At 41.1% G+C, this 142,899-nt stretch overlaps 6 protein-coding genes and 4 long non-coding RNA genes across 32 annotated transcripts in view; 5 read left to right on the top strand and 5 right to left on the bottom strand.

The window, feature by feature from the left end:
• Positions 1-20,596, top strand: part of neo1a (neogenin 1a) — a 165,357-nt gene extending 144,761 nt beyond the window's left edge. For 2 of the 10 annotated variants that reach the window (XM_086025870.1, XM_086025867.1), the window contains exons 14-29: positions 1,503-1,613; positions 1,690-1,884; positions 2,785-2,880; positions 5,122-5,297; positions 6,713-6,851; positions 7,131-7,238; positions 8,244-8,438; positions 9,738-9,770; positions 10,018-10,086; positions 11,059-11,194; positions 11,624-11,868; positions 13,721-13,813; positions 14,102-14,269; positions 16,263-16,550; positions 18,005-18,141; positions 18,684-20,596. In XM_086025870.1, coding sequence (XP_085881996.1) covers positions 1,503-1,613; positions 1,690-1,884; positions 2,785-2,880; positions 5,122-5,297; positions 6,713-6,851; positions 7,131-7,238; positions 8,244-8,438; positions 9,738-9,770; positions 10,018-10,086; positions 11,059-11,194; positions 11,624-11,868; positions 13,721-13,813; positions 14,102-14,269; positions 16,263-16,550; positions 18,005-18,141; positions 18,684-18,836 — 2,342 coding nt within the window. In that variant the 3' untranslated portion in view covers positions 18,837-20,596. Of the gene's footprint in view, positions 1-1,502; positions 1,614-1,689; positions 1,885-2,784; positions 2,881-5,064; positions 5,298-6,712; positions 6,852-7,130; positions 7,239-8,243; positions 8,439-9,737; positions 9,771-10,017; positions 10,087-11,058; positions 11,195-11,623; positions 11,869-13,720; positions 13,814-14,101; positions 14,270-16,262; positions 16,551-18,004; positions 18,142-18,555 lie in introns of all 10 variants that reach the window. The other 8 variants (XM_086025873.1, XM_086025868.1, XM_086025869.1 and 5 more) reach the window with 6 other exon arrangements.
• A 666-nt stretch (positions 20,597-21,262) lies between these two features.
• On the bottom strand, positions 21,263-24,661 carry LOC147150360 (uncharacterized). Its single transcript, XR_015086238.1, has 3 exons — positions 24,540-24,661; positions 22,036-22,103; positions 21,263-21,842 (listed from the first exon to the last, which is right to left on the bottom strand). It is a non-coding gene; the product is annotated as an uncharacterized LOC147150360 (long non-coding RNA).
• Positions 21,722-37,674, top strand: LOC147150359 (sorting nexin-1-like). Of its 2 annotated transcripts, XM_086026225.1 has the most exons (16): positions 21,722-21,866; positions 26,751-26,899; positions 27,336-27,465; positions 31,297-31,424; positions 31,565-31,631; positions 31,744-31,787; positions 31,869-32,010; positions 32,690-32,768; positions 32,892-32,967; positions 33,060-33,173; positions 35,237-35,330; positions 35,465-35,670; positions 35,950-36,093; positions 36,239-36,319; positions 36,451-36,522; positions 36,592-37,674. In XM_086026225.1, coding segments are annotated over exons 1-16 (1,578 nt in total). In that variant the 5' UTR covers positions 21,722-21,865; the 3' UTR covers positions 36,643-37,674. The 2 variants fall into 2 exon arrangements, with proteins under 2 accessions (XP_085882351.1, XP_085882352.1); XM_086026226.1 differs by lacking the exon at positions 21,722-21,866.
• A 4,086-nt stretch (positions 37,675-41,760) lies between these two features.
• csnk1g1 (casein kinase 1, gamma 1) lies at positions 41,761-76,385 on the top strand. 4 transcript variants are annotated; one of them, XM_086025253.1, is made up of 14 exons: positions 41,761-41,990; positions 52,771-53,158; positions 54,544-54,584; positions 56,170-56,239; positions 60,392-60,543; positions 60,838-61,072; positions 61,921-62,006; positions 62,540-62,624; positions 62,801-62,949; positions 63,025-63,132; positions 64,353-64,463; positions 67,403-67,509; positions 71,818-71,841; positions 72,943-76,385. In XM_086025253.1, exons 2-14 carry the CDS (start codon positions 52,972-52,974, stop codon positions 72,995-72,997), a joined length of 1,410 nt encoding a protein of 469 aa, XP_085881379.1. In that variant the 5' UTR covers positions 41,761-41,990; positions 52,771-52,971; the 3' UTR covers positions 72,998-76,385. The 4 variants fall into 4 exon arrangements, with proteins under 4 accessions (XP_085881379.1, XP_085881381.1, XP_085881380.1 ...); XM_086025255.1 differs by lacking the exon at positions 64,353-64,463; XM_086025254.1 differs by lacking the exon at positions 71,818-71,841.
• Positions 76,386-77,113: 728 nt separating this feature from the next.
• On the top strand, positions 77,114-81,313 carry rps17 (ribosomal protein S17). Its single transcript, XM_086026800.1, has 5 exons — positions 77,114-77,204; positions 77,611-77,762; positions 80,844-80,949; positions 81,039-81,104; positions 81,190-81,313. The coding sequence occupies exons 1-5, from the start codon at positions 77,202-77,204 to the stop codon at positions 81,265-81,267; spliced, it is 405 nt and encodes a 134-aa protein (XP_085882926.1). The 5' UTR covers positions 77,114-77,201; the 3' UTR covers positions 81,268-81,313.
• Positions 81,314-82,578: 1,265 nt separating this feature from the next.
• LOC147150356 (uncharacterized) lies at positions 82,579-88,363 on the top strand. The gene is made up of 5 exons (XR_015086327.1): positions 82,579-82,630; positions 86,211-86,278; positions 86,472-86,584; positions 87,889-88,070; positions 88,220-88,363. It is a non-coding gene; the product is annotated as an uncharacterized LOC147150356 (long non-coding RNA).
• LOC147150355 (uncharacterized) lies at positions 88,093-90,570 on the bottom strand. 5 transcript variants are annotated; one of them, XR_015086324.1, is made up of 10 exons: positions 90,418-90,570; positions 90,081-90,110; positions 89,791-89,994; positions 89,278-89,447; positions 89,009-89,171; positions 88,913-88,948; positions 88,660-88,832; positions 88,364-88,583; positions 88,190-88,285; positions 88,093-88,107 (listed from the first exon to the last, which is right to left on the bottom strand). It is a non-coding gene; the product is annotated as an uncharacterized LOC147150355 (long non-coding RNA). The 5 variants fall into 5 exon arrangements; XR_015086323.1 differs by having other exon boundaries at positions 88,660-88,799; positions 90,418-90,569; XR_015086326.1 differs by having other exon boundaries at positions 88,660-88,799; positions 89,009-89,110; positions 90,418-90,569.
• Positions 90,571-91,372: 802 nt separating this feature from the next.
• LOC147150354 (uncharacterized) lies at positions 91,373-92,884 on the bottom strand. Its single transcript, XR_015086335.1, has 3 exons — positions 92,714-92,884; positions 91,859-91,900; positions 91,373-91,551 (listed from the first exon to the last, which is right to left on the bottom strand). It is a non-coding gene; the product is annotated as an uncharacterized LOC147150354 (long non-coding RNA).
• Positions 92,885-95,706: 2,822 nt separating this feature from the next.
• On the bottom strand, positions 95,707-115,632 carry LOC147150353 (cytoplasmic polyadenylation element-binding protein 1-like). 5 transcript variants are annotated; one of them, XM_086025711.1, is made up of 12 exons: positions 115,460-115,632; positions 115,058-115,229; positions 110,667-110,879; positions 108,773-109,002; positions 106,545-106,797; positions 106,367-106,480; positions 104,213-104,302; positions 101,362-101,498; positions 99,198-99,396; positions 97,324-97,418; positions 97,168-97,248; positions 95,707-97,068 (listed from the first exon to the last, which is right to left on the bottom strand). In XM_086025711.1, the coding sequence occupies exons 1-12, from the start codon at positions 115,472-115,474 to the stop codon at positions 96,958-96,960; spliced, it is 1,710 nt and encodes a 569-aa protein (XP_085881837.1). In that variant the 5' UTR covers positions 115,475-115,632; the 3' UTR covers positions 95,707-96,957. The 5 variants fall into 5 exon arrangements, with proteins under 5 accessions (XP_085881837.1, XP_085881838.1, XP_085881836.1 ...); XM_086025712.1 differs by having other exon boundaries at positions 104,198-104,302; positions 115,079-115,229; XM_086025710.1 differs by having other exon boundaries at positions 104,198-104,302; positions 115,460-115,631.
• A 6,301-nt stretch (positions 115,633-121,933) lies between these two features.
• On the bottom strand, positions 121,934-133,353 carry rbpms2a (RNA binding protein, mRNA processing factor 2a). Of its 2 annotated transcripts, none has more exons than XM_086026048.1 (8): positions 132,848-133,353; positions 131,384-131,461; positions 126,687-126,725; positions 126,461-126,523; positions 125,386-125,536; positions 124,826-124,989; positions 123,366-123,438; positions 121,934-122,955 (listed from the first exon to the last, which is right to left on the bottom strand). In XM_086026048.1, exons 1-7 carry the CDS (start codon positions 132,899-132,901, stop codon positions 123,373-123,375), a joined length of 615 nt encoding a protein of 204 aa, XP_085882174.1. In that variant the 5' UTR covers positions 132,902-133,353; the 3' UTR covers positions 121,934-122,955; positions 123,366-123,372. The 2 variants fall into 2 exon arrangements, with proteins under 2 accessions (XP_085882174.1, XP_085882175.1); XM_086026049.1 differs by having other exon boundaries at positions 124,841-124,989; positions 132,848-133,349.
• Positions 133,354-142,899: the final 9,546 nt, after the last annotated feature.

The raw sequence follows: 142,899 nt of genomic DNA, 5'->3' as shown, positions 1-142,899 counted from the left end.
TTACACAAATGTTCCAAGGGTCAAAATTTCACCATCATAGAACTTCATTAGCTGTAAAGATTTTTCTTTTCTTTAAATTACGTTTTCAATTTACAGCATCCATTTCGTGTAAAAAGAAGTAAAAAAACTCTAAATGATGAAAATACTCTACATCAAGTAACAAGTGACCATGTCTGTAGTGATGATTGAGTAGTAACATTTTGAATTTGAGTCCAACATACTTCAAATACAACTGTTGTGTTCATTGGGCTAGCTTTTGAAATACTGTGTTGCAAAAAGCCAAACAACAATCTAAACCTGCAGCGCTACTCCTTGGATGATGTTTGAATTTGAGTGAAATTCGTACTACGTGAGGTGTTCAGGTTAAGAAGTTACACTGTGTTGAGAAACTGCTTTTCCTTTAAAAAAAATAAAAATAAAAAACAAGTCAAGTACTTTGATGATAGAAACGCAGCAGCACTAATGCATACAATCATTTATTGAACATCTCAAGGATTCTCAATGAGGTTCAAGTCTCGACAACCTACGGGCAGTTCATGTGTAAAAAAGAGCAGAGTAGGCCCAATGTGGGCAGTTCTTTCCCCCCTGCTGTCAACTCTTGTCATGCAATCAATCGGTTGTTGGTTTTGGTGCAAGTGGACTTGTATGGCCAAAATGTTGCTTTGAGGTTCTTGGTTTTCAGAATGAGGACTGAGTGGCCCAGGCCCTTTTTAATTTATTAGCACATGAATATGATCTTAACTTGTCTCAGTGGGTTTGCATGATACTGTTACATCCCCCGCGGCTATCACCAAATTCAATCGGTAATTAATATTAGATTTTGGCTCAGCAACTTTCAAGTGGCTTGACCTCCCACTGTTCACTGCATCAAAGAGAATATGCTCTTAAAAGTTGATTCTACCCTTTCCCAAACATTCTGGAGGCGTGAAACAGAGGGATGTTTGTTGGTTCAAATGCATTTAGAGGGAGATGTAGCCTCGGAGGCACAGGCTTTGGCAGACTTTACAAGATACCCCAAGGGTGGCCCAGAATAGTCAGTACTTGGAGTAAGTACCAACTACAAGATGAGCATGTTGAAAGCATATTGGACAATTTTACAGTGGGGTTTTTTTTAATGTATTTTTTTTGCAGACGAATAAAGCAGCAGATCATCTGTCAGTAGTCTCTCATGAATACCATTGTCGGCACCCAGTATTGAAACTAGATCTAGACTTTTCCAAATCCTTTTAGTTTTTTTTTCTCAATTTCCATCAAGCTGTTTCTTTTAAGACACATCTTTCTCAAGTGCTGCATATTTGTATCTATCAAAACAGTCCAAACCCATGTGGAGATGTCAGATTTCATCATCTTGATGTTTTGGAGAAGGGAATAGTAGCATGGTGAGGCAGGCTCACAGATTTTCTCTTTAGATCCTGCAGAGAAGTTTTGTGCATCTATTAAAAAAATATTTGCACTAAAATGCAAGTCAATAAAAGTACGACTTTTTTTCCTCCCTGGTGCAGGTCTTGAGCGTGGGACAGAGTATTCCTTCCGGGTGTCTGCTATAACAGTGAACGGCACGGGCCCAGCCACCGACTGGACTACAGCAGAGACGTTTGAGAGTGACCTGGATGGTAATATTCAGCGTTTTACTTTTTTTCAGACACTCGTACCTTCAATAAATGTTTCATTCGGAATTCCCCTTGCCAGAATCCCGGGTCCCAGACCAGCCCAGTTCGCTTCACGTCCGTCCACTGGTCAACAGCATCGTGGTGAGCTGGACACCGCCAGAGAACCAAGACATTGTTGTACGTGGCTACAGCATTGGCTACGGCATTGGCAGCCCTCACGCTCAGACCATCAAAGTAGATTACAAGCAGCGCTACTACACTATTGAAAACCTCGGTAAGAAAAAGACATTTATGTGGAATTACAAATGGTATTTCAATATTTGAACTAAGTTCAAGGTGTGTGTTGTGTTTTTCAAAGATGCGCTGATTTGTTGACTCATTGTCACTTGATGCGTTGTCACTTGATGCGTGTTTGTGTCTTGACAGCACTACTCAGACATTAATTGTGGGAAGATTGTGCTCGTGAATTCACCAAATCTGCTGCTCGTTATGAAAAGATGCAAATTGGTTAGATTTTCTCACACAAAAGATGATTTAACTGCACCACTGATTTTATTCATAGTGGCAATTTAGAGGATTAATGAGCACTCACACCAATCAGGGACAAAAAAAAAAGATTTAAGGAGCAAGTCAAGTCAAAAAAATAATATGTTGTACCCCCACTAGTCTCAACACGGCATTCTGATTAATAATGTGATTGTGGAATATGAGTTAAGCAGCAAAAGCCACCTGTTTTTAGCCATTTTGCCACTTGCTGTCAACTGAGAATGACATCAAAGTGCTCAGGGCTCGGGTAACGACCAATCACAGCTCACATCTTTCTGGGTTTGAGGCGTGATTGGTTGAAGACCTAAAATGAGATCAATTCTGACTATTATTTGCTTGTAAGATCAATATTTGAAATGGTTTAGATAGTGTCAATCGGGTGTCTCAGTCATGTGGAAAAAGTCCCTTTGTTTATAAAAGAATACATGAGCTATTTGTGATGGCAAATTGCCCAAGTATGCATATTTGAAGCCTTCATTACAGTCGCGGCAAGAGGAATTATTTTATTCAAATGCTCTCTCGCGCTAATATCGCCATTATGAGTTGAGTGTCTCTCGAGTTTCAGCTTGATTAGATGGCTGCATCAATTTATATTGCCGCACTGCAACTTTGCATTTCTGTTATTCAGACCCCAGCTCTCACTATGTGATCACACTCAAGGCCTTCAACAACGTGGGTGAGGGGATTCCTGTATATGAGAGCGCCATCACAAGGCCACAGTCGGGTAAGAAGTGCAGATCTATCACCCAAATAACCGCAAGACTGACCGACCTGTTTATTTTCACAGCTTCGTTGTTAAAAGTAACATCATTGGGTCTACTTGTAAAATATCCGAACTTAACATTAGATGCACCTTCACAACTTCATTTGTTTGTTCAACAAACTAACATTGCAAATATTAGCCACACCCCTGTTTGCTGCAGTGGGTGGTTTGACCCCACTGTAAACTTCAAGTCAATTCAATCAAAGCAAAACATTGTTTAAACACAATTATTTTTCCATTAGTTAATTTGGATCTCATTCGATAGTAAAGATGCACCCAATGTGGTGGCCAGTGAGTGTACTGTAACTGTAAAGCAGAATACGGAAAAAGTCAGGCCAAGGAGGACGTCTATTCAATGAATCAAGTGTTTGCCTCAAAACTTCAAGTCAGACAGCTTGATTTCTATAGAGCTTTTAAAAGTGTTACTTTTACAAACAAAGTTAAAGACATTTAAAATCAAAGTCAAGAAATAAAAAGCTGCTTAGAACAAAGGTGGAGGTAGGTGTATGGCCCGAAATAACACAGCCATCCATCCGCACAGTGCTCCACTTTTGTCAATTGTCTGTGGCGCTGTCGTGGTTGCTGTCCCTTTGTATCGAAGAGCTCCGCTGACTTCAGCCATGACACTAGACAAGCTAATTATAATATACATCTCAGTTAAACACCGAAACACAAGCCCCAATCCAGTGTTGGCCACAAATGATCTTCAAGGATAAAACGTTCCTAATGTGGTTCTATGAAAGCAGGCTTCACACACACTTTGTGTCAGTGTATGACGATAAGTTGCATGGGATGCCTGGGGCGTCCCAGAGGGGGGTCTGCACCCTCCCTCTCTTTCAAATCAAGACTCGCAGCTCCCCGCTCAGCCTTGATGGCGCCACTTTGTCTCCTCCATAGCTCTGTTGCAATACTGAGAGGGCGGGATGCTAGATGGCATGAATCACGTCAGCATGCTTTGAGGGCGGATGGCAGTCTAAGTGCACACGCGCAAAATTCATTGCTCTTCCTCACTTCCTCGTAGACACACACAGTGCTGCACACACCCGGACCCCCTGTGGTGGCTTTGGCAACCCTTCGTCAGATCCAAACGTTTCCTCTCAGAGTAGAACGCAAAAACTTCCATCGTCTGCTGCTGCCTCCTCGGGGGCGCGTTCTTTTCCTGCCAGTTTGTTCAAGTCAGGATTAAAAAGACAAGCTGACCTACATAGTACTTATACTTTGGAAACATATAAAACTGTGGAAAAACTTGGTGAACTTGGGTAGAGAGAGTGTAGCGGGCGTTATAAACCTACGACTTAGCTTGGATGAAAAGCAAGCAGTGGTAGTTAAGAAGAGAGGGAAGGCACCCTCTTCATTTTTGTAGACCATTTACAAATAATGGGGACTCAGTTTTCCCAGAGTTGGGTAAAAAAAAAAATGCAGCTTCTGCATTTCACTCAAAAGCCACAAGACTCTCCGTAACCGCATGAATGCTTGGGTCTTCATCATGCGCCGCAGTACAAAGAGCTTGGAACAGAGAATGGAGTCATGCAGGGCGAGGACCAACAAGTGGTTGAAAAGCGTCGTCGCGGATGAGTGACCAAAGATTATTCTTTTATCACTTAATGGAATGAAGATCGTGAAGAAGTCAAGCACATGCTCAAGGGAGGGGGCCACCCCTAAGTCAAAGAAATGTCCCATATTTGCGGCCGTTTTGCTTTAAAAAGATGGGACGTTCCACATTCTGACCATGTTCCCAAAAAACATTTGAGTGCAAGTATGTAAAATAATTCTTTGTAACCAATAGAGCATCTCTTCCTTTGCCTCACAGTAGTACTAGTATTGATACCACACAAGCAACTTTTAAAAGTCTGTCGATCTGTCTGATTTTAGAGGTCAGTGTCTGTTGTTCTAATAGAATCTTTTCTCTTTTCTCTTCACCCTTCCCAATCCCATGTTCGTTGTGCTTGTGTTTGCTTTCACCTTTCGCCCGTCCATTCTTCCTTTTAACTCAATAACCTCATTTTCCTGGCACTCCGTCCCACCCCTGCATCCCGTCTGGACTCCTGCCTGATTGTGCCATGACCATGCCATGCATTTCTCTGTGTTTTAATTTGCCCATTTTAATTTGTGCGCTTGCATGCGGGTTTCCTGCCTGATGGGCAGACCCCATAGACCCTGATGTTGACCTGTACGAACTCTTCCATGCTCCATACACCCCAGTACCAGATCCCACTCCCATGATGCCACCTGTGGGTGTTCAGGCCTCCGTGCTGAGCCACGACACCATCAAAGTCACCTGGGCGGACAACTCGCTGCCCAAGAACCAAAAGATTACAGATAACCGCTACTACACAGTGCGCTGGAAGACCAACATCCCTGCCAACACTAAAATGAAGGTAAGTGCTATATCAATATTGTCGAAGGCAAGCCTTAAGCCACTAATAGCTTTGCTTCTTTAAAGACAGAAGTCCAAACATGCGCAAATTATAATTATTCATGTTAGCTTGCACCTGTATAAGGTGAAGATGTGAATGATCGCGATTGTTTCCAACAAAACGTCACTGACATTCTGAAGCAACCCCACATCTTCATTTGAACTTGATCATCATCTTAACATGCAGAAGCTACATCCCCCAAAATGCATAGAATGAATGTAAGAGTAAGCTTTTTTTTTTTTTACCAACACTGTCGTCATGCATACTGTACATTGTGCAGTAAAATAATCCACACCGACAAATTGTCAACGTCACAGCTGCGTGTATATTACAGCAGAGCCCACTAGCATGAATTGATGGTTAAATGTGTCTGGTTTGCACACTGCCACAGTGATTACAGAGCTCCACAGGCTTCATTATGTTTCTATCCAAATAACTAAATCCAATATATTTACACATCTATTAAGAAGGCCTTTAGGAAGAAAAAAAAAAAAAGAAGTCAAATACTTCATGTGTGAGAAGCTCTCATGTCTGCTTCTACATTCTGCCTTCTCTTTCCTTATTCCACCATCTGCTCTTGTACTGCCCCCACTTGAGAACAGAACAGAACATTCATCTTAGAAATGGCATTCTACATTTGATAGACTATTACAAAAAAACAGAGAGGAGACATCCTTTGTGATATGTACTAACCTTGATAATCAAACAGAAAATAAATTAGGCTGCTGTGTGTAGCGATAAATTTCCTTTGATAGATTCGTGTTCAATATTTCCAAGCAGTTCTACAGTCAATTGTGGCCACTAAAGAAAACACAATCAGTAGCTGCTGTTCCCTGTTAGCCATTTATTCGTGTGCCCTTAGAATCATTACCATAAAATCCTCCATGACCCCAAACACACACACACGCGCATGCACTCCGCCCCGACTTACGAAGCCTCTCATGTTCCATATCATGTGTGGGCAATGACATCAGAAACGACAATGTCCCCTTGGGCAGCATGCACATCACCTGTGTCCTCTTCTTGCGGGACCATGTTTTCTTAATTAAAAATGACAATAAAATCCCACACCACTATGCATATCTACGACTTTTCCTTTGGGTTTCTTCTTCGGTGTATGCACCACCCCTCCACAAAAAGTTGTAGTAGTAACTGGAATATTCATGCTGCTATCACTATTACAGGAACTAACACGTGCTACAAAATGTTTTTAGCATTGAAGGAAGGAACAACACCGGCAGCCATTGGACCATATTGTATGTAGAACGTAACATAATAAGTAATCAAACATTGATTTGACATTGAGGCCCAATATGATGGAATGCTCTGAAGAAATCTGTCAGAGTTGAACACTGGTCACGTTCTCCTGTCCACAGATTGCCAACACCACCAGCCTGAACCACATGGTGACAGGGCTGAAGCCCAACACGTTGTACGAGTTCTCCGTTATGGTGACCAAAGGCCGACGCACCAGCACATGGAGCATGACTGCCCAGGGAACCACCTTTGAAACCAGTATGAGCACTGCAAGCCCATCAAAGCATGAAAAAACCTTTCACACATTGTAGCCAAGCATTGATGATACCACAGTCACATACAAGTTCAAGATGATAAAATGATAGACGTCCTGTACAAAAAAATTACATATATACATACGTACATACATATAAACAAAAAACAGGACTTTTTGAATGCATTCGTACAGAAGAACAGTAACATGCTAACATGTGAAAGGGTCTTTTTTTTTTTTTTTTTTTTACTGTGGTGAATTCCCTCTGTCAATTCCTTCCTTAGTTCCTAGCTCGTCCCCCAAAGATGTGACAGTGGTGAGCAAAGAGAACAAACCTCGCACCATCATTATCAACTGGCAGCCTCCCTCTGAGGCAAACGGAAAGATCACGGGTAAGTCTCCAAATATTCACAAGGTCTCATTTTTTTCCCCACACTCTCAATTTGAAATATTACATTGGTCAACAACAAATTGTAAACATATTTTAACAGAGATGGCTTTTTGTGTTCAAAAAACATTTTTCATGCTGATTTTAAAAAATGTCTACTTTCTTCTAGCACATCAGATTTTTTGAATACTGTTTTCATTTATTATTTGATCTATAAAAGCTTGCGCATTATGATTTTACATGCCTTATAATTTAGATGTGATGTTTCAGAAAAAGAATTCCACCTGTTGCAGAACCTAACCCTTAATTCATAAATATTACAAAATAAATTATTTTTATTTTTTTATTATTATTATTATTATGAAAACCTGATGTGCTAGAGAAAAAATAAGGTCGAAATCAGTGCAACAAATTAAAGTGGAAGTCAACCCAAACATGTTTTTTTTCAAGAATATGTTCCCAGCAGGTCCACTAGTTGAAACACGGCATTCTGATTAATGTTGCGTTTGTGGAATATAAGTTAAGCAGCAAAATGCACTCGTTTTTAGCCATTTCTGGGGGCAGCCATTTTGTCTTCTGTCGACTGAAAATGACATCACAACTGCTCACAATGACCAATCACGGCTGCTTTCTGAATCTGAGCCGTGATTGGTCGCTGTGAGCAGTTGAGATGTCATTTTCAGTCGACAGAAGACAAAATGGCTGCCCCCAGAGATGGCTAAAAACGAGTGGATTAACACTTATTCCACAAACGCAGTATTTATCAGAATGCCAATTCAACTAGTGGGCTTGCATAGAACATATTCTGGAAAAAAAATGTTTGCATTGATTTCCCCTTTAATATAAAAAAGTTTAGGTCCATCTCTGATTAAAAAATGGAGTAAAAATGTGTTGGCCAATGTTACCTGTGTATATATGAATGCGGCCGGCCTGAAGTCATCCACTATTCCACCTGAAAACCAGTACTGCCATTAAAGCCATCAAACCAAATAATCTACCTCTTCTCAAGGTTACATCATCTACTACAGCACAGATGTCAACGCTGAGGACCACGACTGGGTTGTTGAACCCGTGGTGGGCAACCGCCTTACTCACCAGATCCAGGACCTTACTCTGGACACGACCTACTACTTCAAGATCGAGGCTCGAAACTCAAAGGGCATGGGCCCAACGTCTGAGGCTGTACAGTTTAGGACCCCAAAGAGTGAGTTTCTCTGAAATAACATGGCAACTGAGGTGCAATTTAAAGCACACATTGACTGGGGCTACCATTAGGCTACATGTGTTAAATTGGAGTAAATACCCTGTTCCTAGTCCATTAAGTAAATAAATGCCTCCCCCAAAGAATAATAGCTTACATTACATATAATGTAGTGCCTTTCAGTTGACCCAAGACCACTTATCAAAAACTCAAGGGGGTAATTAAAATGTTGAATATCTTAGGAGCACCATGTTAGCATAAAAGGCTTCTTCGTTGTAGCAGTGCTGCACGCAGTTTGCCTCGATATCATGAGTAGAAGTGTGATGGAAGCTTCAAGTTGAAGTCCGACAGGCAGCCATGAATGGCTCCTTGTGGTTTGACAACTCATGGAAAGCATAAGACGGACACAACCATTGCAGTTGGATTTAAGTGTGGAGCCTTAAGGTCAAGTGTTAAAAGTTGACTTTGTAGTTTTGAAGATGATCTTCCGCTACATGCGGATGATGTCCTTTACTGCAATCTAGTCTGTCTCACTTTATGCAACCTTGCTACATTTCTCCACGATTCCCCTTTTTATATACTGTTGTCTAGTAACTCCAGTTTCACGTTATGTAATTTTGTCTTACAAAGGTGACATTGTTTATGCCTTCCCTTATCTGCAGCTGAGTAAATTGAACATTATTGTGCTGTAACATACTCTTCTTAGTATAATAATAAACATATTGTTAAATGCAAACCTCTCTGTCAGTGACCATCAAAATGCATCAAAACAGATTTAATACAGCGCATTAGATCTGATGGATGTCATTAAAATATTGTACATCTTGTGACCAACCGGTGAGTTTATATTTTCGAACTAAGAAGATCCCTCTTAGACAATGTTTTCTTCTTTTCTTTTCTTTTTTTTTTCATTCCAGTGGAGAATAAACATTTCTGTTGATTCCCTAAAGCCTTTACTCTCTTGGTTACTCTTGACAAAAGTAACAATAGATGAGGTACACATCTCACGCTTCAGTTTTGTACATTTTCATTGAAAACCTTGTCAAATACAACAGGGCTTGAAATCAAAGAGGTTTGCGCTATTTGTTGGACATATTCTTTTACTTATTTTACTTATTTTTCAGCTTGCCTTTGCTGTAGTGTTTGTTAAGCGGGGGTTCACTTGACTCAATTTGAAATTTTACTGCCTCCGCCTCCTCAGACTTCATCTCTTTGCTCTGTTTCCTTCTCACTTGCCGCTTTTTTGAGCTAACCTATTATTTTGTTTGCTTTTTTCTTTTCTCCCTTTCTGTGCTTCTTAAGCTGAGTCCTCTGACAAAATGGCTAATGACCAAGGTAAACTCCCCTCACACTTCATCTTTGTGTGCACACTGCTGACTCTGCCCCTCTTACCAAAGATTTCCAACTTTTGGGCTGGTTAAAAGCTCTGGCTTTTTCTTGTAGCAAGTTTCAGATCACAGTATAGCTCATTGGCCTACAAGAGGCTGTATGATATGACAGGACCAGAAGCCATGCATCAATTTCAAGCCTTTCTGTAGAGCACATTTTCCCTCATGAAGCCACTCTTTGTGTCCACTGACAGCCTCAAATCTTCCATCGAAGCCTGGACCTCCAGGCAACCAACTTCCCCTTGATCCTGGATCAGCAGTTGGTAAGATTTTCCACATGTTCAGCTTCACCAACGCCAATTATATGTTCAGTATATACTCATGGTGTGCAAACTGAAGATATTTTATTTGTGGTCATATTTGCGAATGGCCATTCTAACAGATTTGATGCTCACTCAGAATTGGGTCAAATGTGCAGATTAATTTGTGTTGATTAATTTAGGGGCCTGAAAAAAAGATATAGCGCTTTCGCTTCAAAGCCACAAATTCAAAATGTGTTATTTAAACAGGAGTTCACAGCAAATCCTTTTTTTAAAAAAAACAAAAAAAAAACAATTAAGTGATTATTTTCGTCAGACGACCTCGGAAAAAATGTTAAGTGCCAAATAGAGATGTCACGATACGATAATATGACGATATGAACCTCACAATACGATGATTATCGCGATATTTTGGAGAGGTTGGCGATATATAAAAAACTCACGATACTGTATAAAAGGTCACGGTATTATAAGGAAAAAAAAAGAGAGAGAAAGAGCTCATATTAAAAAAAACATCACAATATTCTGTTTTTGTACATAATAACAGCATTCACAAAGAAATAGGCTTGGCCAGTCATGCGCTCCTATTGGCTCAGCTCAGCAGCGCAAAGTATCATGGTCGATGTAGTTTACAATGCTGTGTTCGGATGAAGCGGGCCGACGGAGATGTTGAAAAATATTTGCTGGTTTGACTGATGTATGGGACCTGGGACAAAAAAAGCACATTTTTTAAATCTGCGTTTAAAAGCATTTACACTTGGGCCAGACTTCACTTCTGTTATGCTTGCAGCATAACAGCTAAATGCTGCTTCACATTGTTTGCTTTGAACCCAGGGCTCCATTAATTGACCTGAGTCTGCAGACCTCAGAGCCCTACTGTGTTTATATTCTATTAGCATTCTTCCATTTATTTAGGACCCAGGATGTGTACTGAGTTTACGGTTGCCATGATTAGTGATGTGGTTCTTTTTCAAGGAAAATCCGGGATGGGAAACAGTGAAAATCACATCCTGATCATCGTCATCATCATCTCAGTGGGAGCTTTCACCATCATCGTGGTGGTTGTGGGGGCCTTCCTGTGCACACGGCGCACCACGTCACACCAGAAAAAGTAAGCAAAGGCCATGGCACGACAACATTTTATGTTTTTTTTTTTTTTTTGTCCATAAACCCTTGAACCCTTAAATCTTTGAATTATGAGTTTACAGTGTTTCTCTGCTGATGTCTAGCTCAACCCCTTACCAATAGTAATCCCCATGAGACAACAAGGATTGGATTTACAGGTCTGCTACTTCCATCAAGGTTTCCAGTCAGTTGTAATTCTCAACCAGTCATTGTAAAACATTTAAAAAAAAAAAAGATGTCTAATGTAGCCAATGTTATGGTTGTTTATGATCATATCATCACACGCTTGTGACTGTTCCCTGCTGTTTGTAACATTGAAGTGATCAGATTACACGGACCAGACAGTTTTACGGTCTGACGGCCTTGTTGAGCGTGAGGTCGTTTTCTCCATTAAGCCCGCCTTGATGTCACACAGGAAGCGGGCGGCCTCCAAGTCCTCCAACGGCTCGCACAAATACAAGGGCAACTCCAAGGACCTGAAACCGCCTGATCTTTGGATCCACCATGAGCGGCTGGAGCTCAAACCAATGGACAAGTCACCAGAGCCAAACCCGGTCATGACCGAAACACCCATCCCCCGCACCTCTCAAGACATTACTCCAGCTGACAGCGGCATGGACAGCAACCCCCACCTGCAGCAGAGGCGAAACTCCTACCGTGGTCAGTCTGTGGTTAATTGAATGCTATGGGCACATGGTGTGACTCGGGCTTTTGAGTCAGACATTAGCTGCTCCGTTTTAGCTTGGAGATGTGCTCCACTATTGTTTAGACGCCAAGGGGTTTTGAGACTTTTTTTTTTTTTTTAAAGAGGCAGAAGATGTTTCAGTTGTTTCTATGGTACTGGCATAGTTAAAAAAGTACATTGAACCTTGTTTACTGCCAAAGATATATTCCAGACCCACCTGTTATAGAAGAATATCTGATGTAGAGAGACCATATGTTTTTCCTTATAGTTTTGCCCCTTTCACCAATTTTAGACATACTTTAAATTAGTACCGGTATACCGCAGCTTTAAAGTATTTCTTAGCACCTGTTCTTTCTTGCTGTCTAGAAATGGGAGTTGTTAGAGACTTAAAGGAGAAGTCAACCCAAACATATTTTTTTCAAGAATGTTTTCTGCAAGCCCACTAGTTGAAACAAGGCATTCTGATAAATATTGCGTTTGTGGAATAAGAGTTTAATCCACCCGTTTTTAGCCATCTTTTGGGGCGGCAGAAGTGACAAAATGGTCGCCCCCTGAGATGGCTAAAAACGGGTGGATTTTGCTGCTTAACTCATATTCCACAAACGCAATATTAAGCAGAATGCCATGTTTCAACCAGTGGGCCTGCTGGGAACATATTCTTGAAAAAAATGTGTTTGGGTTGATTTCCACTTTAAAGAGAAAAAAAAGACTCACTCAAACCATTCTTAATAAAAGAAGAGAATTAAACAGTGTGTTTAAATACAAAAATGTTTGACCAAACTATATAATTCTGTCTAATGAATGCTAGCTAAATGACAGCATAGAATGTTAAACTCCATAGACAGGCTAACGGACATTAGCATGGATGTTACGGTAAATATAAAGCTCCCAACAACAACAACACTTCCAAGCAGCATAATGCATTACTCACAGCCATATATTTTCTATGCGCTATGCGAGCAACACATTGAAATAGAAATTTGTGGTACTGTAGAACACTGAAGGGGTGTGTCCTCATCTTCTAGCTGTTAATTTCACTGCATCTCTACCAGTAGTAGAAGTCGATTTGACACAACGTGGTTCTACAATGAAAGGAGCGCAACTCTCAAGTCGAACATGCATGTAAACTGTAAAAAGGAAGGAAATCTGCGATACAGCTGGGGTGCAAACAATGAACCGTGATTTAATGGGGGTTCAATGTACTTTTGCTTCTTTTGCAGTACTGACATGACTCAAATCACTCGTGGGGCTTTTCCATTGCCTAAACCAGGTTTAGTTTCCTGTACCTGGCCAGCCAGTGTTTCAGGTGTTATCTACGGATCACTGCTGGTCAGTCATTCGTCAAGCAGATTCGCAATCGCTATTGGGAAATTTAAGGATGCCAAAAACATAGCCATATAAGCTGACGTCAGCTTACCTTTTGGTTGTTGCTCTGGAGGTTGCAGTAATTTCCTCTCAAAGAAAATGCAGCAGCTCCTCTTTCTGTTGTTGTTTGTTAGCGCGTCTAGTTCCAGCTCACGTGTTCAATTAGGGCCTGGGTTACACGGTTTCACAGTAATATTGTGGAGGTATGCACTCACTGTGTTTCATTTTACATTAGTGCGTTGCCAGTCAGATGCATGCTTTTCATACATGTCACTGCTACACTTTGTTGCATCAAAAGCGTTCAGTTAATCAAAGGACCATCTCGCAATATCCTTTTACAATAGGTTCAGAATGTATGAGAGAAAAGCATTTGAAAGGTCCCGTGGTTTAAAGTGGATTGATCTCCAAGAAGGGCAGTGTAGCAGCTCTTTCTGATGGGCTGGTTTCCACCGTACTTTTTAGGCCATGAATCAGAGGACAGCATGTCGACCCTTGCAGGCCGGCGGGGGATGAGGCCTAAAATGATGATGCCTTTTGATGCACAGCCACCTCAGCGTAAGTGTGTGTGACCATAGGTGCGTCTGAATGTGTTTGATAAGTGAGCTTGTCATTGTTTACAGCGAGTGAGCTGTTTCTTTGAAACCTCTTCTGAGAAACTGCACAAACGGGAGCAGCAGCGGCAGCGATGTCTGACATCTTGCGCTGTGCTTAATTTATCGTTGACGACTTTGTTCTTGGCAGAGTATGAAAGTGTGCGAGTGTGTTTGTGTGAGTGAGCAACAGTGCGTCCTTCATCAGCAGCCTTGTCTCATGATAAACCTCCGTGTCCATTTGAATCCACAGCTGTAATTAGCGCTCATCCCATCCATTCCCTCGATAACCATCAGCACCATTATCACATGGGCAGCCTGGCGTCGCCCACGCGCAGTTACCTCTACCATCAAGGCAGCGGGCACCCCCGCCCGCATGCCTGCAGCCCCATCTCCCATCTAGACAGGGTGGACTCCACAGGTGAGACACTGCCCCGTGCTGGTCAGTGAAGGAATTGCAAAAGAGGACATAACAGTCATGTTCATTCACGCATTTCACTGCAAAAGCATGTTTCCACCTTCATACGCTTCTTTTCCACAGCTCCATTGTTCGCTGCTTCACCTGTGTTGCCGGTTACTACCACAGACATAAGTCTGCCATCAAAGTTGCAAAGAAATGCGCTTAGACTTGTAGCACCATCTGTTGCTGCACGACACGAGTGGTTTTTAGAGTGGAGACGATTTGGATCAAGGGAAGTGACTGCGGTGGGGAACAACATATGGACAGATTTGAGCAGCCGGATGTGCATTTTTGTTGCCGCTGCTTTTTTTAGTGGAGCTTTTCCTTTCTATCAGTTGAGAAAAAAAAATGATTGTGGGAAATCCTTGAAACTAGAATACGTGAAATCCGTGTCATCAGTTCTGTACAGGTCTGCTTCTTTTCGTAGAAACTGTGCCAACTGTGAATGCTAATCTGCTTCTTAAAGAACATCTCGTTTACCGAGTGCAAGGCCGTACCCTGAAATTCATATTTTGTGATTTGCAAAAGGTATTGTAGAAGATATAATGGCGACAAAAAGTACTTCCGGTTTGGGGGGAAAACAAGTTAGAAATAAGTTTGGAATAAGACGCACATGTCTAACTGTTCAGTTTTTCAGCACATCTTGCGCAAGCATGCTTTTCTCTCACGTGAAGTTGAACGGAAAAATCCGCATTGGCTTTTGGTCCATCAAACGACCAAAACATTTGCGAGGAGGAAGAGTTCTGTGATTTTGTCTGACTCGTGTAGCGGCCCTGTTTCTGTGGTGCAACCCGCTGATGACATTCTGTGACACGCTCGGCTTAGTGACCGCTTGCTATTTGAAGCTTCTCGACAGCAACGACCTGTTCGTCAATTGTTAGGTGTCGACTTGGACCCGCGATGTAATATGTGAAAAGTCTCATTAAGAGGACTGTTTACATATCCGTTCTCATTGAACCACAAAATGTATTGTTCAATTCATGGATTAAACACTTGTATTGAATTTTGCCATCAAGTTCCTTGTTCGAAAAATTGAGCTTTTGGACATGTGCTTTCAAAAGTTTAGAGAAGGTCAAATTATGTTCATTGGAAAAGATTCTACTGCATTTTAGGTTCATCCTGAAATTTTACTCGCAGGCTATGTTAAGCAGTTAAAAAATATATAATTTAAACATGCTTGGTGTTATCAGAGACAAAGCAAAAAGTTAGATTAGTATATTATCTTGTAACATCCCAAATGCATTTGTGCAATTATTTTAAGTTTTAAAGAGGTCAATCCAAGTCAATCCAAACATATTTTTTTCAAGAATATGTTCTATGTTGGCCCACTAGTTGAAACAAGGCATTCTGATAAATATTGTTTGTGGAATAAGAGTTAATCCACCCGTTTTTAGCCATCCCCGGGGGCGGCCATTTTGTCACTTCTGTCGACTGAAAATGACATCGCAACTGCTCAGGTAACGACCAATCACGGCCCAGCTTCAGAAAACAGGTGAGCTGTGATTGGTCGTTACCTGAGCAGTTGCGATGTCATTTTCAGTCGACAGAAGTGACAAAATGGCCGCCACCAGAGACGGCTAAACACGAGTGCATTTAGCTGCTTAACTCATATTCCACAAACGCAATATTAATCAGAATGAGATGTTTCAGCTAGTAGGCCTGCTGGGAACATATTCTTGAAAAAAAAAAGTGTTTTGGTAGATTTCCACTTTAAGTGAAACAATTGTCAAATTGTCACCAGTGTCTTGTAACATTCAACTTTGTTCCGTTTCACTTTGGTTTAGCGTGCTATCCTTCGGTAATGTCACTTTTTCTTGTAACCTGATGTGGCGAATGTTTTTAACAAGCAGTCAAGACCCTTGAACATGTTTAGATTCTGAACGTAGGCAATGACGAGAGGAGGAAAAACCGCTTCCTCATTGCCGTCTCCTCCCCCTCTCGGTCCGTCCTCCAGAGTCGGTGCGGAATACTCCGTGCTCGGAGCCTCTTCCTCCAGCCGCCTCGTCCTCGCAGGCCTCCTGCCCCTCCGAGATCCTGGCGGACCCCGAGGGCAGCTACCACGGCTCCACCACCACAGAGGAGGAGTCCTGCTACACCGGCAACCTGCCGCCCCTGCGCTCGGCCCACCCGCACGCCCACGCTCACCCTCTGAAGAGCTTCGCCGTGCCTGCCGTCCCAGCTGCGAGTCACCCTTGCTTTGAGTCTCCTGCGCTGCCCAGCACTCCCCTGCTAGCTCAGACTGGTGAGCAACACCTGCTGCCATTCTCATGGTGTCTTTGCTCATGCAAACGAGATTATTTCACGAAATAAAACGCAAAGAAACTTGCCCGACGCTGTCATAATACAAGCAGGAGGACGTTTAAGCAAACAGCAACGGTTTGTTACACATAAAATGGAAGATAATGGAATTTTATTTGCTGTTGCGTTGCTTTCGTGTACTATGTCGTAGTCTACTTCAGAGATGGGCGACTTAAATGCTGGAGGGGGCCACAATTTTTCATCAATGCTACTGCGGGCCACAAAGGACCATGTACTTGCTAACTCGATGTATGACAAAAATGCTATTTAAAATACATGAACAAAATGCTTACTTATTTAATTTTTGATCTTGTATAAAACAACCACTACTGTAACCCAGCAATAGAGTTTGAAGCAAACAACAAAAACGCATACGGTAATGTTTTTTTTCCAGTGCAAAGGGCTCTCGGATGAAAATTATCATTTAAGGATGGCACAAAACAGCTCAACAAGAAACCAACATTAAATGAAAGAACTCATTGAGTACATTTTTTCATAAAAATCAACTCACTCAAAATTATTCATAAGATTAATGAGGTACTATGTTTGTCCTGCATATCAGTTCCTGATCCAAAAAAAAATGAGATCAACAGACATTGTAATATAGGACACTAAGGCTACGTTCAGAACGCAAGCAAATGCAACCCGAATCAGATTTTCTTTCCTTTTTGCCCATATATGACGTGTACATAATATATTTCTTGTCAGCTCAATTCAGATTTTTTTTCTAAATCCGACTCAGGTGACTTTCATACGTGGTCCTAGATTGGATACGTTTCAGATTTTTTGCAGTGCATGATTGAAAAGCGACCAACGTCACCATTGTGCATGGCGAAAATGGGAATGACAACAGTGATGGAGGACGGTGGAGAGGAAAATAAGCAGTGGAAGGAAAGCGAGGTTTCAGATTGGGGTGCCCAAGTCCGGTCCTCGTGCCCCCCTATCCATCCAATTTTACGTTTCCCCTCCTCCAACACACCTGATCAGAATCATTGTCAGCCTTCTGCAAAGCTTGCTGGCGAGCTGATCATTCGACTCAGGTGTGTTGGAGGAGGGAAACATGCAAAACAGACTGGATAGGGGGTCTCGAGGACCGGACTTGGGCACCTCTATTTTCGATTTAAATAATATTTGGGTGGACAATTCGCATAAATATTGAAGTCCGGTGAAATGTGGCAATGTATCAAGGGATCTAAGGATACTGCATCCATGTGAAAATGGCAGGAAAGTCACAAGTGTCCAAACTTCCCCTGAGATGTGGGGTGGCCAGAGAGTGTCCGGCCCTGGCCAGCCACCAACGTAGCTCCGCCACTGGACGTTGGCCGCCAGGTTGAGCAGGTTTTTCTGAACAAGACGGAGCTCATCATTTGTCCGCTTTGGTGTCTTCACCTCCTCCAGGGCCTCCCACGCACCCCCATGTCGTTAAAACAGCCTCCATCGGGACTCTCGGAAGGACTCGAACGCCAATGATGGTCAACGTGCCCAACGCCCCCGACGTGCCAGAGACCAGCAAGATGCTGGAAGATGTCGATAGCGTGAGTATCGCGGCCTGCGTCGGCTGCATGTAACACTGCAGACAGGTCTCATGCTACTCAATACCGAATTGTTTTGAAGTGACCAAACTTGGATGGTCTCGAAATGTAACTTTCACACTTTCCTTCCAAATCCATGTCAGGTTTTCTTTGGGCAGTGGATTTTAATCCGCGCTCCAGATGTACTTTGATTTTAACCACGTTTTCTGTTTCCTCTTTCTCTCTTTATTCTTCTTTAACTTCATTCTCACCCTCTGTTGGCTGTACTTTATGAATCCATTTCCTTTTTTCTTTTTTTTTTTATGGCTGATTAATCCAAAACCCACTACTGGAATGTTTTTATTTTCTTTGCTTGTACTGCTTTGCGTTGCTTTCATCTGCTTTCCCTTTCTGGTCATGTAACGTCCCACGCTTCAGTCCCATTGACCCATCATCCCCCAGCTCGCCTCACCCCACCCATTTGAGTCCCCCCCATGTCCTCTGTGAAAGGTCCCTGACTGACCCTCTCCTCTTCTCCACCCCTCTCCCCTCCTCCCCTCCTCCAGGTGCTTGCCTCCCTGCCCCCTTGCCCCTCCCCCGCCCCTCGCAGTAACCCTGTTCCTCTCCCTCAGAGCTACGAACCAGACGAGCTGACCGAGGAGATGGCCCACTTGGAGGGCCTCATGAAGGACCTCAACGCCATCACCACAGCACCATGAGCATACACACGCACACGCGTTACACACACACACACACACACACACACATTACACACTATACAGATAAACCATTGGTACAGGAAAGTAAATTAAAAAAAAAAAAAAAAAACAGAGACCTTTTGGAGCAAGTGGCCCATGGACACAAAATAACTTCTGTGCCCTCCCCTCAACCCCCCTTTCGTCCTGCAAAGAATGAAACAAAAAAAAAAAACTCCTAGGAACTTTTTTCGGCTCACCTTTCTCACTCTCAGGAAGGAGATGGCCATTGGTGGGAAGCAAAGTGAGACGCTTCATGTTTTTATGAAGACCCATTCTCGGAGACAATGAACTCAAATGGTTGCGATCTTACTTCCTCAGCAAAAATACAAACATGTTTTGTTTGTTTGTTCGGTGCCACATGACGATGCACGTCTATGTCAAAAGTCCAACAACATGCTGGTATTGATGTTGGTCCACGCCGTCTCTGTGTTTCTTTTGTGTATCTCTTGGGCCGTTTCAGTGAAGTGAACATTGGACATCCGCCTTCTTTACAAGCCAACGTTATTCCGACATATAGTCATGTATGTTTGTATCCCCTTGTACCATGATTTTGTATTGTTTTCTACCTTGTTGTATTCTTTATTTTTTACATACATATCCTTATAAACATGTACATATGTTGTTTTTATTTTGAAGCAGACTCATTCTTTGATGCGGGACAAAAGTGTCACAAAGGAGTTCTAACATTTTGCGAGTTTTCGTTCCAGCGGTGTCTCCCTTCTAAAAGCCTTACCGCCATGTTTGCAGGTTGGAAGGAAAAGGTGACTCGGACTCAGGGTGCTGCCCCCGCAAGCCCCCTCCCTCCCTGGCACACATTACATTGCAGTCAAACAATCACCTACAACAGACCAGTTATCTTTTATACAAAAATGTATGTGAGTGTGTGTGTTGTGGAGTTTACACTGCTTCCTGGTGCCCCTTAAGTGCAACATTGTGGTTCTATTACATGTCGTAGACATGTTGGCCTTTAGAATGGGACTCCCACTGAGTTTATGCACGTCATAATTTTGGGATGAAGAAGAAAAAAAAATCCATTCACAAAACCTGATGTCAAGTCTACTTACCCATTATCCTGTTACCCAAAGAAATGTATGGTAGTCATTTGCAATCTCAATCGCGATTGTGATGTTTCTCACAAATACCCATCATCACGAATGTCATTATTATTGTAAGAGATTTTAACAATGGATTTTTTTTGAGGGGATGTATGATTGAAAACAACAGAGGGAAGTTAGAAAAGAAAAAAAAAAAAAAAAGGCCGAACTCCATTTGGGAAATAATCTATTGAGTTGTTAACAGTTGAACCTGTATTGCACTTTTTCACAGTTTTTGGAAAGTAAATTTCTTACATATCTTGTGTTTTGAATATCAAATGCTGTTTATGTAATGTAGTGTCCTATAGGTAAAGCAGCAGGCAGCTGGTCTTGTTTTTTGTTCCAATTTTTTTTTTGTTTGTTTGTTTGTTTGTTTGTTTTTTCCCGCTCCAGAGATAATATGAATTTGAGCGGCCAAGTGTTGACTTTGCAGCTCATGAGGAATTATGTTGTTGCTTGTTCGTGTACAGAGCTTTCTTTGCTTTCTGTAGGAAAACCGAAAATCCGTGGCTTTTTAGGAAAACTTTGAAAAACATGTCTGGGGAAAAAAAGGTGTTGTTGTTTTTTTTTATTGGTGTATACAACCTATTATGAATACTAACAAAATAAACGTTTCACGTTGTTTTATTTCATCACAAATATCCAAGAAGGCCAAGCGGGCAGCAGCAACTTGTGTGCAAATACACAAAGACAAATTAAAGTAACACAATTTTATTTGGACACTATCACCTGTAAACATTACAGCTATTTGTCAAACAGAAAACAATCTGTATTGTTTATTGGCACACTGTCGAACATCATTACACTCGAAAGTGGTATTCCAAAAGGGAATTGCCTTGGACCTCTCCATTCTTCCGTCTTAGTTAACGATATGCCAATACCTATTTTAAAATGCAGCTACAACAATCTATGCAGATGATACCACCATGCAGGTGTCTGCAGAAAGTATTGGGGCTGGTAACAGCTTGCTTCAATGCAGTCCTAGCAGCAGGTTTTTTTGAAGGCATTTTTGAGTCGTCAGTTCAAAGTTGCACTTCAGTCACTACATGAGTCTTCTACTAGTCCCCTAAATCTCACATGACCCAAAGCTCGATGAATTTAAAGATTGCTCGAGTTTTGAGTCATGAGGAGACAAACAGGAGTAGTAATGTGACACTTGTGTCCACAGTAGTAGTGACTGACGTGCAACTCTCACCTCAAGTGGCCTTTGGAATAGTTTTCCACTGCAGCGACCGACACGCATGAACGGCTTCAAATGAGGGCAGATTTACCAATAAAACACAAAGACTCCAATTCAAGTTGAACAATTTATTGGACAGAGAAGCTAACATGACAATTTGAAAGTATTTCGCCAATCAACGTTTATGTGAGCTAACAAGTTGCACACACAGACATTGACGATGGAAGCAGCTTAAGTGTTGCCTGCTTGACGAGCTCATGTGTGATGTCACTTACTTCAAATGACGCGCACACACTTAGGCGATGGCACCAAAGGGGGACGTGAGCGCACTGGGACACAAACTAAGTGTACAGCACAACACCATCATCACACACTGATGGACATGTTTTTGAATGACATTATCTTTTAACTAACTTGGCCCACATCATTGTCATTCAAAAACATGCCCAGAAGTGTCTGACGATGGTGTCGTGCAGTGCATGAAGCAGGAGTTGAAGTTGAGTGCACTCACGTCCACCTTGTGGTGCAATGTGACATCACACATCAGCTCGTCAAGCACACGACACTGCTCAGTACTCACTCGGGTCCAAATGCAGCTTGGCCTTCCCTTTCCTTTCCTTTCCTTCCCTTGCCTTCCGCATGTCCCACAATTCCGTCGGCTGCACCTTTGAGCACGAAGCCTCCTCCATCCATCTGCTCAGGCAGAAAATAAAAGCAGTAAGTAACACTCTTCTGTACATAAAAGTTTTAAATTGTCTCTTTTAAGATTCAAGTCATATTATGAGTAAAATAGGGTGGTATCGTTTCACTTTTAACATTTGCAAATGTGTCCACATACGTCATGCATCTGTGTGAGCAATCAGCTGGTGGCTTTCTCTCCACACACCTGACATCCAATGAGCTCCTCATGCGCCTTACAATCAACAGCTCAAGCACGGCCTCAAAGTCCTCCAACTGAAAATATTAAGATAGAGTAGTTTAATATTTTTCAAACATACACAAAAATGAAAACTAGTCCAATAGGCAGCAATCTGATGCCCTTCATATCATTGCTTTACCTGCCCTCGTAAAAATGCCACTTTACACTTCTCATTTTACAACACTACATTACCTGATAAGTATTACTTTACATTTCCAAAATACACAACTTTTATCAAAAGTAGAAAATGTCAAGTTTACAGATGACACATTTTTGTTTGTTCTTTTTCCCCATGGCCCAAATAATCCTTTGTATTAAAATGTTAAATTATTAATTGGGGGAATAGCAGATTGTCCATTAATACGATTTTGGACTCTAATTAAAGCGTTCATTCTGGAGATTAATTTAAATTTCATAAAGCGTTTGAAAAAAAAAAAAAAAGAACTCAGTTTTATTTAATTGCGGTGGCAGCTAACCTCTGCTCACCTTGCAGCCAATTTTAAGAGGAGAGTCACTGGTGCAAAGACAAAGATGGACTTCTATGTAGTTTTACTTTAAAAAGTTACTCATTGGAGAAATCCAAAACAATTTGTGCACTTTGCAAAGCCAAATACCATATTACTTGTATGTCTTTGACGTATCGTTCAACAGTTGTATTCTATACAATCCAACTTTAATTATATAGCGCATTTCATAAAATTATATATATTATTGATTTATTTATGTACAATAAATTGACATTTCTGTAATGGCTTATCTACTTAATGACCTTTATTCACTGCAATCGCCAGCATAAAAAAAAGCAACAACGTTTTGGTCAGCAACATATTCAAGACGCCTCTCAGTGAAGCTGCACCTGTACATCGCATCCTCAAAGCTTTGGCTAAGTGGTCGATGTTGAGGTGTGTTGGGGTGCTCTTTCTGTCTGGCTACGTCACGCCCCAACACACTACATTTATTGATATCAAACAATTTGACAGCTCTGTCTTTAAAAGCTGCCTCTACAATCAATCTTTATGGGTGCTCACAGAGTGGTGCATTTGCAGTCTGAACCCAGAAGGGGGGACGATTTTCATTTTTGTAAATGTATTTTTATTTAATTTTAGTTTTTGATTTTACATTAATTTTATTTACCCATAAAAAGTTGCTTTGTCCTTTATTTGTTTTAACAAAGAGGGGTTTGAAATGTCACAACATTTTTGCAAAAAAGATACTAAGTGAGCAACACTGAGCAGCTCTATTTGTAGTCACAAAGCCCCACGTTGTCAAGGTAAGTAAAAAACCTTCCTTTAGGCACCTGAGAACTCTTTTGAATTGAAGAAAAAATAATGATTCCTTTAATACGGAGAAATCACATTCATTCATTCATTTTAAACATTTCAAACACAGACACAATTTAAACTAAAAGTAACAACATTGGGTGCCATTAGACTGTGCCGGTGTCCCTAATGTTTTGACCCTATGGAGACACAAGAGTATGTCTCTCCAACTCTGTCCGTCTGTCGGACTGCGCGCCTCGTGACGTGCGTTATGGTAAATCGGTCCTCTCGGAATATCCGAGTCTGGGTGTGTACTATGCCACGTTAACGGCCGTCGAATTTAACTATAGCAGTAATCGCTGGTTCAAACGGATCATAACGTGAACGTCACATTAAACATTGACAACGCGAGGTGCGTTCAAATACAGTCGAGCACTTCACACTCGTACAGAAATAAGTGCAGCAATGCATTAAAATGTTAATAACTACAAAAATCAAAACAATGACATATAGGCCTATAGCATCAGATTGTGTGCGCGTGCGTGTGGGGGTGTGTGCGTGTGCGTGGGGGTGTGTGCGTGCGTGCGTGCGTGCGTGCGTGCGTGCGTGCGTACTTGTAAGGGCGTGCCTGCTCATCCACAAACGCACATTCGACGGCAGAGTTGAATAAATACACGGTAAGGCATGATAAATGCAGCAAAAAAAAAAAAAAAATTGAAAACCACTAATATATTTGTGGATCTGAAAACCACATTTTGGTGCAACTAAATCTTTTAATTCAAAAACATAAATATTTAGTTATTTAAGTGAAATACATTTGTGAAAATCACATATATTTGTGGATCTGAAAAACGTGAAAATCACTGATGCATGTGTGAATAATTTTGAGACAAATCTCTCCCCACATGTGAAGCCATCACTCTTCAATTTATGGACAACAGCTTTGGTGTGGAAAACATACAAAACAACATTCAAGTCAAACGCTTTGCGTGATTGACTTTTGATTGACAGCTGAGTTCTACTTATGGGCGCGCTAGTTGACCTTTGTTGATATTGTTTTATGATATAGCTAGCGAGCTTCCAGTGACGTAGCGAGTAACAATAAACAAACTAGAAGGCCTCAGTGCCGTAATTATGCTCCAAAATAGTGTACATACGTAAATGTGTATATAAATGGCAAATAGAGAGTTTAAAAATGTTGAAAATATTCACTGAAGACAGCTGCCAGTCACCGGGAGACTTGGTTATCGAACTGGATGAGGACAGTTCTTCTTCTTTTTCTGCTGCTGCTTCTTCTTCGTCTTGTTTTTGGCGGGTTACATGTCCTTGGTGCATATCGCCACCTATTGGACAGGAGATCTCAAAGGCATTTGGCAAGCGATGTTATCCTATGATGTTACCGTAGGTCAAAGAATGTGAACGACTGTACGGTATGAGAAGGCTCAATTCAAATGGAAAGAAAAGCGTATTTGACAAATTGTGCAACGACTCTTCGAACAACAACAACAACAACAACAACAACAACAACAACAACAACAACAACAACAACAACAACAACAACAACAACACCGTATCATGTATACAACAGTAGCCCTGTTAGTAAGGGAAATATTTTAAAAAGAAAATGCAATCTTATTTGTGTGTCACCATAGTCTTTAACCGCCCTCATTTTATTCCAGGCCTGTTTCATGAGTTAATTTTTTATAACCTGCTGAACCACAATCCAAAAGCAATGTCTGATTTTCAGTGGTTAATTTTGTCATTATTATTATTATTATTATTATTATTATTATTATTATTATTATTATTATTATTATTATTATTATTATTATTATTATTATTATTATTATTATTATTATTATTATTATTATGGCGGCCCGGTGGTCGACTGGTTAGCACGTCCGCCTCACAGTTCAGAGGTCGTGGGTTCGATCCCGGCCCTGACCTCCCTGTGTAGAACTTGCATGTTCTCCCCGTGCCTGCGTGGTTTTTTTTTCCGAGTACTCCAGTTTCCTCCCACATTCCAAAAAACATGCTTGGTAGGTTAATTTGACACTCTAAATTGCCCCTAGGTGTGATTGTGAGTGCAGATGTTTGTTTGTCTCTGTGTGCCCTGCAATTGGCTGGCAACCAATTCAGGGTGTCCTCCGCCTACTGCCCGAAGACAGCGGCCCTTATGAGGATAAGTGGTATAGATAATGGATGGATGGATATTATTATTATTATTATTATACAAGACCGACGTCGCCCTTGCGGTGAGGGGGCATTCCCAATCTCAGAATGGGGCGATTCCGTCAAATAACGGGAACACCCATTTGTGGCTGCAGCTGGACCATATTGCTCACAGTCTCAGTCCCAGTCTTCTCGCAGCAGCCCCTCCCAATTGCTCTCAAAGCAGCTGTTCATCCCTCCGTGTCCAGACTGCAAATGAATCGAGCATGAACCGCCTCTTTTTCTCCACCCTGGTTTACAGTCAGGAGGGATAAATGTGATTTTTATTTTCATCCTTCTAAATAAATAACTGCATTTAAAGACACCTCGTCCAGTTAGTGTGTGTTTGCATTTCACAGTGACACAAGCTTAACCTCTAACGTTAGCTCTCTAGCTTAACATGGCTCAGGCTAAAGTTACTGTACAGTCAAAAGTACAATTATGCAAATTGGTTGATGGCGTCATTTAGCGACTTCTAGCGACTTTTAGGACAGACATTAGCTACTTTCTTTACTGAGGAGTTGGCAACACTGTCTGTCACCCATGCATGCCATTTATTTCATTTTTATTTTTATCATGATCCTGGTAAGGGCCCATTTTTTCAGTACCCTTTTAGGCCTGAGCTTGATATAAATCAACCATAGCAGTAGATGTTTTCATGCAGTACATTTTGATTTCATTATACATACACCATGTATGTTTCCCTTTACAATACTGAAATGTGGTCATTTGCTATCAGTGAGTATTTGTACTCGGCCTCAAAAAATAATGCATTTCTCAATTTTCACTTTTCAAATATATAAAGGTGCATCTCAATGCATCCTCACTCCGATGGACCTGCACCACCACCAACAGGCATAATTGTGACCCATATAGGTTGGCAGCCACCACCAAGCCGTGCCATTATGCAGGTCAACCCTTGACCAGTGCATGGAACGTTGAATGTATGCTAAACTACAACAAGCATGGTTGCAGTACGGTTATGCTTTCGTAATGTGTCATTATGATCAGCAGAGGTCGCTCCAACCACGTTTCTTTTTTAATATCTTTATTTAACATATGCCAAATACAATAACAAATTCAACACAATTTACATTTTAACACACACACAAAAATAACATAACGCTAAGGGGTAAACAACATAAAACAAGATACGAAAATAAAAATAATCATACCAACCACTTGTTCTTTTCATTTCGGATTCCTCCTCAGTGACGTCATTGACCCTCACAGCAAGGAAAATGGCGTCCGGCTCGTCTCGCAATCCTCCTCCTTTCCCTGCAAACGACGAGCCAGGAGAGGGATTGTCTAACTTGGAAGATGGAGATAGTGACGAGGGAGAAGATATTTTCGTTAGCAATGTAAGTTTGCTTGTTCTTTATTACCTGCGTTTCCCAGTCATTGATAGCTGGACGTAGCTGTCTTAGCTAGCTGAAAGTCAGACTCTATGACTGAACTGACTTGTCTCGTTCTTGGTATCCACAATAAACTATCTGCTTGCTTGCCATGACTGATGATTGTGAACCAATTCGTAATAAGAAGACACTGTGGAAATGTAATCGCAAATCCAAGCAAGGAGCGAGTCATCCTGCAGCTGACCAACTGATGTGCAGTTGTGACAGCCTCAGATGAACTTCTACTAATACGTGGGCTCGAACTCTTGAACTTTGACTTTGTTATTTTCAGTTGGCTTTGCATCACAGCGAGTCAACCTTCTCAGTTCCACGTTTCGACAGCTGGTTTCAGAATGTCTTTGTTTGCTTGACTTAAGTCAGGTTTGTGTGTGGTTTTGTGCAGACTAAATCCATGAGTCGTGGAGTGTCTCAGCCCGAGCGAGGAGGCGAGCTCCCCGCTGGCGATGCGAGCAGCCGCATCAGCGCCCAGTCCAACGGAGTCCACTCGGACGAGGACAACGATCTTTTTGCCGGTAAGCCCTCCGCTTCCGAAGACTTTCTGTTGTCTTGTAAAAGATTCACAAGACCAAAAAAGGGACATTAAAGTCAATGTATTTCACCAATCATGACCGTTACAAGGCTAATGAAGTTATATGATCTAAGTACGTTACTTTTTCTTAACATAGCACTTAGAGGCAGGACACATAAAGAGCTTGCCATTGTTAAAGGAAATACAGTCATATATGTTTAAATGCAGAATCACAACATTTTACGGTTAATTCAAGAAAACTGACTAATTATTCTCTGTTTTAAGAATAAAGGAAGTTCTAAAGGCCGCTCTAAAGGAAGTTCAATTTGAGGGCAAAGCACATGTCACATTTAGTTTTTAATCTCAATTTAGAAACATCAATGGCCCTATCCCACTGAGCTTCGAACATTTTCGAGTGTTTGCAAAGGTAGCGAATGTTCATCGGTTCATTAAAGGTCGCAAATACTCGCCAAACTGTCGCCAGATATTCGCATGTACTTGCCTCAAGGGAATTTTGTATATGTTCAAAATTTCCTTGCGACAAGAAAAACACAAAAACTTGGTGAACGTTTGGCGACTAAGCACTTAACACAGCCCATAACGGTTTTGTACTGTGCTTTTGTTCACCAGGCAGTGAGTCCTCTGAGAAATGATGATCAGACAAACAGCTGCTGAATAGTCTGTCGCCAGGGAAGCCACTCATAGTGTCTCTTTCCCGGATATGCTTGTCGGGCATACCGCTGGCTTCTCTCAGAAAGTGGGTGTGTGTTTAAAAAAAATTCAAAAGAGCAAACCTCCATCTGCTCTGAGTGCGCCTGCATTGGACACGTGGGGGCAAGTGGACGGAGGTGGAAAATTTCACAGCAGCGGAGCTCGTGCCGGGAAGGTCGGCGCCTCGGCCGATGGTCATTAGCGCCTCCTTCCTGGATACGTTTGTCGGCATTCCGCTCGCTGCTCGAGAAAGTGGGTGCGTGCTTAGTCTGCCGGGGTGGTACGGTAGTGGATTGTCACTTTGTGATATAGGAAATGAGGGCCCAGTTGTTTTCTTGGATTGGGAGGCACTAGTGCTTATAGAATAGGAATAAGCAGGAATGTGGGTGAATGAAGGAAAACACCACTTTGGAGGTTTTAAGATTTTTTGTTACAGGCAGACTCTATAGTCCAGTAAGTATTTAGATAATTAGACATGAAGAAAAATAAGCATATTCAAAAGGAGCATAGCCTGTGGTGCTACAAAGAGTGCATTCAATTGCACTAGCCAATTGAATGAAAATGATGATGATGATGATGAACTCCACCCGTCTGATTCCTGTTGAGTAATACGAGCGTGTCAGCACGCGAAATGAGCTTGCTGGAATGCGGGTGTGGAGAAGTACTAAATTTGACAGTCTAGCAAACTCATTATATTCACTGTCCAGTGTCTACCAGTCTTGTGGTGCAAGTGATGTCTCTTCTCTCCGCAAACCCCCTTTCTTGTTCATACATTATCACATTCTTTTCCTCGTTAACCTGCATGGCTAACGAGTTCCTATGCAAGAACTGTATTAAAGTATTTGGCGTTTAGAAAAATAGTTATGCTCAGTTTTGACTGTCGGAGAAGTACGATTTCCAGTATTTCCCACTGGGTAATGTGTAATCACTGTAGCTGCAGAGATCACATTTTCAGAGATCATATATTTATTTGGAACGGCACTCTTGCAGCTGCTTCAAATTTGATGAATTTATGACATTGCACTCTATAACCGGCTATTCATCCACTTTTGCACTGGAATTCCTGAGCAATGTTAGAAATAGAATATATTGGTAGTGTATATAAAAATATGTCATCTTTTGAGGGGTGTTCTTTTTATTTTGCACCACTCTTGCAGTTAGCTAAAATCTCCCATTGTGCTGCATTGCAGTTGTGCAGAACTACAAAGTCAACCAAAAATTGGGCATTACTACCTTTTTGTAAGTACAGAATTTGGAATACATTTATGGAGTTGCTTACGCTAGATTGTGCAGGTGTACCTGATGAAGTGGCCACAGCAATTAGAGATGGGCGAGTACCGATACCTTGTATCAGTAGCATATACCATGGCAGTTTGAATCATCTTCAAATCATCTGCCTCAGAAAGGTTTTAGTTGACATTTTTTGGCATTGTGTTTAATTAAATGTTATATATCAAAAGTACTGGAGTTATCGTGCTCGGTATTGGGAGATATATAGTACTTTTCATACTCATACACTGTCTTGACAATGACACCGCATCAATAAATTTTTCCTCCATTTTGGCCATGCCGTTTGCTGCACAACTCTGCTAAAATCTCGAGCTGTTCTCACTCTGAAATCACTCCGCCTCCACCTCTCCTATTGGATGCAGCGTCTGTCGTCACAGTGACCAATTGTCAAATGGGGCGCGTTTGACATCGCGGCAGCAACACACACACACACACACGAGACAGCCATTGCCAAAAAGTTAATCGCCACCTTAATCCAGGGAGGCCCTATTTCAGGACCATTCCTGGACACACGGCTGAGGCGTCCTTAAGCGAGACACCCCAAAAATGCTCCCCGGGTTGCTTAAGCAGCAGCCCCCTGCTCCAGTGAGTGTCACTAACAGTGTGTGTTTGCTGTGATGGGTCAAATGCAGAGAAAAATTTAATGTGTACATGACAAGATCTTCTTTTCTCCTCTTCTTTACACAATGAACGGGTTAGTCAACCATACTTAGCCATAACCATACTTAGACATGATGTCCCGATGTCCCGATCATGCTTTTTTTGCCGTCCCGAGTCTTTGGTTTTAAGTATCTGCTGACAGAGTCCCAATCCAATACCTCAGCAATACATTAAGAAAAAAAAAGCGTGTGCATCCGATTTTGCTCAAGTTCTATATTTTTTCCTCTTTTTTTTAAGTACTAAATTTGATGATACACATATTGAACAACTCAAAATATTGGTTCATTTTAGTGGGGTTTTAGAATAAAAGTAGCAAATACAGGCACTATAGCCATGACATATGAGCTAATTGAATGTTAACTTTGAACGCAATACATATCAATGTGCATGACGCTTCGGAAAAATGTATGTTCATGTAATTTCCTGGGGACGCAAATGGCACCCATTTGGATGATTGGCCCATATAAGCATTACCACAGAATGACCGATTCCTCTATTTGATAAATTTGATTTATCTAATGGTAAACAATACATTTACATCATTATTCATAGTCTTATGCAAGCTAAAATGAAGAATTCCTGCAGCTACTTAGTTGTTGGGAACGTGCGTGATTTCTCTCATCTACAAACGACACAATTTGTTAATGATATCGTTAAATGCAACCAGTGCGGAAAATGCTTTTTGAAGATATGTCCTTTGTACGTGTCACAATTGCTAACCTGCTTGTTGCACTCTTTCAACTCTTTGATGATACCTTTTAGCGAGGAGCCGTCTTTATATCAGGCAAGGCGGACTTATTTAAGGAGTACTTTATATCTTTCGGCTTGCATCTCTTTCCAAATAAGCTATGAAGACAAACCCACCGCTCAATCTCTTACCTGCGGAAGAGCCGTGCGCAGCAGAGGAGACATGTCTGCGTGTGTCCGTGTCACACTTACTACATTGCTACAAACAAAAACTAACATTGTGTAACAAAAAACAAAGCTACTACTGTTATGTTTGGCAAGATAATTGCATATTTGTAGCGTTGTGAACTTTTTCACCCGGTACGAGATCAGCTGAAAATCAGGTCATAGGCCCCGATTTCCGATCACATGATCAGATCGGGACATCAGTGTAGAATCAAATCTGTGTTTTTGGACAAGAGAAAAAGATTCCTTTTTTTCCTCGTAGACACCCAACTAAGCACAGACAAATCTGGCAACTCCGGGCAAAAAGAGCTGTCCAGCTCGTCTGGCTCACGTCCCATCTCCTCGTTTTCCTTGAGTCCTGCCGCCATGCCAGCCACCTCCTTGGAACAGGTACGGACCTGGCCATGTAGGATAGTGGACACGATTAATTCCCGACATGCCTTCCCGGTGCCTCTCCTCAGTGTCATACTTAAAATGGCAAATGTATTTTGAGAGCTGTAAACTGATGTGCTGTCTGTCCCCAATTGCAGCTGGAGGACGATGAGGAAAAGGATACTTTTGATTTGGATGTTGCTGTCACCAACCCCGAGAAAATCGGTCAGTGTCTTTTAAATCTCTCTGTCTTGTATCTGTATTTTCAGCAAGAATCAGCAAATCTTTTTTTTTTTTTTTTTCCCCCCCTGCATCCATTTTGTTTCCATTCTCCCAGGTGATGGCATGAATGCATATGTGGCCTACAGAGTATCCACAAGGGTTTGTAGTCCTGTATGAGTTTGTTCATGTCTTCTTGTCTAATAAATGGCTTGATTAAAGTGTCCTCATGTGGCCCTACAGACCTCCTTGCCCATGTTTAGAAATGGGACCTTCTCTGTGAGAAGGCGCTTCAGTGACTTCCTGGGACTCTATGAGAAGCTGTCCGTCAAACAGTCACTGCATGGATGCATCATTCCGCTGCCACCGGAGAAAAGTGTTGTAGGTGGGCCTGACAGATGTTTTCTCTTTATTAGTTGACGTTGAAATCCAGCTTCATCACAGTGCTGTTAGTTTTCCTTTATTGTGCTTTATTCCCCTTGAATGAATCTTCTCTGTCCCCCTTCCTCATTTGAAGGAAGCTTCATTTATTTTCCGTGTGGCTCGCTTATTTGGTTGGCATGGCTTAACACATGTCAAGTTGTCTCCGTCGCGTTACGCTAATATTAAATGCACAAGCTAGCAAATGAGTAAAATCAACAGACGTATTTGGAAAGTTTCTCGCGAACAAGCCCCATGTCGCTGCACCTCCTATACACTTGTTCTCCAAAGTGTATTTTGTGCCATCAAAAGTCCATCCACAGAGTTGCATCTTTGACCTCAAAAGTAGAATCTCACTCCGTAGACTTACAGTATTTAATAGTTTTAGCTGGAAACTATATGGCTTCATTTTTTCGCGATTAACACTAGACGTGTTCCATGCGGTGTAGCTGTGCGTGTGTCATTGTGCAGCCTAGTACAACGTTTACACGTGAGGTTTTTCAAGTTATTAGATGTACATGAAAAATAATGAAGGTATCAAATTAAGAGCAGATATTAGTGCCGTGCAGATCATGTGAACAAAATGTAAGTCGTGTCTACTAATTTGCCATGTACCATGAATTGAGTGACAATCCCTTTGACAGGAATGACCAAAGTGAAAGTGGGGATGGATGATCCATCATCCGTGGAATTTGTGGAGAGACGAAGAGCCGCTCTGGAGAGGCAAGAAGAGGCCACACACGTTTCATACAGTGCTTTTATTGAAGAGAAGATATATATATAGTACACAGTATTTGTTGTGTGTCGTCTTACCCGTTTCTCACCAATGTCCAACTTGTTTTGCAGATATCTGCAGAGAGTTGTGTCTCACCCTTTGCTGATACAAGATCCTGACGTACGGGAATTCTTGGAAAAAGAAGATGTGAGGATTCTATGACGTAGTCGTTTTCCTGTTTCGTTTTACAATGATGGACTTCAAATGAAAATGACGAATCTGTGTGCTTGTCTTTTCAGTTACCCAGAGCATCAAACACACAAGCGCTGAGCGGAGCTGGCATCCTTAAAATGATCAATAAGGCGTCAGAAGCTGTCAACAAGATGACCATCAAGATGAACGAATCTGACACTGTAAGAGCATGTGGCCTGTAGATGTGAATAGCGTCACTTTGAGGTGAAAGCAACACACCACTTGAAGCGCAATTTTAGAACAACATTAGAGTCCAAAAGTAATACATTACTCAATTAGTGGAATTGGTGGAGGCGGGGGTGTTTTTTTTCTCATACAGCTCTTCCTGAATCTGTCGATTGTGTAAATTTCCAAAATGGAGTGGTTAGTGAGTGTATATAGTCTGTCACACCAATCCCCTAGCAATACATGAGAATAGGTTGAATCTGGGACCAGCATTAAAACTGACCAAACCCTCTCAAAGCAATGGCTTCATACAAGGCCAGTGCATATTTTGTAACACTGTAGCCAGTAACACTGGCTATATGGTAACAGACAACGAGGAGTGCTTTTTTGTTACATGTATCAATCCATTTTTTGCAACTGTTACAAGATTGTTGGGAGCTGGCGCCTATTCTGGCTGACTTTAGGCAATAGGCAGAGTACAGCCAGGGCTGGTCGCCACTCAATTACACAGCATATAGAGACAGGCTGGCATTCATTGGACCTCATCTACTAATAAAGGCGCACGAATGTTTGGAGACTGTGCACAATTTGAGCATATATTCAAAATCACTGTCAGATTCAGGACATGTGCGTACCAGCAGATTTTGTTTGTACGTTTATGAATCACAAGTGATCTTAAATGACAGCACATGCACGTGGCACACCAATTGCCACATAACCCATCGGATGATATTTGAACAGAAAAATAATGACTCACTGTGCTTTAGAAGCCTGCCTGCTTGCTTTGACAGCCTGGTCCCTCACTCATATCTGTCCCCCAAACAACAACAACACGCTATTTTCCTCCCCGCACTCGCCGTGGCCATCAAAGCCTCGCCGCGAAAAATAACTAATGGCAGAACAAATAAAGGGGTTTCCGTCTATGCTTAATCCGTCTATTTAAAAAATATATAGTTTGTCAACTGTCAGCAAAACGGGCGTTCGTCAGTAACGGATAGACAGACCGGTCCGTCACATTGATGGAATGCCCAGCTCTGGGAATTCATACATTACAGCAAAGAGGCATTTGTATTTAATTCATGCCGGTTGGTAATAAGTATGTATAGCCATCTCAGGGGGGCGGCCATTTTGTCGCTTATGTTGCCTGAAAATGACAACGACTCAGGTAACGACCAAGCACGGCTCCTCTGTTTGAGCCCTGAGCAGTTGTGATGTCATTTTCAGTCAACAGAAGTGACAAAATGGCAGAGATGGCTAAAACGGGTGTATTTTGCTGTTAAACTCATATTCCACAAACACAATATTAGTCAGAATGCCGTGTTTCAACTAGTGGGCCTGCTGGGAACATATTCTTGAAAAAAATGTTTGGGTTGATTTCCACGTTAAATAAAATAGAACTTACAATTAACTCATTCGGGAAAAAATTGAAGGAAAATATAAATAAATTCCTGGGATTGAATACAGTAGCTGGACTGTGAAAAGTGTATGTAAATATATAAATATGTCCTTGCAGTGAATGAGTTAATTCCTCTTATGCTAGCTTTCTGTTTGCAGATGTTGATAGTACTGATCTATTGGGTCTCTGTCAATTGTGATTGCATAAAACAGATTGACACCTTGCTTCAGATGAGTCCAATGCTGATAAGATGGCAAGTTTTACTTAGTACAGCTAATAAGTGGAATTTTGCTTATCTGGTAAACTGGGGAGAAAAAACTTTACGTCCTTGAAAAAAAACGACTGCAATTTTGTATTGAGCCTGCCAATCTTTGTTTTCAGCATAAAAGGCCAACTCAACAGTTTTTTTCCTAATGGTTCCCCAGTGTTATAAAAAGTCATTGGAATGAATGGTTGGATAGCTGTATGTGCCCTGCGATTGGCTGGTGACCAATTAGTTGTATTCTCCACCACTCATTCAAAGTCAGCTAGGCTTATGCACGAGCATTCATTTTGAGTACCGGTAAAATGATTGTACTTGAAATTATGTTTTGCATCAAATTGCAAATTAAAATCTTGATCTGCTGGCAAAATCTAAGATGTGTTTATCTCACTTCTTTTCAGTGGTTTGAGGATAAGTTGCAGGAGGTAGAGAACGAGGAGCAGCAGTTAAGGAAGCTCCATGCTGTGGTGGACTCGTTGGTCAATCACAGGAAGGGTGAGCCACATCTGCATTACTTGTCAGGAATTCATAAAAAGGGTCAATAGTGTTTAAAGAAAGAAAAAAGTGCTCCCAGATGTTTCACATAACTCTTGTGAGAATGACACGATGTTCTCATCCGCCAACACCAGAGCTATGCGGAAACACGGCAGCATTTGCCAAAAGTATGGCCATGCTGGGGAACTCTGAAGACAACACGGCTCTGTCCCGGGCTCTGTCCCAGCTGGCAGAGGTGGAGGACAAGATGGAGCAGCTGCACCAGGAGCAGGCTTCCAGTGACTTCTTCATCTTTGCCGAGGTGCTGGCTGACTACATCCGTTTACTGGGTGCTGTGCGGGTAAGACAATTGCGCAATCTATGAATAATTTGCCTTAGGATCAGGAAGCATGTCCAAATCAAATTTTTAAGCTTCAAAACTATTTGTCAGTCAGAAATATTGAAAATAGGTTTTTCTTTTGTTTTTTTTCAACCTTTACCACTGAATCGTGTACTCTGTTGTTACCGGACTACCGGTGCTTAGCAGTTTTCAAACCTGTTCCTGGGCTTCAAACAAGCCAGTATGCAAGATATTAGGTGTCACGTTGCCTTTTGTCCACAACTCGCTGGATGTCCACAGGGCTGTTTTGACCAGCGTATGCGAGCGTGGCAGCGATGGCACGAGGCTCAGAGCGCGCTCCAGAAGAAGAGAGAGTTGGAGGCCAAGCTGCTGTGGGCCAACAAGCCAGACAAACTGCAACAGGCCAAGGAGGAGATCACTGAGGTAGTCATGCGCATGCACAAGTACTGTCATGCATTGGTCTTACACCTTTGCAAAATTGTGTTCCTCATATGTGCTGTAACGCTCACCGTACACGCCATATCACATTCGGTCAGTTCATACTTTGTTGTTGTTGGCGTGTGCGCAGTGGGAGGCTAAAGTTACTCAGTACGAGAGAGATTTTGACAGAGTTGGCATGACCGTGCGCAAGGAGGTTCTCAGGTTTGAGGTAAGTGTCTGTTTCATGTACCTCGTTTTGTTTATTGTGTGCAAATGGTCGGAAATGGCAAAATTGAAATGGTATTAGTTTTGAATTTTCAAGAAACACAGTAATGAAATTCACATAATTTGTACTTGTAGAAAGAAAAAACCAAGGACTTGAAGACCCAGATCATCAAATATTTGGAGTCAATGCTTCAGTCTCAGCAAAGGGTAATATATATCATTCATTATTTTTACATCGTTCACATTAAATGACTTCTTATCCTATTTGTATTCCAGCTCATCAAGTTTTGGGAGGCTTTCCTTCCTGAAGCCAAGGCGATAGCTTAACAGAAGAGGATGGACACTTTTTACAACCCATCTTGCCTTTTCTGAACACTGAACCTCTACCACGAACTGAAGAGGACCATTTTGAAACACGAAAAAGACTTTCCATCCATTTGCTCTTCTTTTCTGTATTCTCAAATCTTGTACAGTTATTTGATATTGATGCGCTGCATAAATCCTTGTTTATATTCCCTACTTTAAAATGCAATGAACGAGATTCAGGAAAGATTAGCCAGGTCATAGTATTTGTAAAAATAATAATAATCATACATTTTAAAAATAAACATTCTTTTTGCGAGGGGATAGGCATATACAATGTATTTGTTACTGGTTGAATCCATGTAAAAGTTTACACTGAGGTATACCAACTTGAGTAGCACTTTGGATACCATTCAAGGTCAAATGTATGACAAGACATTCCAGCATCTCCATGGATGAATGTCAGATTATGTTTTGATGCAATTTGATGCATTGCACGGGTAGAAAAGTATTTCTTTTTAATTACCATGCCACTATTATGGACAGGGGTCTTACTTAAAAGCGCATTATTACTGCGTATCACATACTACATAACAGCATTTTAATGTTACAATAACAGGGTGGCACGCTTGTCAAGTAGGTGCAATGAGAGAATTGGCAAGTTTCATGAGGAACTTAAGTCAGTCAATACTTTGTTGGTATTATGATGAGGAATTCTGAGTCAAGATCTTAATAGCAATTTTCCCTTTCTCTCTTCAGTCAGCAATTCAAGTCATTTAGAGCTGGCGCAGGAGCTGTTTGCTAAATTGTCGTGTAATGCAATCTACAATAAATCATCCAACCACCGTCGACTGATCTTAGAAAACATACTTTGGTCAAAACATGGTATTGATGCATTAAAGTTACACAGTTCGTTTTCGCAACTTTTGTGAGTTTAGTTTTTCTGTCATATTTCCATAAGAATGTGCTCTACTTTTGTAACCACTTTGCATTAGCACATGTTTTCTTGGAAATGCTATACAGGTGGTTGATTTAAAAATAAAAGTTCTGGTTGCACTGCGTGTCCTGTTTTTGCATGATAACTAAATTCATAGTAACTGATCATTTTTAGAAATTGGGCAGCACCCTTACAGCTCTGAGCTTCTGGTTTTGTCTGGCCAATCTATGTGTGTGTGTGAATGTTCTCCCTGTTTGTTTTTCTCCCCGGCTACTTCCCCATTTCCAAAAACATGCATGTTGGGTTAATTGAAGACTGTAAACTGGCCATAGGTGTGAATGTGATTGAATAAGCAGTTGTCAATATATCATGCATTCAGGATGGCAGTCTGCAAGGTCTTCACCACCTCTCGCCCAAAGTCAGCCGGGATAGGTTCCAGTTGACCTACGACCCAAATGACAGCAAACCCCATAGAAGATGGATATTTAAAAATCAGGATAGACAAAAACATTTTTCTTGCAGATATGTCAATGTTTGCATATACTGAAGATCCTTTGTATGCCATGTAGGTCCACCAAGAATCGGAAACGTTTACTGCACATAATTGGCTTAACAGTTTAACAACAGACCAACTAATAAACTCATATCCATCCATTTTCTTCTGCTTATCTGGAGATAGGTTACGGGCAGCAACCAAAGAAGGCCAGACTTGCCTTTCCCCACCTACTTCATGTCTGTGCCCAGGCCAGCCAAAAGATATATGGGCCTCTTCGGAAAGTCAGATCTAACCTAGTTTATGCCACCTTTCCTTAAACTTTTTTGGATGAAAAGCTGCTTCCTTTTGAATATAAGAAAGGACAGCTCTGTTTCAAATTAATTTGACGCCACTTTCCTACTGATATCATTGAATGACGGACAGTATTGCTGACGTAAATCTCCAGCTTGAAAATATTTGTATAATAAAACGAAAGATGTATCTTTGAAATTAATTCACTTGATTTTATACAATATATATATATTAATATTTGTATGGAACCGCACTTTGAACATACATTGTTTGGCTTCAGTAACTATCCACTAGCGAACACAAAAAAAAACTTTTAGGTTATCATATTGGTTAAATGGCATATGCATAAATGTTGATATTACAATTGAATTGAATTTTGAAAAAAATTGCATTTTTGAAAGTGAAGTCAATATATTATTACTATCAATCACTCAAATGTGAATGGCAATAAATCCTATATGTGCTCTTTATGTATTTTTGTAATACAAAATTCAGTCTTTTTGCCACTGATTTAATGTCCCCACATGGCTTTTAGTGTTTGTAGGTTCTATTTACTGAATAAATGTAATATGCCTCTTTTGCTTTTTTTTGTCCTTTCAAAATTATATCACTTGTACATGTTTATGTATTTCATAATATTTTGTGTTTACAACTCTTTTTTTCTAAACGGATAGTAATGTTAGTACAGTTATTGAGGCAAATATGTTCACATGGTTAATATTCACTAAGACTATTCTTGGTGCTATTTTGTATGTATACACGAATGTACAGTGGGTACGGAAAGTATTCAGACTCCTTGAAATTTTTCATTTTCTGTGTCTTTGCAGCCATTTACCCAAATCAAAAAAGTTATTTTTATTTCTCATTAATATACACTCAGCACCCCATCTTGAAAGAAAAATAACAGAAATGTAGAAATTTTTGCAAATTTATGAGAAAAAAAAACTGAAATGGCAGCGTGGGATCAGTTCCCATTCAGTGACTATGTGTGTGCCCTGCGACTGGCTGGCAACCAGTTCGGGGTGTAGTCTGCCTTTCGCCCTTTGTCAGATGGGATAGGCTCCAGCACCTCCCCATGACCCTGTACAGGATAAGCGGTTTGGAAGATGACACATGAAAAACTGAAATAACATATGTTCATAAGTATTAAGACCCTTTGCAGCAACCTTCACATTTAACTCACATGCTGGCCATTTCTTCTGATCCCCCTTGAGATGGTTCTGCTCCTTTATTGGAGTCCAGCTCTGTTTAATTAAACTGATTGGACTTGATTAGGAAAGGCACAGACCTGTCTATATAAGACCTTACAGCTCACAATGCATGTCAGAGCAAATGAGAATCATGAGGTCGAGGGAACTGCCCAAGGAGATCAGAGACAGAATTGTGGCAAGGCACAGATAAGGCCAAGGTTATAAAGGAATTTCTCCAGCACTCAAGGTTCCTAAGAGCAGAGTGGCCTTCATAATCGACCACAACTTCCTAGACTTGGCCGTCCAGCCAAACCGAGCAATCGTGGGAGAAGAGCCTTGGTGAGAGAGGTAAAGAAGAATCCAAAGTTCACAGTGGCTTAGCTCCAGAAATGCTGTAACGAGATGCGAGAAAGTTCCACAACGTCACCTATCACTGCAGCCCTTCACCGGTTGGGTCTTTATGGCAGAGTGACCCGACGGAAGCCTATCCTCAGTGCAAGACGCATGAAAGCCCGGATAGAGTTTGCCAAAAAACACATGAAGGACTCCCAGACTATGAGAAATAAGATTCTCTGGGGGGTTTTTTGTGTTAATTCTAAGCGGTATGTGTGGAGAAACCCAGGCACTGCTCATCACCTGCCCAATACAATCCCTACAGTGAAATGTAGTGATGGGAACATCATGTTGTGGGGGTGTTTATCAGCTGCAGGGACAGGACGACAGGGTGCAATTGAAGTAAAGATAAATGCAGCCAAGCACTTTGATAGCCCGGAGGAAAACGTCTTCCAGATTGCTCAGGACCTCAGACTGGACCCAAGGTTCACCTGTCAACAGGGCAATGACGTGAAGCACACAGATAAAATAACAAACGTGGATTTGGGGATCCTCTGCCATTCTTCTTTGCAGATCCTCTCCAGTTCTGTCAGGTTGGATGGTGAACATTGGTGGACACCCACTTTCAGGTCTCTCCAGAGATGCTCAATCGGTCAAGGCTATGGCTGAGCAAGTCAAGAATGGTCACAGAATTGTTCAGAAGCCACTCCTTTGTCTCCTGATGGGTTTTGCCCAAGCGCCTCCAAGAGGCATCCCAAACAGATGCCGAAACACTTTATCTAGCTCGTCTCAACTCTGGGCCCTCCCAGAGGCTGAACTGTTTGAATTTGTTTACATGGAACATTTAGCCATTTTACAAGAATTTAGTCCTGTGCTGCCAGTAACAATTGCTCCCATCAGAAGAATGCATTTGTTGTCAAATGTTAAAATTGATGCAAACATCAATTCTACTGTCAGCTTGGTCCTTCCAAACTGGTACTTTTGTGTTGAACAGAATAGAAAAAGAAAAAAAATAGGAATAGATAGATATTACAAGTACTGGTAGTTATGTTATTTGTAGGGATGTTCCGATCCAATCTGCCCGTTTATTTTACTCGATTAATCTGTCAATTATTTTTTGAATTGATGAATCAGATTAAAAAAACATTCTATCCAAATGGCCATCCTATTATATAGAAAAACAGGACATTATTTCAACTAGACAATGCAGAAAATGCACAAACATACAGTAATTGTCTATGATTCAGTTAGGGGTTTGGTCTGCAACGTCGTCGTTTTTTTGTTTTTTTTGGGTGATCGGCGATGAAAGGCATTGATGAGCATGCCGATCACATACTTTTTTTTACAAATACTTTTTGTGATTATTTGATAAAATTTGCCAAACCATCGACCTGGTGTTTGGGGGTCATGGCCTGTTGTTGCTTGGGGCAAGGCGTAGACAAACGCCACTGCTATATAGCTCAAAATGTGGCTTTGAATGTCCAGTGAACACCTTTGGTAAATAGTGTTTGTGTACACAGTAGAGTACAGTGTCTATTTCAGGTAAGGTATTTCTTGTAAGTTCTATGATTTGATATACATACTTAAATAACAACTACTCCCAAATCAGACGAAATTAACCGCGTGACCTCGAAAAGTAGGCGCAAAGTGGAGGAGTTTTGTTTTTGAGCAAAATAAGATGAGCCTGCCAAGTGCATTGCACCATAACGTAGGGGCGACTCATTTCGTCATGCCTCCTTCACTCATTGGCAACTAATAGCATCGATTTGTCATTTATTAACCCTCATAATAATAAATCCGTGTTATGGAGGAGGGGTACAGGATATTCCACCTTGTATCTACTTGTAAATAAACCCGTATCCGTGTGACCTGGAAGTGAGCGTATGGAAGCGGGCGGTGCCGTTTTTCTACATCCGGTGTATTCGAACCTCACACCAGCCAGCAGCGAGCGAAGGCGGACTTCTGAAGAATAATGGAGAGGGCTGCCACTCCGCTGCTAACATGAAATATCACCACCAACAAGTAACACCGAGAGCCTTGAATCAAGACTCGCTCTAACATTGCGAGTCCAGCAGCAACACGCCTACGGCGCGTGCCCTTTTCATCTGGATATATCGCAACCAAGGTGAGCCTGTTGTGTTTGTTCGCGGCCAGACACAAATCCGGAATTTGTGGGGGGGTTTGCTTGTTCGTTAACATTTTCATAGCTGACGGGGCTAATTTCCTTGTTGTGCTCGGTCCAGCTGTCACTCAGCCATCAGTTCATGTTAGCGAAGGCGTTTACGACAGGCGGCGACTGAGGTTTATTCGATTCTTATCCTTCATAAACCGCGTCTGGAACGCACTGTGAAAACACGCTTTAGAAATGGAAGCAATTCAATGTTTCCCCACATTTCTAGTTTTGAAATAAATTGGCCCAGACCATGTGGCTGGCCAATGTGGCTAACGTTAGCTTTGTGGCAGGTTTGTCAGGTTTTCTGCTGGCGAGCTAACTTGGCTAACGGTGTGTTCGTCCACTAATCGATGTGATGACCAGCGCGAGATAGAGGCTGGAGCCCCACGGTTGGCCACTTGCTTTGTTCATGAAACATTGGCTCGTTTCCTTGTTTTGAAACGCGTTCAGACCTAGTCTCTTTGCCGCTCAATTTAAGATTAACCCTCAAACTTCAACAAAGCACTGCATCTCTTCAACTATTGTTTGGGTTCGTCCGCACGATGCAAAGTCAGGCGACCACGTCTTTTCTTTCTATCATTCCAGGGCCTTTCCTCAGTATGGTGGCTTTTGCTAGAGTTGAATTGTTTGATCGCTTCGCATTAATGAAATTGCTAACGACAATGAACACCTCATCCTTCAGTCACACTTGACGAATTAATCCTAATCATTAACCCCCATGCAAGCATATTTGAGAAAAAACGCAACATGAACTAAAGTCATGGCATTTGTTGTGTTACACATGGAATTTGAGCCCACCTTGGGCAAAACCTCCTTTTCAATTTATACCCAGTTCCACTGGAAATGTTAGCTGACGCTGTCACAGCAGGAGTGTGGACTATTGGCAGGCCCCCTCTTAGGCTGCTCTTTCCACTGAAGGTTAAATCACTCCACTTGAAGCCTTTATTTCTCTGTGACAATGAAAAGATGCCAACAGATAGATAGTTGATATGTTAGGGAAGCGCCTTACCCCGCCACTGTTTATCATTGAAGCTGTTCAATATTTAGTTACATTTTAGTGCAACAGTGTAATATATTTTAGGCAAGGCAGTTTTATTTATATAGCACATTTGATACAGAAGGCTACTCGATGTGCTTCACACAAGCAAAGACAACGCCTACAAGCATTTACAGACACAACAGTTAACATTTCAAAATCAAAGCGGAGAAAACAAACGCAGCCAACAAAACTACGAGAATGTACGTTGACAACATTCAAGCACGTTAGCAGAAAACGTTATAAACATTTAAAAGTAAATAAATAAAAGTGGGTTTCTAATAGGGATGGGAATTTCGACTAATTTGCCCGCCGACAATTCTCTCTCTTGGTGCTCAGCTTGTTCACAGAGGCCGATGCGTGAGGAACAAGATGCGTGATTCTTAAGCAGCGTTTAACCAACTAGTAAAATACTAAACGTTTAATAAATCGTAGACGGTTAAACGGTTAAACGACTAGTCGCGCACATCCCTTGTTTCTAATGTATATATACATTTCTAATATATAAAAGAAAAAATCGATTTGAAATTGTTTAGAGGACCTTAATCAAAGGTATGAGAAAAAAAGTATAGTTTTTAACCTGGATTTAAAAGCATTTACACTTGGGTCGGAGCTGACTTCACTTGTGTTGGCAGCTTATTCCATTTGTGTGCACTGTGCAGCGTAACAGCTAAATGCAGTGTACGAGGGGACCCTTCGAGCTTTGGCTTGTTTGCATATGCCATAATAATGCCGTTTATCCATGCATTTATGATTTACCACGGCTTCTGGCATACTGGCTCCTCTTCTTTAACCCCCCACTCTCCTACGCGTGCAACACTCAATAGCGTCTGTGTGAAAACACACCTACTCGCGCATAAGCTACGCTAATAATAAAAACTGATCAGAAACGGTGCGCAAGTGGAGCGAACCAAACATGCCGTACCGAAACGTATTAATACACCCACGTATACTGTTACACCTCTAGAATGTATACATGGGCAGTTCTCAGAAAGTGTGGTCCAGGAGTATGACACAAGAGCTCCAAAATATACTAAAACCAAACAAATGTTCTGCTGATGTAGGCTTATTTTCTTGTGGTATTTATTAAAATGTCAACAATTGTGTATTCTGAAACATGGCATTCTGATTAATATTGCGTTTGTGCAATATATGTTAAGCAGCAAAATGCACCCTCTTTTAGCCATTTCAGGGGGGCGGCCATTTTGTCACTTCTCTCGACTGTAGATGACATCAAAGTTGCTCAGCGCTCAGATGACACCCAATCACGGCTCACCTGTTTACTGAAGCCGAGCCATGATTGGTCGTTATCTGAGCCCTGAGCAACTTGAATGTCATCTTCAGTCGACATAAGTGACAAAATGGCCACCCCCTGAGCTAGCTAAGGGGATTTCTCATATTCCACAAACGCAATACTAGTCAGAATGAAGTGTTTGGACTAGACGGCCTGCATGGAACATATTCTGGAAAAAGATGTTTGGGTTGACTTCCACTATAAGGCCTTATTCCAAAATGAATTTGTTTTCTTGTTGTGTGTAGAAACAACACCCCATCTTTACAAGATGAATGTTTGTGCTCGTTTTTGCAAATTTAATTTAAAATAAATAAAGCAAATGTTCATGTGTATTCACGGCCTTTGCTCAATACTTTGTTGATGCATCTTGGGTTGCGATCTCAGTCTCATGTCACAGCCATTTTCCTAATTTGTCAAGAGACGCTCAATCAGATTCAAGTCTGAGCTCGAGCTGGGCCACTCAAGGACATTCACCTTTTTTCATTACTTGTCTGTGTGCTTGGGGTCATTGTTCTGCTGAAAGATGAACAGCGCTCTGGACTCAGGTCAAGAGTGTTCTGGAGGAGATTGTCATCCAGGATGTCTATGTTCAGTGCCTCATTTATTTTTCTATCAATCCTAACTAGTCTCCCAGATTCTATTGCTAAAGAAAATTCCCATAGCTTGATGTTGCCATGACTGTGCTTCACCGTAGGGATGTTATTGGCCAGGTGATGAGTGGTGCCTAGTTTCTTCCAAACATGACATTTGGCATTCACGTCCAAGAGTTCAATCAGTCTCTCATCAGACCAGAGAATTTTGTCGCTCATAGTCTGAGTTCCTATTAGGGCTGCCAAGATTAGTCGACTAGTCATGACGACGTCGACGATCAAAATCTTTGACAATTAATTTAATAGTTGTGGAGTTGTCTAATTATATATTTATTTATATGGCGCCAGGGTTAATTTCGTTGACAAATTTTCCATCATTTATTTTGTCACGAATATTTTTATTCAGATGAAAACTATAATAGAAGTCACTCATTGAGACGATAACTACATTAACTGGACAATCTCGTCAAGGATTAAAAGTCACGAAATTCAATCAGAAGCAGGAAACATATGCGAGTGGGTGAAAAGGACCTGTCAGAAAATGGAACAGACAAGGAGAACCAATCAGAGGCCAACTTCAGTGTTTTTTACATTTATTTAGTCGAAAACAAATTAAGTTTTAAGATGGCATAATTTGGGCATTTCAACATTTTTTCATTGAAACAAAGTTTAATAATGACACAGTTGTGTTAAATGTGTGTCTTGCGTGTTAAACTACAATTAAAAAATAGGTGTGTTATACTTTCTGTATAGAAGTTGAAATGTATGCTGAAGGAAAACATTTGCTCGATTAAAATTACTCCATTTTTGTGGACTACAATTCCACTAAAACTAAAATACAATCAGATGACTAATTTATGCCAAAAAACGTTAATTTTCGTTGACTTAAACTAAAATACATTCAGATGACAAATTTATGACTAAAACAATTAATTTTAGTCAGAAGACTATAACTAAAACTGAATTAAAATATCTTGTCAAAATTAACACTGTATGGCGCTGTTTTTCTGTTGAACCTGCCCTGCCTCGCGCTTTTCCCACTGGCTGTAAGCCTGAGCCTGTGATGCACATGCGCAGTAGTGGAAATCCGGGTCATCCGTGATGTAAACAAAAGCATTGTGGGTAATGAGGTGTCATGGCTAACAAGAGTTAGCAACAGAGTTCGAAAGTTAAGGCGCGTTTCACCAAAAATACAATCCGAACCTCCTTTTCATGGCAGCACGGTAATGATAAATGAGTATGTAAAAAGAAAGCACATGATTTAATTTCGGTTATAGGGACAGTCATGTCTGAAAGCTGTCTAGCATTAGCACACATAGGCTACCACACGTGTTTAATGTAATGTGATGGCCTGTTTGGTAGGGCTGTGCATTATGCCCAAAATGTAATATCTCATTATTTTTGTCAGATTTTGCGATAACGATATTACTATGGATTCAGTGAAAATTAAGCATTCTTTTGAAAAGAAAAAAACAAAATGGCAATCTAAAACGTGGTGGGTGTACTTTTTTTTTATATATATTTTTTTTAGAACTGTCAGCCATCAACAATAACAGTCAGCAATACATTTACTGCAACTGTGCTTTAATGAAAATTAACAATTTTATGCTACAACAGAAGTGTTTGTTGCATGTGCATGCGTGCCTGGGTTAACTGCAACTGTGCGTGTTGTTCTTTAGAAAATGGATGGATGTGTTGTGTGACCTGGGAAAAAAAACACTCACCCCCACAAGTGAGGATGGTTATCCATGCATTGATGCATTACATGGTGATGTGATCTGTGCCAGCCTGGATTGCGTTTTGAGGCTCATCATTCAATATGTTGCATTCTATGACTCTTTATTAATCCACAAAAAGATGGTGGCAGTCACGGAAGATGCACGTTGCTACAGAAATAGAATGTAGGCAATAATCACAAAGAAAGTGTGTATATATTGAAAGACGAGACTCACTCCCATTCAATTAAATGGACCGACAAGGTGTGGTTGACTCATACGTTTTTACAACAAGCTCATATCTCTAACGATATGCTAACAATAAATCGCCCAGCTCTACTAAGTATACGTTTTACACAATGTAACCTAATGTGTAGACATAGTTGCAGTGTATCTTTGAGCAAAAAAACCCCAACCCAAAACCACTTGGCGTCCTTAAATATCAAATATAACAACAAAAAAATGAACAATTCCTTACCTATACTGCCATGGTTGACCTAGTTTTTCAAAGTTGCTAGTCAGAAACGCGAACGGAAGCCCATTTAAAATGATTGTCGGACAGGCTTACAGTATAGGCAATTACTGTTTTTCCCAGCCAGACAAAAAGACGGATAAACTGACGGCGGAAGGGTACCCCGGCTGTAGGCGGTAGGTGATGAATGGACCGCAAATTTTTGGTAAAATGCCCAGCTCTCCAAATCAGTAGCTTTGCCACTTCCTACCAGAGCTAGGCACTTGACCATTTTTGCCCGTCCGGCAGCGACCCTCCACCCTTGACTTCCACAATCCCTATAACATCAGTTGTCGCTCGCGCCGACGCGGGAGTAGAAAGAAGCCTAAAAAGAAGCCTTTCACCGAGTAGGCTGAGATGAAATTTTGCCGCCTCGCGAGCACGTCACACGCATGAGGGCCGATTAGTGGGCCGGACTAAAATCGACTTCCGGTCATGCTTAGTCCAGCCATTTTTTTTAATTTGTTAATCTGCAAATGTATTGTCAGCATCAACAATGTATGACATGAAATACAGTCAAATAGGTCAAGAATATGGCATTTAATGTAAAATCTTATAGTGAATACATGTGTGTATATATAGACACATACATTGTGTGCTTATACAAACATATACATGCAGGCATTGATCTTTGAAAAAAGATCGTTCTTAAAATCAGAATTGGCTAATTCTGTGTCCACAAAGCACATGGAAATAATCATACCCTGCTCCATACTGCATTACAGTAGTTCTCACACTAATGGCTCTATAAACTTCTGTGCACATTTTCTACTAGTGAAGTTTTAGATTTTTGTCAAGGTACCGTTTTGGTATCAAGGTATTTAATGCAGGTATAGTATCGAAGTCCAAATTTTGGTATCGTGACAACAGCTCAAGGTGACACGTAATTCGAAGTCCAGCCTTACAATGGCGGCACACATCCGACAGCCATCAGACACTTCCTCACAAACGCTCCGACATATGATGGCAGCCGAAACATCACAAAATAGAAAACACGCGTACTTGGTTTGTTTTCCACACGTGGGAAGTTTTAACCATGCAAGGTGAAAAGCATCAAGACTGTTAGGAAGCTGAAAGCTAGCGCGATAGCTTAGCGTTCGGTGATTTCCCCCTCTCCCCTCCACTGTCAATAAAGTAATAGCCATTTAAACCACAGCTTTCGCAATTACAAAATCACACTTTCTCAAATGGCAATTATGTTGCAAATACAATTAATCGTTAATCCCTACTGGGGATTGCCCACCTTAAATCCCACAGCCCACAGAACCATCTGTAGTTTGAAGCATGAATTTATTGCAATAGAAAACCTTTCGGAAAATAAGAAGATACATGTAACAAAAATAAGTCTGCTGCATCATCTATTTCCATTTGCAAAACATGCTGAATACAGGTGTAAAGTAACATGTCACACAGCACAATTTTATTAATTGTACCAGGAAGCCCTGGCAATGTTGAGACTAGAGGCCCACTCAAATGCAACAAAGCTGTCATCCACCTGCACTTGTCCTGATTTGACTTGTCAAAAATGTTAAGAAGTGAAAAGGCCTGCGAGCAGAAAAATACCAGCAAGCTTTGTACCATTGTAACGTGTGTAAATGAAGACGGCTCAGTTTGCTACATGGGGCCTGGCATCAGTCCTGGAAGCTCATTCATCTGGGAGCGGCCTGGCTAGGCAATGTGCCCAGTGCGTTCTGTTCAATGAAGGCTTTCTACCTTTGGGGCAAGACAATTGTTTCCTCTCTCGTCATCGTGTACCAATAGGTACGTCATAAAACATATTTCAAGCAGTGAAATTCTTATGAAGCTAATGCTCATGCACCCCGGTGTCTCATTTGTATGTTTTGGTTAAAACCTTTTCCAGAGTCCAGACATGTCTGAACATGTTCAAATGTAGTGGTGATGCAATGTCGCAGAAAAGACAAGTCCCCTTACATATGAGGAACATTACACCCAAACTTAATAATACTACTATTACTACTACTACTACTACTAGTAGTTGTAATAGTAGTAAATAGATAAGTAAATATTGGTGATGCTCCAAAATGAAAATTCATGTCCCAAACCGAGTATGAGAAACCTGAGGCAGAGACGCGAAAATTGAAACACAGAAACACATTATAATACTGTACCTAAAAAAACAAAAAGAGAATTCATCAGATGGTTAATTTTTTTTCCCCGCTATATATTTAAATCTGGAATTATTCTTTTTAAACAAATCACAACACATTATGTTTGTGATCTCCGTTCCATAATCTGTAATGAATACAACATACAGTGTAACAATCTGTTGTAATCAGACTGGATGTGTGTGCTTTGGTCATTGTTGCTAGTCTAACTGCAATCCTCTTTTTGGATTAAGGTAGTTTACTAATGATTGTTTACACAACAGGTAGAGTTCCAGTTTGCCAATAGTCTTTACTGTAAACCTCTTTTATAGCCCTGCAGTTCTGTTCCTGGTTTTATGTAATAGTAATAGTGCATGGTTGCCCTTGAGAGCAACTGAGCTGTCTTTGATGCTGAGAACTGTGCAGGCAATACTGAGCATGAGTCATCCGGAAGCCCACACACACACACGCACATGCACACGCATACACACACGCACACACACACGTAAAACCATGGTACTTATCTGCAGCAGCCTCTCCATGCACAGGAATTACAACATTGTCATCAACCTTTTAAGGCCTAGATACACAAATCCGACGTCGGAGGTCATGAAGCGTCGTGACGTCTGATTGCACCGTCTGATTAGTGACCACGGTCGTAGCCACTGTCAGGCAGCGTCTGGTGGGCGTTTCAGCATGTTGAATCGGCGTCGTGACATTCGGTCACTCTGATAACTTAGCTAGCAAATCAGCGCTCGGAGTACGAACGGGAAGTGACAAATGCGGATAAACAGTGATCACGCCTTTGCAGCCTTATAATCGTTTTACAAGTACAAGAGCGAGGGTTGAGAATTTAAGTATTTCACGATACTGTGTCAAGAACGTGAGGGTTCGCGTGGGGGTGCATCGTGAGCAAAGAATATAGCTGAATGTATCGTTTTTATAATCCGCCCTTGGCCAATAGCTTTCCGGTTGGATTTTTCTAACCATGACAAATAGTGACTACCGCCGCCGATGGTATGGAAGGGTATTACGTCTCATGCATGCGCAGAAGGTACTTTAATGGTCAGCGTCGCTGTCTGTCCTTGCGGTCTATTTTTCCAGTGCGACGTGCCGACAGCCGGCCGGACGCCACAAGGGGTAAGGATTGGTCTATCCACGCCTTTAAGTCAGATTGACATGTCGGCTTTTTCGGGTTTTTAACAATTAACAATTAATAATACATTTGGCATTCTGTCAAATTTACTTGAACATTTGCGACAAGCAAACACTGGATGATATTTGAATTCATCAAAGAGGTCCCGTAGATGACACTGTATGCCCTAATGATTTCTTGGTCTTATTAAATGCTGCTACTCGGCATCAAATGATGTATCTTCTCTCTGGTATGCATCTGTGCACTTGATGTGAACAGACTAGCCTCCATCAATGTCCCTGGGAGTGGACGGCTTTTATATAATTGTTTACATAATATTCTCCACAAACATGGCCCATTTGGCCAAGGTTGTGGGCGGAAGATAATCTTGATAGTCACTGTTGGCTGGGATTCCTGCACTCATCTCAACAGCACCCTGACGGTAAACTACGCTGTCCTTATCAGGCATTGTCAACATTGATTATTCCATTGCACAAAACTGATAATACTGACCTTACAATTAATTTAAGTTTAAGTGCAAAGGGTTTTTATGATCCACAAAACATGTAAAGGATGGGGCAACAATTTGGCTAGTAGATGAGGAAAAAATGCTGAATGCTCCAAATATGTTCCAAAAATGAAAACAAATGAAATTTTTGCACATACTGTATATCCGGAGAAACTCTAGTTTCACACATTATTACCAACATTTACCACCCCATAATTTACATCCATCCATTTATATTCCAGACCTCTTGCTCTTAGCAGGGTCGCAGGTGAGCTCTAGACTATCCCACCACAAACACCCTTGACCGATCAGACACTCGCACTGCACATAGTGACAATCACTCACATTCACAGCTGTCTCCAAGAGGAAGCTGAAGTACTGGGAGAAAACCTACGCAAGCACGGGGATGAACACGTAAACGCTACACAAAGGCTAGAACCAAGAATCGAAACCCGGACCTCAGAACTGTGAGGCACACGTGCTAACCACTAGTACACTGTGCTGCCCCTCATATCGCACAGTATTTCCGCATTTGCATTTTAACAAACATTATGCTCTAGATTAAAGCAGCAAACGGGAGACTGTTTTTAATGATGATTTATGAACCCGTTGGACCAAGCTGCCTGCTGCTGCTGTCACGATCTGTACCAGGAGACTAAAACACATCAAACACCAAATACCAGACATGTCAAGTCATGCATGATAAGCAAAGTCACATTAGCTAATTAGCTTCATAGGCAGTGCCATTTTTATCATTTTCTGAAGTAAAGTGTCAATCTTTATTGTGAACAGTAAATTGGTTGACAATCTTGTCAGCCATGCATCCCAGTTCCTATTAAAAGTCAGCAGCTGTATATGAGCAAACTGACTTATGCTGTATTCAATCTTAACAAGATCATGTGCAATGTCCTAACTGGGAATGAGCATTTGATCAAATTTCATTGATCAATTACTTGGAAAATAATGATCAATTAATCGATTAATTCCTGTCATTGGTGTTCATTATTTTTAATGGGGTGGGAGAATATCTGTCTAAACTGCAGTTGACTGTCGGCCAGTTGGGGTCGCAAAGTCAGTTTGGATGAGCTCCAGCTCGTTCGTGAGCCTGAACAGGATAAGTGGTAGAGAATATGGCTGGATGGATGGATGGATGAATATCTGTGGATATTCTGAACTCCTGTTCCAATGTTTTGCATTGCGCAAAATAACACTGCCAGTATGCGTTGCATTGCTGTTTGTCCTTTAGATTGGCACTAGTTGGGACCACTGGCTGGTCGCAGCCAAGTGGTTCACCGAATTTTGCTTGAATTGTGGTCATCCTTATTCCTGAAGTCATTTGAAATGGGCATTTGTTTTTTTCCACAGGGTGCAAGAGTATGTAGAATGAATTGATCATTTATAGTCATATACTATGACCTTCAGGTAGGGCTGCGCAATAGAAAGAAAAAATATCCTTATCGCGGTAAAGGCCCATGCAATCTGCATATCACAAAGACATGCGATAAGCTTCATATGGAATTGTATGCTTTTATCTGAATTTGACTAGTCAGACGCAAACTTAAATATGCATTGCCATCCAATAGGTGAAAAGTATCTAACATTATCAGTATCTAATATGGATTAGTACTTTTTTTTCTGCCAAAATTCTGTATCGGCCTAAAAAAATCCCTATCAGTCAGGCCCTACTCCTTTCCATATTATTGTATTCTTATTCAGTAATAGTTTTCCTTCGTCAGGTTAAGTGCGATAACAACTGTTGTGATTGTATCCTGTATTCATGTTGCTTTGTTTATTTGTAATCACTAATTTAATATTTTGTATGTAATCTTTCATTTCAGGTTTTCAACCTTCTTCCCTCCCCTAACCAATGTTGAGGCCAGAGTGAGGACGGAAGAGTGTCCAAATTGGCTTTTGTCTCATGAGTGCGTGTGCGCCATCCAGGCACTGCCAGTGACCAGGGCTGTGGCTGTGGTGGGCCCGGCCCAGGGGCCTTTGTACATATCACTCCAGGCCCCTCGTTGAACTGTGCTGCTCACACCATGGATCCGCAGAGGGACAAATATGGCGAGCGGCCTGCCAGGAGTACGAAAGTCTCCCAGGGAAGTCGCAGTGGACACTCGTCCCGGCCGTCGGGCTCGTCGAGCTCCTCTGGGGTTCTCATGGTGGGCCCAAATTTTCGTGTTGGCAAGAAGATTGGCTGTGGAAACTTTGGTGAATTGAAGCTAGGTAAGTAAAGGAAAGGGCTCCAAGCAGTTGCTCGTTACAGTAGATCTTTTGTCAAGTATTTATGGAAGCAAAGGGTAAAATAGGGACAACTAGCTTTTCTTTTTTGATGTTGCTGTACAGGCATGAATATGTAAAACAAGAGTTAAGACCCTGATACACCAAAACGACGTTCACCAACAGTGACAGAAGCTTACCCCGTGTGGCGTCCGGCCGGCCGTCGGCACGTCACGCTGGCGAAGCACACCGCAACAACACAACAACAGACAGCGACGCTGACCATTAAAGTACCTTCTGTGCATGCAATAGATGTAATACCCTTCCATACCATTGGCGGCGGTAGTCACCATTTCTCATGGTTAGAAAACTCCAACCGGAAAGATGTTGGCCGGGGGCTGATTATAACAACGTAAACAATGCATTCGGCTCTATTCTTCCCTCACGATGAACTCCCACGCGAAGTAAACCATCACGTTCTTGACATGGTATTGTGAAATACTTATATTGTCAACCCTCGCTCTTGTACTTGTAAGAAGATTAAGGCAGCGGAGGCGTGCTCACTGTTTTTCCACCTTTGTCACTTCACATTGATGCTCCGACAGCTGATTTGCTAGCTAACAGCCAATCAGAGTGACCAACTGTCACGACTGGCGACGCCGATTCAACATACATAAACGCCCCCAAGACGCTTACAGACGGGTTAGGACACTACGACGGTGGCCACTACACTAATCAGACCGCGCTTAAAGACGCAACGACGCTTAACGACCTCCGACGTCGGTTTGGTGTATCAGGGCCTTTAGTCACCACATCTTCTTTTGTGCGTCGTGTGTAAATGCATGCCAATTGTGTTTCATTAAACCACATACAGCAGATCAATCACTGATTATTGACACAATTTCATTCTTTGTGTGCACTTTAGAGCTGGGTGATATATCGTTATTATATCCATCTAGATATGAACATTCAAAATGATTACTGAAAATGAAGGCGATATCATTCATGTGGACTTTCCACGCTCACTCCAACCAACCACGTGCATCCTTTCAAGTTTACCGTTGATGGAAAGCTAAAGCCTGACAGTGACAATCCCGGAGGGAGAGGGGAGAGAGAGGTGGAAAATATCATATATCGTAAATCAGTCAAAAATTAATTTGACTAATTTCTCTGAGACCGTTAACAGAACCGTTCAGGGTGGAGCTTATCGATACTGCAGATCTGAACAATTCTGCCCCACGGCCAGTTTAGTACCGGGGCTCGATACCCATCCCTAATTGTGTTGTTTTGTTTGTCACATGTTTAAAAACACAATAACTTGCCAAGAACATGTTTTCACTCCTAGATGTCCATGTTGCTTTTCAAGAAAAGTGTTATTTTTTCCCCCCCAGGTAAAAATCTCTACACCAATGAGTATGTAGCTATTAAACTGGTAAGTTGACATTTTCTCTTTTGAAATATAACCTCTGGGTATGAATGGTTGTAAACAAAATGCAGGTTACTCCTGTTTGTTCAGGATTTACACTATAGGTGAATGTCTCACCACAAGTAGTAATAATTAACAAGTAATAGTCCTGCAAGAGTTCATTGAGTAGACTGTCAGGTTTTTTTCCCTCATGCTGCACCTTATTCAGTTGATCACAGAAACACAGTTGCTAATATTAGACTGCGTCATTGTTGTAAGACAGGAAACATGTTTCATTAGACAAAGGGATTGGTTAATGTATACACAGATGTTACCACACTGCGTGTTTAGACGCCACTATTTTCATTTGCACCGAATTAGCGTTTCCCACCAAAGGAGGTGTTATAGTAGGTACGCTGCTCTGTTGCCTGGATGCTGGCCAAGTGACTAATGTCTGTTATTCCACACTGGCTGAAGAAACAACATTTAGTGTTCATCTTATATAAGTAGTTGCGGCTCCTTATTTGACAGCGTGTTGTCTTTCAAAACATCAATGGGCAGTGAAGTCCGTTTTCGGTATACAAAATCTGAAGCTATATTGCTCAGTTGTCAGGTTAGTATAATAACCTTGACTTGCCTCAAATGCATTGATATTCCACTATAAAAGACAATGTTTGGATTGGATTGATAGACAAACGTTTGGTTCTGGTGTCATTGAATATTGAGACTGTCAATATATTTGGCAAATTATCTTTCTGCACCTTGTCAACTCAAATGTTGATAGTATGATTATGTAGTCACCTTTGTGTCAGTTTGGACACACCTACTGTCGTAAGGCTGCACTCACGCTGAGCCAATTGCCCGTATCAGGCTAAAGCACAGTCCCCCCCCTCCTCCCTCCCATGTGCTTTGCCAGCCCACATTCATACTGTGGTGCCCTCCTGCGTCGCCAAGCACGTGTACTTTTTAAATTATTATTATTATTAAAAAAGGAGTGGTAAGGCCAAAATAAATGACAGTTAAGTCGAATAAAGAGTTGTAATATCAAAAGAAAATGTCATTGTGAAATTTCCCACAAAGCTACATATAGATGCAGCAGTTTGAGACAGAAGACCTGCCACATTGAGCAATATATTTTATTCAGTATTTGTTCAAAGCACTTCCAATTGACGATTGAACAAAGTCAACAAAAATAGTAATTTCAGGCTGCATACTTTTTTCTCAAGCGCACACACGTTTGCACAAACAGTATTGTTTCACTTTCATGCTTGAAATGTAAATATATTCTTATAAAATTACAGGATTCTCTTAGTTTTGTTCTTGTCTTTGTACAGTATTCTTGAATCCTGAATCCTACTTTGTAGAATCATGCAAGGTGTTGATTATAATTACTCACTGGTGTGCCAATTTATTTCATTGATGATACTGCAGTCCAGTTGTACAGTCTACACAGAGCAATTACCTCTATTCTATACGGCTTGATTGTTTGATTGTTAATGCCCGTTTCCAAATAGATAACGCAATTGCATATCCTTATTTTTAACAACTTTACCTGTACATTTGTTGGCATTGCCTCAGACTTACCGCTACTTTGCCTTTTGTTTTTGCACAGGAACCCGTAAAGTCAAGGGCACCACAGTTGCATTTAGAGTACCGGTTTTACAAAACGCTGGGAACTACAGGTACGTGACAGTGACAGACGTGTCTGCTGTTTTGGTGTCACTGGTTTATTTGTTGTCATTTGTTGAGCGATTGTATCATTTACACAGCAGGTGATTACCCATAACTCAGTGTTGGGATTTGATATTAAACAGGTTCAGCAGCTTACTTTTGTCTTCAGGAATGTGTCTGTCTATATTCTTGTGCACTTAAAAAATCAAAATCTCCTTTGGGGCAAAATAGGAGGGGGGTGCAGTTAAAAAAAAAAAAATTAAAAAAAATAGAAGAAAGTTGTGGAATTAATTAAATACAATATTAATTCTTATATTGCTTGAAATAATTCTCACACTAAAAACCACGTGTCACAACCATATTAGAGAATCTCCTGTGTCGGTATGTTGTGAATCAGAGGTAACTTATATTTCCAGTTCTGACTGAGTATTATAACAGCTTCATAATGTCCGAAATGTTCTGTGTTCATTTGCGTCAGCAACGAGACAATTCTGTTGAATCAGAAAGTAGTCCAAAATGTAGTGGTGCAACCGATGGTCTGAACTCTTGCTCCGAAACAAGCTTCGCTAATACAAATTAGGCAGCATGGTTTTAGTAATACCCAAATTGTCACGCATTGAAATTGACATGACAATGAGTTGTTTATCAACACATTGATATGATTCTTCAGTTCTGAGATGTTTTAGTCTAAAAAATGTGTTTATATAGGTAACCTAAGCAAGTCATATTCCTTTTGCAGCAAAAACCGGGCCAACACAGAATAAAGCAGTCATTTGTGTAGATTGAACACAAATGTCATACCTAAATCCCCAAAAGATCCCGATTCAAATAATCAAATTATTTAATTCACTTAAAAATTCAAAACTCACAGAAATCTTACTTAAATGCACTTTCAAGTACTAGTACTACTTGTTTGAAATTCGAGTAGTTCCAATATTAGCCAACCTTCATTCTGTGGAATTCTCCTATTGTGAATGACACATTATTGGATTTTATCTTAGTCATGTAATGGAATAAATAATGCATCTATCATATAAATTAAAAACGTTCCATCTTATAATGCTTTCATTTGATAATATCTATTGAAAATAACCAAGATAGAGTATCATCACTAATACATCACAATATCATTATACAGTTTGTGATAAAATACCTCAAAAATGATTCTGATGTTTCTCATCGTAATACCTGCCAAAAATAGCACCTGGTGAATGTACTGTATAAAATACAAATACTGCCAATATTCTGGTTTTAAAATGATTATTGACTGCATGTAAATGTAGTCGGTGTCTACAGCATCACGTGTGTACTGCTTGTACTGGTATGTACTGTATATGAACAACAGTCTATTTTAAAATACAGTTTATGAAATTATTCAACGACGACTTTTCATGTAAATACAAATATTTGAATTAAACACAAAAAAATCTAAATTATATACTGTTTTAATTCATATTTTCATTTACCTTGGCCTATACCCCACAAACGCATTTTAAAGGCTGAGGACATCTCTTCTGATTGACTTCAGTCACAATGATAAATAATGCCAACACTTGAAATTAAGGGGGTAAAAATACAAGTATATTGTCGCTGTCCAGTGAAAAACACTTATGTCCATTTTTTTTCAATTTTCTTTCTATGTGAATGGTGTTTCCGCGTTACAGACATCGCATTAACGTGAAAATTAAAAATATTTCCCAAATTGGACATACCGGTAAGTGTTTTTCACAGGACAGCAACAATATAAATAGTTTATGACATTGCTTGAGAGCGAATTAGTGTTTTCCTTCTTTCTTTTTTTTATTTATTTATTTTTTATTTTTTTTTAATATCCAGTACAGTAAATCCCCCCTCTATCAGGTGGTTACATTCCAAAACACCCCTGCAATAAGTGAAAGCCGCAAAATATATCTGATGTATGCTATCATAGAACTTGCTTTTTTTTTAAGGTCTTAACACAAACTTTTAAAACAATACAAACACATTTAAACATGTATAAGATATTAAGAGACATCAAGATCAATGAATAATATAAAAATATTGTACAAACAATGTAAAAATATATACTCACACCGGCAAAGATGACAACGACAGTGATGATGATGAGCTGCATTAATACAGTACATTCTGGTTTTACCATTGAAATAAAAGTACAGTATCTATTTTGAATTAAAAAAAAAAAAATATATATATATATTTTTTTTTTAAACAAACATGACTATGAGTATTTGCTGACTGACTGTTTTTCTCCTTTTGTATACCTTGGATGGCTCCATCAATTTTGTCTTGGAACTGCTGTGCATGGCACATGTCAGTATTTGTGATGCAGGGTCTTTACATTTTGGAGCTCATACATTCCCACTATTGTTTGGCAAAGACAAGGGATGGAAAAGGGCAACTGTGTGGAACTTCATTAAATATTTAGCGAGTGGGTCTGCCTTTCTCATTACTAATCTGACTCTCGTCTCTCCTCCAGATGGGATAATGTGACATCATTGCAGCTCCTCATTCCACACAGCAAATGTTGTCGTAGTGCGTGCGGATCTTTCAGAATGAATGTGCATTGAGTCATGTCCAGTCAGGTGTTGTTTTCTGTCTGTAACCAACTGCCATTGGATACTAATGAAGATTATGATTAGTTAGGGATTTTCAATTCTTTTTGAAACGTGAGGACTATTTGTCGGTACAATCTCTAAGTAGTAGTTTTGCTTCAGTCTTCACAAGACTGCACAATTTGTGGAAATGGTCGAGAGTATAAATCAAGGTCAGGTGCACTAAGAAAGGGTATTAGCAGGCATGAAACATCATATATCAGCTCGTTTTTCGCTGTAAAGCGCTGCTTGAAACACTCCTGCACTCACACAGTTTATATTGACCAGATCTTGAATGTGATGGATTTCATTTTGTTTTCTTTCTTTCTTCTTCTTTTTATTTTTTTTAATTAAAATTTTTTTTTTTTTTAAACTTAAAGTGGAAGTCAATCCAAACAGATTTTTTTAAGGGGAAATCAACCCAAGCTACCGAGATCGACGGCATCCGCCATTACTCCTCGAAAAAATTCCAGATATGCTCCGACAACTCACGACACCGTCACATGTATATTCTGATGCATTTCATTGGCTAAGAGACCGAGAATTGGATTAAAAAAAGAAAATGACGTATACGCTCCCGGCTTGAATGGTAGAAACACGGTTATGTGCCCCCGTCCTTAATGGATTAAAGACTTAGGACTTCAAAACAGAGCCACCGAATATAGTTCACATAAACAATATTTTTAAAATTTGAGGTTGTAATGTAACAAAAGCCAAGGGTGTGAACATTTTGAAAGGCACTGTATACTTATAAATACAGTTCTCCACTCAGGTGTTTTTAAGAAAAAACATACAGGAGCTGTGAATTTTCTCTATAAAGATTTACTACACTACTGTCCTTGGTAATCATGACATTGTCTCAAAAGCTTTGAGTGTCCGTCAGTGCATCATTAGAAATCATGTGTTGTTATATGTCAGAGGCACTGGGCTTTCTGTTGTCGGTTAATGATGGGTCTAATGTCCGTGTTTTACTTGAGTTCTTTAAAAAGCCAATATTTTCTGTTGAATAACCATTCATCCACTTATCTCCTAACTGACACATTTCAGGCCTCCCACAGACACGAGGTGCCTGTAGTACAATTAGCAACCCACAGCACTGGATAATGGTGTCCACAAACACAGGATGAAGCGCCGCATGACTCCTACTTGTCCATATGCTTGCACGACAATATTATACGCTGCCGTTCATTCTGCAGCAGAGGTCAATTTGTTGACTTTGTTGAAAATTAGAGTTCACCCAAGATGCTGTTCAGTTGCAAGAAAATGATGTATTACGGCGTATGAATTTTTTTTTCGTTTCTTACAAGACCTGCCATATGTGTGAGTGTGTTACTGAAATGCTTCCACAACATAACGGATCAAAAGGGTCAATCCATCAAAAATACGCAATAATATTGTTGGGATGGGTTCCAAAGTAGGTACTTCTCGTGGTAGTACTGGTAGAACCGCATGTCAATAAATCAAACGGTCCCATGCGCGTCCTTGGGACTGTGCGAGTGCGGAAGAGTTGTCGATTTCCCATGATGCACGCACAAGTGATGCCCTCTGACCGTTTGTCTTTATCTGTTTTAGCTGAAGGTGTCCCGCAAGTGTTTTACTTTGGACCCTGCGGGAAATACAATGCCATGGTTCTGGAGCTCTTGGGCCCAAGTCTGGAGGACCTCTTTGACCTATGTGACAGGACCTTTTCATTGAAGACTGTCCTAATGATTGCAATCCAGTTGGTGAGTTGTTCACAATTTCATGACATCAGTGTACCTAATCAATTATTACTCATGTATCCATAGTCCGGTAGTTTGAAGTTTCCCTGTGATAAACCCAGATGGGTGGTAGATCTCTCAAGGTTGTTTTTATTAGTGGGGTCGCTCATCCATTAGGAAACAGACAAGTGGAAACGTATTTTAAGAGATGCTCGTTTCCATCCTCACTCGCGTCTAGTTGCGCTTCAACAAGGCACTTTCACTTTAATCTTTTTGCTTCTCTGTTGTTACACTCTGACATGTATCCTTTCTCTCCAGATATCTCGAATGGAGTATGTGCATTCTAAAAACCTCATCTATAGAGATGTAAAACCTGAAAATTTTCTCATTGGACGGCAAGGGAATAAAAAGGAGCACATTATCCACATTATTGACTTCGGCTTGGCCAAAGAATACATCGACCCCGAGACCAAAAAACACATTCCGTATCGGGAGCACAAGAGCTTGACTGGCACTGCCCGCTACATGTCCATCAACACGCATTTAGGCAAAGGTATGTGAGCATATCACAACTCCTGTTGTGTTTTTACTTTTTTTTTTTTTTAAGTCTTCTAAAGCACTGGTTCTCAACTGTTGTCACCCTGGGACACGCATCTCCGTGTTGTTGCAGAGTCACAACCCACTTTCATGGAAGTTAAGAACAGCCAAGCATTTTTTTTAACATAGCCTCTGAAAATACATGTACAGCATATTGTCGCTGTCCTGTAAAAAACACTTTTGTCCATTTTTTTCATTTTTCTTATTTTTACTTGAATGGTGTTTCAGCGTTACATTGCATTAATGTGGTAATTTAAAAAAATAATAAAAATTTGGACAAACTTGTTTATCGCAGGACAGCGACAATGTTATATTTTTAAACACTGTTTCAAATTCATCTATTCTGCCAAAAGTATATTGCTTGAAATACAATACAATACAATTTTATTTATGTAGCGTATTTCATAACAGCTAGAGCTGTAACAAAGCATTTTACAAACAGTAGACAATAAATAAGACAGTAAAAGGCCATAATACACAAGTATTAATAAATATAGATATAAATAATATGTAAGATTTAAATACTCTTGTCGCTTACTTAATGTGTTCTATGTGGGTATTTGTATGACTTGTATTTAAAGCCCCGCCCCCCCACAATTTGTAGTCTTTCTCTTTTTTTTTTTATATTCTTTCATTTTTTTTTTTTTTTACCAGGTGTCTGCAACCCACGCAAAAAATGGGTGCACGACACACTTTTTGGTCCCGTTTGACCAGTTGAGAATCACTGCTCTAAAGTGTTTAATGTTAATTGGTTTGGCTCTGAAAGTTGTTTCTCAGAGAAAGTTATGAACTCTTTTGATGTAGAGCAAAGCCGACGAGATGACCTGGAAGCCTTAGGTCACATGTTCATGTATTTCCTTCGTGGGAGTTTGCCATGGCAAGGACTCAAGGTAACGTATAACCTCAGTTTCATTTTGTTTCCATATTGTATTTACTGGAATGCGTTTAAGTCTATTCATCCACATTGCTGACAAAATCAGGCAGTGAATATCTCCAAGAAGAATATTAAGAGATTTTGTTCGAAAACATTTACGAGTCTCTGTTTTGAAAATACACTTTCAATATCCTGACTTGCCCAAACACTGTCAGCTAATTAATCAGCAATTGAGGTACACCGGTTCCTTTGAATCTTAATTCTTGCTTGTATCAAAAGATGTTGTGCAATTCTATGCTTCCTACTGCATGCCGATTTATGGAAGGCCCCAGTGCACAAAGAAGGCCCATAACAGAATGAATGCTTGGAGATGAGAATGGTGTGAAGAACAAATGAGCCCTGACCCCAATCCCAGATAGATTTCCACAGACAAAAGAGTGGAAACAGTTGGCACAGCTGTTTTATTTAGGTGTGCCGGTATACCTACATTTGTTTTCCCATTCAATCATTATAACTCTGTGGTTGTCATGTGTGTTGGCTCTCCCGCAGGCTGACACACTGAAAGAGCGATACCAAAAGATTGGCGACACTAAACGAAACACGCCCATCGAGGTCCTGTGTGAGAACTTCCCAGGTATTCGGCTTAATGTACCAGTGTCCACAGAGCTGTGACTCTTAATTAGTCAGCATAATTATCAGTTTTGGAAATGTTATGTCTAAAGAGCACATCATTTATAGGTCACCGCAAGCACTGCGGCAAGTTGTGTTACCCGTCTTGAATTCGCACCCTTGTGATTGTGTTTCCGTCAGAGGAGATGGCCACCTACCTGCGATATGTCAGACGGCTGGACTTCTTTGAAAAGCCGGACTATGAATATCTGAGGACTTTATTCACTGAATTGTTTGAGCGCAAAGGATACACCTTCGACTACACATACGACTGGGTTGGCAGGCAGATTGTAAGTACCACGTCAAATGTGAACTATGGGAATATTAAGTCTGATGCACGTTGACGGGTTATCGTTTCCCTCTAGCCCACACCAGTGGGGTCTGTCCATATAGATTCGGGGGCATCTGCAGTCACAAGAGAGAGCCATCCTCACAGGGACCGGACGTCAGCACACCCACCAATAAGAAATCAGGTGTGACAACTTTTTTCTATCCGGGACAACGCTTATGTCAGATGGGTACACATGGCTACAGGAATCTTTGGTCAGAAAATACAGTATAATGAGAGGTTTGAGTGTAACTCTGTTGAATTTAAATTGATGCCGATGACTGTTCATACATAACAAACTCACCTACTAATATAACAAACGATTAAGCTGGTCAACAAATTTATACTTTTTCTTTTTTTAATCGGCGATGCAAGTTAACTTCTAGATATTTTTCAGCTTTTCGTAATGATAATAATTATAATAACAACAACAATTTACCGTACTGCAATATAATATTATTGAGTAATATTTGTGAAATAACAGTTAGGTTTAGCAACGTAGATTTCTTTTTTTTTTTCTGAAACACCATAGCCATAAATGACATAGGGTAACATTTATATTGCCTAAGCTTTTATAAGTCAAACTTTAAAAAAAAAAACCCTCAAAAACCCAATATGCTGGAAAAAAAAGTTGACATTTTTCAAATCAATGTAAAAAAATCATTTAGGGATACACAAAGCCATCGCTTATTTAAAATTTGCTGTTGACCAATCTTATCTTTTACTTATTTTAATGTGCACAACATAACAAGCAGCCAACGCAGGAGGTGTTTAAATGACCTTTTAAGGTAAATGAACCATGTGTTTTGAGTGCTGAAGTGAGACATTACCATCTTAATTGTATGTGTGGAAGATTTAAAATAAAAAATAAAAAAATTAAAAAAAAGAGAGAGAGAGAGAGGGTCTATTGAGGAAGTGCCTTTTTCCCTCCGACAAAATGTTCACATTTTCTTTTTAATTCGGTTTTATGTGAACACAGAAAGATGAGCTTTCATGGTATCTCTGTAAAATTGCTCAGTTCAAACCAAGTTAAGTATGTGTTTTAAGTATGTTAAAACACAGTGAACGGTTGATCATTGGTTTAGTAAGATTTCTCATTTATTTTTGCACTGACACACTTTTGGTTTCCGGCACATTTTGTTTCGGTTCTCTGGCTGTCTATACGCCGTGCTTGGTTTGATTTGACCTTTATTTTTGATGTGTTTGTGTTCTTTTCCAATGTTCATGGTGCTTTGCATGAACCTGGCCTGGCACACTCGAATACCCATCTTTCCTAATGCAACTATTCCATCACCCCTCCCTCTCTCATTGCACTCCCAAACCCACCTCTCCTCCCGTCACTTGGCGTCCGCGACTCCCGAGCAGACGGCAGTCTCTGATCGACGAGGAGCGTGGGAAGTGCAGCCCACTCGCCAAGCAAACTCCTCCTACCTGACCTCCCACCTAGCAGCGGACAGGCACGGGGGCTCAGTGCAGGTATACACCCCTCACCTGATCAGCCACTCACCCCGCCCGGGTCTGAGGCCTCAGATCTGTCTTGTAGCACCTTGGTGGCATTGTGTCAAGTGCACAGGTGGCCTGAAAATAACAAAGCAGCACCTCATACTCTATTATGTCAGTGCGCATTTCATTTTCAACCCGTTTTTAGTGAGAATGCTTTCGCTTTGCTGAGTCATTTTTCATCGGTGTCATAGAGACGAGCGACTTAATTTAGAACAGTTTCTCAGATCTAATTTCTGAAGCAGTCTGATGCATAGTTTGTCCAATTTGCTAGATGAGGTGTATGAGACAGATCTATGATCATGTTCTTCTCCCAAACGTTTTGCACCTCTGGCTGGTGAATGTTTGTTTTTCCACACCATCATTTGCATGTCCTCATGGTGCCCCGCCCCACAGACGGTGATGATGCCATGTAGCAGCAGACTTTGATCTCAGGTCGCACTGTACTCGTCATGGCCTCTTGGCGTGCCTCATGAAAACACAAAGCTTCTTGCATGAGAGGAAGACCTGAATTAGTGCATGCGCTTACTGTCATTCTGAAATGGTCTACAGGAGGAAAATCCTTCTGCCAAGACAGGAGGATGTTAAAAGACGGATTGCAATTCATTCCAGGATGTTGGCTGACCTCCAATTTGTGAAGATTTCAAAGCGATTTTGCCATCAGAAACTGCAAAATGATTGCAGGGTCAAACTGTTGCCATCTGTCACTGATTCACCTCACGCAACGACTTTTTTTTTTAAATGTAGAAGTATAAAAATAAGATGACCGTTAATACTGTATGACGTAAAATGCTAGGAAGCTTGCCATGCTGGAGAGTGCAAAAGTTGAGGGACTTCATTATTTTGTGGAGTGCATGGCATACAGTAGATTCTTCTCTTTCAACAGTTCTTTTTCGGAACCCCTTTTGTCAAGGTTGCTTCTTCTTTTGAGACAAATACATTAAAAGATAGAAAAAGCCAAATAAAAGCAAAACATATAAGCTCCAGCATGCCCCGCAAGGAAGAGATTTAATGGTGACAAAACGGATTTCTATTCAGGTATGCTAAGGTCTCGCGCATGTCACAAATGAGTACGGCTCGACTGCGATTCTTGAGGCAATTATTTTTTGGGTTGGTCGTTTGCTACTTAGTCTGCTGCATTTCAATTCTCCGGCCCTAAATTACTTAAGGTGTGCACATGCAGCGACAGGCACAGTTGGTTGCTCATGCATACAAATATGGATGCTGATCTAGTAACCAGGACTAGGATGGTGCGTGCCAAATGCGCGTAGATTCCATGCAGTTCATTTTGCGCATTGGTGGCATGTACACAACTAGATGAATTCAGCACATGTAATGTGAGCTGAATGGGTGAGTTTGCGTCTTTGAATCCAGCCTCTGAAAGGCAGGAGTAAAACGGCTGGCACAGACAAAATGAGTGGCAGCAAAGTGAACTTTAGAATGACCCTGACATGTCGTCTACTGAGCAATGCAACTTGAAGCTTTTGAATGATCTAAGGGCTGACTTGGAGCCAGTGACAAGGAGTCATGCCATCTCGCCTGTGGCACAACTCCTTTCAACTTTGCATTTCCTTGCTTAAGTGTCATTTCAGCACACTGTTGCAATTGGTGCTGGCGTCTCCCAAAGCAGTTTTTTTCGGGTGTGGTGTCCCATGTTTTAAGGGAATGATAGATACATTTAATTCACATGCACACAGCTCGAGTTAAAGGAGGCGTTGGCAGTTTTAAAAGCGCGACCGAGATTGAAATGTAGCCTCACTTTAATAATCCCTCCCCCCCGTCCGAACCTCTTTCACTATGGCAGTTTCCACCATTTTTACGCCTATGCAGTCGGGAATGTTGGAGTGAGTAAACAAGCAATTTAGCACCCGCTAGTCATTTGCGTACATTTGAGATATTCGATCTTTTAGCTATAAAGGGCACATCTCCGGGTCACCTAACACTCATCTGTATCGCCCCAGCTCTGACTCTACACACAGTGCAGAAGGCTTCCATAATGGTTTAGAAGGGATAGAGCAGGAGCTTCCTGCCTGCAGGACAAGCACCAAACCCCTAACCAGATGCTCAGGCCGCCTGTTCTGGACCCTCTCGATGCATAGGAGCAGCATCTCTGTGCCTGAGCACCTCCCGCATGACCAAGCTTTCACCCTAGCTCTAAGGGAGAGCCCAGACTCCTTGTTGAGTTAAAATTCATTTTGGCCATCTGTGTCCATAATCTTGCTCTTTTGGACACTGCTGAAAATTGCCCATGCGTCAAAAAATGTACACTATGTAGGAATATTTTGAGCTATCACACACACACACACACACACACACACGCACCAAAAAATCTCTTGATTTAGCATTTCAACGATTGACAATCAAAAACAATCATGCAGTTGTCTAGTAAACAAATCTGTTCATGCAAGAAGTACTGTAATAGAAAGTGTGTTTAGTTTAATATAGAACACATACAATACAGTACAAGTGTATGCAGGTGTGTGATTAAAATATTTTTTAAGCGGGAGAAACATTTGAAAAGAAATCAAAATACCCATCCATGCCATACAAAATGTCGACTACTTGGATGTGTCAAGTGCGGCACACTGTACTGACATCATTTGTTGTCATGTCAATTAGAACCACGTCTGAAACGGTGCAACTTTTGAGTTCATCTGCATATTACTGCCCATTAATGTCATGTGCCTTCTGTGTTATTGATGTGCGGCTTGCTCTCTGCTACTGTGAGACTGACACGTGCGCATACAGTGAAAGTCGTGCGGTCACAATGTGTTGCATTTTCTTCCCCCGCTGAAATCGCTGCTGTGTTCACACCGTTGCTGGTAAAAAAAAAAAAAAAAAGTGAACTTGCTGTGCGGTTGTGTGGAGTGCAAGCGGGCAGATGTGATTTGAAGATGTTTCTGTATGTGCCACAGGTGGTCAGCTCAACCAACGGGGAGCTGAATGCTGACGATCCACTCGCAGCCCATTCCAATGCGCCGATCACCGCCCAGGCAGAGGTGGAAGTGGTCGACGAGGCCAAGTATGTGTCATGCAGCCGCGCCTCTTCTCTTCCATGCCGCTCTGCTGCCTCCTCTCTTTCCTGCTCTTCCTCTCCACCTCGTTTTGCCTTGCTCTCGCTCCCTTTTGCCGTGCTGTGGAATTGTGGCATCTTGATTTCAACCGCCTGTCTCTCGCTTGACGGTGTGGGTTGCTCATTTTTGTTTGTCCCTCAGATTTTCATGTGATTCTACTTTTTAAAGACGTAACACACCAGTCATGTGAAGACTGAGGTTTTTCCATTTTCAACCTCTAGCACTCCGCCCAGTGTTTTGTGCCTCTTGCCCGAATGGCGCGTGGGCATGGTTCACTGCCTTACGTTTAAAAACTGCTCTGCTTGTTAGTTGGCACAGCTGACCAAAAGGGAATGACTCCCAAACAACTGTTGTGTACCATAAAATCTCATGCATAGTACGCATATCCCCCCTGAAAAAATGAGCCCAAATCAGGGGGTAGTATTATACACAGGTGTTAATGACACAAAACAATTTGACCTTGTGTAGATGTTTACAGTGCCTATACAGTACCTAGGCACCACAGCAACAATAGTTGATGCTATGTATCACACCACCAACGCGGTAAGAAGGCTAACTTAAAAAAAAACAACCAAAAAACGTACCCAACCAAATATACGGACATCGATGCCTAGGTGATCTTTCATTGTGAAGTTGTTCCAGGCAGTGTGTAACGGCTGACTTGACCCGTTTTCCAGACCCTGAGGCACTTCCGTCACAAACTGTTGCTCCTTGCTACCGACTTTAACGACGCAATGTTGTCCTGAAATAAAATAAACAATCACCGATTATGAGCGCTAAAAAAAACCTTCATTACTCTGACACTGTATTGGTCGGCGTCTGTTGCCAATGTTCGGCGACAGTGGCTAGCACCGCTGGAGAGTGCTGTCGGATTTCTTTCCAAAGGCGGTTTAATAAATGACTGCACACTTTGATGCTGACAGCCCGACACACTTGCAACCGATCACTTTTGAACAAACCAAGCTGACTCAAATGCGCGGTTTTAGCCGGCGAAATTGCTGCGGTGGTTGTGGCGCCACTTGGCGAACAAGTGGTAGGCGCTCGTACATTGCATTAATTAGCTTAGCATGCACATTACAACTCCTCGACAGCAACACTCAACAATAAAATGCAAAAACAGTTTGTTACACCATCATCTTATCTGTTTCTTCAGCATGTTATATAAATAATTAAATGACATGTTCATTTAAGTTGAATCATGTGCAACTGATGTATATATTCAAATTAAATAAATCCAAAGGATTTTTTTCTGTCCCCACACACCCTCCTGGCGCTCTCTTCAAACAGGAGAGCTGCAAGTAGAGGAGCTTGACCAAAACTGTGAAAAAGAGAGCAACTTGCAACCATCATGTTTTATAGTGTATAGTGAGACTCTTATTGGAGCATTCAAAAGATGCACTTTCATAAATGTGACCAGATGATAAGATGATAATAATGGATACAAATCAGAGTACCCTTTTATACACGGGTACAGCGGGGGGATTTTGGTTGGCATGGGGGGGGCGGCGTTATATAAACTGGTGCGTAGTATACACAGGATTTTATGGCATTTAAGTCGAAATGCATATATAAATATAATCCTGACTACAAGTCATGCACAAAGTTAGTTTACTGTACAGTGCATCCAGACAGTATTCACTTCACTTTTTGCGTATTTTATGTCACAGCCTCAATCCAAAGTAGAATAAATTCATCTTTTACACAACACCCCAAAATGACAATGTGGGGGGAACAAAAAGTGTTTTTGAAAATTTTGTGTATTTAAAAAAATCTGAAATCTGCATGTACATACAGTAAGTATTCACAGCCTTAGCCACGAAGCTTACAATTGAGCTCAGCTGCCTCATGTTTCCATTGATCATCTTTGAGAGGTTCCTCCAGCTTAAGTAAAGTCCACCTGTGGTAAATTCACTTGATTGGACATGATTTGGAAATGCACAAGCCTGTCTATAGAAGGTCCCACGGGTGACAGTGCGGGTCAGGAGACAGGCTGGTCTTGAGGTACAAATCTGGGCAAGGCTAACAGGGAAAATGTCTGCCGCTTTGAAGTTTCCAATGAGTACAGTGGCCACCCATCATCCATAAATGAAAAAAAGTTCCTTACTAGCGGGACTCTTCCTAGAGCTGGCTGCCCGTTTAAACTGAGAAAGTGGGGGATAAGGGCCTTAGTCAGGGAGGTGACCAAGAACCCGATGGTCACTCTGTCAGAGCTCCAGCGGTCCTCTGTGGAGAGGGGAGAACCATCCAGAAGGAAAAACATCCCTGCAGCACTCCACTCATTAAAAAAAGGCACATGGTAGCCCACCAAAAGGCACCCGAAGGACTCTCACATCATGAGAAGGAAAATTCTCTGGTCCGATGAGACAAAGATTGAACTCTTTGGCGTGAATGCCAGGCCTCACGTTTGGAGGAAACCAGGCACCGCTCATGTCCAATACGAGTCAGGATTGAGGGAAAGATGAATGTAGCAATGTACAGAGACGGCCTTTTTTCACATGGTCATTATGGGGCGTTGTGTGTAGAATTTTGAGGGGAAAAATAAATATTCCATTTTGGGATGAGGCTGTAACATAACAATGTGCGAAAAAAGTGAAATGCTGTGAATACTTTCCAGATGCAATGTACCTTAATTTCCAATCTGCTCCAAGAGACACGTCTTGCTGGGGCTTTGGTGAAATGCTATTTCTCATTGAAACTCACTGAAAAAAGATGACTGTAGTAAGTACGTATCTTCCTGTAACACTGGTGCACACAATACTAAAATGTAATCTAATATCAACTTAACAAATAAATTGGGTCACCTCCGTTTCAGTAAATGACATAACGCAGGCGTCTCAGCCGTTCCAGACTGGATTCAACAAAAGATGATTTACTGGTGACTTACTTGATTTGATTTGCACTTGTTTCTATTTTTGTCTAATGATGAGCCATCCTCCAGTGGTGTTCAGTCCCACACTTGTTTGATGTGATGTTTGGCATCAAGTACTTCCCTGACAGAACTCATGCTGCTCATGGTGCTGCCAGTTGCAAATGACTTTGCGCGTGCATTTTTACACTCCTGGCACATATTGTCCAATAGACAGACCAACACTGTATTTTACAAGTTACCACATGACCTAATGTGAGAAACCAAATTGTGGGCAGTATGCCTTAGGACAGTGGTCCCCAACCACTGGTTCACCATTTGGTGCCTCACCTCACCTCACCTCGCCTTGGCCATGAGTTTCCGATCAGGAATCTACTGTATATCAGCACCTTCATCAAAACTGTAAATGATCAGTTGGCAGGAATTCTGTGGCTTTATCAATTGGATTAAACGCCTCTACCCTCTACTAAGGGTTCGCCACCATTTGTGTACAGGTCGTTTGGATTGTAGATAGATACTGATCTCTAACTTGGACACATAGTTGCAAACATTTTTCCTTTTCTTTCTGACTGAATTTTACTGTTCAGTCAGCACTGGAGCGCCCGTACTTCCCAACATTGCTTTCTTGGCTATTTCCTTAGATGATGCTGTGAATCAGACTTTCATGGTCAATCATTGAACCGTTTTTTACATTGCGCATGTCGCCCTGTCATTCCACCAAAATGTACCGAGTTGGGGAAGTGGAAAGGACACTAAAGAGAGGGTTATGTCATCTTGGGGTGGTCTAAAAGCATTTTTGGGAAACCTTTCAGGTTTTCGTGATGGATTCAAGACTCGATAATAGAAACTGAATTCATGCAGATGCAGTGTAAACTCAGTCGGTCACTTCTTTTCTATCAGCCTCCATCTACAGTTCAGATTTGAAATGTTAGACGTGGCTTGTGTGTAGGTGGGATGACCACAGCTGCGGCGTCACCGACATAATGAGTGCCAGCAAGACAGCGTTACCTGCCAGTAAATTCGGATCGACAAGAAGAGGAGCTGTGTGTGTGTGTGGGTGTGGGTGGGTGAAGGCGTTTGTCATCTTCTCATTCAGTCCTCTATCAGCCAATCGGCAGATTGCAATGCATCTCGCTCCACCGTTCAAGTATCACATAAATCCTGTGGGTGTCCAATGCAGTACAGTATCGCGAACTCTGCAACCAATCAACAACTAGCAACTGGTCTAGTTCCTTATACCTTCGACCCTCAAACCTCCCCACCGTGCTTGTCTGTTTATGTGTGTGTGTGTGTGTGTGTGTGTTGCACGCGCGGTGTCGTCATCATCTTGTTCTTACTGTATTAATCTTTCTTTCTTTTGTCTTGACACTCTTTGTTCTCTCTTCTGTAGCTGCGTGAAAATGCTCAACCTGTGGTGAGTCCCTCTCTGCTCGTCCACCTCAGCCTCACGGGACAGGGAGTGGATCAGCCTAGGCTGGGCACAACCCCCCCGCTGCCTCGGCTTCAATCGCAAATGAACTCATTCGAACACAGCGCCATGCGGCCTAATGTCGTATCGTAAACGAGGAGCGGCGGCTTTCAAAGGGTCACAACACGTGCTCCTGTTTGGAAGGCGTAGCCGCCTGCCTCCACATTAAGAGTTCAATTTTTTGCTCCACCATCATTAGAGAATAACAATAAGAGGCCGTGGTCATGTCATAATCGACGGCTTTGTTGTCTTTGTTTGTATTTAGGCTCATCGTGTCTCGGCTCTTTGTGTGCACTCCTCCACATTCTTTCCCTTGGACAAATTTTGCCCTTTGCGTTCTTTCTTTCGGTTGCTAACATTAGGTTTGAGAATTTGAAGGAAACTAGCCAAAGTAAGCGTTGTAATTTTTCAGAATACGCTATGTGGACAAAAGTATTGGGGTCATTCCATGCCAAATCACCCCAAAAATCTGAACATTTTTAACCAAGCAGATTTTGATTCTAATGAAACTGCGTACTCGTTCAACTTGATAGTGATGGCACATTCATTGAAAGTTGAATGTTCAGTAAATATTTGAGGTATGGATACGTTGACTCCTTATCGCTGCTTAAAAAAATACATCTGAAACTTTATGTTTCAGGGAACATGTGAGGGATTACGTTTCATGGAAAATTTGAAAGTCACATGATCCACAAGGTCAAATTATTGGTCAAAAGGTCACGTCGAATATGCGCCAATCTTCAACGTGTTTGCAGATTTGGAATCCTTGTTGAATTGCCTTTCCAACAATATGTGTATTTGTGAAGATTGACCCAATTCGTTCAAATTCGGCGGGCCGTAGCTCCCAAAGCCCTGTTGTCAAAAATTTGAGATTTAGTGTTGTGCCATCACTATCAACAAGTGCAGCAAGTTTCATTCAAATGAGCAGGCAAGGGGATTGGGGGATTAAGAGTCGTGTTTTGGTGCATTTACGGAACTAAGAGAAGCACTCTGCTTGTGTCGTATCATTTGCCTAAATGTTAGTTGAATGTGTGTGTCTGTCCGCAGGTGCTGCTGTTTCTTCAAGCGAAAACGGAAGAAGAACACCCCGCGACACAAATGATGGTCCCCGAGCAGCCTGAAACGCTCTGGCTCAGTTGATTGTGCCGGCAGAAAGAAATCCGTCAGGTTCCGTTCAGAATACAAGCGCAGGGAAAGGAGAGCTCTCGATGGCAGCGTTTTCTGAAAGGACCCGTCAGATGTTTTTGGAACACTTTGGTCATTTGCTGGGAATCTTTTTTTTTTTCCTTTTTTTTCCCCATCCAGGATTTGCAGGATAACATTTTGTCGGAACTTTTGCAAAGCATAATTTTGCTCAAGATGCATTTTTCTCCTTTCGGCATCTTTTTCCACCCTCCTTGTTTTCATTTCCCCGTCGCCAACCGTTTGTGATGAAAAATGCCATTTTGGGTATTCCTGACGCGGGACTGAATGTATCGCATGACACATGAGGAGCCATGAGCCTAAAATCGCTTGCATTAGCTCCTGCACTTTCTGCCTCCAAAGAGGTGAGCCGCGGGGCCAGAGAGCACAGGAGACCACGCACGCACACACACACGCGCACACACACATTTCCTGCACTGTGCTTTCAGAGGAGGTTCTCTGCTCCGGCTCGGAGGTCAAGCCCCCCCCCCCGCCCTCGACACACTACAACCCTCCAGACTCTTGTCCTGTTTTGTGAACACTTGGAATTGGGCTGGCAGAAGAAACTATTTATGATATTTATCTCTTGGTTGCCACCAGTTTTCTTATATAATTCTCCCAACATACACGTTGAATGTATGAACCGAAAAGTAAGCGAATTCGGAGCCTTTCTGTTGTTTGTCATGTGCATGGGAAGGAAAGAGACCAAAACTAATGTGGAGACGGCCATGTGATGTGATGTTATTGCGATACTAAACGATGATGGACTCTGCACCAGTAGTTGCTTTGGAGCTTGTCAACACTACTGTTCTCTGCCTTAAGCCCAAAATAGCCGCCTCACTTGACTGGTGTAAAGAAGGCATCCTGCTCTTAATGCTTGTTACATTTGCAGCAGTGGGAGGGGTTAAGTCATTTACATATATGGGAAACAAAACAAAACAAACCATGTAATAAAGCCCAAAGTTGTGGACTGCGAGTGACTGATGGATTCCAGCCTTCCGACCGCCCCCGCCCTGCAAAGCAATGCTCGATGATCCCGACTGTTGTCAACCCGGAGAGAGATTGTATCCGCATCGTTTGGAGTTTTGATGTCGCGTCACGGGGGGCTGCCTTCAAACAATATCCTCAGTACGTCACCTTGCCTATCCTCCTAACGCAGTTGATGTTTTTTTATTTTATTTCATGTCTTGCTAATGTGAACATTTTTGAAATGCAATTGTTTGTTCAATCCAAATAGCCATGGCTTTATGAGTATGGAAAGTGTAGCAACGTAAAAAGAAAAAAAAAAAAAAAATCTTGAGATCATGACTGCACTACATTTGTTGAGCCCGGCGTTCCTCCTTTGCTCATTGTTGAATCGGATGTTTGACGTTCAGTGTGTGCCAGGCTTCCCCGGAGGTGCGGGGATTACAACGGTCATTTGTCACCCCTCCTTTCTGTCTTTTTATTTTAATTTTTTGGTGTGTGTGTGTGTGTGTGTGTGCCATGTCCCACTCCTCCACCTCTGCATGTGCACATGAATCCACTGTCACCGGAGGCCTGGGGTGCGCCATTAAGTGGACCTGCCTTGGCATCTTTTTTTGAATACAATGTTGTTAGATGTCGCTAACTAGCTCACTGAATCCATATGCTTGTTGTGTGTACTTACACTGTATAGCTTTTGGTTTGTTCTGAGCCCTTGCCACTCACGTTGAGGCCTCAGTTGCATTATTGAAAGTACTTGAATATGAGCATCTACGGGACCTTTTCTGATAGTTGAAGTCATGTTTGTAATAGTGGCAGAGGGGAATTGGTGGGCTATTTGAATGACAGGTATCGCTCGCTTCGGGACACGATGGTGCCTGTTGACAGTGCTGGAAAGGTGGTGATGGCGGTCAGACTGGGAGCAGGTCATCATGAGATGTTCAGCTGGAAAGCCTTTTGACCTCTCACCCTAATAATGCCCCAGTGGCACCCGGCAGGGCCTTGTCATTTCAGCTCCCTGGGAAAAGTTGAAAAAAACGTGTTACTGTTAGTCATGCGCATATCTGGACTAAATAGCCTTTCATGTTGTGTTGTTTTGTTTCATATTTCTCCTGAATTCTGGATTCCCCTAGTGCCATTCCCGAGACTACTACAAGTCCATGCCTTTGACTTGTGCCAGGAAAGTGGAAGGTTTGTGTTCATTTTTTGTTTTACCATCTCGTTCCACCTTGTGTCCTTGATATTAAAATGTGTCCACCATCATTAAAAAAAGAAAATAATAATAAATGACAGCGCAAGGAGGCTCCTCAGTTACCGAGAAGTGTTGGATGAGAGTGAGGAAAAGTGTAGTGGCATCTCCAGAAGTGAGCTTTTTTTTTTTTTTTTTTTTGCTCCCGTCTCTTCCTTTGAGGGTGTCACAACACTTGACAGCCTTTTATTTCGTCTGCATTTGTGGGCCTCCTGCAGTGCGACTGTATGGTTAGCATGTGCACGGCTTATCCAGGGAAGATAGCGCTCCGTCTCCCGTGGAACATGTCTATTGTCGGCTCTGTGAGACGTTATGGCTTCCAGTCATCTATATGAACATGGAGAAGAAGAAAAAGACATTCCATTTACTTTTCAACAAGTTCTACAGCTCATCCTGTTTTGTTGCATTGGACTTCAGGTTGTGTGTGAAATCCAGGGCTCTTGTTTCAAATATGCGTAAAACAAAGTTAAGGACGGTTCAAGTGGGTATGTATTGCTTCGTACTTTTTGGGTTCTCTGGCACTTTTCCTCGTTGCTGTACTGTAGAATTGTCTTGGACTTACTGTATTTTTTCCTTTGAGAAGAGGGTGACATTTACTGCAATGTTGTGACGCTTATTTGAGAATTGTAAATTGTACAGACTTCGCAGTTGTAGTCTTGGTTCTTTCTGTTGGGATTCCATATAAAAGCTGTGTTCGATTGTCCCCCCCCCCGCCTTTCAAACTGTGGAAAATCTAGTTGTACAGCTCCAAGAGTTTATTTTCCCCTCGACACAATTTTCCCACCAGAGCTATGATTAAGAGAAATCTTAAAACTGTAAATAAGTATTATTGTGTTGAAATATGAATGTCACTTCAAAAATTAACTTTGAGTTAGTCAAGGGCTTCAAGAGTGAAGGACCCAAGTTTCCTATTTTTATTGTTTGATTTTTAATTTCCTGAAAAAGCTTAAGATCTTTTTTTTTTAATTCATTGCCTCTTCTTCCCCTTAAATGATTTGTCCCATATGAAAATCACTTTTTATTCCCTCCACGCCTAAAGGGAAGTCCAGTTTGCACCCTTTTTTATGTAAAATAAAAGATTTCTCCACCTTTTGCATTCTGTTGTTGTTTTGATTTGTACTAGTGCATTATACAAGTGCTTTTAAATGGCTTCTTAATTGATGTACTGCACTCCTGTTTCAACATTTCTTGAAAGATTCTCCATTTTAAGTTAATATTTAAATTGTTCAGGGTGATTTTCCACTAAGTGGGAACAAACCTTTGGTCCCTTCAGTCTTTAGCTTCAGGGATGGGGGTTCATGCTTTATTATGCTTTTGGTGAGAGATCATTTAATGACTGACTAAATAGAGCAAATCTGATTAACATCATCACTTGCTTTTGTGGTACTTGTAAGGAGACTTTGTTGACACCCTGTAGACTTGATGTGAAAACGGTATAGGATAATAGAAATGCATGTGGGTTTTTTTGTATTTGTTTTTTGCAAACCACTGAGTACATAGAACAAATTTGATTGACATACCAATACTCTTATACATTTTCAAGTCGTTCGGAAACCTTGTGGATACTGTACAATTTGTGTGAAAATATAATTCACAAAACATAATACATGTATGTTTTAGTAGTCATTAACGGTATTGTATTGCACATTAATCTGTGCTAAGACAATTAACATTTAAATGATAATTTTAAGTTGCTTTTTTTAATGTACCAAATCATACAATTCAAAATAACCGAAATGATGTCGGTGTTCATTTTTTTCCCCTAAATAGCCGCGGAGACGTTTGCTGCTACTATAACATTTGACCGCAAGGGGGCAGTGTTTTTCAGCATGTAGTGTGCTTTGTTGGTCTTGTACACTATAAACTTCCGGTTTAAAGTTAAGCACGTTCTCTTTTACCGGCCTGAATCAACATGGTGGGTATCTTCAGCACCGAGAGCTAGCATCCTGTAACAATCGTTCTCAATCATCACCTTGTGAGAGCATACTTAGCTGTGAAAAGCGTCGTTTATCACACAAACGACACCAATAATTCCACATGATAGGACATTTTTGGTGAACTGAGGAAAGCGATGGAGAAGGAATAAAATACAAATTGAATGAACTCGTAGGTAAACAGTTTAGTTGCTACTCAGTTAAAATTTACCTCGGTGGTTTAAAGTGCAAACACCGGGTTGGGTGCAGTAGGGCTTACATCAGTAAGGCAGGCAAAATTTGGCATTGGGTGATGGAACTGTCCGTAGTAGAGGACCTGTCTGTGCTCGTGGCTGCGCTCGTCTGTTCTAGCAAGTGACTAGGATTTGTATTTTGGGTTTTCATCAGGGACGAGTCAGGACGAAGACGGTCAAGAAGGCCGCCAGGGTCATCATCGAGAAGTACTACACTCGTCTGGGCAATGACTTCCACACCAACAAGAGATTGTGTGACGAAATCGCCATCATCCCTAGCAAACCTCTTCGCAACAAAATCGCAGGGTGAGTTTGGGCTTGCTTTCCTGTGGGAGAAAACAGTCGATTGAAGAGAGGGAGGACGCGTGAGGCTCAGGAGTGGAGAACAAGATTGCCTTTTTTCTGATTTTGAACTCTGTTCAGACAGACGTTCGTGTGACAACCAAATATACATTCTGCAAACTTCAGCACAGGGTAGAAAAAGGGCAAAGCAAAATTTGAATTCCTGCAAAATAACAGAGATGGGCACTTTACTCTTTTTTGCCGGTCCGTACACGACCTGGGCTCCCTTCCGATCTTGTCCCTCTGTCCCTGTTCATCAAAATAATCGTCCTCCAAGCCCGTCCGTCCTCGTCCTTTTAAAGTGCTTCAGTCTCACAGATGCAATGACGTGCACATTTTTTTTTAATTCACCAATCACCATGCAGTGCGTGTGTCTGTTGTTTATATTTGACATGTTTTCTTTATTTATTGGCGTGTCTGCTTGTGCGGCGCCTGCGTATGACGTGTGCATTAAGGCCTAGATAGACCAAAACGACGTTGGCCAACAGTGACAGACGCTTACCCCTTGTGGCGTCCGGTCGGCTGTCGGTACGTCACGCTGGAAAAATACATTACAAATACACCATTAAAGTACCTTATGCGCATGCACAAGATGTAATATCCTTCCATACCATCGGTGGCGGTAGTCACTATTTCTCATTGTTAGAAAAATCCAACCGGAAAGCTGTTGGCCGGGGGCGGATTATAAAAACGTAAACAATGCATTCAGCTATATTCTTCACTCATGATAAACTCCCACGCGAAGTAAACCATCACATTCTTGACACGGTATTGTGAAATACTTACATTGTCAACCCTCGCTCTTGTACTTTTAAGAAGATTAAGGCAGCGAAGGTGTGCTCACTGTTTATCCGCATTTGTCACTTCCCGTTGGTGCTCCGATCGCTGATTTGCTAGCTAACAGCCAATCAGAGTGACCAAATGTCATGACTGGCGACGCCGATTCAACATGCGTAAACGCCCCCAGACGCTTACTGACGAGTTACGACACTACGATAGTGGTCAATACACCAATCAGACGGCGCATTCAGACTCCACGATGCTTCACGACCTCTGACGTCGGTTTGGTCTACCTCGGCCTTTAAGTTCTCAACGCCGGCTAAAACTGCAGAGGGGAACTTTGTGACTGACGGTTAGGCGATGCCCAGCTCCGAACAACACTGCTGGGAGGGAACGCACATGAAAAAGAGCACTGTAGGGCTGCCAAGATTAGTCGACTAATCACGACGTCGATGATTAAAATTGTCGTAATTTTGCGCATTATTCTTCTCTCGAAACTGCCGCATCTCGCTCTTGTCCCGCTGGGCCGCTGGCTGGTTTCCTGTCTGCAACACACATCTGCAGTGGTGGTAGTTCGGGTCATATGTGATGTAAACAGAAGCATTGTGGGTAAAGTAGTGTAAGGGGTCATTTGTGTTGGCAACAGAGTCCGAAAGTTATGGCACATTTCGCTGAATATACTCAATAAAATGCATTTTATGTCTTTCATGGCAGCACGACGGGGATCATTTAAAGAAAGCAAGCAAGTTATGGCTTACGCCTGATTTCATATCTGATATAGGCACAGTTGTGTCTAGAAGCTAGCTGCAGTCAGCATACACACGTTCGGTGTGTGCTTGATGTAACGTTGTAACACAATGTGCTATTTGGTACGCTAACACATCATAGCATCTACTATGGATTAAGCAGCAATTAGTCAGTAAACTCGCGTTTATTAACAACCAAAACTGTGTGTTTATGCCCAAGCGCAAGCTAGCTCTCTCTCTCTCTCATTCTCTCTCACTCGCGAACGGAGTGGGTGGCGTTCATGAACTGGGAAATATCAGCACTCAACACAAAAATGACATATGTGCCACTCATCGGCATCACATAACAATAAAACTCCTAATTAAGTTTGTTGCCATATGCTACGCTATAGTGCAAAAAAAAAGTTCTTCCTTTTTTTTGTTACAGGTGCATACCACCTTTTGTGTAGATCAATTTAAGTACTTTTCGATAAATACTAAATTAAGAAAAAATAAAAAAAACAATATAGTACAAGTGTTTATTTTAGTTTTCTTTAGCGCTGAGCATTTGCACAATTTACTCCTCTGATTTCACTACCTTTCGTTAAAAAAAAAAAAAAAAAAAAAGTCTTGGTGCCCAATAGTGAAATATGTACACAAGTATTTCTATTTGTATAGATAATAGATCATCTGCATAGTGTATAATTTTGGTTCCATTTTAAAATACGCTAAAGAATTAAAGCTGAAAATTTTAAGGCCAGAGTATGCGATTTGCCGCAATTTATAATATTATCTGATTAGTCGACTAATTGCGACTACTGTTAGTGATTAGTCGACTAGTAGAATAATCGTTTGTGGCAGCCCTACTGTACAGTGTTGTGAAGGCTGTAGTCATGGCGGCTCCGTGGTATTGTGGAAGAGAAGAGTGGTCTCTCTTTTTAAAAGGACACAACACATCAGCCGGTACTTGACCCGGGTAGGGAACGATTAGAGGGACTGACGAAAACCCACCTCCGTCCTTGCTTGGTCCGCCCTTTTTAAAAGATTTCTTGTCCTCCGTCCACAAAGTGGGTGTCCGTCACTGGGACGGAATGCCCATCTCTGCAAAATACAACGCATGAAATAGATCAACTGAAGAAAACCCTCATTAGCCTCCGATACGCCAAAGCAGCTATGTAAAATATTTCGTAAAAAAGGACAAAATATGTATTTGGTACTACTAAAACTTTCAGTCTCCGACGCTGCTTGTGACTTAACTTGGCCCAAAAAAGAAGAGCGCTCAGTCTCTTAGTTACCTCATATCCAGCTCTTGCAGTGATTCTCATCAGACTTTGTATGCCATTTAACTCATTCACTGCCAGACATTTTCAGACCCTCTTTTACCCTAATGTTTTGAAGGAAAAAAAAGTTCCTGGGATTGAATGGCTGGACTGTGAAAAGACAAATCAGTTTTGTCTTTGGGAGTGAATGTTTATGGGGCAGAACACATATCATATGAAGCGTTTTGTCCAATCAGCTACAGTAGTTGTTTGTCTTGTAGTTACGTGACACACTTGATGAAGCGCATCCAGCGCGGCCCAGTGAGGGGAATCTCCATCAAGCTGCAGGAGGAGGAGAGGGAGAGGAGGGACAACTATGTGCCCGAGGTCCAACTCTGAAGCTTCATTCATTCCACACTGTTGTCAACTTGAATGCTGAGTAGTATGGGTCACAATGTGTGTGTTTCCTCCTCCAGATCTCAGCTCTGGACCAGGAGATAATCGAGGTGGACCCAGAGACCAAAGACATGCTCAAGCTGCTTGTAAGCGCACACACACCTGCTGTCCAGAGCTGAATTGCCTGAAGTGACTTTGGAATGTTCATATGTTGCGTCATCTTCCTTGCAGGACTTTGGTAACATCTCCAAGCTTCAAGTGACTCAGCCCGTTATTGGCATGAACTTCAAAACCCCACGAGGACTGTAGAGCCTTGTTACTCCTTTTGCAAATAAAGACATGTGGTTTACAATCACCTGTGGTTCTTTAATGTTTCATTATACTATATCTTGTTGTGGAAATCTCAACTTCATTATTGTTACGGACATACAGTACACACGTGTATGTGTGTGTATATATATATATATATATATATATATATATATATATATATATATGTATATGTTATATGTTATATATTATATAATGTACACTGTATATGTTTACAGGCTATAAAAGCCCAAATTTGCTCACAATTCTCATTTTCTGTCAGGCATTCACACGGTCATGCCCTGCTGATGGGATGGCTAAAGCTAAGAAGCTTTCCCTTTTTGAACGTGGTCAGATCGAGCTGCATAAGCAAGGCCTCTCGCAGTGTGCCATTGCTGCTAGGGTGCGATGCAGTAAGACAGTCATTCAAAATTTTTTCAACAATCCTGGGCATTACGGAACAAAAAAGTCAAGTGGAAGAACCCAAAAAAATTACACCTGCGCTGAGACGGAGGATCCGATTTGCTGTTCATTAAAACAGGGCGGTTCTTGACCCAGATTAAGGCCCTTACTGGTGCCCAACCATCCAATATGGTCCAGCTGCACCCACATTTAATTTGGAATGTGGTTTACACTCAACTAAGTGTGTGTTGATTGGACACTCTAAATTGCCCCTAAGTGTGTTTGTGAGTTGTGTGTGTGTGTGTTTGTTTGTCTCTGTGTGCCCTGCGATTGGCTGGCAACCAGTTCGGGGTGTCCCCCGCCTACTGCGCGATGACAGCTGGGATAGGCTGCAGCACGACCGCGACCCTTGTGAGGACAAGCAGTATAGATAATGGATGGATGGATGCGTAATAATAATAGATAAATGACAAGTTAATCAAAATTAACCATTGAAAATCAGACATTGCTTTTGGATTGTGGTTCAGCAGGTTTCAAAAAATTAACTCATGAAACAGGCCTGGACAAAAATGAGGGAGGTTAAAGACTGGTGACACACAAATAAGATTGCATTTTCTTTTTAAAATATTCCTCTTCCTAACAGGGCTACTGTTGTATACACAATATGGTGTTGTTGTTGTTGTTGTTTGAAGAGTCGTTGCACAATTTGTCAAATACGCTTTTCTTTGCATTTGAATTGAGCCTTCTCATACCGTACAGCACAGTCGTACAACATTCTTTGACCTACGGTAACATCATAGGATAACATTGCTTGCCAAATGCCAATAGGTGGCGATATGCACCAAGGACATGTAACTCGCCAAAACAAGACGAAGAAGAAGCAGCAGCAGAAAAAGAAGAAAAAAAACTGTACACATCCGGTTCGATGACCAAGTCTCCCGGTGACTGGCAGCTGTGTTCAGTGAGTAATTTCAACATTTTTAAACTCTCTATTTGCCATTTATATACACTTTTACTTATGTACACTATTTAGGAGCATAATTACGGCACTGAGGCCTTCTAGTTTGTTTATTGTTACTCGCTATGTCACTGGAAGCTCACTAGCTATCTCGTCAACTAGCACGCCCACAAGTAGAACTCAGCTGTCAATCAAAAGTCAATCACGCAAAGCGTTTGACTTGAATGTTTTTTTTTTCTATGTTTTCCACACCAAAGCTGTTGTCCATAAATTGAAGAGTGATGGCTTCACATGTGGGGAGAGATTTGTCTCAAAATTATTCACACATGCATCCATGATTTTCACGTTTTTCAGATCCACAAATATATGTGATTTTCACAAATGTATTTCACTTAAATAACTAAATATTTATGTTTTTGAATTAAAAGATTTAGTTGCACAAAAATGTCCTTTCAGATCCACAAATATATTTGTGGTTTTTCAAGTTTTTTTTTTTTGGGTGCATTTATCATGACTTATCGTGTAAATACAGTATTCAATTCTGCGTGTGAAATGTCGAATGTGCGTTTGTGGATCAGCAGTTTTTACATGTGTGGAAAGGCCATCCCTACTCATTCTGCTCTTTGTCCGCTGCTACAGTGGGGTCGAGCTGGCAGCAGCAGAAGGACGCCTTACTTTTACATGAAACATCCAAATCGCCTGTTATCTGGTGTATTTATTTATTTATTCATTCATTCATTTTTCAATTCTGTAGCAAAATTGGATAAAGATTTGTTGTCAGTTTTGTGTCATTTTGGTTTTTGGAACGAATATTGACAAAACAAGTTTTTAAAATGTATTCTTTACTATCGTTTTGTGGAAAAAAAACAACTAATGAACAAATGATGTTGGAGACAGTGACACTACCCTCTAGCGGACTGAAGAGGGATGGCCTTTAAAACACACGTAAATGTTGACAACTGCTTTGTGTGGGATAGATGACACCGGAGTGGATTTTTACTCGCGTACCATCGGACTCCCACAGGGAGAAAAAATCTCAGTCCTAGACCACACTATAAATATAAAAAAAAAATTTAAATTGAAAAATCCTGTCCCATCCCGGTCTGGTGAAAGCGACTTCTATCCCGACCTGCTCCGTTCAGCATGACTCCAACTCCCGTACCGCTCCCTATTTTAGAGGTACATTAAATAAAGTTGTATTTTCCTAATTTATTGAATACTTTTTCGCACCCCCCTCCTCAAAGGCTCTCTATTTTCTTAACTGTTTTTTTCTTCCTGCAGGACTCTTGCACTTTATTAGTTGGTCGCAACAGCACATGATCTGGTTGCACCCTTTTTGGTGTGGTACAGCATGACCATATTTGCTGATGTATAGTCGTCTCAGTTGGCATGCTGTAGTTTTGTATGTAAAGATTGACAGTGGCTCAAGATATATTTGCAAAATATTTTTTCTGTAATAAGGACTTTGTTTTGCAACAAGCAGCGGCTGACGAAACAGGTCAATTACTTTATATAACTTGACAATGAGATAAAAAGGAAACAATAGCAAAAAATATGTTGATAACATAAATTCATGTTTATCATTTTTAACACCTTAGAAAAATTGAACATGAAAACATTTAACTTTTCTTTTTTTTTTTTTTACATACTACTGTTATTTTGATTTATTTCCAGGACTTGACAAAAGTCTTCGGGCATCAAAAGATTTGTTGTTTTTTGTTTGAGGCTTTGGGGACTGGGTAGTATCGTTGACTAATGTTTGACATCCCAAGACTAGAATGAAGGATCGAAGTATGATACAGGCCTATGTCATTGTTTTGATTTTTGTAGTTATTAACATTTTAATGCATTGCTGCACTTATTTCTGTACGAGTGTGAAGTGCTCGACTGTATTTGAACGCACCTCGCGTTGTCAATGTTTAATGTGACGTTCACGTTATGATCCGTTTGAACCAGCGATTACTGCTATAGTTAAATTCGACGGCCGTTAACGTGGCAAAGTACACACCCAGACTCGGATATTCCGAGAGGACCGATTTACCATGACGCGCGTCACACGGGCATATTCCGCGTGGTGCGCACAGTGCAACGGACGGACACAGTTGGAGCGCCTTTGCTGTTTGCGCGATTGAAATGTCAGTCTCCAGTGTGGGAATATCTTGGAAACGGCATGACGTTTGTGTCCAAAAGAAATGGGGTTGTCCGGTGAGCCACAAACGCACATTTGACAATTCACACACAGAGTCATGATAAATGCACACACAACATGAAAAAACATGAAAAAATCATCAATGTATTTGTGGATCTGAAAAACACGTGAATATCGCGGATGCATTTGTGTGAGTAATTTTGAGGCAAATCTCTCCCCATGTTCACCTGCTGGGACATCATGACGTATCTAAATTGATCCTGAAAAAAAAAGTTAGTTCTGTCAAGCGATTAATTTATTTGAAGTAATGCAAAATTTTACATAAATCGTAATCACATTTTTTTCAACTATAATTTTATACGAAGCTTGTAACAGATATTTACTTTAGCAAACTCTTGGAATTAAAAAACAATGTAGAGTATATTTTGATTCAGAGGCTGTTCAAATAGCTTTCTTTGATCCTTAAATGTGATTCTTTGAGTATGTGGGGATTGCGCCTTTTCTGTTGCTGGTCCTTCCGTTTGGAATGACCTTCCATTAAATGTCAAGCAAGCCCCCTCTCTGTCCATTTTTAAAACCCCTTTGAAGACACATTTCTAGCCTTGGGCTTTTGATCCACGTGAGACGGACACTTTTCTTCTGTTTTCCAGTGCCTACTGTATATAGTCATTTGTCTTTTAATTTATTGCGTTCACTTGTTATATCATTGCTATTTTGTTATTGTAATGTGTAGTGCTTTGTGACAGCTGCGGCCATTATGAAATGCGCTATATAATTAAAGTTGGATTGTATAGAATACAACTGTTGAACGATACGTCAAAGACATACAAGTAATATGGTATTTGGCTTTGCAAAGTGCACAAATTGTTTTGGATCTCTCCAATGAGTAACTTTTTAAAGTAAAACTACATAGAAGTCCATCTTTGTCTGTCTTTGCACCAGTGATTCTCCTCTTAAAATTGGCTGCAAGGTGAGCAGAGGTTAGCTGCCACCGCAATTAAATAAAACTGAGTTCTTTTTTTTTTTTTTTTTTTTCAAACGCTTTATGAAATTTAAATTAATCTCCAGAATGAACGCTTTAATTAGAGTCCAAAATCATATTAATGGACAATTTAATCTGCTATTCCCCCAATTAATAATTTAACATTCTAATACAAAGGATTATTTTGGCCATGGGGAAAAAGAACAAACAAAAATGTGTCATCTGTAAACTTGACCTTTTCCACTTTTGATAAAAGTTATGTATTTTGGAAATGTAAAGTAATACTTATCAGTATATAATGTAGTGTTGTAAAATGACAAGTGTAAAGTGGCATTTTTACGAGGGCAGGTAAAGCAATGATATGAAGGGGATCAGATTGCTGCCTATTGGAGTAGTTTTCATTTTTGTGTATGTTTGAAAAATATTAAACTACTCTATCTTAATATTTTCAGTTGGAGGACTTTGAGGCCGTGCTTGAGCTGTTGATTGTAAGGCGCATGAGGAGCTCATTGGATGTCAGGTGTGTGGAGAGAAAGCCACCAGCTGATTGCTCACACAGATCCATGACGTGTGTGGGCACATTTGCAAATGTTAAAAGTGAAACTATACAACCCTATTTTATTCATAATATGACTTGAATCTTAAAAGAGACAATTTAAAACTTTTATGTACAGAAGAGTGTTACTTACTGCTTTTATTTTCTGCCTGAGCAGATGGATGGAGGAGGCTTCGTGCTCAAAGGTGCAGCCGACGGAATTGTGGGACATGCGGAAGGCAAGGGAAGGAAAGGAAAGGAAAGGGAAGGCTACGCTGCATTTGGACCCGAGTGAGTACTGAGCAGTGTCGTGTGCTTGATGAGCTGATGTGTGGTGGTGTGATGTGACATAAGGTGGACGTGAGTGCACTCAACTTCAACTCCTGCTTCATGCACTGCACGACACCATCGTCAGACACTTCTGGGCATGTTTTTGAATGACAATGATGTCGGCCAAGTTAGTTAAAAAATAATGTCATTCAAAAACATGTCCTTCAGTGTGTAATGATGGTGTTGTGCTGTACACTTAGTTTGTGTCCCAGTGCGCTCACGTCCCCCTTTGGTGCCATCGCCTAAGTGTGTGCGCGTCATTTGAAGTAAGTGACATCACACATGAGCTCGTCAAGCAGGCAACACTTAAGCTGCTTCCATCGTCAATGTCTGTGTGTGCAACTTGAGTTAGCTCACATAAACATTGATTGGTGAAATACTTTCAAATTGTCATGTTAGCTTCTCTGTCCAATAAATTGTTCAACTTGAATTGGAGTCTTTGTGTTTTATTGGTAAATCTGCCCTCATTTGAAGCCGTTCATGCGTGTCGGTTGCTGCAGTGGAAAACTATTCCAAAGGCCACTTGAGGTGAGAGTTGCACGTCAGTCACTACTGCTGTGGACACAAGTGTCACATTACTACTCCTGTTTGTCTCCTCATGACTCAAAACTCGAGCAATCTTTAAATTCATCCAGTTTTGGGTCATGTGATATTGAGGGGAATAGTAAAAGGCCTGTGTCGCATGTAGTGACTGTAGTGCAACTTTGACCTCAAGACTCATAAGTGCCTTAAAAAAAAAACTGCTGCTAGGACTGCCCCTAACTCCGCCCAATTTCAAATCCACCAATCATGACATGGCTCGAATTTGCATAGCCAATCAGAATGCAGCAATTTGCATAACTGCAGCCACTTTTGCCAATCTGACCAATCACGGCGCTTTGAATTTGCATAACCACGCCCACTTCACAACACACCAATCACATCACGTCTAATTTGCATAGTCCCGCCCACCCATTGACCAATCATAGCCTTTTATACATATTGCTCCACCCACTTCCAGACCCAACAGCGAATCAGAAGGCCTCATTCCAGCCTTGCCCCACCTACTTTCCACGCAAATTTTTTTTAAAAAAATTAAAAAAAAAATTTAAAAAAAAAATTTTTTTTAATTACAAAAAAATTTTGGGAAAAAAAAATTTGGAAAAATATTTTTGAATTTGTTTTTTGTTTTGTTACTTTGCTTGAAGCAAGTGTTTTGTGATGTGTGTAAGAATGAAGTTGAGAGCTTAAGTGTTATTTGTAATCAAGCTTTATTTCTTTTGCAGAGTAGACAATCACAAACAAACAAGTTACAAGTCGGATGACAATCTGCTGCGTGCTGAAGCGGTCGGCCAGCGAGAAGACAAAGTTGCAAGTCTGATGACGGCCAGCGAGAAGAACCAACGTCTGGTGCAGAAGATGTTTGGGGCTTGAAACCTTCCAGCGAGCAGGACTCAAGTCTTCACAGGTGAGTTATCATGCAAGATGATCTTGTTCCTTGCTGCCTAGAAAGGGGAAGAAAAACAAAGCATTGGGTCAGAAATTTGTCATGAGGATTGTGCAGTGAAAATAATTTCAAGAACATACCGTCCGAGTGTAAATCCCATTTCTTCTCAGGCTGCCTCATGGATGAGCAAGCAACAAGGCAAACGTGTTGCTGCGAGCAGATACTCTTTCTCCACCCTGGACACAAGAACAAAATCACTCAACTTTTGAGACAACTAGAACATGCTAGCTGAAATGAAGTGTTCCTTTTCTTACCAGCAGAGGACTCATCCTCAGGTAGACGCACTTAGCCAATTGTTGCAGCTCGTAGCACTCCGGTGGCGCCATCTGCAGGACAAGGAACATGTGAGAAGACAATTCTATTACTAACCTGAAATGCAGTCATCTGGAACGCCATGGAGACAAGTTGGATGAAATATAAAGACCATCTCCTCATCGCTGCATGGTGAAGTCATCAGTTGGCCAGCGTGTGAACCTAAAGACAAAGGCGAGTTAAAAGTCAACTCAAGCTTATGGCATCAGCAACATTCCACGAATGTATAGTGTTTCACCTTTAATGACAACATGGCGAATCATTTTTGGTTGACTTTCGGATGTTTTGATTCACTGTAGACTGGAACCTTCCACTGCAGCAGCTCGTCGAGCTCCTGAAACTCTGGAGTGGTGCAGGGACTTCTTCCGGATGGACAAACTTGCAAATACCACAAACAACGGACCAGACAAGCTGCTATTTTTAGTAAGTTTATTTGCATGTCTTGGTATTGAAAATGTAGGCAGCTTTGAGGACAGGCAGTTTTTTGTCGCCTGTTGAACCGGTCAGCAAGTTGATCATTGCGCCACCTAGAACAAACAGTCAAGTACTTTGAGTGATCAAGTTTGTCTTTTGCAACAGGTCCCAACCTTGACGAAGAGGAGCGCGACTTCACAAGTTGATCCATGATGATCAGGTTCTTCAGCGCCACCTTGTGGGTCGCTGTCCTGCCCGGTTTCCATTGCACCCATCTGCAACACACCCGCTTAAAATGATCAGCAATCGTTTTCGGAGCCTGATCATTTCAATCAGCTGTGGCGCAGCAGGGAGACAAAACATTCAGGAAACAGGATTGGAGACTTCTGATTAGTGTCCTGACTGCAACTTTGGCAAAACTGCAGAGAAAAAAAATGCTCACTTGATACACCGCCATCTTGTTTCACAGCTCTCAATGAAGCTCTGGCATGACTGCAGAAAAGGAGGGGGAGGAAAAACAAAAAGCAGAAGTTTGGATGGGACACTGCTGGAAAGTCACGTCGGGTCTCCTGACATCCAAAATCCTGGCTGGTGCCTCTTCCTGGAGTGATACTGCAAAAAACATTAAAGTTGACATTGATCTTCGCGTTGCCTTTGAGTGCATGTTCCCACCTGACTCAGCTGTCAAATCCAGGTGCAGAAAGTAAAAGCCCTGCCGCCACAGTTTGGCTGTAGCCGCAGGTGCTTCCACCAAGCGGCAGGTAAACGAGCTCCCCAGAAGCTGGTTGAGTGGAAGCACCTGTGGCGCAAATCAAACTGTGGCTGCAGGACTTTTACTTATTGGACCTGGATTTGACACACCTTTGCTGATTGAGAAGATCGCAGCAGGCCCCCTGGTCAGCGCATGCTGAAATAATTAGTCAAACATTTGTACATGTATGCAAGTGTGTTTTACCAGTGAGGAAAGCAGAGCTGGACGCCTCTTCAACAGCACGGTGGCCTGACAGACGAGGGAACGTAAGCATTAGACTTTAAAATGCTCTCAGCCTGACAAGCTAGTGGCTCAGCAACCTGACATTTGGTAGACATGCAAAAGTCTCATGTCCCAAAAAGACACCAAGTCAGCCATTTTAAGGCTCATTATGTTGAAGACGTCAGCCTGTGGACAGAAATGAGACAATCAACACGCAGGCACGAAAATATACCTGATTTATTCAGTGTAATTGTGAAGTTTTGTCTAGTTACCTTCCGCAAAACGGCACTTTCGTCCAGATGCTGGAAAAGATTTGAGCAAATGCTTTGTTAGTCATCGTCACACAAAGTAGCTGCATTACTGTTGAATAAACATCAAGTTAAACATGAATAAATATTTTAATTATTGCGTTCTTCCGTTTCAGCATGTACGTTGCAAAAGCGCGTTTTGATGCAATTTAAAGTCGTAGGAAGCGTTAATTACCAACGCTAGGGCAAACGCTTTAGCTTGCCACGTTAGCAAGGCGTGAGCATGCCAAAAGTGATTCTTGAAGTTCAAAGTGACCAAAAGCAGTGAGTTTTAAGAGGCTATTAAAGATTAATCACTCACCTTTTCAAAGGTTTCGATGATCTTGTGTAGGAGATGTGTGCGGAGCAGCTTGTGGACGGCCAGAGGCTGACAGCGAGCTGAGACAGAATAATTTGTGTCTTTTTCCCCGACTTAAATAGGTTTCCGGTGATGACGTCACTTCCAGAGAAAAAAATAAATAAAAACCTTTCATTTAACACAGAAAGCTAAGTAGTCGACGCTAGTAAATATGTTGTGTTACATTGAAAATGCAGGCGCGAAATAATAGAAAAATTGTCATATATACTTGCCAGGGCTCGAACCCGGGTTGCCTGCATATGAGGTTGGTGGTGCACTCCGCTTGACCATCACCCAGTTGCAGTCCTTGTGTCTCTCAACACTATATATAAGATATGATGATGCAATGAAAATTTGTGTAAATTAATGCACACATACAAACAACCGAGTTACCTTAGTAGGTCTGACATGGTCGAACGGTTAACGTAGTGACTTGTTTTCTGAGAGACCCGGGTTCGATCCTCACTCTTTGCTCCATTTACAAATTAAATGGAGAACAAGGCAAGAATTGAACCCGGGTCTCCGGAACACCAAGCCACTTCTTATACCACTCGCCCATCTTGACGGAGAAATTTTGAAACAACAGTTGGGAGTTGGCTGCAGTCTTCCAAACACATCTACGGCCACCCGAGCCGCTCGTCCTCAGTTACATGAAAAAAAAAAAAGAAATGTAATTGGGAAGATGGTTGGCAACCCTCATGAAGTGATCACTTCCACCGCTAACATTCCACGTGGACTGTGTGATGACACTCAAACCGAACAAATAACCCCAAACCACCAGTGTGTACTACCATTAACTTCATTATGTCATCCATCGGGAGAGAGTTTGCAAAGTCAACGTGGTTTGAAATTGAAGACGAACATGACAAAGAGGCAGTGTAGTTTGTTACTTTGCTTTATTGGTGATCGTAAATAAAGTGCTTGACTAAAACACACGTGTTTTCCTGTCTGCTTCAGTCACAAACAGTTCGTGTTTTAGTTTCAAGATGCTTTGTCGATAAAGGCAACTCTGCTGGGAGGTTGAGCAGCGTCTCGTCTCGTTAGTTGGGGGGAGTGTGTGGGTCGCTACTAGTCCGACGTCGGGTCTGTAGCCTTCACCTGCAACACACAACGAAACATGGTGAAATCAAATTCAATAATAATAACTATTAATATTATTGGAGAGAAAAATGGGAAGTCTTTCCGACGGCCCCCCCAAAGTATTAATACGTGTCATCGGGAATATACACCACCTCTCATCCAACCCACCCCCACCCCCCAAAACCACCACCTCCAAACCAAATTTACCAGTGTGTGCGTGAAAAACATTAACGAGAATAAACGAACAATAGCCACCAAAATGCATGTGCACATCTCAACCCGTGCCCACATAAATCTCTTGAAATATCAAAACAAATCGCCTCACTATTGTATGGGACATGAAGCGTTTTCTTCTTTGAGTGCGCACCTATGGAGAAGAAAATGGTAATGTCCATAAAATCTCAAATATTGGTGCGATCCTTTTGCTATTGACAAAAAAAAGTATTTTTTTCATTCCCGTTTCGTTTTGAAAAACGAATTCGGACGTTTTTACATTTTAGTATCTGCTTCCAAACCCAATATTCAATGACCAAACGTCTTAAGGTCCCGCCAGACCGAATCTGCTTCTGTTAGCGACGAAAAGGTTTCGTTATCCTTCTGAAAATCATGACAAACCAGGGTTTAAATGCCCACCCAAAATAAAAGCGATCGACGAAAAAAAATTGTCCACATCTTGTTCATCGCTAGCTGTTGCCATGGTTACAAGGCACGCACATAGCAGTCGTTTAGCATTTTGAAGATAGCTTCACATTTAAACGCAGCATGTGCTGTCCTTTCCCGTGTCCTCGTTAATAGTTATCACGGAAGAAGATAATTATACAACACCCTAGACCGATCCCTGTGTGCTGTTTAAAGGTGTATTTACCGTAACATCGGTGATCATTTTGGTTAGCATGTCTTCCTTTTACTGTATGATAGCATTTAGCTAGTGGACGTTCGTTGTTTAATCACTTGTATTACACGCCAGTGTTGCATGGAACAATAGCTTGGAGTGACAAATAAACAACTTGAAGTAAGAACGTTTGCCTCTTATTTGTAGAAGTGGTTGAAAAGTGCCCGGCCCTGCCTTCAGAAAACCTTGAATGTAGTATATCGATGAGAACACGTTAAGGTAATTTGCCTGAATTAAGACGAATACTACTGTTTGACTATTGTATACAGATTTGTGTATTGTACATACATATTTGACGATTAAGATCGGTATCATACTTCGATTACTGGTCAGTAATCCAGTCTTCCTGTTGACGTTTCTAAGGATCCAAATCTCCAATCAAACGCAATTTCCCGCACACTCGCCTTCCTGTCTAAAGTCTAAGTGCACTTCTACATCGCTACAAATGGTACAAACTATCAAAATGTTTACACTCACTAGTTGCATTCGCAAAGAGGAATCACGCGTTCGCCGCATGGGATTGTGGGATGTACTGCTAAGTTTACCACCATGGTCGGAGCACACGATTGTGAACAAAAACAATACAGAATCCAATTTCATGCTTGTATTTTGATGCAAAATGGGTCTCATTTTATTCCTTAAACCAGCTAAAATTGTTTGTTGTTTTCAGATTTGAGTTTCAAAATCGGAAATATAATACACGGGAACGTCCCTAAATTCTAGTATTTGTTTATTTAAATTCCTTTAATGTAATCTTAATACAGTATTTTCTTCTTTGCGTAGTGTTTTAGTTGACTGCATTTCTTCTAGTACACGTTGATGCTTTTATCTCCAATCAGCAGCCATGTCAATTTAATGGGCCCGGGGCGTTCAGAATCACTGGTAGCGCTGGCCGAGCAATGTCAATTATACTGTAGGAGAAGAGGGACTGTAAAAGTTCAACTGCGATCGTCCTTTGTGATGTCAGCATTGTCCGTCCGCTTATTGGTCTGAACAAACCTCTTCCTTTCAGCAGAAGTCATTCTCTTGTTAACTTAGTCTTATTGAGAACAGCAAACATGAAATGAAACAAATAAAAAGCAAGTCAGTTTTGTAAGTCAGTTTTTTGGTTGACTCCCTCTTGAATGTGAGGTTGGAACAACATCCATCCATCCATCCATTATCGATACCGCTTATCCTCACAAGGGTCGCGGGGCGTGCTGGAGCCTATCCCAGCTGTCTTCGGGCAGTAGGCGGGGGACACCCTGAATTGGTGGCCAGCCAATCGCAGGGCACACAAAGACAAACATCCGCACTCACAATCACACCTAGGGGCAATTTAGAGAGTTCAATCAACTTACCATGCATGTTTTTGGAATGTGGGAGGAAACCGGAGTACCCAGAGAAAACCCACGCAGGCACGGGGAGAACATGCAAACTCCGCACAGGGAGGCCGGAGCCCGGGATCGAACCCACGACCTCTGAACTGTGAGGCGGACGTGCTAACCAGTCGAAGGCCCGTTGGAACAACAAAAAACAGGCTCCAGAAGTACGTATTATTCTAATACTACTTGAACATTCAACAAAATGCAACCCCTCTATACTTGACAGGTAACAGGAATCAAAAGACAGACCCGGGGCCAACTAAAGTGTCATGCAAAAAGGTCCAAATTGATTCCATCCGATAATACACGGCACCTGCACACAGAAATATGTCGGCTGTTCAGCGGGGGGTAGCCATCATAATTTGGCTAATTTTTGCAAAGTACCACCATTTTTGTCCAGGCCTGTTTCATGAGTTTATGATTATCATTTTTAAAATAAAGCTGTTCAACCATAATTCAAAAGATATTACTGCTTTTCATTAGTTAGTTTTCATTCAAGTTAGATTTGTTTTTATTATTACTATTATTATTTATGTAACAGAGGATACCAACAATTTTCTCCAGGTTACAATACAGTTCACGATATCGTCTTCAGGCGCAACGCTGTCACCATCTCCTGGTCACTAAGAGAAATGCTTTCGGTGACAACTTCCAGAAATCTAAAACCAATATATGAGCCGTATTTCGATTGTGTCTCGTGATATAGTGCTCCATTTTCGTTTTAGAATTAAAAATTGATCAAACTAAACATTAAATTAAACATTTTCGTACTCGTTACAGACACCAAATTACTTGATTTTCTATCAAGCTGTATTTCAATTTCGATGTTTTGTTATTAGAACGAAAATCAATGCGTGGTTTTTCAATTTTTAATATCTTGTTTCTAATCTCATTTCACTGACTGACAGAAGCATGCCCATCCTTGTCTTGTGTAATTCGGGATAATTTTGTTTTGTTAACAGTTAACATTTAGTACCTCACCCCTTTGCATGAAAATAGTATGTCCTTTGTGGGACATCTTTAGGCGGATTGATGGAATGTAAGGACGGAAGCGCTTCTAAAGGACAGGACGGACGACGATTATTTTTATGAATAAGGACAGAGGGACGAGAACGGAAGGGTAACCAGGTCGCGGACGAAGGACAGACTGGCAAGAAAGGGTAAAGTGCCCAGGTCTGGTAATGCAGGAACCCCATTCGCGTAAAAAGTTAAAAAAAAAAAAAAAAAAAAAAAAGGACAGGCATTTTTCACAGGACAGCGACGATAGAGAGAGCGATAGGGAGAGAGAAATATAGAGGTAGGCAGAGATAGAGAACGAGCATACAATTGTTTTTTTTGCAGAGATTTTTAAGTGATTAAAAAATTACAGATCTCAATTTTTTAAATCTCTTGACAGCTCCCTTAACAGCATTATCAATATTGTCCATAGAGGGAATCAAAAACAACTATATGTATGGATAGCTCTGATCCTCCTGAACAGTTTGAGTGGTTGAAAGTTTAGTTTTTTTTAAATAAAAAAAGAAATGACAGTTATCACAAACTTCGTTATCACATTTCCAAGTTTTCTACAAATTTTGTAGAAATATGGCTAGGGGGCGAAAAAGTGAAGAAATTGCCATTGTCAAAAATAGGGACATTAAAAAAGTATATACTCATATATAACACAACTTATTCAATGCTCTATATCATACGAAATAATCCAATTTGAAATTTTAAAATATACGCATACTTTTGCTATTAGCGTACCACTGCTGTTATTGACCATAGAGGGCATCAAAAGCTCTGATCCCCCTGAAAATTTTGAGTGTTTCAAAGTAAAAAAAAAATATTCAGAAATTGGTTATCACATTTCGAAGTGTTCTACAAATTTTGTAGAAATTCGTTTGGGGTAAAAAAAATAATACACATGCACAAGGGTTAATGCTTAAACACCTTTATTGTGCCCAATCTGAACATACTCCACAACTGTAAGCAGCAAACTTGGCAGACCACAATGAGGTAGACTTTGCAAACTGTAAAAAGCAGCTGGGTGAAAGGAACTAAATAGCGAGAGGAACGACAGTCTTTGGCACACAGCTTATGCAATCACATCCAACCGCAACAGGAAGGCAGACTAGGCTTACAAAGGGTGTGTGTGTTGGGAGTCTACTCAAGGTCTGGGTGGACTATTCCATCAACAAAGTGGAAGTTCCTACATTCAACAGGAGGCAAGCAGCTCCATCACAGCCGCATCCTCCTACCAATGTACTAATGTGATTAAAACCACTGTCACCTCTCCACAAGTGCAAATTAAAAAAGTGCAAACAAAAAAACATTCACTCAAGGTCTGTTTGATTGAAAAAAATGGATGACCAGTTGAAGCAGTATCCAACACTACTGGAACCCACATTTAATATACGGCAACAAATCAAGTTAGGTGGGACTTCCAAACTGTGCCCATGTTGAAATCTGGCAGGGCAAATTAAAAAGCGGTCGAGGGGGAAGGAACAAAAATAAAAAAAAAAAAGTACTGGGATCAGGGGGGGGAAAAAAAATAAAAAAGTGTTTTCTCCAAAACAGCCACCAGGTAGAATTCTGTTCAAATTTTTCATGTCATGACTTAAAACCGTTGTGTGTACAAATTAGTAAAAAACTGCGTAAAAGTCTGAAATGCGACTGGTTAAATGAAGCCCAACATTCAACTCCCAAAGTAAGAAACACCAGTTGGCGTCCGCTGGAAAAAGAACAAAAAAAAAAAAAAACATGCCAACTGGGGGAAGGGGAGGGGGAAAACTAAAAATTTAAAGGCACTGTATGGCGTTTGCCAATGAACGGCAATGAGACTTGCGTGACTGCTCTTCACTATGCAACATGTAAACCAAAAAAAAAAAAAAAAAAAGAAAAAAGAAAAAAAGGGGGGGGGGGGGAGGCATTTTCCTCCACTTCATCTGACTGAAGTGTTTGAGGAAAATTCTGGAAAAGTGAACGGTCCCTTGTCTCTCCCAACAAGGTCACGGTGCATAGTGCCAACTGTGAACAGCAAAAATAGAGCAAGTGCAAAAAGTGAACATTTCCTACAGTGATATCCCCAGTGCCTGGTGGAGTGCCCCGCCCCTCACACCGGCGGCCGTCCGGCCGACTCGTGCTCCGCGGTCATGCCGCAAGGGGGATTCTGGCTCCAGGCCCCTCCTAGCTGGAGTCCTTGTTCTTCTGGTTGCGCATGAGAGGCCGGTGGTTGCTCAGGATGTCCATGGAATGCTGCCAGTGCCAGCACGAGCGGCAGTAGTACTTGAAGCACGCCTGCGTGCATACGCAAGACAAAAAGACATTTTCACTCTGCACATTTAAAGATTGGTTCCAAGAGCACTAAACCAACACTTATTTTGCCAGAATGTTGACCTGGTCTCTGCAGAAGAAAGGCCCGGCTTGGCGGAGGCAAACTTGACACATGGAGTCTTCCAGGTAAGGATCAATCTGGACCTGAAGACCAAGACGGACAAAGCTTGGAATTTGCTTTCCACAAAAGTTTTGCCAAGTGCAGACCGGTTGCGGTACCTTCTTTGTAAACTTGGGGCTTTTGATCTCCACAAAGGCTGCGCACACCGCCTTCAGGTAACTTCGCTGATTGTTAAAAGTCACACGCCCAGAACCTGTGCACAACACCACAAGGTGGATTTCAAATACAATTTATAACCCACTTTGCGTTAAACCGAAAGAGGATGACTCCAAGTTTGATTTTATCGACTACCCCACTGCAGGGCTAAATAAAAGCCAAGCATGCAGCGTGTCGAGTTGTCAACAACACGTAGCAGGAGGCTCCCGAAGCATGCGAGGCACAGATATTAGCTGTTGAGCATTTGGTTTGCAGCATTTTGTGACAATTATAGTTACCGTTTAATCAGACTTTAATATTTGATAAACCATGATTATCATGAAAATGTCCTTTGCTTTGGTCTTTGGCAGTTAACTTAATAAATGATCCTTTGGGGTATCGCCATTAGCTGGAAGGAGGACATTTGAACAGTCTGGGAGTTTGCAGTGTGTCGCACAGAAGCCCCCCAAAAATTTACAAGAGCCATCAGTGTGCGTGTTTCGGGTCAAATGGCTCCACTGATAGTAAATCCGTATTTACATCAGTACTATACACCCATCGGCAAGGAGTGATTTTCTTTTTTGATTCATATGAAAAACAGTACAGGAAGTCCTCAATTTACGAACGAGTTCCGTTCCTACACCGGTGATGCAACGCGACTTTCCGCATATGTCCAATTTCACTTATTGTAATTCAAAGTCTGTGGACTGTTATACACTACCTGTATTTGTTTTGTGGCTGGACAGTCTCAAAAATGTATTAAATACTTTTTGAATTTTTACTACAATACATACCATGGTATTTTTATTTATTTTTTTACTTTTGCACACAATTACACAATTTTTTTAAAATGAACACTAAGCATTTAAAAAAAAAAAAAAAAGCAAACAGCGGCCCCAAAGGCTAAAACTAAATCAAAAAAAAAAAAATCCTAAACTATAACAACCCTGGTCACAATCCATTCTTAGCTGCTATTTAATTGAAATCTGGTTTGCAGATCATTTAATGTTCTCCATGTTGCTGATGTAACTTTAAATCAAACTCACACACTGCTGTATTTTAATCCATATTCAGACCAGCTTTTTTCCTGCTGCTGAAAAGGTAGCAACGCGGCTTTCACGTTGACGGTTATTGACCTGGCCATCGAAAAGCAACTGCGCCTAAACAAACTTGGAATAAATTCGATATAAATCATACAAGTCTCGTAAACCTGTGTTCTCCCCGCCCCGCCTCAACATTTTTGAGTGAAGGTGATCAAACTTGGCAAGTTCACCTCCACAGAATTACAGTGTGAGAAAAAGCATGTGAACCCTTTTGGAATAAATTGTGACAGTCATCAAAATCACCAGACCATACAGTCTGCTTAAACTTAGAGTAATACACAATTGTTTTCATACTTTTATTGAAAACAAGGGCATAAAAAGTGAATTGTTAGCTTTAATAACTGGCCTAAACTCACTTGGCAGCAATAACCTATCCTTTTCCTCTTATTGAAGCTGAGCCCTGCATGATCAGGATGAATTTTGGGCCATTCCCCTTTACAAAAGTGTTGGCAGTTGTACAAGATTCCTGGGATGTCTTGTGAATAGCTCATGCAATCTGGTGATGTCGATTAGACCACACTATGACCCATCTCTGCCGAAAATTCATTCTAAAGTGTTCACATACTTCTTCCTCCCACTGTGTGTACACAATGAGACACAACAGAGCATCAGAAATTCAGTTAGACGGCATCTCTTTGTACGTACAAGAAAGGAAACTGAACCTCTTCACTGTGGTGGGATAGACGAGAGAATCCATTTGAGCAAAGTTGACAAGGATGAAAGTGAGGTCTTACCTATGGGATATTTGTGTTTGTCTGTGTCGATGCCCGCATACATGACTCCTCCAAAGAGATCGTTCATGATGCTCGCCAGTGCTTCTGCATTAAGCATGCCATGCAGTGCACCCACAAACACCGTCTTGCTGGGGTCCAAACGCTGAGCAGGGGAGCGCACGTAGTTGCTGTCCGAAATGACCCAGGGAATAACCTGCACCTGAAGTCACAACACTTGGCAGTCATTTGGATTTCCAAAAGCCACAAAACCTTTACGGGAAGCCACACAACTCCCCGGCTGTTCATTCAATTCACCAGCCACATCATTAGGTACACCCGGACTATTAAATGAAATCCAAGACATTAAAAACATTCAGACAGTCGCAATACATTTGTGGTCCCGCATCAAGTCGACATGCATTTTAATGGTTTGGTAACCTAATTTACTGCCATGACTTAACTGCTTTTAGTATAAGGCAGCCGTCAACTACATTACGAGCATTAAAAGTGGCGATTTTGCATCAGAACTTTGAACAAAACGACCTCCATTTTGGTGGGGAGTCTGGATGGTATTTTCTTTTTTTTTAAGCAACAATTCAGCAAACCACTGGGCAGCAGACATGACTACAGACCAGAACACCTTCCCTCGGCTCATGAACAATAAATTCCACTTAAAGTTCTCATCTACTGCATACCGTTGAGGCCAGACCTGGGCAAAGTAAAATAGGCGGTGCTTTTATTTTGAAAGTTGTGCCTTGTATGTGCACAAGCTTGGACAGCAGTTAACAAGTGAGGTAGTGAGTAAGAGTTAGGACTTGTCTCAAGTAATAAAAATCTGTGCCTGAGGGGACACCGTTATCACAAAGCGGACGCTCATTTTATGTAGTTAAATATAGAATTTTATTTTCAGACAAACACTGCATGATCTGGTGCATATGTGAAGCCCTTTGAGACTTTCCTGTGACTAAGGGCTATATAAATACATTTGACTTGACACTGTCAAATGTCAGCTGTTTGAACAGACACCTGAATTGAGACAGTTTCAGTGTCATTTCATATCTTTGGAATGTATTTTTTTCCCTTAAATTATGGTCATGCTGAGCAATGAACGTGCAAACGTGTATTTTGTGGTCGCATACACTGTCACTCATTGAAGCCGCGGCGACAGAGGTGAACGCACAGCACATCCCGGCAATGTACTACAACCAAGTACACAAACCTAAGCTTTTTGGCCAGGGTCCGCTAAGTGGCATACGTGCATTTTTTTCCCACTGCAACTGTACACCAGTTTCTTTGTGAACACACTGCAGAAACTAACACCTGGCTCCATCAATTTCTTGCATCAACTAGAAAGGCTTTCCATCGCCCCTTTTTCACCAAGCCATGCCCAGTTTATTTGTTTTTCTACACTTTTTCCCCTGATGGATTTTTTTTTGTTCCATCCTTGAAGGGCCATGTATATGCCATTGTGCCATTTCAAGACAGGACCCGACCTACTATGCCTCCGATTGGCTAGTGACTGAATTTGACTTACACCATTGGTGGATTAACTCTTGATTAGCTATCGGACTGAAAAAGTCCGTTGTGAACACACCTTTCATTGAGAAATTCGGTTCTGAAGATTTCCTTGTTGAAGGCCAATGGATCGTGCAGGTAAAGGTGGTGTCCTTAATCTGCTTTAAAGATTAAGTGAACCCAAAGATTCTTTTTTCCAAGAATATGTTCTATGCAGGCCCAATAGTTGGCAAAAAGGCATTATGATTCATATGAAATACTTCTTTTTAGCCATCTCTGGGGGCGACCATTTTGTCATGACATCACAGATGCTCAGGGTTCAGATAAAGGCCAAACATGGCTCATCAGTCTCGATTGGTTGTTAGCTGAGCACTGTGCAACTTTGATGTCATTTTCAGTCGACACAAGTGACAAAATGGCCACCCCTAGAGATGGCCAAAAACAGGTGGATTAACTCTTATTCCACAAACAATATTTATCAGAATGCCTTGTTTCAACTAGTGGGCCAACATAGAACATATTCTTGAAAAAATGTTTTGGTTGACTTCCACTTTTACTTAGCACTGATCAACCACAGTATTTGGCATGCATCTTAGGTTGGCCAATGTTCCAAGTTATAGCAAGTGTGAGCCAACGTGTGTGTGTGTGTGTTTGTCAAGTTTCTACTCACATCCTTGCAACGCATTCTTCGACTGGACATTTTGAAGTAGTACTCCCTGTTATCCTCTGGGTGGAACGGGTCCTGAGAGCAGGCATGGAGCAAAGCCCGCACAGATTTCTCATTCTCAAAAACCAGGTAGACGTAGCCTACAAGGAGAGCAAACCTTTAGTCATTGCGAAAGACCATTTAGAAAACTAGTGTCAAACTCAAGGAACGGGTGCCAGATCTGGCCCGCCACATTTTGTGTGGCCTGCGAAAGCAAATCAAGCATGTCAATTTCCATGGTGTGGTAAAATTTAATTGTCCTAACACAGATATTGGAAGCATCTTGGCATATTACAGTAACTTGAATAGTTGAAAAAAAGTCTTGTCGCTTGGGTACAAGATGACCTTAAGTGCTCCTCAAATATTTTGATTTTTTGAAACAAGAAATGGCTAATTTTAATCCCAACAGCTTTTGATATGCTCTGGTGACAAACAAAACTGCTGAAAAACAAACATGTTCACAGCTTAGTAAAATAAAAAAAACACTGATTCAGTTTTGAAAAGTCTTGCCGCCTTGTCATACGATGCACCCAATCCTAGGTTACAGCCTCACCTGTAATCAATTGTTCATAACAATTCAGTTAGTGGGTGTGTATAAAAGAACCCCAGCACACCACACCTTCACATCAAATGTAACTTGACCTCTGACAACATGCCTAGGATTGACCCCGAGACCAATGCGCTGATGATCAACAGGATGAAAACCAGATCCACTGTTTAGGTGGCTGACACCTTCAATGTGTCTCAGCGTCAAGTACAAAGAATAAAAAGATCTGAAGAGACTGGAGATGTTTTTGACAAGCCTAGGTCACGCAGACCCTTGCAAGACAGCTGCTCGGGAGGATCGCTCGTTGGCTCGAAAAATCAAAGGTCCTCCCCTTTTCCACTGCAGCAGAGCTTCACCAGGCCTGGTCACCTCAAGTCCCCTATGTCACTAAGCAAATTTTTCAATATTAAACAATTTGGGAAGGATTTAGCTTTGATATGAGCCATTTCTAAAACCAATGGATTCATTAAGACAAGTTATAAGCAGTTTCGGGAAAAAGTGACAAGACGGGGGACTGTATTATTCTTTACAGGAAGTCCTAAATTTACAACGTGACATACAACTATGACATTTCGACTTTACAACGCCCGTGCCTCTTACGCCATTTTGCCCCCAGGACCATAGTGACTACATTTACATTCAGTCAATATTCTGATTTCTGAAATATTCTGAACAACATGATTGAGCGGAGAGTTGCTCGAGCATTTGAAGAACTCACTGTACGGCGTCATGACTCAGATGGACGTCATTTCCGCTAGTTACTTTCAACAGTCAATAAAACACTCGATATTCATGTCACTCGCCACAGGAATGAAGCAGCCGGTTTCCTCCTCCTTGCGGTTGAGCGTGCGCAGTGTGTCTCCATCGTATCAGTTTGCGCGCCGGCAATATTTGCCTTTCGCATTCCTCTCCATCCACCTCTCTGCAGTAATGTTAAATACAGCATCTTCTGCTTTTTTTTTAATACAAAGTATTTTGATATCAATTTCGACTTTAACGAGGAAATCCGATATGCACGGGAATTTGTGTTTCATCGCCAGTGTAGGAACAGAACTTGTTCGTAAATTGAGGACTTCCTATATTCTTGACTTCTGATTGCAAAACTAGTTATTTTTGTTGTTTAGTGTGTCCTGTATATTCCTAGTCATAACAGAAAACTAACTATAATTTAGCCCACAACAAAAATGAGTTTGACACCCTTGATTTAGATTTTCGAAGTGAGACATCACAAGGACAACAGATTCAAGATAATTGTGCAACAATTTACTTTTGTGGAAAAATGCAGTTCATGTGACATTAACAGTTACAGGTTTGTTGTGCCATGTGGGACAGAGGACATTTGACACCATAAACTGTGTTCAACCAACTATAAATGAGATCAGCTAGAACCCCAGTGCAGTGTAGAACAGAGATGGGAAGTAATGAAGTACAAATACTTTTACTGTACTTGAGTAGCTTTTTTTCCAAAACTTTACTGAGTATTTAAATACCCCCCTCCCCATGTTACATTTTAGCACCAGTATCTGTACGTTGTCAAAATAGGGTAATTCAGTTTTTAATGCGTGACTGATTAAATTTGATCAAATCTATAAGAAAAGCTGCCCTGGCCATTTCTGGCTCCTCCAATCACATGAAGCATTGCACCCAGTCACCTACTTCCTAGCTTGTCATTTTCATAGCTTGACATAGAGCCATGATATGCAATTGGACAGTCCACATTTTTCGGCAGGATGACGTCACTCCTGGCGCGACCCGACAACACGTGGTTTCCAAATTATAGAAAGTTCCTCCTCATGCAGTCTCCGTGGACCGCTTAAACTGTGGTGAATTTAACTCATTTCCTAATTAATAAGACTGCCATTGTGCCTAAGATAATCTATAATTATATGCCTACAGTAAACTGGAAAGTGTTAAATGGCATGATCCTTTACAGTATATTGTATATTACATGAATCATCTCCCAATTCAGGGACAAGACACTATACAGGAACTTACGCTCAGTGCTCTCGCTACAGAAATTGTCTAAATAGAATTTGTATTTAGTATGGCTATAGAGCAGAGCTCACAGCATTTAAGTTGGACTATTCTAATTGAGTAATGATTTGAATGAGTACTTTTTCACAATTATACTTCTACTCAAGTACAGAATGTTAGTACTTTCCCTATCTCTGATAAAAACCCAAATTAACTTGTCAGGAGCGTGCCACCCTAAAACCAATGAGAAAAAAAAATGGCCTACCCACTTGTCATTACCTTTGGCCACATTACCTTTGGGAGGACAGCGAGGGTGCTTTCCATCCTTACCAGGCCACTCCACAGTCAGAGGGCCATAGCCACTGAATGTGTTGATGAGTCCAGCTGAAACAAGGGCAGATAATGAAGGACACGCTTGTGGCAAATTCCTGAGAATTAAGATCAGCAATAAAAGTTTCAGACTGTGGTGGCAATTCCTAATGTTATCAAAACCTCATGGTCACTAACCACGTACAGAGTGTTGTGTTTATGAACTCTGAAATCTCACCACTCAAATTAACACATGACCCATTTTCCACAAACCCCTAATGACAACACCTAACAAGAAAATACAAAGTTCCTAGGTCGTTAGAATATACAAATTTAGAATGCTTAAAAAAATAAATAAAAAAAGTTACCCTAATCAATTTTTGTTCCCATTCCGGGTGCATACCACATTTTGAATGTGGCTATCAATTAAAGAAGCAAAACAAAACGTTTTGGATCAAGTTTAATAAAAAATAAAAAACAATTTAGTTAGGTTTTATCTAGTACAGTGCTTTTTGTAAAATTTACTCATATTTCACTCTCTTCATTACAAAAAGGGTTGGTATCCAAGAAAAGTGAAATGTGTTTACAAGCATTTCTAGGTAGTATTAGTGCAACTCAGCATGGTGTACAGTTATGTGATTCGTAAGTTAGCCAGCTAATGCGCGTTAAATAAACTGATCAGCAGTACGGTCAATAAAGCCCATCTCAGCAGTGTATGAAACCGCTGTCATTAGCCTCTCTCACTCACATGGCAAAACAATGAAAGTAGTTTGCCCCAGAGAGAACATCTCAGCTTTAGGAAGCTGCTGATGCCCGCTGGCGTGGACGATTTTATTTTTGGGATCGTGATTAAAGTACTGTAAGCCATTTTAAACTTTAAAGTAAAGCATTGTAGCGTTTCAGGAGTTAAAACAGCGGCAGGCAGCCACCAGCGTTCTTCCTGTACTTAACAGTTCAATAGATTGAGTTTGTGAGGCTTTGTTGGGCAGCCATTGTTTGATGCACATCAGGGGGTCACTGACCTTTTTGAAACTGAGAGCGACTTCTTGGCTACCACTTTGATACACACTTTTGAAATGCACTCAAATTACCTTTACATTATGATTAATGAATAATGATTAATTAATGAAATACATTTATGGGAAGACACTGATCATGTTCACGATTTATCACAATTAGGAAATAGATCAATATGCAACACTTTCTAAATATATCTGCCAGTTTACATTTTCAAGTGATCACTTATTCAACATTCGTAGAAAATCACAATGTTCCATTACTGGTGAGCTATTTTTTAGAACAGGCCCGTGGGCTACTCATAATGTCTTTGAAAGCTACTTTGTGACTGCGCGCACCACATTGTTGACCCCTGATGACGATGCACTGTTGTATAAGTGCACCCTATTCACTCTTTTGATCAAATTGGGCCGTGACGAATCAGAAATTTAGCCATGTTGGAAGCGCGGTTAAAATAACGATGGCGACCTGACAATTACAGTTCTGCTTTGCTAGAAATGACGACGGACACAAGGTGCCCTGGCCGCTGGAGAACGACAGACGGCAAAATTCACTGATGTGCCCACTTCTTATCCAGACTTGACAATTTAGTGGAAGCTGCTTTGCTCCCGTAAACTAGTAACGGGACGTACTGTGATGAAAGAGGCTTAAGCTTGTTGCGTACTAGTTTACTTAAAAAGCACCAAATTATGAGCTGCCCTTTGTAAATGGGCACTCGAATCATTTGCAAAATGAATACGGTACCCTGTGTAGGCTACAAATAGTGTGCATTCCAATTAGCAATGGAATGATTTATTACATTAGCTAATGTGTAAAAAGCTCCCATCGCCATGCTGTGCCAGCTCTACAGTCATTACATAAAAGTGTATTTGTCCTTTTAGTTTAAAGCGACCCCAAATTTCAGGTATCTTTTTTGCCTTTGTGTATTCCTCCATGGCAGTCCCGATTGACGGAGTGTGCCCGTCCACCTGGGCCGTAAACACGAAGTGGCCAAACACGGTTCTGGGCATTGCAAATATGATTTCAAAATGATTCATTTTGAGGCAGAAATGTGTGTCTACCAAACCAAGTGACTTTCATCTAAAAACAATTTCACTACAGTCCATGAACGCAAACATTTACCTTCTGTGATGTCCCAGGGCACACCACCAAGAAAGACCTTGCAGGAGTAGAGAGGATCCTTGTTGTTTCTGGGAGGCAGCTGACCACTCCAGGTAAAGGTTGCTTCATTCACAGCTTGGAGCAAAGACAGAGGTTCTTGCAATTTATAGTTTCCAAAACCTGTTTTTCACGCACTTACCTGCAGCCTGTCTATGCAGGCGTGCTTCTCTCTCGATGCTAAATGCTTCATCCGATTGGTCCAGCATGTCCACACCAGGCCATGGAGAGCCAGTGCGCCAGCGGCGAGAAAGAGCAGCGGAGGCCGGGCTGGCGCTGGATGGCGGGGTGAGAGGAGAGCTGGTGTCCTGGGGGTCCAGACGGGAGCCCAGCCGCAGCAGATCCTTTTGAATGTTTGATGCATAAGGCAGGGGAGGCGAAATCCGCAGAGAGGACTGAAGGAAAAGGGATCATAGAAGCACCATTCTTTCAAATGTAAACAATTACATCTTGCTGCATTTTATTTTAACCTGTGTGAAGCCACTAAATGGATTGACGGCATTGCTATAGGACTGAGCTCTTTTGGGCTTCATGGAAGAGCTGCCTAGACCAACTGCAGTAATATTGAGCCAAGTTTGAAAAAGGCTCAGGTCTAAAATGGCTTCTCATGTGAGAGGTCTGCAACAAAGTCACACAAAAAGAAAATCAGACTGGCTGTGCTTGTCCAGCTTTTGTCACTTCCTGACCAAGGTCAACAGTTGAGTCCTTATGTCCTATATATAAGATTATCCTGTAGTCTGAAGTGTTGAGTGAATGTGCCAATTGTCAGCCTCAATTTCAGAGACTATTAAACATGGTCAATATACACTGCCTCCGCCACCACCAAAAAAAAAAAAGCGGGGGGAAACTTACTAAAATCATGAGGCACCCCGACAAAAACAACAAGAAAACATAAACAACCATGTTCTACCTGAAGTTAGTTTTGGTATTGTGGCACAGTGGCTCCCACCTTTTGTCATGTACCCCTGAACCTTTGTTGATTCTCCAAAAGCAGATTTTAACTGATTGGTAAACGGAAAATATTTTATCTCCTAAATTTGAACAATTAATTCAACCCTAACTTAAATGTTGCCTTGAACATAAAACAGAATTAACCTGCCTAAAAATGCTGCTCCTTTGAATAAGTCCCCTTTAAACAGGCATTTAAACTATCAGAAACAAAACGCTTAAGAGTAATATTCAGACCCACTCCAGCAGTTTTACTTTCTCAGATCCCGGAGCAGCTTTGCCACAGGTTTTTGTCTCCCTGGGGAACGAGTTGTCGCGCTCAAATACCATTTTTGATGTGCTTATGAAATGATTGAGAATATTCACTTATCTTAGAAATAAATTCTTAAATGTTTGCACGTAACCCCTGCAATGTGCACGCGTGCCCCTGGTTGGTAAACACTAGTAGTGGGCTTCCCCAGACGGCAAGAAGTATTTCCAGAGCAAGTGTCGTCAACATCGCCATCTTACAACGCTACCACTTGCGGTCCCCTTCGGAAACATGGGTGCAACATACAGTATCTGGTAGTCAAAGGTCTTTGTTAGATCGTGATAAATGGTCTTCCACTTGTATAGAGATTTTCCACCTATTAAGGCATTCAAAGCACTTCACACTGATTCCACATTCCACCACTGATGATGCAGTATCAGGAGTAATTGGGGGCCCAATATCTTGCTCAAGGACACTTCCGACATGGTCACAAAGGCCAGGGATCAAACCCACAACCTCTGGGTTGGAAAACAACCTCTCCATCTCTGATCCATGCCGCACCATCATGCAATTCTTTTGCTTGTTTTGAGATTATGGTGGAACAACCTTTGTATTCTGTGTAAAGACTATCTCACTGAGGGTTGCAAGTAGGGATGTAACGATTTTCCGAAAATCATTATAAACGGATTAAAATATCGATGTAAAAAATATGAGAATCGAGACGCAAGGCCATGTTAACTATAGTCACTCTCTCATGTCATGCCTGTTTGCAACGCACATGCGCAGTAGTGGTAATTTGGGTCATCCGTGATGTAAACAGACGCTTTGTGGGTAATTGTGTTAAGGCTACCCAAGTGAGCGTTAACAGTCCAAAAGTCCAGGCGCACAAAATTACTTAAAAGGGAAGTCTGGGGACGGAAGACGGAATGCAAGACCGGAAGACTTGAGTGAACCATTACATGCCTAGTTGCAAGTGGGTGCGCACCTAGCGAATGTTTGTCATGTTTTTTTTCAAGGTCGCAATCGATAACAAGGACAACTTGCAAACATTCTGTGCTCTTCATGTGAGGTCTCTAACCGATCATCTTTTAAGATTCATTCGAATAAAGAAAACCCATGAGTGCAGCGGCCCTAACTTGTTAACTGGACACTGTAAATGTAGCGCCACATACCAGCACGTCACAGAGGTGGTCAGAACCAGAGCTGAAGCCACTCGTCTCAGAGTCTTCAGGGCTGCTAGAGCGTGAGTCCAAAAAGCAGCTGGAGTCCAAACGGTTAGCCATGCGAGCCATGCCAGGGAACTTCTCCAGGAAGTCAGCGGTCATGCTCATGGACTCTGAGGGTAGGTAGGCTGGTGGCTTTCCAAGGATGCTGCTAAAGGGACTGTTCAGGAGGCCCAGCACTGGAGACGTACACAGAGACAAGCAGAACCATTTTGAGCAGACAGAGGGATGTCTGAAATTGGCATCTGTGCAGTTTGGGGACTGGACGCATGATTTTACAAGGCATGTTTAGAAACGAGCCGCTGACTGAACGCAATCGGATTTCTAACAGATTCTTGCAAAAAACAATGTTATTGTCATCGCCTGTTGAAGCAAGTGTTGCAGGCTGCCATCATTGAGAATCAGAGCATGGATCATTAATTCCTCCATCAAGAAAATTATATACCAAGGGTGGCCAATTCATTCTGCAAAGCGGCCACCACATGAGAAACCGGAAAGCTTGCTGAGGGTCAAATTTGTCTTATTTTTCATGTACTTAAAGTGGAAGTCAACCCAAACATATTTTTTTCAGGAATAGGTTCCCAGCACGCCCACCAGTTGAAACACGGCATTCTGATTCATTTTGTGCGTGTAGAATATAAATTAAGCAGCAAAATGCACTCGTTTTTAGCCATCTCTGGGGGCGGCCATTTTGTCTTCTGTCGACTGAAAATGACATCACAACTGCTCACAACGACCAATCACGGCTCACCTGTTTCCTGAAACTGAGCCATGATTGGTCGTTGTGAGCAGTTGTGATGTCATTTTCAGTCGACAGAAGACAAAATGGCCGTTCCAAGAGATGGCTAAAAATGAGTGCATTAACACTTATTCCACAAACGCAAGATTTATCAGAATGCCCCGTTTCAACTAGTGGTCTTGCATAGAACATATTCTTGAAAAAAATATGTTTGTGTTGACTTTCACTTTAAGAAAAAAAAATAATCATAGTCTTGATTAAAACAAAAAGAATCTACTTGTGCAACTTTGCATTATGATTACGATACATTAAAACACATTTTAAAGAAAGTCCTTACACTTTTGAAACTTATAACTTTCATTTTGTGCACCAACCAACAACTCATATTAGCCGATCTAGTCAGAACTCCCAAATATTGATAAGCCGGAAGTATAATAGAATGATTTATAATGATACAGCAGTGACAACGTAGTTATGTCACACTCATGCAAAAAAAAAAGACAGCATGGTGATTGGTGAAATAAAAAGGTATACTTTTTTTTTTTTAACTGGAGCTTGCACTGTTAGCTCCATGATGTTCTGAGGGGAGGGGAACATATTCAGCAGCAGGCCGCATTCAAAGCTCTGTCCCTTTTTGTTGTCGGCCCAGTTTTAACCTTGATACATAGTTATGTCGGAACATGCGGCGATGCCATTTCAGCACTTCAAGCGGGTGGGAACAAACGAGTCAATTGTAGTGGCAAGTCATTGGGACACATTCACTGTTCCGTCCACTGATTTATGAAACTCTGCTGTAAACCAACTGAAATTGCGCATCGTCTAAAGGTAAACCAAGTGCAAGTTGTAAAGACCACGGCTATCCTATTAAGTTTTGTGTACATGTGGCTTCACTGGATTGTGGACAGAGAAAGCAAAGCAAAAGTGCCAAATCATCCTGTGATGCTACAGTTTGTGGAGACACTCTGCTTTTCCCATCACAGTTCAGCAAACGTTAAGCACGACACCAAATCTACTCCTGCATGTATTTAAGTGTCTTTTTTTTTTTTTTTTCCCCCCCTCTTGGAGTACACTGTAGCTGGGAAACAAAGCTTGAACAGCACTTACTTGAGGGTGAGCTGGTCTGAACCTGGGAGGGAGAGGAGAGTGACTCAGTCTCATGGCTGCTCCAAGGTCTGTCCCAGCCAGACAAACGGAGAGACTGGAGGCCCAGGCCCAAGTCTGCCACACTCGGCGGGACCCGGGATGGCTGCATCTCGGGCATGCCATCGCAGTTGGCGAAGAGCATCCTCCTGCTGCCCACCGCAGCCAGGTCGGACTCTTCACAAGTCAAGATTGGGGTAGGAGGAAGAGAAGGGAGAGTGTTAGACAGCCTCGAGAATCCCCTTGCAGCCAGAGCAGACAGCACCGTCCATTTTCAGCCCTACCCTGGATGACGAGGGAGCTAACCTGCTGCCTCTGCGCCCCGTGCGTGTGCCATGCATCTCCATCTGCATGGCTGACCCACCTAGCAGCATGTGACATGGCTGCTGATGCACTCACACTCCCATAATAATGACATCAGCTTCCCACAACCCATAAAGAAAAATAAAAAAGAAAATAAAAGCCTGCTGGAGCTACAGGCTAGTTTGTCCCCTCTGCTGTGTTGGTATAAGGTATCAGGCGGCAGAGGACCACCGACGTTGCTGCGGCTACCGCTTACTCTCTAGCCTGTTTCCTAAGCCAGCTGATCAAGGCAGCGAGGGAGGGGGAGGCAGCTCAAGCACGCAGGCATTATGACTCAGCGAGCTTAAAAGTATTCAGACTTGAAGGCTGCTCAAAAGCAGAAAAGTTCCCAGTCAGGCGACTGTTTCTACATTCTCTCGTTTTGTCTTTTCACAGTGAAAAAGGAACAATAGTGGGCAACAGAGCCTCGCTGCAAGGAAGCAGCTGACTTATCAGATGTTTAAAAAAAAAGAAAAAAAGAGCAATGTGAAACAGCTCCTCCCTTTTCTCTCCCTGGAGAGAATCCAAACACCAGCTACAGCCCTGATTCAGCAAGTGCCAAGCTAGGCTTTGGCTGTGGAGTCACTATACATGTTTATTGGTGTTTAAATACTTTGAGGATGCTCAAATTGCAATGCAAAGTTTTGAACTAGTCTCAAAAGCAAATTGTGTATCAAAATGATACACTTCAGGAAGAGCCACAAATTGTGCTGAGCTAAAAACTTGGCAAATCTTACATTGGGCACCCCGAAAAAAAGCACTGCAATGCTGTGAACCAGTGATGCAGCATGAATCAGCGATTCACTCATGTTTAGTAATGCCACAATGACCAGAAGCTTAAATGTCAGCCAAGATGTGACATGCTTCAGTTTATTTGGAAAAAGTTATGACTGGGCAGTTGTGCTAAATACAGACACGAACCTGTACCTTTCATCGGAAATCAATTCTAATAAATGCTACCAATACAAATCTATGCAAATTTCCAGTGTTTCCCGACCTTTGCATCAAAGTACTTATTTCACAAAATCTCTCAGAACACCAAAATGTCAAAAAGTGGGAGCACTGAAGTGACGACATCTTGCATTACTCATAAGGCATATGGAAGTAAGTCCTTTAATGTTTTTCTTTAAGAAAAGAACCTGTTTAATATATCAAATGCAACTGTATTTTTCTTCCCCCCCACAGTTTTGACTTTTTGACTGTTGTATGAATGGCAACAGGCGGATACCAGAGGTGCAACGATTTAGACTAATGGCTTATCAAATCTATCTGATTAAGCGATTCATTTAACACCTTGTTAAATTTAAAATGATCCAAATCCTAGCAATTATAGCCTTTAAAACAGTAAATATTCCGATTTTTGTTAGTCTTCAATAGGGCTGCCACAAACGATTATTTTGGTAGTCGACTAATCACCAACAGTAGTCGCGATTAGGCGACTAATCGGATCATATGTAATTGCGGCGTGTCGGACCAGCAAGCAGCTGCTCTTATACAACCATAATTAGTTTAGAGCTTAATCCTTTATGCATGTACAAATTAATGATATGATACAACATTCAACTGTGATAAAACTTTACAGCTTGTACCAACAGTTCTGAGATGTTCATAAATGATGGTGCATCTTAAATTGAAGTCAATATTGTGGCTTTAAAAGTTTAGGCTGCAATTGTTTAGTGAATTTTAAAATGAAACCAAAACTAGACATAATGCAGAGTTGCACTAATTCCATGAAAGTATCTATAAATACAAAAAGGAATACTTGTAAACAAATTTGACTCTTATTTGGCACCAAGCATTTTTTAATTTATTTTTTTATTTAGAAGGTCGTGAAATCAGGAGTAAATTAGGAAAAAGCACTGTGCTAAAGCAAACTAAAATAAACACTTGTATTTGTTTTAAATTTTGTTTTCATTTAAGCTTTATCCCAAACGTTATGTCCTTCTTCACTAATAAATATGGGTAATTTAATAGTAAACTGGTCTGCACAATCAATGCAACAGGGGGAAAAAAAACCTTTAACTATTAGGAGGAACATATTTTTAAAAAAATGTGTTAGTACTATAACAGTATATTGCAACAAACCTATGTGTTTTATTGTTATGTGATGCCAATGAGGGCTGGTGGCAAATATGTCATGTTTTGTTACTTTGAGTACTGGAATTTCCCAGTTCCCCTCCTTAATCCATATTAGACGCTACAATATGTTAGCGTAACAAAAAGGACATCATGTCCGTGTGTGTGCGTGTGCGTGCGCAAACTACAGCTAGCTTTCAGACACGACTGAACGTGTCAAATGTAAAGGCATCAACCACAATAGGGCTGTTCGATTTTGCCTAATAAGAAAATCCCGATTATTTTCTCTCAATCACTATTACGATTTCTTTGTAAAATAAAAAATGAAAAAGTATTTTGAATGTCTTTTATTTAAACTTAATTGTTCTCTTTGAAATCAAAATGGGGTGCCCCAGATGACAACGCCTCATTGAGGGGTGGCCGGACAGGGTTTCATGGAATAAATATTTACTCAAATTATTGTTCAAAAGGTCAAATTATGAAACTATGCACTAATCTTTTAAATGACTGCAGATTTGGATTCCTTGATAAATTCACTTCCCAACAATAACAGTTTTGTGAAAATTGACAGAGTAGATCCTGAGATCCTGATCCCGAACGGAGAGAGTTAACCCCTCCCCCAAAAATTCAACTAACCCGATTGAAACTACGACGCACAGAGGGCATGACACAATTCACACCATCCCGATAATTGCTTCCATCAATAAAACATTCATATCATTCACTGCGCGAATGAAGACGACCGTTTCCTCCTCACTTTAAAAGTGTGGTGTTGTACTTAGTCTAGCTTTCGCCATGTTTCCTTTATCACTAAACACGCATTTCTGGTGGGTTACATGCATACAAGCACTTCCTGTACTACAAAGACCAAGATTCCTTGCAGTTCAAGCATGCGCAGTGTCCGATGCAATCAGCATATTCCGAATGCCATTTACATTCACGCATATTCGGGTTGGAAAGGGAGTAATCGGGACATATGCAGAATTTTAAAAACATATTCGGGTTACTGCGCGCATTTACATGGCTTTTAAAAACCTGAATACTGCCAATATTTGAGTTTTCAAAGGTTTATTGGCTGCATACAAACAGTGTGTATTTATGGAATGACAAAAAGGTTGGAACCACTGCCATAGAACAGCTACTAAAATGCCTAAACCTTTCAATAAATTGTGTACAGGAGGCTTCATTCGTCATTTTGATGAATAAAGCATCTATTTCTTCTGTTAGAAATCATTCATATATTGTCTTAAAAGTCTAAGTCACAGAATATTCTACTATCCTGGTGTGGTGATGACTATGGTTGAATAAATCCACTGTGGCCTCATCGACATCTGTGAACAAGCTGATGGAGTACACTGACTTAATAGAATCCCAAAGAAAGCAATTCACCTTTGATGAACCTCCGAAGAATGCAAAACAATAAAAAAATAACAGTTTATTATAAAGAATATATTGTTTTAGTCGGTCATTTGAAAATGGCTGAATTTGTACATTTTTGAAAAAGAGAAAAACATTCGAAGCTACTAACCAGTTACTCAGTACGAGTACTTATACTTCAGTCCCATTATTCCAAAGTTACAGTACGCTTACTTGAGTACAAGCCTTTGCTACTCTATCCACCTCTGCTCTAGAGAGAGAGAGACAAATGATAATTCGATTCTTTATGAAATGGACAGAGACTGACAAAATCGTCGAATCCCTAAATGTGTCGGCATGTACTTTACATTGGCTGAGACTGTAAATACAATTTCAGCACAGTTGGTAAAAGTTACAAATTATGTATTTATCGAATAGTAAAAATCCACCTGAGTGGGACCAGTTCACAAAGGTAAAAGGTTTATTAGGAAAGAGTTTCGACGTTCAGAGTCAAAACTCGAGCAGACTTGACAATCAAATGGCCGCACTATGTGAGCCGTTGTGATAAGCGGAGACGTTACCACACAGCAAGTCAGCCTTGCCCTTGGTGTTGTTGGGAGTGGTGCACACTCCGGTCAGATCCAGAGCGTTGCCCAGCATGGTGTTCATCCTGCGGAAGATGTCCGCGTTACTACACGTCGACAAGGCCGGAGAGTCCGAGTCGGGGCTGACAGGCCTGCGGGGGTCGTTTCTCTGTGCCGAACACAAACCAGACCGTTCTTTCAATTCCAATTTCAAGACGAGCACACGCTAGGCGGTCAAAAACGCCGCCTTCGAATATTAATCAAACACTCAATGACACTTTCTGCCAGACGGGATAGAAGACAAAGGTTTTTGGTGACACCAAATAACCCATAATAACGTTATGAGAACATTGGCGAGAAACGTCGAATTAGCATTTCTCATGTAGTTCGAACACTCACCAAGGAAAAGGCCATTATGTAGACTGAGCTACTCCAAAAGAATCGCTAAGAACGAGGGTGCGCAATAAAATGGCATGTTTTATGAAGAGGGCAACCTGCTAATTAGTGTAAATATGGTGAACGTGTGCAGCTAATGGCTGAGCTTAGAGCCTCCAGGGCCTCCGTCTGGTCACGTGGTCGCCTTCAAAAGCGCCACCGCGCTAATCAAATCCCTATACGCATCAAAACCTGAAAAAAGGCCATACATACAGTATATTTTTTCTTTTAATAATAAAAAAGCCATTTCCCTTTCATGGGTTTCTGGGATCAATCAATGCCGCTTGCAAAAAAAAAAATGACTGTCATTTTTAAGTGTCACAATTTCATCCATAGCTACATATAAAAATGTAAATATGGTTAACTATTGTTAGAAAACAATATATGTGTTCTGGTTTGGGTCCTGAACACATTAATGGGATAATTCACTTATGTACTCCGTTTGCAGCAGTAAAAGGTTCATATTTTGTCTATTATTAATTTGATAACTAAATCTTTTTTCATTCAATATCTAAAAAAATATTTTAAAAATGATATAGCTGGCCGCCATGTTTATTGAACACGTATGAACGTTGGACTAAGCTGCACAATTATACACGTACAGCTAAGCCAAACGGAATGTATCTTTAGCATAACTCTGAAAGAATGAAGCCTTATCGTTTCCAGCCCACACAATGACATAAGTCTGCAGAGTGAGATTTCACTTTTGATTAGGAAGATGCAGCGCCGGATGGTCTTTTGATGGCACAAAATACATACATCCATCCATTATCGATACCGCTTATCCTCACAAGGGTCACGGGCGTGCTGGAGCCTATCCCAGCTGTCATCGGGCAGTAGGAGGGGTACACCCTGAACTGGTTGCCAGCCAATCGCAGGGCACACAGAGACAAACAAACAATCACACCAAGGGGCAATTTAGAGCACCCAATCAACCTACCATGCATGTTTTTGGAATGTGGGTGGAAACCGCAGTACCGGGAGAAAACCCACACAGGCACGGGGGAGAACATGTAAACTCCACACAGGAAGGCCGGAACCAGGCTCGAACCCACGACCTCTGAACTTTGAGGCGGACGTGCTAACCAGTCGACCACCGTGCCCCCCCCCACAAAATACACACGGTGCTCATTCGCAAACTACACACGCATGGACAATCCTCAAATGAATTTGTGCTGCCTTGCGTGCATGATAAAAAGAATACTGCATGCTTTTGTCCGGTGTCTCAGCAGCTGTACCTATAAGTGCTGGTGGACTCCGTTCGCCTTTTGTAAATAACGTGCCACAAGTGCCTGCCGGGATCACAAAGTTTTCGAGAGGAAGCGCAGATCCTCCCTCGGGCAGATCAGCTCCCACCTCTGGCTCGTTAAAAATATTCTGCATGGCATTGGTTTTTAATATTACCTGTGTGGCGGGTCCCATCTCAAACTGCAAAATGTTTTCATATTTCAATCCTCATCTCTGAAATGTTCATTGCACACGCGTACCTGCCTGCTTGTCCTTGTGCTCACCGTGGGCTCAATAAAACTTGCGTAAGTACCATTTTGTGGAAATTGTGGAATAACATGCCATTGTGCACCTTGTTTATTGTTTCTGGTCGACCCCTTGGAAATGTTTGCAATACATTATGTCATTGTTTGTCCTGATTTTCGAATGTCTCTCTATAGACCCATTTTCAGTTTGTAAACCTAGATGGAAAGGGTGTGTGCACATTGTTGGCGCAAAAAGACTGGAGGGGTACGTTAATATTTTTGGGGGGGACATTATAAGCGATGTACATTCAGTGATTTGGACTGTATAAATTGTGTCCAGTTCCTCCACTGATGTCACATGTACAGGGTAAACAAAACCATATGGCAGAGCAGAAAGAAGCATTACAAGACTACTCTGTTATTTAGTGATTCCTCCAAAACAAATTGATTTCCCTGATCAAAAAATACACAGGGTTTTTGATTGAAAAATGGTCCATCGTGGCCGGAGAGTCCGATGCTTGAATGAAAATTTTGTCTCCTCAATTTCATCATTTAATTCTCAGGCATTGTCTTCTTTTACACTCAAATTAAAAAAAAACATAATGCCTTAAATATAAACATGTAATATAAATCAACCAGGAAAAAAACACTTGTCTGCCCAGGGAAATAAATTGTAGCGCACACATGCCATTTTATTGATGGAAATATTTAGTTAAAGAGTAAGTCAACGCAAACACATTTTTTTTCAAGAATATGTTCTATGCAAGCCCACAAGTTGAAACAAGGCATTCGAAACTACTCATGGCTCAGGTAACGACCAATCACGGCTGAAATGTTTTCTGAAGCTGAACGGACCTCACAGTCCATTATTGACGGACGGCCATTTTGCTGAAGGGAGACGGAAATGTAACCCAAACCGCATTGATTTATGTATATGTACCATATGCACCATTGAGAGAAACGTGTCCGCTGATCAACCATTATCCAAACCGCTTATCTAAGAAGTAATAAAGTACCAGTAACTTTGAATACAGAAAGAGTATTACAGAGAAGTCCTTGTTAAGTTTTACATTTCTATTTTTATTTTTGGAACGAGTGGGGTTAGGAGGTTGTTAAACAGTATTTTTCAGGCCCACACTCCATTTCATAAGGTGGCAGTAATGCACCAATAGTTGTTTGCCAACCGCTAAAAAACAGAAGAAGAATGAAAAGAAAGAAGACGAATTTGAAGAAAAAAAATACACAACAATTTATTGTCATTTCTGCTTTATTTCGGTTTGGAAGGACTAGGAAACATTTTAGTCTAACAGGATTGTATCTTTGGCAACAATGTGAAACGGGATTCTGGTTAAGGTAAGCAAAACTTTAACATTTTAAGCAAATTGGATGAATATAATATAATAGATGAATGGATGGATGGATTTTTCATCTGCTGGACCTTTTTTTTTTTTTTCACAAATTGACAAAAGACGCTCTGGCGTACCTTTGAAGTTTACTAACAAAAATAATATTTTTGCGTGGCAAAAATAATAAGATGTACTGACTGACAGACATGACAACATTACAGTTTCGTCCGGCTTGAAAAATAGACAGATGAGGTACCAAGGCTGTTGACGGATGACGAATGACGGACCAACCAACTTTAGTAAAATGCCCACCTCTGGAAGAGGGCACCTGCAAAATATAGCCAACGTACTAATGCAACTCCAGAGAGACACTCCAGTTAGTAGATTTACTACAGAGTGAAGGTGTATCATTCATAGATGTTCTCTTTCAGGAACTCCCAAAAAGATCTTGGGGAGATGGTAAGACACAGTCCAGTAAGGAACATGCTCCACATTTAAAGGCCGACCATTGGATAGGCAAATACTGGAGTTTGAGTGTCTTGAAGCGATTCATATACTGTGTGATTTCTATGGAGGAGAGGAGCAGAAGTTGAGCACAGAGCTCCAGGTTTTTCATTGTCAAAGACATCTACCAAGAAGGGCATGTTACGAACACTGAGAGACAACAGTGGACAGGATATCTTTCCAACCCCGGTGGAGTTGATAAGGATTCATGCAACACTTCCAGTGGCAACAGCCACAGTCCTTCTCCGAGGTCAAGTTGGTGATAAACACACTGCCCATGCACAGAAGACAAGCTTTCTGATCTCTTCTTCCGCGCTAGACATTCCAGTAAATCACAGTGAAGTGCTAAACAGCTACAGCAGTGGAGTTGAATTACAGTCGTCCATATCCAGCATGTTTTAGGCCTTGTTTACACGTAGCCGGGTTTTTTAAACACCCTTATAACCCCCAGTGGTATGTCCAATTTTAAACTGATCATCTTAGACCTTACCGGCGAGGATGAGGAGTGTGATTCCACTGTAACCAGAAGACACGCTCCGGTCCCCCTTCTTAAAAAGGGGGACCACCACCCCGATCTGCCAATCCAAAGGCACTCTCCCCGATGTCCACGCAATGTTGTAGAGGCGTGTCATATTGTTCGAAATATTAGGTATACCGTAGATTCTTGCTGGTAGCCGTGGGGTGGCCATATAGTACAAAACATTAGGTACACCCCAGATTCTCGTGTGTAGCCATCCCTTATGCAGTGGCCATGTTGTTCAAAATATTTGGTACACATCGAATTCTCGTATTAAGTGCCCCAATGGGTTGGCCATACTGGCCAAAATATTAGGACACCCCAGATGCTTCCTGCCTTCCATGATTTCTCATTTCCTAGTTACCTTGATTATTTGTTTCCTTCCTTGCTTCCCAGTTTCCTTGCCTCCTTGTTTCCAAGCCTTTCTTCTTCCATTGTTGCTTCTTTGTTTCCTTCACATTATTTCACCAAGTTTTATAATAAAAGCTAAAAAATGTGATCTTTTTTTTCTCCTCGTATTTCCACACTTGACCGATTAAAACTGTTCCAATGTTGAACTGTTCAGTTTATTCATATCACTACATATTTTATAAAATTCCAAAATAAAAGCCAGAAATAAAAAAAGAATAAAGTTTTGTTTCTTCTTCTACTTTCAATTTTTTTTGGACCAATTCAAAGTTCAAACCATTCCACTTTCGACATTCACTGCTTGTTCCAGGTCATTTATCGTTTTATGCTTTTCACTATCATTGCACATTCAATATAATTCCTAATCATTCCACAATTTTTCGTTCAGACTCACGATTTTTCCAGAAATTGCATTGTCTAGTTACTTAATAAAATCACAATTCAAAAAACGCACTATGTACTTGGATTATCTTTGATATTTGCATTTGTTTGATTTCAAACAATAAAATGCGTAAACTCTGCAAAAAATAATTTGAAGTGGCGGCAAATACTCTTTCGTGTCACTATATGTATAGTTAAAAAGAGAAAACGTAGTTACATTGTGAGAATTCCAAATACTATGAAGGCTCTGTCACTTATTTCATCTATCCATCTATTTTCTCCCACTTATCCGAGGTCAGCAACCCAAGCAGAGAAGCCTGAACTTCCTCCCTCCTTTCTCTGTACATGCAAGTTTGTTTCAGCATGAGTCAGTCAAGAAAGTCCCTCCAAAAACGTTTGCGTTGATTAGTCATGCACGCGCTCAAACAGGAGATGGCAACAGCGTACTCCAATAAAACATTGCCTTCGCTTTCAATAGCATAACTAAGGTCCTTTTATTTATCAGGCCAATCGAATCCATGTTAAACTATAGGCTATTGCCATGCTAGTGCAATATAAAGCTATTCAAAGTTCTACAATTTTATTGTGTGCAAAATTTGAAAACTACATCATTGCATTTTGTCATAATTGAATACTTTATAGTCCGTGACTCCTTTACACAATGTTTCTGCAAGTGCAAAATAGAAGACAAACGTGTGATTGCGCTCCAATGCAACCAGCTGTGATTACCGTTTACACTTTACATGTGCTCAGATTCCTTAACTGTGATTGTTTTTTCATCCAGAGGATTACCGGTAAATTGAAGTGAGGCTAGCCTGTGATGCTGGGAGGAGGGGAAGAAAAGAGAACGGGACGCTTTCCAGTAGCACACATCTTCGCAGTTGGTATTGATTTCATGTCAATCCGGATCTGTGCGAAAGTCAAGTTAAATGAACCACATCCCTTTAGATTTCCACAAGGGACAGAGGAAAGGGCATTTCTTGGGTAAAAAGAAAAAAAAAAAAAAAGTGCTGCCTAGGCACTGCTCGCAGTTCTGTTTTCATCCCTTTTAATTTAAAATAGATCTCACAGCAAGGTCTTCGGTTTGATCCAGGGCCTTCGCATGCTCCCAGTTTGTCTGGGTTCTGTCAAAGTAAGCCATCTTCCTTCTTGAACACAACCTTTGATTCAGTCAAGAATGCGTCCATTGGTACAATTGTGAACAGCTGGACTGCTTGTCTTGTCAACCCCTTGGTTGCTTGATTAATCCAGGAGTTATCCCGCTCCAAATCAAATAGTAAAAACAGAATGGCAGTAAGACAGTGACGTTACTTTGTATGTGTTAAACTGTCACTGAGTTTGATTAGTAGAGCTACTAAACCTTAGCATGAAGTACAAATGTAACCCATGCTTCTAGATATTGCATAAATGTAAACGCATTGAGATTTGATGCCAGCATTAAAGCTCAGTTTTGGGCACTACACATTCAGCATGTATGCAGTTGACATTGGGTGGCCCATTCTATAAATTGGGATAGCATAGTAAGCAGTACAATTAGGCAGCTGCCACACTGAGAACAGTCCTTGGAGTCCCGGGAGGAGCCATTATGGTCTGTTGAGCAGAGAGTCTTAGCAGTTTAGGAGGTCAACTCTACACATGGTGCAGGGACACTAAAGCATCGGTGCATTACAAATGAATAGTTGGGATCCATTATTGATATGAACATCTGACCGTACAGTATAGTTTAGTCAATTTCTGCAAGTGTGTACATTTGCAATCCATTTGAAAACTTCCAGTTGGCTTTCAGTGTCAGAAATAATTGATCACTAAAGAAATGCATTCACTTTTTATTCATAAGATGGGCATTTGTTTACATCTTATGCACAGCAGATACAGAGACAAACATGTTTCTAAACCACAAACTAAATTCCTCCCCTCCATTCCCACTTCAAAACAGCCCCCTCAAAAGTTTGTAGCCCAGGTTCACATTCTGAAAGATTGTTTCACAGCAATCTCATTTTAGCAGACCGGCACATGCCATGTTCAGAATACTGTACTTCCATTTTTTTTTTTGGGAAAGATACCCACTTCCCATTTCAACAAATTGCACTTTTCTTAATCTAAAACTATATTAACAGGATTATAGGAACACAAATTAACACCGAAAACACAAGAGACGACTAAACGTTCAACTTATACATTTAGTTGCACAAAAATGCATAGATATACACACACACACTACACGAAAAGTACAAAAATACTTGTACTTTATTCTGGTCAAATAATGACAATATGTTCACAGGGACTGGGATGGTCAGAACATGGTGTTGCCTTCACAAGGTCCATGCGAGATAAGCCATTGAACAACAGCTGAGCTTTGACAGAGGTAAGACCAAGGAGCTACGGGAAAACAAATTATTTTGCTGCCCAGACCAAGCTAAAGAGGCAACAAACACTAAGAAAATTAGGATACACAGAACTCTGTTCTAAATTCATGCCAAAAAGACTTCAACATGCAATGACTTCACACTTCAGAGGCCAGTGGTCAGCCACAATGGGACCATCTTTACAACTTCAAGGTGTTCATTTTCCTCAGCAACAATGATCCATGGAGCTTTGACTAGCTGGAAAAAGATTCTAGCAAGTGCTAAGATGTACCACAAAAAAAGGGGCACATTGAGATTGTCAACTGCAAGATGGTTTTCTACTCAGACTCCCCCCCCCCCCCAAGAAACAATTGGCAGAGATATAAATACCGTTTCTAATGCACACTTGTCCATTAAATAAATCTGATTAAATTAACGAGCTTGGCAAACCTCACTTCAACTGGACAAAGGTGTGGTTTCCAGGCGCCTGCAAAAAACAAAAACATGTTAGTCCAAAGACAAACACTTGCATGAGCAAAACTTTGTCTCCAGTTTTGCCCTGCTAAATTTGTCCCTTGCTAATGGTTCATTTGTGTTTTAATTAAAGAGGGAAAAAAAAGACAACTGCTTGGGAACTCATTGAACATGTTTTGTGAAAAATTTGAATTGGTTAGCTCAAAAGCAACAACTGTGTGCATGAAGAAAAACCTACAACTGAAAGCCCAAATTTTTGTTTCATCTTTCCAACTCTTGCTCAATTTCCTTTAACAGTCAGTTTAAGCTCTCACTGTGAATTTGGATTGATATATTTTGCAGTCAATTGCTTGGTTACGGTTTTCACAAGAGCAGTTTAGTAGTCACAGAAAGCTCAACACTGTTTGACCAAAGGTTACTCACTAAGTATCTAACAAAACTGGCGGGACTTCCATCCAGGCTGGGAAGTCTCAGAAGGAGTAGGGTACCAGCGCATCTAAAGAAACACAAACAGTCATGACCAAAATGAGGTGCTTCAACACCCAATTCTAAGGATTTTTTCCCCTCTCCTTTTAAAGTCAAGTAACGGGCTTGTCATGCCACAGCTCATTGAGCAAAATTCCGCTTCACTGACCGCAAATGTGAAGGGATTAAGCTATGCATTCATTGAACATTTCCATCCGGTAACTTTCAAAACATAAGGCCTCCTTTCCAGAAGCCACGACATCCTTCTAGTCAGGTTATCAGCAATTTGCTGGGATACAACTCACTGCTGGGAGTCGAGAACTCCGGCAACTTCTGCAATCTCAGATTCCAATTAGAAAGCCTCCCCGTGCGCGCACACACACACACACTTTGGCTGCATTAGGTCAGCCAAGCAAATGCCTTGCATTCCTCAGCCTCAAGTGGCCAGCAAAAGGGCCTATGTCATAGTGCTTTGTGCGTTCCCTCCCTAACAATGAAGTGGATTTGGCACACAATGAACTTGAAATGACTCAAAATTTGTTTGTGTTTTACAGTTTGCAAACAGGCTATAATATACATGCCACTTAAAGTATAAAACTTTAAGTATGAAATTGTTCTTTTTTTTAAACTGCATCTTTTGGAAAATGGCCAGCAAAGCAGGTAGCTTCAATTTTAGAAAATTTTACAGACACTACTTAAAGCGGAAATAAACCCCACATTTTTCTTTACAATAATATGTTCTATGCAGGCCCACTAGTCTAAACACTGCATTCTGACTGATAATGTGTTTGTGGAATATGAGTTAAGCAGTAATATCCACCTCAGGGGGCAGCCATTTTGGCACTTGCTGTCCACTTAAAATGACTTCACAGTTGCTCAGGGCTCAATGACCACCAATCATGGCTCACCTTCAGAAAACAGGTGAGCCGCGATTGATTCTTACCCGAGCAACTGATGTCATTTTCAGTCGACTGAAGTGATAAAATGGCCGTCCCTTGAGACTGCTAAAAACGGGTGAATTTTGCTGCTTAACTCATACTCCACAAATGCAATATCAATCAGAATGCAACGTTTACACTAGTGAATGTGCATAAAACCTTTCGGGGGGTTTACTTCCCCTTTAAGCCACCCGACTTTTCGTTGAATGTGAAACATGCAAAAGTCTCTACTCATGTAACCTTGTACCACTTCAATTCAGACCTGTCAGATGGTCTTCATTGATACTATCAACCAATGTAACCAACAGTCTTAGAGTTGCACCTGTAGTTGTGTTGATTGGTGAGAAAACAGTTTTGTCAAACAGCAGCAGAGTGAAGTTGCGCAGCATCCAATGTAATGTTTGACAATTGACATGTGAAAGAATTGGAGGTGTGAACGTTTCAAAACGGAAACATGCAAGATAGAAGAGTGAGACACACCGGTTGGTCCCTCACCTGGGCGTGGAGGGCTGCGGCAGCGGCGGCCGCCGCGGGATAAGTGAATGCGGCATGAGGGAGGCCGGGGGTCAGCTCTGTTGTGTACAGTGGGTAAGGGGTCCACGCATCCGGAGAGGCTGGGATCAGTGCCGCCCCTGTCAGGTCATCTGAGGATATAGCGTCACACATTGAAAACAATGCTGACTCACCAATCCTGGAAAGTTGACCATGTTACAGATGCTACCGTTCCACGACTGACTTTCAACCGGTAATCTTAAGTGAAATACAGATGAGCTAACCCATTTCACCAAACGCATAAGCAACATGTACATGTGGTCCACTACTATGCGTCAAACCATTAAGCTGAATGTTGGTTGAGAAAGTTAATTTCATCCGGATAGAAGCAAAGCGGCTAAAGAATTGAGAGGCATGCATGTGCAGGGTGTGTTAGATTTGTTAAATACTTTTTCACGTCAGTATTTCCATAACATGGACAGATTTATTGTGGCACTGCCCAAGTGAGAGGGAATGCGAGCCTAAAGGGGTGCAGCCGTACAACTTACATGGGTCCCGTGCAATGAAGTGTGCTCCTAGAGCAGGGTGGATATTTGTGGGGTTCGGTGTGGCCATCAGCTTACTCTTTGCCATCTTCGTGTTGGCTTTAGCAAACTCTAAGCGCAGGGTCTGAGGGCTTTCGGGGTCAAAACGGATACCCTGAAGGAGAGACGGAGGGGGACAATGGATCGTAAGGGAGGTGGGCTGAGATTGGGGGGGAGGGGGGGGGCTTGTGTTTCGTCTCGCACCATCTCCTTTCCTACAGCCATGTTTCAATACTCAGGATGCATCCTTCAGATATCCTTTGAGTCCAGCAACTGTTCTGACTGGAGAAGACACCCAATTCCTCCTGACTGGACCCACTCGAGCAGAACATTTAAGGACTTTAGGACTGGCTGAAGGATACAACCTGAAAGTATTTGCAAAGTACGCTTGCATCTCTTCTTCCTCATGATGAAACCATAAGCTCGAGCGACTGGGGGAGATTCAGCCACATCAAGCCAGGAGGAGGAGAGAGAGAGATGAGGAAAGGGCCGATGACAAGACAAGAAGTGGCATCTTTGGGGTGGTTTTACCTTGCTTGTGTTTTTGTGCCCTAAGCGCTGTGCCCACATGCAAGTGAGAAGTATTTTGGAGTGTGTTTGTGTGTGCGCCATCTGGTGTGTCTAAGAGGTGATGCTCATAAGGAAGGCTAAGCTATGAGTGTATGTGTGTTAGACACTGCCATTGTGGCCTACTGGTGACAAAATCAGGTTACACTACTGAAGATGTGTCCAAATAACACTAAAAACGTGGCTACAGAACAAGTATAGTAAAGCAGTGATATGCAAAATTAGGAAAGCTACACCAGACTAAAAATGGATGTGTATCAAGGTCAAAGTAAACTACCGTAATGCTACAGGATTCTCCCATCTTTCCAAAAAAGTCCCTGCCATTGAATTATGAAAAGAGAAAGAGTTGACTTGGTGGAAACTTGATGGGAAAGGATCTTCAAAACACTCCCATAGCTTTTTAGATTGATGTTAGAACAAAAAGCACAATTCAAGATTTGAAATGGGATAGTAAAATAATCACAATACTTGCATTCAGAGCATTTTTTGCGGCTTCGGCTCCAGATCGACTGTCAAAGGTTACAAACCCGACAGGCTGTAAGACAAAAAAAAATGAGTGAGGGTGTCAAGCAAACATTCTACAGAACAAAATGGAATTGAGACGCGTGTAGTGTTTATAGTAATGATTGGTCAACCACTGACGTGACCAAAAGAGAGCCTGAGCACAAGTTTTCGCATCAACAGATGGAGACTCTCACCTGTTTTGATGTTAACTTAATCAGTGACCCTTCATAACCCTGCAGAGAAGAAAGACAGCCAATTATCCGCCGTAGAGTCACATGCAAGGATTTCAGGCATGAACGCTGCTCGCCAAAAAGAGAGACCTGCTTCTGGGAGCCATCAGCAGGAGATCACTTGGCAGCCAGCATGGCTCCTGTTGCATTTGTTATGCTAAGAATTTACACCCCCCCCCCCCACCCAAAAAAAAAAAAAAAAAAAAGATAAAGATGGCATGCACTACTTCATGCAGGCTTCCAACTGCAAGACTGACACCTACCACAGTGGTTCCCAAAACTTTTTTGCTTGTGTACCCCCAAACCTTTTTGTCATGCCATAAGTACACCTTGAGCCATACATGATTTTCCAAAAGTAGAACGTAACAACTGTGGCCACCAAGATTAGTCAACTTGTCACAACGGTGATCAAAATGGACAATTCATTTAATAGTTGTCGTTTATGTCTTCGTCGCTTTGTTTTTCCTGTCACAACTACCTTGTCTTGCGCTTCTCCCATTGGCTATATTATGCCTCGTCTGTGACGCACAGGCGCAGTAGTGGTAATCCGGCTCGTCTGATGTAAACAGGAGGATTGTGGGTAATGAAGTGCCATGCTAAACAGTGTTAGCAACAAAGTCCATAAGTTCGGGCACATTCGGGCCAGTAATACGACGCAAACCTCCCTTTCATGGCAACATGGTGATGATAAATGAGCATCTATAAAGTAAGCACATTGTGGCCGACAAAGGGACAGTCATGTCTGGAAGCTAGCTAGCATCAGCACACAAGTTACTGTGTGTGTTTGATGGGCTTTCACTTGTAGAGCGCTTTTCTACCTTAGGTACCAAAAGCGCTTTAACACCATTGCCTCATTCAGCTCCGGACGCAGGATTTGGAGCAACTGGGTGTCCAGTATCTTGCTTCAGGACACTGCAACATTAGGGGTGTAACAGTACGCTAAATCAAATTTCGGTTCTGTTTCTTGGAAACTTCGGTTCGGTATATTTTCAGTACAAAAAAAAAAAAAAAAAAAGATTTTTTAAAAAATGTTTATTTTGAAAAGATGCCAAGTAAATGGTATATTCTTTAGAAAAAATAAAAGTGAACTATTCGGGTGGTATTCTAAGAAATTACACCAGAATAAAAAATACACTAACAATAAAGATCTCTTTTGTAAATTATTAAAGGCACTGAAATCTTTAAACACTCAGCAGCAACAGCCTATGACATTTAGTGAGAGGAGCAGCGGAGAATGCTGTTGTACTTTGTTTTTGACTAAAAATACTGCTTGCTTCCTCGTCTAAGAAACATTCAAAGTCGGATGATATGTTAGACATGCTACCCACAGCAGAGCCGCTGATCTCATGTAGCAATGTCGGCACACAACTTTGGGACTTACACGTACCTTTGCCCATCTGCGATTGTAACAGGACAGCAAGAATGTTCCCAAACAGGAGACCGCAGTGTATGGGGGGGCGGGGGGGCCTTCGAGCTCTGTCTTGTTTGCTCCTCTTTAGTGCCTCCACCCTCCTCTCCCGCATGCAACAGTCAATAGCGCCCATGCGTAATCTCGCGCTATAATAAGTGGACCGAACCGAACATGCCATACCGAAATGTATTAATACACCCACGTGTACAGTTAACCCTATCCGACATGGTCACAATGGTTGGGGATCGAACTCCCAACCCACTGAGCCATGCTACCCTGATGTTAGACAATGCCCTGTTGTATGTTAACATATTGTAGTGTCTACTATGGATGATTTACAGAGACAGTCTGAATTTAAGTTTATTAACCAAAATAGTTTCTGCATGCCCGTGGTTGACAGGGAAGCGGAGCTCCATTGTCAGAAGTGAAATACATTTCCAAGAATTTCTTATAGATAATTTGAAAGTACAGTGGTACCTCTACTTACGAAATAAGTTATGAAACACCTCAACAGGAAAATATTGCCTCGTTACAAAAGAAATTTCAGGATACGAAAGGTAAAAATAGTATGGGCTGCTACTCGCAGCTTCAGTTTCCTGAACGTCCTTGTCATTCGCCCCTCGGGCCATGACGTGTTCCGATAGTTTTACGTGAATTACAAATGAAGAAAAAAAAAAGCTGATTTTTTTTTCCCATACAAACAAAGCAAGAGATAATAGAAAAGTATGAAAAAAGGAAAAGTTTGGTTGATCTCGCCAAGGAATATGACCGTAGTGCATCGACAGTTGCCACGTTATTAAATCAGTTTTTAACAAAACGCCAGGCAAAAAACACTTCTGAGAGAGAACATGAACCAAAGGGGGCAAAAAGCGATGAGGACAGCAGTTAAGGTAAACGACCATTTTTATTCTTTATTTTTTTACATTATGCACAACTCATTTGTTGCGCAATAATCTAATTGTAACATGTTTCGATTCATTTTTATGCTTTATAAAACATGTTTGAATATTGGGGGACTTGGAATGGATTGGGGCATTTATATGGAAGACGCGTCTCTACTTACAAAATTTGCTGAAATTTCTTCCAGAACCAATTAATTTTGTAAGTAGAGGTACCACTATATTAGTGAAACCCTCCACAGTGTACAGTTTCTGGTTTAATATAAAAATGCACTAAACATTTACAGCAAAAATTGCCACAGTATCTCCTTCAATGCAAGTACCAGTAGCTCCATTTATAAATGTCAGGAATGCTGGTACAAGCTTCAAAGTTGAATTGACAACCTCATAGTTGTCCATACCTTAAAGATTTCAAGCTGTATGAAGAGCAGCTGCTTACTGCAGCAATTCATGTACCATATGATCCAATTAGTCGACTAATTGCAACTACTGTTGGAGATTAGTCGAATAGCAAAATCATTTGTGGCAGCCTTAAACAACTGTTTAAATAAAAATTATTTCGCTTCTCTCATTTGAACATTTAATTCTTAGCCTTTTTCTTTCATTTCAAATGGAAAAAAACCCAACTAATGTTGCCTTAAAAATAGGAAAAAAAAAACGCCTCTGTTAAATAGGACTCATAACATACCGAATGAGTTCTTTTTAAACGGGCATTTAAACTTTTAATCTCGGGGAAAAAAAACACTATAGCAGTTTTGCCCTTTTCAAAGGGTAAGTCAACCCAAATTTTCCCCCCGGAGTGTTCTATGCAGGCCCACTAGTTGAGATATAGCATTCTGATTAATACTGCGTTTGTAGAATACCAAGTTAAGCAGCAAAATGCACCCACTTTTAGCCATCTCAGGGGGCAGCTATTTTGTCACTTGTGTCAACTCAAGATGACATCAAAGTTGCTCAGGGTTCAGATAACGACCACGGCTGACCCATTTTATGAAGCCGAGCCATGATTGGTCGTTATCTGAACCCTGAGCAATTTCGATGTCATTTTCAGTCAACAGCAGTGACAAAATGGCCGCCCCCAAGCTAGCTAAAAATGGGTGGATTTCTCATTTCACAAACGCAATATTAATCAGAAGGCCGTGTTTAGACTAGTGGGCCTGCATAGAACATTGTGGAAAAAAATATGTTTGGGTTGACTTCCCCTTTAAATCAGCCGACTGAGCTTCAATGAGACACTGGAGCTACACTGTTGGTGTGATTATGGAAGCGCTGTGCCACAGGTAATTGATCTGGGAAATAAATTAGTAAATGTTTTCACATAGCACTCAATGAGGATTTTAATCTCACACTAATGAAAAAAGGATTCAAGCCTTGACTAGCATTCCTATTTGAATAGAAGGATATGTTGCAGGAAATCCTTGACAAACCACAGATTTGACCGATTCTTTTTTTTTTTTTTTTTAAGCAAAAAGATACCTGTAATTAATATAGTATTAAAACCCATGAGAAAAGCGTACAAGCTCCCTGCACAACTTCCAGCAGGCACACAGCAACAATGGCAGAGCAGCTACTGTAACAAAACCAAACACTTGAGCCATTTGAGGAAAAAATTCCCTTTTCCGTGCATGGGCAAGTTGGGTAACACAAGGTTGGTTGGTCAGTGTCGAGGGTTACTCATTTACACATTCCACAGGATCATCGATGTGCGAGGGATACCACTTCCAATTTGGTTCGTTAGGACACGAGTGGGAGGGGTGTTTATGAACCCGAGAGCCCAGTTGAGCACAGCCGTGGATGAACAATGATGTGGCCTCATTTCCATATATGCAAATATTTGGACTCATTAACAGGGAGATTGATTTCGGCGCCAATGTACAAACCGGCTTGATTAAAGCTTTGTGTTCGAATGCACATCTAGACCAGTGTTTCCCAATCTCTGAGCCAAGGCACATTTTAAGTTTGAAAAATCTCACGGCACACCATCAAATGCGCGTCACAAAAAGGGGATACGCGTCAATCATACACTTTCTGCCATCTAATAGATCATTTGTTGTCCGTCTGTCACGATAAGACAGTCCTAGATTAACAAAGATGACATTTTTTATACATAGATTTGACCAATTTCCCACAGAACAACTCAAGAGCTCTCACGGAACACTAATGTGCACTGAACACTGGTTGGAAATCCCTCATCTAGAAAATGCTGAAATTAAAAGACAAAATGCCTGTGATAATCACTCACTACATCCATACATATGACAGCTACTTTCATTTGCTTACTTTTTAATGACATGAAAATTTTCATTATGCTACAGAATCTTTCACAGCTCTCCTATAAACGTGCGACATACCTTAAAAGGTCTGAAGAGAAGGTACAGTTCCCGTGGTTTGATATCAACTGGTAGGCCGCTGACAAACAGTGTTCGTACCTGAAATATGGAGTCAAAGTTAAAAAGCAAGATGAGAATTTACACTGATTAACCGCTTCCACAATTTCTATGTGAATAGCTTAGGACACAACTGGAATTGGATTCTCCCCCAAAGAACCTTTGGCATTTAGTGAGCAGTCGTGGGGAGGCCAAAATAAAAATTGGTTTCAGTAACTGCCCAAACGTAAACTTGCCATTTTTCTCTATAAACATCACACAGCCAACAAAATTGTTTTGTTCAATTTTGGTGCTTTTTTTTTTCCCCCTCTATAAGAGTTTCTCCGAGTTCACCTCTCGTTTCCTATGCCTTTATGGAAAATGTGCGGTTCGCACCCCTCTGACCTGCAAGTTGGAAACTGTCTGAAGTCCAAAATGCTCTTTAGTTTCACAAACAGGTCACCCGTGAATCAACGCTCATTGTGATCTCCCTAAATGAGCAAAAACCAAACAAGGCTCTCATCCTGCTGGGCGTGCACAGCTCATTGAGGCCGATGCCGAGTGAAGCCCAGAGTGGCTGTGGAAACAAACAGTGTGCAGGGCCCATTAGTTCTCAGCTGGTGGCGAGGCCTTGGCTACAAAAGGGGCTGCCAGAGGAACAGCGCTGGACAACAGCTCACAGCGTGACACCATTTCCTTCCTCTGACCCCTGGCCCAGACTCGGCCATTTTTCAGGTGCCGCAGCACAAATTTCCTCCTTTGCAACCACTAACATGCCTGAGCAGCTGCTATTACAACCGAGGATGAAGATGACAGTGAACCAGCCGTTTTTTTCACATTTAAGCAAACAAGAATGCATCCTCAATTTAACAAAAGAAGAAAACAAGTAATTAGTAAAACCGTCATGGGTCATACTTTTTTGCTTGCTCTTTGGCAATGGCAATTCAGCACAAAAGCTTTGATGGAGATAATGAACAAAAGGGGAACAACGGCCAGTGCAGTGCTCGCCCTGTCTCTGTCCACATATCTAGCTGGACAAAGACGAATTATGGCAGCTGAAAAAATGTTATCCTGTTTGAAAGTAATTTTAGAATATTGTAGACGGATTTTTTTTTTCAATCCTTAAAAAACGGTAGGGATTGGGAAGCATTTTGCCCGTTTAAATGTCATTTTACTGTACGAGTTGCTCTACAAGTGCACTTGTAAACAGTTTCACTTTTTATTTACAGGTTTTGCCACATGTCGCATATGGACTTTCATTTTCACCTCCATCATTTCATGCATTTACCAGTATTTGTTAAGATTCTCATTTCCAGTTTTGAAAGTATTTAATTTTGAAAAGCAACAAAGTGGTCATGAAAAAGAAGCCTAAAAATGTTCGAAGATATTTTTCTGTGGCTTCGTTTCAAGACCAGACAGAGTGAGAGAGGGGGGGAAGGTGAACCTGACCTCCTCCTCCATGGAGACATTGTTGTTGGGCTCAGTGTCCGTCTTGAGGCTCATGTTGAAGATGCTGCCGCTGCGCCGAGTGCTCGCTGGCCGCGTGAGAGATGCCCAAGGTGGGTTGCGGCGACTGTGACAGTCCGGTGAAGGTCGTTCAACTCGAGGTGGCGGGGTGAAGACGTTGGCGGTTGTTTTTTCCTCCTTCAGAACAGCTTCAATTCGTGTTTCGAGAGGGATGAATGTTCCGCTCCCCCCAAAAAGTAGAAGAAGAGGAAAGGGGGGTGACGGAAAAGTAAACGCAGCCGCGCTAAACTAAAGGTGAGGAGGTGGATTTGTGCTCCGTGTGTGAGAGTGAAAGACGGGGGAAAGAAGTGCAAGTAAAAAGCTGAAAGCCTCTCCGGTCACATCAATGCCCTCAGCTGTGCGACTACATGAGAGCAGGAGGAACAAGTCAACTTTTCTCCTCCTCCCGCTCCCCAATTAGGTCATCAATTATGTGTGTGTGCGGACGTAATCAGGCTTGCAGATCCGCCTCAGCTGTGCCAGGAAGAGACTCCCCCACCTCCACCGCCGCGCCTAGCCCCGCCCCTGTCGGCCTTCCCTCACCCGCTCAGCCAATAGGCTTGCACCGAGGACAGGGCCACTTTATTAGGGACACCTTCGCAATTGGCAACTTTCTTTGGGAGAGAGAGGATTTTTCTGCTAGAAAAAAAAAGAGAAACACTCACTGTAGTCTCAAATCAAAATAAGACAACAAGTGTACCCATAGACTGAACAAAAACAAGTGTAGGAAATGATTTTGATTGCGGGACTATATCTTAATTACTCAAAGTGCACGCCGGGGTAAATTTAAAGATAGCATCATTTTTAGCGTGATATTTTAAACGTATTTCACATGGCATTTTTATATGCATTACATGGAGTAAAACTAAAACATTTGTCACAGCAGGCTTTTACATTTATCTGGCTCTTAATTTGTCCCATATCATGCTCTAATTATGTTTTCAAGGCGTACCTTTTTCTTAAAGTATTCTATTATTGTATTATTTTAGACTATTGATAATATTATTTGTGGGGGATAAAAATCTACGACGATGATAACTATAGGATAATAATAGCAACATAATTATGTAAAAAAAAAAGAATGTGATACATTGATATAATTTAGACACTCGATATAGTACATAATACACTATACTGTGTTTTAACTGACCTGTTTCAGAATGCATACAGTACGTGAATGAATTCCAAATTGAAATGTCTGATAATGCAAATATAATGCACAGTGACTTTCGAGCTCCATGTATTAAAGATAATCAAATTTTATAGTAAAAACAAATGTTTGTGTTCCACAAAATAAATATTATGAATGTCTGCTGTACACTTCGTCTAAATATTTCACCAGATTTATTTTATGCGTAAGACATTTACGTCAACATACGTTTAGTTTTCTGGCTCATGAAACGTTCATGTTTTACATGGAGCAAAAGGCCTATACTGTATATGTGAAGTGACGCGGCCGTGGACGTGGACGTGGACCTGGACGTGTGCCAATGTGTTTCCTCCCAACGAGACAGCTTCCGGACTTTGTGTAGAAACACAATCAGACCTGCAGGACGAGGAGGGGCCGTACATGGCGTTACTGGCCTTCTGCAAGCATCTCGTCTAAAAATAGGCAAGTCACGGATTTAATGTTGTCGAGGTGGAGGACCGCATGTCTACTGGAGGCAGCTTTGTCTCAAAAGTGGAGACACATTTGTGCCAAGACACATATTGCAACAAATCTTTAGTGGAAGACGCTGTCCAAAATCAATTTGAGAAGCAAATACAAATGTTATATTGTATGGTATAATGTTAGATATTTCTCTGTTCACCCCGATGCTATTAAATAAAAACGTGCCTTTAAATTATGTTGCACGTTTTGATTTAACGTTTGTTATGTGCACTGTATCGTGCTGAGGTGTTTCTATATTGGTTATTTCTTATTTTACTGGGTAACAAAGTTCTATATACGACATTTTGAAGTTACATCGTTACTTTTTTTTATTGTAGCCTAGTGTGGCCTGGAATGTTTTTCATACTATCATATTTTTAGTAGTTAAGTATAATTAGTAAAGTCATAATTATAAGATAATAGGCTATTGTAATTCTGACATCATTAGAAATGAGTGCTATTTACCAAAAAAACTATATATATAAATATATATATATATATATAAATATATATATATATATATATATATACACATAGTAAGAAACATGAGAGACGGCAGCATTTTGTGAACTCTGCAAAGGTTGCAGTCGTTTGCTGGGGGGTTAGGAGCACATGAATTGAAGGTATTTGTTGTTTTCCTTATTTTCACATTAATGAAGTTGAAGAGAATGTCCAGATCAGTGCTGGTCTTGATCGGTCTTGAAGAAAATCACCAGTTCAGCCGGACCAAAACCGACAAGACCGATTTTGGGAATCGAGTCCGAGACAAAACCAACACTTAGGACCCGTCTCAAGACCAAGACTAGTCTCAAGTGTTACAACGCTACTTTCTACTACTGCTGAATGAGAAAACTTGTCCAAACTTTTGAATGGTAGCGCAGCTGAATATCATTAATTACTACTTTGTCAAGGCTTTCCTGTGGTGATTTTTTTAAATCCATCTCTGATTAAAATTTGCTGTTAACCAGTGCCATTAAATATAAGGAATAACCGTAGGTAATTTAAGCAAATGTGTTATTTCAGAAGTGTGTATCTAACTTCCTATTTATCTGCACCTAAGAAATAGCTCTCAGTTTCAAAAAGGGTGGTGACTCCTCGAGGCAACGTTTTATGTACATCTAACTACACTCTTCTTATTTTTTTCATTTCATCATGTCTTATTGGCCTGTAGTCCAGTGACTGCAATATCGAAGTTCACGTGCCTAAATTTTATTATAACAATTCATTGTAATTATGATTCGGACCTCGGATTCTTTGTTTCGGTCTCGGAAGAGAAATAGAGAATAAAAATCCAAGGCCATGTTTACATGAAAAACCCATAGAGATATCTGCTGTTTTGCTGGCAGCTGTATTGTTTGACAATGTGAGGGAATGACATCTATTACGCTCTGTTTGTCATTTTAGCAACACTCGCAGCATATGAAAAATTTAATTTGCTGCAGCATGATCATGAATTTATTCAGCAAGTACAACTTGCACAGTGAACATAGTGGAAGTTTTAATGTGAAGGAAGACCACACCATAAGTAGGACTGATAAAAAGTTGAAGCTGAACATTATGCGTTTAATACAGGATGATCTCATCTTATAGATATGTCAATAAAATCACAATTTGGTTGAATGTTTTAAACACTGGTGATTCGATATGATTTTATATTGTGGAAGTAGTCATATAAATATCTGTTTGAAATTTTCATTCAAAATACAGTGGTGCCTGGACTTCACAGAAAAAAAATGGAGTGCTATTTACTTTACTAGTTACCCAATCGTCCCCCAATGAAATGAATGGAAATCCAATCAATCTATTGTTGCCCCCCCCCAAAGAACACCAGAATTAAAAAACAATTTTTTTTTAGGATACATAGATCACTAGTCTAGCCTATTGCATTTTATAAAAACATAAAACACTATTGCAATCAAATAATTGGAATGTAACAAATTAAACAGTTTGTAGTAATTCAATGGACATTTTTGCTATTTATTCTGGTGTGCATGCCTTGGTCAACAAGGAGCAATACAATAGATACAGCCATACTACATCTAGATTACACGATCAAACACAGAAGAAAAGTGTTTCGTCCAAACTGCAATGAAATTTGTCAAAGATCATACATTTGCTGTATGTGTGCATATGTTGCTACAATTTATCCACTTCATCGACGTATCGATTTATATTACCACGATCCAACTAAATTGGGCTCTGGGACTGGCAAGTTGTCTTTTGATAATCGACATATATCAATTAAAAATCATTTTAAAAGGTACTCAATCGATTATAACACTACTAGGAAATAATGCATTGGATTTTGGTATGGCAGACTATTCTGTATGGATGTGTGTGTGTATGTGCGTTTTTTAGCATTTTTAATGATAAAGACTCAATTGTTACCCAATTAAGAAAACAGCATGGTGGATGGCCAGTGTGTGGAAACAGGAAATAAGTCGCTCGCTGTTTCTCCAACCAGCTGCGTCATAGAATTTTCAACAGTTTCACATGCATGCTCTAAAATGTGTGTTGGATGAAATTTTCCATTTTTTTCTTTTTGTAAGTCTTCTGCATTATTGTTATCATTACATTGTCTTGTTAGATAATATACAGCACAGTGGAAATTGTGAATCACTGCTGTGTATGTCATTTGCAACAGTGCAATGTTTAAAAAGCATCACTAAAGTACTGAAACTTTTGTCTGCGACCTGGACTAAACATTGTTTTATGTGGCTGCACCCCGCGCACTTGACTGTATATCTTATTTATGTGCCTCTTCTGCATTTAATGAGCTGGTTGACGTCATTGAAGGCAAAAGTCAGTCGTCTGTGGTTTGTTGGCTCTGGAGCTTTGCACGATGAAGACTTCCACAATAGAAACCATGGAGACATATTAGAGATGGTGTTACGCATAAAATGATCAATGTATAATTGTTTTTTAAATATATGACTGCACTAGGTCCACATACACCATCTCTAATATAAAAGCTACCGGTATATTACAAATCCCGTATTTACAAAGGTAATAAATCTCAGTTTTGTTTGACACCGTTAGCAAGGTATTCATTTGACAGTATTGAATTGATTGTTATTTTCTTGTATGGTACAAAAACACACTTTTAAAATAAGATCTGTTGTACCTTTTGGTTTAATATTTCAAGGCATATTGACTTGTCGAACGGTGTTTTTGTGGTGTTTGTGGCACATGTGAACAAAAGTATCGAGCCTAATACTTCAAGAGAAAATGTGCTTTAAATAAATTGCTCATGCCAGTTTTTGGCTATAAAAAGTGTCAAGGTCAAATTCAGCCAAATATACAATTACGCCATGCTACTTATTCTACTCAGTAGATCATTTTTATTGCGCTGATTCTGAATCTGACCTCATACTTTCTCTACCACATCAAGTTTTCATAATAATAATAGCAACAATGATAATATAATATAATATCAATAATATAGTATGTAATACATTAATTTATTTCATAGCGTTTATGAATTAAGCGGGGCAAGTTCAGCAACAAGTGTAATTTTCCTTCTGAAACGTCAAAACATGACAAAATCCGTATTATGCAAACTTTTATAGGTCCAACTTAAAAACAAAAATGAAAATATCTAAAAAAAGACAAAAAAAATCAGCGTCCAAAATATATTAAAGAACACATGAAGCCATTTCTGATTAATTTTGCTGTTGACTAGTGTAGAAAACCATGTACCTTATACGCCTTTCATTATCAAAGGGGTGCAGGAACATTAAATCAGATTGCCCCCCACAATCCCCCCCCCTACCCACATCAGCACCACCAGCTCCTTTATAGCCAAACACATGACAGAAGCCAACAGTGTACACTTTGAGAAGCTCTGGATACGGCTCATGTTTTATTTGTGAGAAGCGTGCCCATTGTCCCATAAGTCACCTCACACAGCACTCTTCCTCTTCACGCCACACTGAGCTTGTCCCACTGAGTTAGCGTCACATGCTGCTAAAGCACTTAGCTTGTGTTCCCCGCGTCCTCTGTGGTATGGCCAAACATCCATTTGGAGGTCCTGGGAAACTTGGAAGCTTTTCACCCAAACACGGAGCGAGGTAGGCCTGGGACACATTAGTGACGTTGGGCCAATGGCTGTGCTAATAAGTCGCCTTCCTTGTGAATACATTAAAGCTGATCGGGGGACACATGTAAGGCTCTGAGACTGAACAATCTGATCATTTCACCTTCAGATTCCTTCATCTGACTGCTGATTCATAGAAAGGCTTTTTTCATTGGCAATACACGGATTGTGGCATCTATCCATTCGGCCGCCATCTTTTATTGGGCGGGCGTTGTCAGACGCTGTCACACCTCCTGTGAGAACCAACAAGGACAGAGGAAGGGTGACTTCTGCTTCTGAAATCAATGGACCTCATACTCTACTAATGCAAATATTCCTCCTGGAGGTGGCTATTTCTGTTTATGCAATGCAAGACAGTGAAATATACGCAAGCGTGGAACTGACAATGTGGAGTAAATATGTTTTGACTGGGCTATGTTGTTCAAACCTATTGGTAATCGTTCGAATGTACTGCAAAGTCATTCGAATGTTTTGGTAAAATGAAAGATTAAATGCTAAAAACATTTACATATGTATGTTGATTTTCCTGCAATACCACAGGGTAACGCCACAATTGCGCATGCACAAGTCAATAAACTGCGGCATTTATGGGAAAAAATGTAAAGTTTCTGGAATGTAGCCTACGTTTTACGAATGCATTCAAATGACTTTCCCAATACGTTTGGATGACTTCATCAATACGTTCGAACGACATTGCTCTGTCAAAACTATTTACTTATTTACTTACTTTATCTGCAGCTCCACACTTCTGTAGTAATCTCCATAGATGACTGCTGTAAAAATTTGGAGTTCAAAAAAAGTTCTGGAACGAGTCATTACAATACTGCATTTGGCTGGCGCTATTGAAAATGGATATAAACTCATCAGAACATTCAACAAACTCATCACATACTAACTCAACACATTATTTTGCTTTTTCTTTGGCTCTTTCGTTTTCTATATCATACATTTAAAAAATGAACCCAAACTAAATGCAATGTACAGTTTGGCTAAAGCAACAATAAGTCAACATCACTAAAAAGAAGAAGGACGTATACTGCAACATCAGCTGTCTTTTGGACATCGTGAAGACGCATCTCCCACTTTTGTGGCTGGCATAGGGTAGAGGGGTGACAAAAATTGGTGAGGTACAGTTTTTGGTGAGTACAACTTTTGACAATGGACAAAAATTGTCGCGTGCCACATCAAAGCACGACAAACTATCATCAGTCGTACCATGTTAGTGCAACACTTTTGGTAAAGGGGGGGGGGCGACTGTACCATTTCCTTCCTGGCCCACATATGCACCCCTAAGCCTGACAGTTGAAAATGTCATGGCAGGCGAGGATGTGAGTTGTTGACTGTCAGAAAGGAGTTCAAGAAATATTGAATGGCTTTAGAACGGGTGAGGTTGCACATCACGGATGATGTCAACCAGTAAAAATGAGCGAGCTCTGTTTGTGTTCAGCACGTCAGCATGAATCATTTGTAGAGAAAAAGGTCTCACCTCGAATGTATATTGCATCTATCATTTGCAAGTGAGACCTCTCAGACATACCGTGACAACACCACAAGTCAGCAGTAACAGAATTTAATTTTTTTTTATTACAAGGCGACAAAACCACAGACAAAAAAAAGTTCATCACCCGCAGTTCGATTGTGCGTTTCAAACTGTTTACAGACTAGACACTTTTCTGAACACTTTTTCTGAGTTTTGGAGAAAATTATGTGACGGATGCGCTTGTCCTTGATCTTGTAACTTGTGGAGCATAATAAACATTCAAGTACCGGTATTTCCTTTGCTTAGAAACACTCCCACCACTCAGAGCTATTTAAGAGGAAATGCTGCAGAAAAGATCCACTGGGACCATCTAAATAGATACTATTTTCTCTTGTCTGGAAACTTGTAGATCCACTGAGATTTACTACAACATGGGAAAAAAGTCTACATATAAATATCACCTGTTTTAAGAGACTTAAAACGATAAAAAAAAAAAAAAAATCAAAAAATTGCGAGCTGTGTCATCCTTTTGTCTACTACAGTTGATGTGAACTTGGTGAAAACAAACCCACTCAACTCCATCCTTCCGAGGCAAAACAGCCTCCACTTCCTGTTTGTTTATGTAATATAGGACACAGAGGGTTGTGCCGTTTCAACCAAAGGGCAGCAGATTCCCAGCTAGCAGAGAGTGGAGGGATGTGAGACTGCTGTAAGCTTCTCTAGGGGACGTTCAGTGGGTGGGAAAAGTCCAAATGAGAGAAAACAACATAATGATGCAGAGGAGGAGGAAAGGAGCATAATTAACCAAGGAAATGCTCATGTAACTGTGGGCCAGATTAGATGCCAAAGTACAGTATCTGATACATTTGCAACTTGGAGTTGTAAGTTTATGTATGCAGTTGTGTGTGTGTGTTTGTATGTTTAGATCATTTCTAGATTGTCTTATAGACACACTAGCATCCCCCCTTATATTACTAGTACTGTTCCCAAAGAAGAAAGAGAACATGTTTAAAAGAAAAATAATTTCTTTTCTATTGCTCTTTGAAAAACAATCCTAGAAATGTTTTGTAAAACGGCATTTTTTTGCCTAATTTTAACTGAATAATAGAAAACTGAACGAAAAGGGCAACTCTTACACGCCAAAAATGTTTGTTTAAAGGTGAAATCAACCCAACATATTTTTTTCAAGAATATGTTCCCAGCAGGCCCACTAGTTGAAACACGGCATTCTGATTAATATTGCGTTTGTGCAATATGAGTTAAGCAGCAAAATCCACCCCTTTTTAGCCATCTCAGGAGCAGCCATTTTGTCACTTCTGTCAACTGAAAATGACAACTACCCAGAACATATTCTTGAAAAAAAATGGGTTGATTTCCACTTTAATCAAAGAACCTGTAACTTATCAAAATAACAGCAATCTCTCCACAAAATCAAGTATATATCTGATTTGTTTTGCTTTGTTATGTACTCATGCCATTGTGTTTGCATTCAGAGCGGGATCTTGTACTGGGATGGTCCATGTCTAACCAAGACATCTCAAGGACAGGAAGTGCGCTGCCACTGACGCGGACTGAGCCTGCAGGCGAATAAGACTCCAACAAATCTCACTGGTGTTTGGACACTTGGGCTCAGCGGACAGATGTGCACACGTTTCAGTTGTTTGGGCAGAAGCTGTGGAATGTAAACCACCCGCCACCCACTTGTAAACACGGGGCTTCATAACAACTGTGAAATAGTTTTGTAGTATAATCAACATCAGATGATTACGAAGAAAAGCTAATGTTAAATTCCACATCTTTACATAGCCAAATTTGACATAATGACTTGGATCCAAATCAACAATAGCACCATCATCCTGCTGCTGCTGGATTGTTTTTTTTTTTTGTTTTTTTTTTTTACATGAGTGATTTATTAAATGAACCCTCCTTGAATTTTGTCAAAACAAACTTGGGCCTCGTGTTGTGTTATCGTAATATGAAGATGCACGGACATACACTCACACATGGACAGAACCAAAATATCTCCTCAGCAGAGATAACTGATCGACCCTGATAGAGTGTTATTAATTTAACAGCATGTTTATATTTTTTTCCTCAGTGCAAGTTTAGGTCACAGTACTACAAACAAAATAATAAACAGAATTTGTCTTGTTCAATTCAGAATTGTAATTCCCTTTGCAAATTATGTGTGTTATTATGTGACAAGAGTACCGTATCACACATACACTTATTTTGGCGTTTCACATCTACATGTCTGTCAGGATAGCTTAGCAATTAGCTTAGCTTCTCCATCTTTCTCCCCATCCTCGTTTTGGGATAATGATACTAGTCAGAAGTGTTGCTTATTCAATGCCATGGCGCCGATGATTAGTGACATGGATTGTGTTGACACCAGAGGCAGAGTGAATTTTGCAGCGGCTTTGCATGGTGTTTAGCCATGTCAGCTAGCCAGCTGTAGCTTGCAAGAAGTTGGGGCAGCACAAAATAAGCATGCAGCAACTACTCCCTGATACACAGCGGACAGCTGTTGGGCGACTGTTCAATGTGAATGTATAGGGTTTTTGTGTGTTTTGGTTTGTTTTTTCCCCCTCAAACAATGCAGTCTTAATTTCATCACATTCATTTGCATTTTACCAGCTAATGAGGAGACTGAGGTGCGTAACTGTTGATATCTTTATGTCAAATGCACTGAAAAAAATCCTTTAGTTCTACTGGAAATGTACTGAATTCGGACATGTACCGGTACATCGCTTATGCATGATTAAAAT

Source organism: Filicampus tigris, chromosome 3, assembly GCF_054856515.1.
Source record: "Filicampus tigris isolate MCC_2025a chromosome 3, RoL_Ftig_1.0, whole genome shotgun sequence".
NCBI lineage: Eukaryota > Metazoa > Chordata > Actinopteri > Syngnathiformes > Syngnathidae > Filicampus > Filicampus tigris.
This window is presented reverse-complemented; position numbering and strand designations above follow the sequence as displayed.

What these genes read in the sequence shown, in the direction of transcription:
- LOC147150359 (XM_086026225.1), top strand. An exon ending in AATTCTTGGAAAAAGAAGAT is followed by an intron (nt 32,968 to 33,059) that starts GTGAGGATTCTA and finishes TTGTCTTTTCAG; the next exon opens with TTACCCAGAGCATCAAACAC. An exon ending in GTTGGTCAATCACAGGAAGG is followed by an intron (nt 35,331 to 35,464) that starts GTGAGCCACATC and finishes CGCCAACACCAG; the next exon opens with AGCTATGCGGAAACACGGCA.
- csnk1g1 (XM_086025253.1), top strand. Translation starts at nt 52,972, where the DNA reads ATGGATCCGCAGAGGGACAAATATGGCGAGCGGCCTGCCAGGAGTACG. An exon ending in GAAGTGGTCGACGAGGCCAA is followed by an intron (nt 67,510 to 71,817) that starts GTATGTGTCATG and finishes TCTCTTCTGTAG; the next exon opens with CTGCGTGAAAATGCTCAACC. An exon ending in GTGAAAATGCTCAACCTGTG is followed by an intron (nt 71,842 to 72,942) that starts GTGAGTCCCTCT and finishes GTCTGTCCGCAG; the next exon opens with GTGCTGCTGTTTCTTCAAGC.
- rps17 (XM_086026800.1), top strand. An exon ending in CTTCGCAACAAAATCGCAGG is followed by an intron (nt 77,763 to 80,843) that starts GTGAGTTTGGGC and finishes TTTGTCTTGTAG; the next exon opens with TTACGTGACACACTTGATGA. An exon ending in AAGACATGCTCAAGCTGCTT is followed by an intron (nt 81,105 to 81,189) that starts GTAAGCGCACAC and finishes TCTTCCTTGCAG; the next exon opens with GACTTTGGTAACATCTCCAA.
- LOC147150353 (XM_086025710.1), bottom strand. An exon ending in ACCACCTCTGTGACGTGCTG is followed by an intron (nt 106,798 to 108,772) that starts GTATGTGGCGCT and finishes CTTTTCCTTCAG; the next exon opens with TCCTCTCTGCGGATTTCGCC. An exon ending in GCCCCAAGTTTACAAAGAAG is followed by an intron (nt 97,249 to 97,323) that starts GTACCGCAACCG and finishes CTTGGTCTTCAG; the next exon opens with GTCCAGATTGATCCTTACCT.
- rbpms2a (XM_086026048.1), bottom strand. Translation starts at nt 132,901, where the DNA reads ATGAGCCTCAAGACGGACACTGAGCCCAACAACAATGTCTCCATGGAG. An exon ending in TTCTCTTCAGACCTTTTAAG is followed by an intron (nt 126,726 to 131,383) that starts GTATGTCGCACG and finishes TCTTCTCTGCAG; the next exon opens with GGTTATGAAGGGTCACTGAT. An exon ending in CTTCATTGCACGGGACCCAT is followed by an intron (nt 124,990 to 125,385) that starts GTAAGTTGTACG and finishes CTATATCCTCAG; the next exon opens with ATGACCTGACAGGGGCGGCA.